General features: G+C 34.7%; 2 protein-coding genes across 2 annotated transcripts; both read right to left on the bottom strand.

Annotated features, from left to right (window-relative positions):
* Nucleotides 1–42,086: 42,086 nt before the first annotated feature.
* Nucleotides 42,087–59,002, bottom strand: LOC148272229 (uncharacterized). Its single transcript, XM_088240329.1, has 4 exons — nucleotides 58,634–59,002; nucleotides 54,125–54,338; nucleotides 50,627–50,715; nucleotides 42,087–42,345 (listed from the first exon to the last, which is right to left on the bottom strand). Exons 2-4 carry the CDS (start codon nucleotides 54,242–54,244, stop codon nucleotides 42,132–42,134), a joined length of 423 nt encoding a protein of 140 aa, XP_088096455.1. The 5' UTR covers nucleotides 54,245–54,338; nucleotides 58,634–59,002; the 3' UTR covers nucleotides 42,087–42,131.
* A 3,201-nt stretch (nucleotides 59,003–62,203) lies between these two features.
* Nucleotides 62,204–109,725, bottom strand: egg (SET domain bifurcated histone lysine methyltransferase eggless). The gene is made up of 26 exons (XM_088240328.1): nucleotides 109,594–109,725; nucleotides 107,533–107,726; nucleotides 104,427–104,499; nucleotides 102,989–103,182; nucleotides 100,241–100,456; nucleotides 97,451–97,541; nucleotides 96,488–96,633; nucleotides 95,470–95,562; nucleotides 94,073–94,162; nucleotides 93,867–93,998; nucleotides 92,061–92,205; nucleotides 90,603–90,708; nucleotides 88,315–88,514; nucleotides 85,610–85,818; nucleotides 83,523–83,624; nucleotides 81,703–81,849; nucleotides 80,160–80,305; nucleotides 78,806–79,001; nucleotides 76,598–76,765; nucleotides 76,382–76,518; nucleotides 73,576–73,639; nucleotides 72,470–72,583; nucleotides 69,296–69,406; nucleotides 67,774–67,904; nucleotides 65,935–66,206; nucleotides 62,204–65,072 (listed from the first exon to the last, which is right to left on the bottom strand). Exons 2-26 carry the CDS (start codon nucleotides 107,554–107,556, stop codon nucleotides 64,711–64,713), a joined length of 3,669 nt encoding a protein of 1,222 aa, XP_088096454.1. The 5' UTR covers nucleotides 107,557–107,726; nucleotides 109,594–109,725; the 3' UTR covers nucleotides 62,204–64,710.
* Between the last annotated feature and the right edge of the window lie 1,391 nt (nucleotides 109,726–111,116).

The following is a 111,116-nucleotide window of genomic DNA, read 5'->3' as shown; positions in this document are numbered from 1 at the left end:
CTTTCATTGTGCGTTTTGTAATATAAATAACATAGATTAATTATAAACATATATACGTAACGTTTGAAACTGTCTGAATATTTGGTTAATTATTTCTGTTTATTAAGTTAGTCTTCTTTGTTTATTCTCAAATGTAAAAATATTTTTAAAAAAAAGTATATTGTTAAGTGTCCTCGGCACGGGTAACCCCAGCAGTGAGGTTACATTATTATTTTTTTTAATTATAGTTTATAATGGAAAAAATATGAAGCAATAAATAAATACACGAGATAATAAGGCCGCAAGAGCGTTTGGAATACCACCCTAGATAGTCATTAAGATTAACACATTACAACAGGGATGGAGACCATTTTAGAGGAGGGAATATGGAAGTCTAAGCACTTACACCAGCCATTGACAGGTTGTACGCCCTGTAAATCGATCAAAGAGGATTAGCCTACTACTCGGTTAAAGTGTACAATCTACTTCCATTATCTATAAGGACAAATATTAGTAAGTGCTCACAATATAAAATTGCTATTATGAAATGGATAGTGGAGGTGGGTTGCGCACGGATCGATGAGTGGCTCAAGCCAAATAGGTAAAATGTGTGTACTGTTTGAGAAATTCGTTCTGGTGGTCTTCATAAATTAATTTTATTTTTTATGATTATTTTAGTTTATATTGTTTATTATGTTAATGATAATTAGGTTAATTAGATTAATTACGTCTTTAATTATTATTATTATGTTTACTTGATTAAATAACTAATTTACGGCATGTTATACATTTTGTAAAATGTTTCCCTCGGCACAAGACACCCCCCTAGTGAGGGAACATTATTCTGTACAAAAAAAAATACAAACTATGTAAAAGTATAAATAAATAAATAAAATAAATAAATGCTAAGATTTCCGTATCCCCTTCTCAAAAATGTTTCCCTCTCTTTCGTAACAATTTAAAAAATAAAAGTAATTAAACACACATTAAACTTCACGTATTTACACTGCAGTATTTTTTTGCACTTTTACGAATTTAGCGGTTTTTCCACAATTTTTGTCGAAACAGAATTTAGGTCGGTTAGGCGATCTTTTTTTAACCCCAACGCCGAATCGTCGTTTCCAGACTGTGTCGCGTCACAACAAACGGTGTCTACGCTGCGGCGAAACCGGTCAGGGGCAATCCCATCGCGTAACAGCGACTGGCCAATGACAACGAACATAGTGAGAGATGTCACAGCGGGCAATTTGGAGTCGCGAGAGGAAAAAAACACATTTAACCCCATCTGTGGTCGCGGTCGAGAATATTGTGACAAACGTCGAAATTGATGATTGTAATGAAACAAGTCATTTTTTACAACTGTTTCCAACTTTCTACCATTTTTCCGCAGGGGTAGGCAGAAGGGATGGGCCGCCTCGCACGTCTAACCTGAAATACATTCGCACGATTGGGGGGTTAACATTGTTCCGCGTATATTATTTATTGTTTCAGCATTTAGATTAAGAATATGTGGATTGTGGATCAAAGCTAAACTGGCAGTGGCTTCCAGACACTTATGTATGGAAGTGAAACATGGAACTGGCAGAGGAAGGATGAAAGCCGAGTGAACGCGGTTGAAATGCGATCTCTTAGACGAATATGTGGTAAATCAATGTATGACACGGTTACGAATGATGAAATCAGGCGAGAGTGTAAATCTGAGTCGAGTATAATTGATAAGATTAAGAAAGGGTCTCTGAGATGGTTTGGTCACGTAGAACGAATGGACGACGAAATAATGGTAAAACAAGTATATATGGCGATAATGAACGGTAACGTGAGACGAGGACGACCGAGGAAGACGTGGCATGATGAGATAAACCAAAATCTTAAGTCTGGTCATGTCAAAAGCAGACAGAACCGAAGGGCATGTATGACAAGATGTATAGATGTGGAGGAATGTATGCCAGGATAGACGTGTGTGGTGGTCCATTCTATCTGCCTATCCCTACGGGGAAATGGCGTGATGGTAGTAGTAGTAGTAGTTTCAGCATTTACTTTGTGGAAAAACATGTTAAATTTATTTAAAATAAAACACTTTGTAAATCTACCACACGATAAGAGTTTAATACATTAAAACACGACTGTTTTCGGGTAGTCAGTATTACCCATCCTCAGGTGTAAATATAAACTAAACTAAAATACATACACAGATTAATACTTAGGTACTGACAGGGTCGTGCGGAAGGGGGTGGGCAATGTGAGGTGGAGGGGGTGGGTTTTCCTAATTATGGGGAATATTGATAGCAGGGATGATGCATTTTGAAATATAATATTATTAACACTTTGTTTCCCGGAGCCGTGTAAACACGTGATTATATAAACCATGCGTTGTGCCCCGGTCCCGTGTTTTCACGTGGTTTACTAGCTGTCTAAAAAGTGCATTTTATTGTCATCTAGTGATTTTAATTAGTTCTTTTTTGCTGCTGGTAAACCACGTGAAACCACGGGACCGGGACACAAGGCATGGTTATCACAATCACGTGTTTACACGGATCCGGGATATAAAGCACAAAAAGGGAGTGAGGCCCTGTATATGTGCAAACATTGCAATGCGCAATGTGGCTCTCCATAAAGGTCAATGTCGGCAAAACCATCATACAAAAAATACTTATTTAATTATTTCAAATAAATCTAAGAAATTTCCATTGATTTAACCCAGTATTTTCATAATTATGACACTGTTAAGAAACCCTTCAGAAAGCATGAAATTTCACAAAAATGGGCCGGGCACAGGGAAATTCTATGTGTATTCGGCCGGTACTCAAAGTGTTAATTAAAGTTTTCTCTGAATTTAAATATTTTGTATTACAATATTTTCTAAATTGTTCATTATGACCCCTTTATTTACAACCGTATGCAAAAGTTTAATTTTGTGTGAATGAAACGACTTGTGTGGTAAATTTACAAAGTGCTTGTGGCGGGTCGACAACGACGGCACGAGCCGAACATTGCCGAACGCCGACGTAGAGCGTACGAACGGGCCAAACCGGCGGGAGAAAACTACCGGATTCCGACCTCACCGCACGCGTCTTCGAGGCACAAAATTACCGCCAATTTAGATTTACCAACTTCATTTTATTTTGCCTAATATAGTTATTAGAATCCTTCTTTCAATGTGTTAGCTTCAGTAGTTTAGTTTCGTGAATAAATCTTTGTGTAAAACGTAAGTACCCTGTTTTACTTGCTCTCATTCTGTGCACCCACATAACTTTGTACATCACAAAATTAGGCCACCAACTAGGTGCCTACATAAAGGTGGTAACAACACCACTAAAGTGGTATACCCCGACGTTTGAACACGAAAACACAACATTAAACAATCAATCACGGTGACCCCATTCAAATTCCATAAAAATTGCGCAAAATTTCAGACAGAAATATCTTCGCTTGACAAAATTGTACAACAATTACTTTTTTTCGGTCGGTACATGAAAAATTTAAAATTTCATTTTTAATTTGATTGCACTTTTAATTTATTTGTAATTAATCAAGGTTAATCTATTTCAAGGTTAACTTATTGTAAGGTTAATTAATTTAGTATAATAGAATTATATTATAATAATTATAATATATAATAGAATTAGATTTTTCAAAGACCGAGCGAATCGAGTGAATTTTTCTGTCGGTAACAATCTTCAATGTAAATGTAACTAATGTAAATGTAATTAATGTAACTAGTGAATTGATTAAACTGTGATTAATTTCTTAACAATATTACTCGGCCGGGATTAATTCAAACAGGTGATTCATAATTTAACTAAAATTATTATAAACAAACATAATATAATACGTTCGAGCGACTCGCTCACCAAAAATCGCACGCCGAGTAATACATTCCTACAACACATATAAATTTTATTTTTTTTATTTTTCTTGAGTCGAACACACAAACAATTCACACGAACATTTACATAGGGTGCCAGATTGAGTAGAGGTACTTACAGGGTACCGGAAAATAATTGTTATTTATAGTTCTTAAAAGTTTTTTTTTTTTTTTTTTCAAAAATCCGGTACATAATTATTTTTGACAAATATTATATGGCGAGACAAGCGTGACGTAGGCATCCGAAAGTTTTCTCCTTGTGAACGCACTGCGGGAGTAAGTTTTTTTTTTACCAGCGAAATCTATCGGAAATATTTTTCAGCTGGCGCAGTCGTTCACAATACTTGCAATTTGTAAAATTTTATTTTTGTAAACAACTTGAAACTATCAAACAAACAGATATTCGGGCGGCTAAGCCGACGAATGTTTAACTTAGTACGTGGACATTAGTATCCATACTTTTTTTCTATATACATTATATTGTGTGACTGTACTATATATGTTTATATTTTTAACCTAGGCTATGCATGTTATTATGTGTTACAGATTTGAAGTTTTACCATAAACATTTTTAAACTTGATATATTGTACAACGGACAATCAAAAGGAATATTAATATTGAGGGGACCACTCAGGCTTGGAGAATACAAATACCTAATAGTTGGAAAATGTGTTCCGCCGTATGGTAAAATAATTATTTAAATTTTCTGTTTTTAATTTTCTTTTCTATAACTTGCACAGTACATACATAACAAATAGTGACTCTGACATTTAAAAAATAAATATTTTTGTTTGAAATTTAAATTTAAATTTAAATCTAATAATTTAAACTTAACTTTTTAATACAACTACACTCATTATTGAATACTTTTATTTCAATATTTTAACTTATACTGTAATCATTATTACATACATTTTTCTGAATTTTTTTTTTAAAAACGAATATTTTTAAACTGTAAACAATGGCTAACAAGGACAACACTGACTTGACAAATATCAACACAGCAAACAACATGTTCCACACGGATAGGATTAGCGTTAAACTACCACAGCTATGGGTGAACAACATCGAACTTTGGTTTAAACAGATAGAAGCACAATTCGAGTTGGCAAACATAGTTTCAGAAGACGCACGTTATAGTCACTTAGTGTCAAAACTTGAACAAACGCACATAGAACAAGTTTCAGATATTTTACTCATGGAACCGAACCGAGCAAAATATACGAGGCTGAAGGAAGCTATAATCCAACGCATGGGCTGTCCACAGGACAGAAGGAGAGAAAAACTGTTTTCTTCCTTACAGCTTGGGGATCGAAACCCATCCAGCCTACTTAGAGAGATGCGGACGCTAGCAATAGGTTTACAAATAGACGAAACGACGCACAGTGTTTCGTTTCATACAAGCTAGAAACTAAAAATTCTGAATGTACTTTTAACTCACGTATGCGATTCATTTGATCCTAAAAAGAGGTTTTGTTTATTAAATATGTAATAATAATTCGTTTTATAAAAAATATGTCACATTTTGTTATTTAATAAACGAAATAAATTTTCTGGAAATTGATATCTGCATCCAATAATGTTTTTAAGGATCATAAATAATTGAAATTATTACTTTAATTCTATTGACTGATAAATCGGTCAACCCATAAAATAAATCATTGAAAATTATATTAGATACTTAGGCATAAAATAAAGATTTCACCCGAGAGAACTAATCTGCCTTCACTTGTTTTGTCAGAATAACCATTTTACAGCTGATTTTATTATGTTAAACATGACAACTGAAAGGGTTTAAATAAACTTAAAAGTTTGGCATTGTAAGGAACACAGAAGTGAGGCAACGGACACAGCAACCCTTGGTATCTACTGTCATCCAAGGCGTTTTGGCTGGCAAGGCCATGTACTACGTATGCCTTCCGAGAGCCTTAACCATGCTTGCCTATGTTACAAGGCATCAGGTTCTTGGCGTCCTGGTCGTTCACTGTTGACAATTTGTGGGCAGTTTGCGTCAGAGTTGCGGTGCGTGGACTTAACTTGGGAGGATGTACAGGAGGTCGATCGCTTGGCCGGAGGCAGATTATGGAATCCATATGCTCCACATAGGGAGCGGATATGGTATGATGATGATAAAACTTAAAGGTTTTTAAATAAAACATTTGTTTTAAGTGATTTTCAAATAGATGTATTTTGAGAAATATAAAAAGAGCATGTAATGTAGATAAGCCAAAGGAATAAAATTCTTGTCGAGAAACTCTATTAATACTAATAGAGTTCATTTCACTGGGTTTGGCGCCACAAATATAACAGGACATGGTTGACTTATTTTCAGCCAAAACGTTGCAAATTTTACCATCTACCATTGTTAAAAGCATTTTCAATTTTATGGACAATACTACACCTCCAATATTAACATTAAAATTTTCAAGTTTTTCAATTGCATCTTGAGGTTTTTCGATTTCAGACTTAGTAAGAATATCAGTTTCTTTGGCGAAAATAAATTTAATAGGACGACAATAAGAGGTTGAGGAAGGGCTTAAATTTTGCCAAATTACTATATTAGGGTCATCATTAAGCCTTAGTTGTATTGGAACGAATGACATAATAAATAAAAATTCATCTATTGCATGCTGTGTGTGAAATTTCTGTTTATAATTACCATGTCCCGAGCTTCCATCTCCACCCCACTTGCATATAAGAGTCAGTACAGAACCTGAAGGAACTTTTTCTTTTAAGACTTCTGATTCTACATTTAGAAATCGTTCCACCGTATGATTTAAAATCGCTTGTAGCTGGATTTCTGCACTAGTTTCCGTTATTTTGACAAATTCCTTGCTCAGGCAACATGCCGTTTTTGCTTTTCTTAAACTATAAAATGCCGGATATATGTTGTGGCCGGTTTTTATGGCATTTTTACGCATAACTTTGTAGGAATGCGAAGATAATTTACAGTCAACGTATAAACTTAGCGCTTCCTCAATTGTCAATGCCCGCTGTTTGTTTACTTGTTGACGTTCCCTACGTATTTTTGCTACTTCATTGGGAGTAGCTTTCAAAATTTTCTTTAGGAGATCGGCAACTGTGCGTTTTCCTGATGCTCGAATAGATACCTGCGTGGCAAACGAAAGTTCTTCAGATGTCTTCGTACTCACTAAATCACGCACTTTTGTCCTTTTGCACTGATCACTGCATGCCCCAAAATCCTTTGCGGGCCTTCCAGTAGACGTAGATGGTTCATTCATGTCTACTGAAGGACTTTGTCGAAAGTTTTCACATATCAAAATATTTTCACTACCGTCGAGCCACTCAAATTTTTTTTTAACAAATCTATCTAGTTTACAGCCAGATTCGGTCCATTTTCTGCTAATATTTAAACAAATAAGCTTAATTTGATTTTTTAACAGTTTTTCACCACTTGCACAGAGTTCACCGACTTCAAATTTACTAACAATATTATTTAACACTCCTTGAAGCCTTTCTTTCTTCGTCAAACTCTTCCACATCACGTACAATTCTTGCCTGGAAATCTCGTATCTGGTACCTGTAAAATAACAAAATAAGATAGATGCAACTTCGTGCGGTAAAATATCGAAACTGTAATGAATTAACAATAAATTGGTCTATTGAAAAATAAAAATAATATTTTGCTACTTTGATATACTCTCCGAGATAAATTCTCGAGAAGTTAGAAATTGATATTTTTTTAACTACTGAAAAATACATAAGTTAAATTATTGTTTTTTTAAGTACCTAAATGAAATACATTAAAATATTAGAAAAAAAACCATACAACATACCTTCCAAAATAGCTTCCATTTTTTTTTAAATCGAAATAAAAAACTTTAAACTTGATAAACAACCTTTACACGTCGGACGCCAAAATGCAAATAAATGTAATTAGGCTTTCAAAAACCAATTATCCGACTTTCATATTCTGGTATGAATCACCCTAAGCATTAAACACCCCAATTAGGCTTACAATCGTCACACTAACTATCTGGTAATGCCCCCATGACGTCATCGTTTAAGAATTCAAAAGTGACTTTTTATCTTGTAGCTTGTATGGGTCAAAACACTGTGCGACGTTGCAATACTTGTGGATACAACAACTGCCCAAGACGATCCAAGCGCATTTAGCCATAAGCGAAGATGACTGGGATAGGCAAGCGACGATAGCAGATCGCCTAATACAGGTGTACACACAGGATAATGTAGCGGTAGTAGGTACCAACAATAAAAATAACATTTGTAGTTTAGAACAGTCCGTACAAGCTCTAACCCATAAGGTAGAGAGTTTATTTCACACAATCAACAAACAGCATAGTCACAACAACAATAACAATAGATTCAAACACACAACAAGTAACAGCAGTAACAATTTCAATAACAACAAATACAACAACAATTTCAACAAAACAAGCTATAGGGCCAACGGAAATAACAAGAAAACTATTCTTTGTTACTTCCACACAAAATTTGGCGATCAAGCTAAGAAATGCGTCACACCATGTGAATTTAAACCGCATCTAGCTTCAAAAAACTAGATGGTCGAATCATAGCGGAGGCGGCTGATTCAACCAACACAACACGTCTCTTTGTTAAAGATCGTGATACCGGTGTGTCATACCTCGTTGACTCCGGATCGGAAATATCATTAATTCCTAGATCTTTACACAAACGCCATGGAGAAAAGTCTAAGCTAATTCTCTATGCAGCGAACGGGACTACGATCCAGAATTTCGGAGTTACCACGGTAACACTGAATCTGGGATGTAAACAAATGTTTACATGGAAGTTTATAATAGCGGATACGACACGCCCTATTATAGGAGCAGATTTTCTCCACAACTTCCACCTGTTAGTAGATGTTAGGAACAAACGGTTAGTAGACAATACAAACGGCAAGATAATCAGAGCATTTGACATCTCCACAAACAACAACATAACATGTTCCATATCATTAACAGACAAAACCAACATTTACCACTCACTCATATTGAAGTATCCACAACTAGTAGATATCAATAAACCATACGCAGGGCTGGATAAACACAACACAATCCACCATATAGATACCCGTGGCAAACCCGTTATGTGTAAGACTCGTCGGCTGTCCCCAGAACTACTGAGGCAGGCGAAGCAAGAGTTCGATCACATGGTGGCTCAAGGTATTTGTAGACCCTCCAAGAGTGAGTGGGCCTCTCCATTGCATATGGTGAAGAAGAGCGATGGTACTTATCGCCCTTGTGGCGATTACCGTAGCTTAAACGCACAGACGGTACCTGATCGTTATTCCTTGCCACATATCCACGATATATGCAATGACTTATTTAACTGTAAAATTTTTTCCAAAATTGACTTACAACGAGCATATCACCAAATTCCAATTAATGAAACTGACATTAAAAAGACAGCTATAACCACACCATTCGGGTTATTTGAATTTGTAAGAATGCCATTCGGACTATCATGCGCTGCACAAACATTCCAACGTCACATCAACGAAGTCACAAGAGGTCTAGAAGGAGTACACGCATATATCGACGATATATTGATCGCTTCACCAGACGAAGAAACACATGTGGAACACTTAAAAGCTTTGTTCCAGCGACTTCAAGATCATGGAATGGTGGTAAACCCATCTAAATGCGAGTTTGCCAAGAAAACACTGTTATTTCGTGGTTATGAAATTTCGGCTGAAGGCATCGGACCCTCGCCAACAAAAGTGGAAGCCATCACGAACCTCAACAAGCCAGAAACCATTAAGCAGTTGAGAAGATTCTTGGCCATGGGAAACTTCTACCGAAGATTCATACCACGAGCAGCACACAAATTGATACGACTACACGATTACCTCAAGGGAGCAAAAAAGAATGACAACAGAAAAGTAGAGTGGAACGAAGTCACTACACACGATTTCGAAGAGGTCAAGAACTCGCTGATCAACGCCACTAAGCTTAGCTACCCAGAGGAAAGCAGCAAGATGTCAGTGTGGACAGACGCCTCAGATTACGCAATCGGAGGCGTGCTACAACAAACCACAGACGGCATCAACTACAAACCGATAAGTTTCTTCTCAAAAAAGTTGAACAAGGCTCAGTGTTCATATAGTACGTACGACAGGGAACTACTAGCCATTTTTGAGACTGTAAGGTACTTTCAACATTATCTGGAGGGCAGAGAATTCTGTATATACACGGACCATAAACCACTACAATTCGTGTTTAGAAGGAAAAGTCACGACAAAGAAAGCCCCAGACAACTCAGATATCTAGACTACATCTCACAGTTCAGCACGGACATCAAATACATAAAAGGAGAAGACAACGTCGTCGCCGATACCTTATCAAGAATCGACATGATCGAACAAGAGGCAAACATATCGTTCGAAAAGATCCATAAAGAACAAAGGCAGGACAACGAACTACTCGCACTCTTGGACGACAAGAACACTGCTCTGAACCTGATCAAAACCAACATGCAGGGACAAGAAATCGTCTTCGATCTCAACAAAGGCAACATGCGACCGTACATCCCAAAAACGCTACAGAGATCTTTCTTCAACCAAGTGCATAACCTCAACCATGCAGGAGCCGACGCCACGACCAAGACCATCAGTCAAAGAGGCGTCTGGAAAAATATGAAAGCAGACTGCGCAGCTTGGACGAAGGCCTGCATACCCTGTCAGAAGAGCAAAGTCAACAAACACACGAGGACACCGATCATCAAGATCGACATGCCGAGACAGAAATTCTGCGTGGTCCATGTCGACCTCATCGGACCTTTTCCACCATCAGAGGGACTGAGGTACTGCCTCACATGTATCGACCGATACACTCGATGGGCGGAAGTAATCCCTATCGCAGATATCCAGACCCACACAATCATCAGAGCCATCTGGGACAACTGGATTGCGAGATACGGCGTACCGGAGAAAATTATAACTGATCAGGGTAGGCAATTCATGTCTACGGACTTTAACTTGTTTTGTTCCAGATCAGGCATAGCACACTCCAACACGACGCCTTACCATCCACAAAGTAATGGCATGATCGAGCGATTTCATAGAACGCTGAAGACGGCCATTAAAGCTCACCACCCTGTTCCGTGGACAAAATCGATCAGCACCATACTACTCGGACTGAGGGCCACACTGCGCACGAATGCAGAGCACTCAGTAGCAGAGATGCTGTATGGGTGCAAACTAAAGTTACCAGCAGACATCCTGGAGCAGACGAACGACTACATTGACCCGGACTCCTACACTAGGCAACTGGTAAATTTCATGCAAAACGTCAAACCAAGGCCAGTCGAGCACCACAATAAAGGTAACGTTTTCATCCACCCGGAACTAAAGAGAGCCACACACTTGTTTCTGAGGGACGACAGAGTGTACAAACCCCTGATGCCGAACTACAAGGGGCCCTACAAGGTCATCACCAGGGCGGAAAAGACGGTAACACTGGACGTGGATGGCGAACATAAAAAGGTTTCGCTGGACAGGTGCAAGCCGGCGTTCCAGACAGCGGAAGAACGAGCCAGTCCAGCAGAAACGGAAACACCAACAGAACAACCGGCATACACAACGCGTAGCGGCAGGAGGGTGATACAGCGTCAGTTTTGAAAAACAGATTTCAAAACTTGGAAGGGGGCTGTGTGGCGGGTCGACAACGACGGCACGAGCCGAACATTGCCGAACGCCGACGTAGAGCGTACGAACGGGCCAAACCGGCGGGAGAAAACTACCGGATTCCGACCTCACCGCACGCGTCTTCGAGGCACAAAATTACCGCCAATTTAGATTTACCAACTTCATTTTATTTTGCCTAATATAGTTATTAGAATCCTTCTTTCAATGTGTTAGCTTCAGTAGTTTAGTTTCGTGAATAAATCTTTGTGTAAAACGTAAGTACCCTGTTTTACTTGCTCTCATTCTGTGCACCCACATAACTTTGTACATCACAAAATTAGGCCACCAACTAGGTGCCTACATAAAGGTGGTAACAACACCACTAAATGCTTTAATTTAACAGTATTTTGAGTTTGTCCCAATTTTTGTAGACAAGGACTGGATTCAACTCCCTGGAGAGCTGTTTATATTAACATATTACAACAGAGTGGAAGAACATTTAAGAGAAGGTAATATAGAAGTCCAGGCATCTACAGGGCTTATGACCTGTCAATGGCTGGTTTAAGTGGCCACTTTACACACTGTGTAACATTCACCATTCTGCCTATATTTGAACATCTATATTCCTTCAATTCTTTCATCTGTTGATGTTTGTGAAGTTAAAGAGCTGAAACCTTTATTTATGCGGGTGAGATTCAACTAATTGAATTATTTCACCTATATACTAGGCAACACCTGAAAATATTATTTTTTTCAATTTCTATACTTCTTCATGGACCCATGGATGGTATAGGTATTTGTATCAAAAATTTGGACAAACTCAAAATATTGTTGATAAATTACCTGGTCCATGAAGAAGTATAGAAATTGAAAAAATAACATTTTCAGGCGTTGCCTAGTATGTAGGTGAAATAATTCAATTTGATGAATCTCACCCGCATAAATAAAGGTTTCAGCTCTTTAACTTCACAAACATCAACAGATGAAAGAATTGAAGGAATATAGATGTTCAAATATAGGCAGAATGGTGAATGTTACACAGTGTGTAAAGTGGCCACTTAAACCAGCCATTGACAGGTCATAAGCCCTGTAGATGCCTGGACTTTATATTACCTTCTCTTAAATGTTCTTCATCTCTGTTGTAATATGCTTTATTTTAAATAATTTGTTCCGCGTGTTGTCCAGTAGCTGAATCAAAAATAACTATCGACGTGCTAATAAGCGACGTGATGACCATTTATCGCCATGGTTGTTTATTGTATTCGTGATCACAACGGAACATCCCTGAACACTTTTTTTTATTTATCAAAAACATACAAAAATTAACATAAATTATCAAGTCCAACTGAACAGCATAAAATGCAGTTCGTCGGCAGGTGCTTATTTGTCAAGTTCTAATATATATACATAATCCTAACTCTTCTTAGGGTATTATCATGAACGATGAATTTACAAAATATTGTACTCATCATTTAGAGATTCATTATTGAAATCATCAAATTCGAAATCAAATTTACATTTTATATATATATATTTTTTTAAATATTCATTTAACCTGTACATCTGTTTGTATTCGAAATAAATAAAATAAAAATAAAAATAAAATAAAATAAAAATAAAATTTTCACCTCATCAAAACTCTAGAAATTGATATTTTCATTCATAATTTTAATTTATAAAATCGAAGCTAATTGAAACGCCATATTATTTGGTTGGTACTAAAAATACGTCACACCACGTAATTATTTTTTTGACATTGGTATCATTGTTTATGGCGTTATTATCCCCTCTCCTCGACACTTCCCGTCCGCCATTAGTGTTTTGGTCGCGTGCTGTAGTCTGTGGTCGCGTGTTGTAAACAAAACGAAACGTTTCAATTTACAATAACTATATAAATATATAAAAACTCTTATTACTATGGAAAAAAATAAATATGTGCATTGAAAATAAAAAATTGTCCAAATAAAAAAGAAAAAAACAAAAAATTTCAACATAAAAAACCAAATATTACATGTTAAAATATTTACGTTTCGCGACATATAATCCTGCTGCGCGATTGCGATGTGATTACATATTTGAATTTCACCGGTGTAAATATGTAAAATATTCCAAAACTGCTTTTTAAATTTATTTATTTATTATTTATCACGCTATTTATTGCATTTAGCCGGCGGCGGCGGTTGGCAAGCCAAATGTCAAAAAAAGCAGTCTACAAAGTAATTGTAGTTTAATTTTCACTTTTTTGTATTAGATATTCCTTACTTTATTGCAAATACCATATATTGTATTATTTTTTATAGTAAATGCTGATTTTCGCCAATGAACTGTATTTATTTACAAGGAAAACAAAAAACAAACCGACACGAGCGTTGACTTAGAGATTACACACGCGTTGACTTATAACTGCGATAACTTAAGCATGTTCATTATTGTTCATTGTGATCGCTCAAATACTTAGCATGTTTTTAAGCACGTCGATAGTTATTTGTGATTGAGCTGCTGAAGGCGCGCAGAATCATGTTTGCATACATCGCACGGTGTCTAAAAGTCTGACATCTAGCCTGCGCGCAAGCGTGAAATGGCCGCGTAATATTACCAGACTAAACACAAATGTCGTGTTCTGTCGACCATAATGTATTATTGAAAAAGCTGTATGAGATCGATTTCTCGGATAGTATGTTAAAATTAATAGCGAGCTTCCATCAAAATAGAAGCCAATACGTCTCCTATGGTCTATTTGCGTCAGAGTGTTTCTATACTTTCTTGGGAGTCCCGCAAGGCTCTAACCTGGGTCCATTGTTGTTCTCTATTTTTATTAAAAACGTTATTTTGAACTCGCGTTTTCTGATATTTACGGATGACAAAAAAAGTGAAACTTCGGACAATTTTTGTACTCTCAGGGCGAATATATCTAATATATGTGAATTGGGAAGGCGAAACAAACTTAGGTTTAATGTTTCCAAGTGTTCGGTCTTGTCTTTCACTAGGGCCCAAAAAACTCTATTTTTCGCTTCAAAATAAATGACCAGAATCTGATACGAACATCAAATGTTAAGGATCTCTGGGCCTTAGATTTATGAGCACCCTGACATTTCATGATTACATAGAGGCAATCAGTGGTAAATCATTGAAGATGTTAGGATTCGTTCTGCGTATTACCGGGGTTTTTGAAAATACCCGCGTACTGAGAACTCTGTACAACTCTTTGGTGCAAAGTAGACTCAAGAGTGACTGGATGATTTGGGGGTCACATGAACTGAAGTACTCTCCTATGATAGAGAAAATCCAAAAGAAGTTTCTGAGATATCTCTACGTGAGAGAGTGCGGGTATTATTCTTGGCTCTACCCGACCGAGTTTCTCCAGTGTATACTTGGCTACAATCGTTTAAAGACTAGAAGGAATACGCATTTGACTACACATTTTCATCGATTGTTGCGCGGTATGGTCAATAATTTTGAGATTATGATGAGCATTGGTTTGTATGTTCCAGATAATTACCTAAGACAGCGTCAGCAAAGATTTCATATTCCGATGTACAGGACTACCCTGCCTGTTGAAAGGGCTACCGCTATGCTGAACAACATCGCTCTGGATGTTGATCTGTTCCATGTATCCGAAGAGGTTTTCCGGAGCAGGATTCTCCCACTACTTTGACATGAGTCTCTTTCAAGTATTTTTTCTTTTTTATACTATGTACGAAGTAAATGAAAGTTTGTATTTTTAAATAAATTAATTGAATTGAAAATTAACATACATATTACAATTTGGAAATTGCCTTCCTAATAGAAATCCCACTGTCACGAAATATATCAACGTCCGAGGCGATACGATTGAATAACACGATTGCTCTCGACTGACTTGTATCATTATATTTGCGAGCCGTCAAAATATCACTCAAAATAGCCAAGCGCGCGCGCCAAACGGGAATTGTGGTGGTCTAATAATAATGTTGGCTCTCCACTGAAGACACGCCGTCATTGGCTGATCACGTGTGACGTCATGCACACACACACGCGCGCATACACACGCGCGCGAGCCTAATGAACGTTCAATACAAAGAAAATACTTCCTCACTTCATCGTCATCATCATCTGTTGCATGTTGATAATGTGATCGGGCTTACGCTTTAGGCACCAGTCCAGGGACAATGAAATTTGCGTTGAGGGGATCTTTAAGCCCACCATCCACCCGCAGCTGTTATAGAGTCCAGGGCGTCAATCATGAACGCTATCTTCACCTGTATACAGGATGTTTTTTAAACCCTGTCACATCCGAAACCACGTTGATCAGTATGAGCAAGAAGACATATTGACAGACTTCTAGGGTTTATCTTACGAATCTCCAAGCCATTCTCATCACCAAATACATTAAAACTTCTTTACTATACTTATGTGCGAAGTCAACTCGAATTCGCTTCATTAGTATGGTCCCCTCAATATAATGTATATATTCATCAAATTGAAAACATTCAAAAGAAATTTATAAGGAGCCTGGAATATCGTTTTGGTAACATTGAAAATGATTACGGCGCATCTTTGATCAATTTTAAAATAGAATCACTACAAAAAAGGCGCCTTAGATATGATTTAATTTGTCTTTTCAAAATTCTCAATAACATAGTTGATTCGCCGTATCTTTTACAAAATATTGGTTTCCGTTGTCCTCTTCGCTATACTAGATTAAATTCCCTTTTTTATGTACCAACTTGTAAAAACAATTATACCTCGAATTCATTCATTAGACGTACCTGTAGAAATTATAACGGACTCAGTATTGATGTAGACATTTTTAACTGCACGTTGCATTTGTACAGAAAATTTCTTCATGGGGTCGATTATTTGGGATAGTTGCTGAATGTGCATCTTGCTATGTATATGTGCCGCATGTAATGTATATGTTTGTGTATGTTTTAGATGTGCGTTCATGTGTGTGCGTGGATGGCTCGGAGTGTACATTCAGTATTTTTATTTATTTTAATTTATTACCTCCATGGAAAACGCAAATGTCAACAATTATTCTTTTCTCACTTAAAATTCTTATTTATTTTTTATTTTTTGTCACATTTAATGTTTATATCTTTTTAATTTATGAAAACTTAATTGGTCTTTTTATGTTAAAAAATTGTTGTTTTTAGTACTTATTTTGTATGACTGTATGTTTTCTAAAATAAAATAAATAAATAAAAAAAAAAATATTGGCACATAAATAAATTTTAAGAACGAATGAAATTTACAAAAATAAAATATAAACAAAAACATATGGTTGCTTAGTTCTGCAAGGGAGAAGCGAGGAGAGGCGAGGGGGGAGTCTGATACACCGTCAACTACATGGCCACGCCCCCCTCGCTTCTTCTCTGCGGAAGTAAGCAACTATTTGTATTGAGAGATTTTTTTGAAAAATATATATAAATCAATAAACGTAGTACTTTATATAATTGGTACACATATTATTTATATTTTTATGTATTTCATTGCTTTATATTTGTTTTATTATAAATTATGCTATATAATTTATGTTTAAGTGACATGTATTCTCGGCACATATATATACTTTATATTTGTATAATAATGATTTTTAATTTATTACATTTGATTAGCTAGGCATTTATAATTAAGTAGTTTTAGTTTTTCTTTGTTATGTTATTGTTTTATTAGTATAGGACTACTTACGCTCTAAAGATAAAAAATCTCCATCTTAGAACAGGCTGTGCCATGTTAGATGGAGACTATCATAAACAGAGAACACTCCGTTTTCATTTTACATTAATTGGTTTTTTATAGATTCCCTGTTATTAAGTATGTTTGTTATTATTTTTTTGCAATAAATTTATAAATAAAATAAAGTAAATTAGTTTTTATATTTATATATTTTTTTAATTTTCTGCTTTCTAAATATTTTTTTTAAATATGCAAATATGTCTTCTTGCCCATACTGATCATCTTGGTTTCGGATGTGACAGGGTTTAAAGAACACCTGTATATCGAGACGGTATACTTAACTTCTGTACTATCTGTATCTTACCTCGGTATGTTCTACCTACTTGTCATATCGACATCATATGATCGATACTAGCCAATGAATGACCCCAACAATTTAGTCCGCGTTCCTTACGTCAGTAACATTCAAAAAGTTCTTATTTTAAATAGGCTTCTGTGGTAGAAAGTGCTCACTTTAAAGCGATTATAAACTCCAATAAATCCCAATTCAAGCAAAAAAAAGCTCCCTTAAATATGATTTTTATATGACTTTTAACCATTGCCAAAACGATATGCTTGATGATCGTCTGCATTTATCTACTTAGGTAGTACTGAGCGATTACAAGGCCGACTCTCGATAGGTTCTCTCAGAAAGTAACTTTCTAACGCCTAGATACTATTAATTGCTATATAAAGTGTTAAATATAATAAAATATTAACGCTCTCAACTTTTTATTTACTGATTAGATTGAAGATTTTAAGGGCTATAAAATGTCCAGAGCAAAGCTCATCATTTCGCAAGGAACCGCACGTAAATCAGCTTGTAGTTATTTAATCTATCGAGGATACACATACTAACATTGAAAATATGGAAATTTTTAACTATCGAGGCACTCTGCATTTGGTGTTATGCATTAGTACACCAAATGCAGTGCCCTATGCACCACTGGGCGCGGAATGGAGGAAAATTATGTACACATTAGGTACACATGCAAACACGGAGAACTTTAATTTCTCTAGACAATAATATCTTTCAAAACAAGAATAAGTTTCGGAAAATTTGTCATGACTCACCTTTTTCTAAGAAGCAAATCTTGTATTCAATCTCGTTTATTTCTCCTGTCCTTTTCTTTGTAGGTAAGTATTATTTATTTTTAGTGTTATAGTTTATTTATGTCTTGCCTTTCGTCTTGAGCTCAATTTTTTTACTTAACTTGTACAAACGATTCTTGCTTTTCGCTTTGTCTCTTTAATTGCATGTTTCCATGTTCACTATACGTTAATTTTGCTCTTCGTTAAGTGTAAACGTTTCTTGCTTTTCGCTTAGTCTTTTTAATTGTTTGTTTCTATATTCACTATACGTTAATTTTGCTTCTCGTAAAAGGTAAATATTTCTTGCTTTTTGCTTAGTCTTTTTAATGGCTTGTTTTTATATTTACTGTACGCCAATTTTTCTTCTCGTTAACTGTAAATGTTTCTTGCTTTTCACTGAGTCTCTTGAATGTTTTGTTTCCACATTCACTATACGTTAATTTTGCTTCTCGTTAAGCCATTCATTTAGTTTATTTTATTGCTTTACAGTTCCATGTCACTTGTTTCTTACTATTTATTTTACATTAATTATGCTTCTAGTTTAGTCAAACAGTTTCTTGCTTTTCCGTTAGTCTATTTTTTTTGCTTTGTTATTAATAGAAAGCATGTAATTTCTCCCTTTGGCTCAATTTTGTTACATAATCAACAACGATTATAGTTTTAAGTTATTTGCCCAGCAGTTGTTCGTCAATATTGAACTTTTTTAAGAACTAATTAAGTCTTGCTTCTTGCTTTGAGTTAATATTAATACTGCCACTTGTACTAACGTTTATCTGCTTTATAATATGAACTTGCTCTTTATAAACACGCATTTGTGTCCAGAAGATGAAGAATACAATTATATGGGTGAAATAGAACCCGAACCCTCGACGAGTGTTTTCGATTCGATCGCTGCTCTCGGGTGAAAATCCTAAAAAGGAAATCTACCAGAGAAATGTCCGCCTCGTAGTTTAGTGGTTGACACGTTCGTTTAACATACTTGAGGTCGTAGGTTCAATTCTAGAACTGCAATATTGCATTATTCCTAGACTGGCACCTGTAGCGTAAGACTGATTAACTTATCTCCAAAAAACAGATGATCGAAATACGTTGAATTTGATTCACTAATGCAGAGCTCTACGCACCACTGGGTGTAGAAAGGAAGATGACGATTGCACACATTTAATTCCCAATTTTTTTTACCACTTTTTCTCGTTCCTAATTTTTTTAATTTTAGAAATTCATCTTTGTAGTTATTTTGATATTTTCACTTGTCCTATATAGATGTTTCTTGCCTTGTAAAAATATGTTGTTTCCTTGATCTTTAAGACGTCTGTTATTGTATAAATTCTAACACAAACCATTTGTGTTTGTTTGTAAACATGTCTTGCCTTTTCTTTGTTTTTTAGTCGTTCCACATAAATGATTCGCCCTTTCACTAATCTTCAAACACTTTCGGCTCGGCTGATTACTGGCTTCCTGTTATTTGTTTTTGCCATTACAATAGTCTTACGCGGAATATGTTGTGGAGAATGTGGAAATATATAAGGTCAAGCTCGCAAGCCAGCAGGATCAAGATCGTCCCCATCCAGAACTCAAAGTTAGACAGCTGAGAAACATTCAGTGAACCTGCGGTACTGTAGTAAACTTGCACCCAGAAATCTTCTTTCATTTTAAATTAGTAGCCAGAAATTGCTCATTTTTAAAATGCTTAGATAATGTTCTATTTAAACACTCACCACTATGCTTCTATATCTTTATTCAATTCGAGTATCGGCTACACTTCAATGAATTATCTCTCTCATTACCATTTCACAGATTTTGATACTACAAATTGAATTTCGATCTGACTTTTGACATGAAGAAAAATTGATTTGAGTGAAAAGTTTGACAAAAAAAAATATGTATACGAAATTAAAGCTTAATTTACCGAAAAATATTTTGATTTTTGCAGGTCCAAATTTTTGCAGTAAAAGACTGAATTTTAAGCCCTAGGCCCTAGGGTTGATACCCCTAAGATAAGATAAGTTCATTTATTATTATTAATAATAATAATAATGTTTGGATAATTTATATAGCGACATTTTTGAGAAAATCACCTCAAGGGCGCTGTACAATAAATAAATATCCCAACACGTCTTGCAGCTACAGAGCGCATGGACGGTTGGGATTCTAGTTCCTCGTCTCCAAGTATGATATACTACAATTATGATATATATGAGCTAGATAACAGAACGCCTTGCAGCTACAGAGCGCATGGACAATAAGAAATCTAGCCCCTATTTACTTTTTTTTTTTTTAAATTTTTATTTGACAATGAAGTTTAGAGTTTAAGTTTTATTTATTAAAACAGATACGTAAAACATGACTGAAAAAATAAATATTATTAAATTTCCTAATACAAAAAAAAATAATAAAAAAAATAGTATGCTTAAAATATTTTTTGTTTGTTTATTTAACGTCTTATTTTATCAGGGGGCTGTATTAAAACGGGACGTTATACGGGTTCAAAAGTACAATTGAATTTTCTGTATGAAAAGTGAAATATTGACATAAAGGTGTCGTATTGTAAACTCGAGACAAGATCTGGGCTTTTTTGTTGTAAGTCTTTATAGATTTAAAAAATCACTAAGATAGACCAGATCTTGTTTTGAGGTTGTAATTATTATTTTTTTTGTCCTAGCTTTAATTTTATTTACTTGTATTGTATTTTATTAGTGCTTGTATTTCTTATATGAGAAATTGTATTTACCATTGTTAGAATGGACTGCATAAGACCGTCAAATAAATAAATAAATAATAATTTTAGATTTCCTCCCTGGGGAGTTTTTCATATTTAAATTTGTTACAACAGAGAGGGAAAACATTGTTGAGAAGGGAATATGGAAGTAGCATTTACAGAACTTATGACCGACCTGTCGTTGGCTGGTTCAAGTGGCCACTTTACACACTGTGTAACATTTGTTGAGGAAATGTGGATGTTCGAAAATAGGCGGAATGGTGAATGTTACACAGTGTGTAAAGTGGCTACTTAAACCAGCCAATGACAGGTCATAAGCCCTGTAAATGCCTATACTTCCATCTTCCCTTATTTAAGGTATTCTCCATCCCTGTTGTTAGCCCTGTAAATGCACTTATGGATAACTCCCGAGCGAGGAAATCCAGCTAGTCTGCAAGCATTTGGACATACTCAAACATTGTTGAATTAACTACCTGGTAAAAGAAGAAGTATAAAAATTGGAATATTGATTTAGGCGTTGCCTAGTAGGTGATTCGGTTTAGCCGGATGAATCTCACCCGCATAATAAAGGTTTCAGCTCCTTTACTTCATAAAAGCCAACAGATGGAAGAGTTGAGGAAATGCGGATGTTTAAACATGGGCAAAATGGTGAATGCTACCCATACACATTAAACCAGCCAATTATAGGTCATAAGCCCTGTAAATCCCTATACTTCCATATTCCTATCTCAAAAATGTTTTTCCCCTCTGTTGTAATAAATTTAAATATTTACAACTCGTTGAAAATGGCCCATAAAATAAATATTTGAGTAAATCACAAGAACGCAATTATTTCTTTAAAAAAAAAAAAACATTAGTTGATTACAGATTACAGATTACAGATTACGGAGACACAGTTTATAGTGACACAACTAGGAACGACCCATGCCCGTGAACCTGCCCCGACTCGCTAGAAAATCCGTGTTGAGTCTGAGCACTTGCAATGAATTCATAAACATACATGAATTGACTGAACATTTTTAGAAAAAAAAATGTACGCATATTCTACTTTTCATACAGAAAAAAAAAATTCACTTGTCAGAAAAAATTGAAGATAAATGTATCCAAACAAAGATTTGAACAAAATCAAAACAAACGGAATTTCGAAGTTAAAAAAAAAACTCATCAATATAACACACGTTTTTTGTCGGCACAGTTTTTTTCGATTTAACCGAACATTGAATTTGATCGATTTCGTCTTAAAATATTTTCACAGGACAACAAATATTTTTTTATGATATAATTATTTTCACACATCTGCGACATGCAGATTTATACGCAGGTTTTAAAATAAACGCACACAATTGTCATTGCCACAAATTCACAATAATTGCTTTTTATTTCAAGCCGTTATGACAATTTATTTTTATAGTCCTTTTTACCAAATGCACGATTTATCCGCATAAATAAGCACTATGACACTTTCAAACTCGTAAAATAATGTTGTTTTGTCATTTTTATAATTTTAAGGGGGCTGTGCTATAAAAATTATAACGACGCAAGTCACGGCGAATGATAATAATCGAAGTGAATTGATTTTTTATTGTGGTTAGCGTTAAGAGGGGAGTTTTTGAAAACGATGTTTTGCTAAAGCAGCGTCGATCAGAACGTCTTTGACCAAATAAGAATTTGGTATCAGAGGTATAAGTTATGAAACGAAAAGTCACTTAAGATAGTGTATGGGATATGCAGGGAGTTTTATGTTTGGATGAAATATTTGCTGTGAGAATTTTTTTTTATATCTCCCTAAAAATTAAAAGTTTTTCTGCGCATTTGTCGTTCTGCAAAAAGCGTTCGATAAAGTTGACAGAGAAAAATTACGGAAGATGTTATCAGATTATGAAGTGGACGGTAATCTGACACGGACTATTGCGTCTCTGTATAAGGACAGCACATCATATGTCAGGGTAAATTTATTTGTTTATTTTATTTTATTTTACTCCAGTAAAATAGCTATATGGTGCAGAGCCAATTCAACCATATAAACATGAACATAGTTATAAACATAACCATAAACATAAATATAAATATAAACAAAAATATAAAAATAAACATAAATATAACAATAAACATAAATATAAACATAAAATAAAATTTTATATTTGCAGCACTTATGGTGGTCTTAGCATATCGCGCCATCGCTCGAACAACGGTGAATGGATCCACCCTGCAGTGGCTTGGAGAATTTCGTAAGTAGAGCTTTTCAGGCGTTTCCATAGACTCCAGTGGACCGTACACATCGTGGTTTGACATTCTTAAAGGAGTCAAAGATGGATGTGTGATTTTGCCACGACTGTTTAACGTATAAATTGATAACTGTATGAAAGAACTGAAAGGTTTAAAAGAATAGGAGGAAAATGGGTACTACAATTTTTAACGTAAAAGTTCAGTATTTAAAAAAAAATACAAGCCAAAAAATGTATTGTATTATCGTCGCTATGATTTTTGAAGTGTTGTTATTTTCTGGAGTTTGAATATTGGTTACGAATTATTTTGTGGTATGTTGAAAAGTAATTTGATTATTGATCAAAGGAAGATTATTTTTCAAAGGCTTGAGGTAAGTCGGGTAAGTAATTATATGTGAGGTTCATGGTCCATGATTGAAGACACACACACGTGCTAAACAATTTCGCATGAAATATATTGCGACGGCCCATGAAGCAAGTCAGCGTTTTCTATTAAATCCAATACAACATATTATGCAAGTCTAACAGTATTGCACAGAGCGACGAGAGCGTTGTTCGTCCGCTCCTACCACGTAGACGTGAAGAACAAAGGAACGTGGCCTACAAAGAGACCACAGGGCGCAGTTACACCCAGTTAGTCAGTCAGCACCAGTCAGCCCAGCCAGCCAGTAGAGTCAGTTTCAACATATAGTCAAATGCAGCCAGTTCAACTCCTCATCGACATAATTCATTATTTATTCGCCATGTAATAAATACGCATTAAACTGCAACCTCGTGTCTTCTATCAATCTCTAACTGGGGTAGGAGCTCCAACCCTTAAGAAGCTAAATCCCACATACACAAATACAAAGTATTTACTGAAATGTTGACAGCAGGATATCAACCGACAAACAAAGATACTTCCTTTCAAGGTAATGCCACTGCATGACATAACCAATACTATTTTAAATATCATCAACTTTTCTGCTCACTCAAATTTAAAATACACATTTGGTCATAATATTCATAATTACAATACGCGTTATTCAAGGAATCTTCATGTGTCTAAGTTTCGCTCAACAAAGTTGGCAGTAGGTCCTTGGAAAATATTGGCCATTCCGAATATAATAAGCTGCCTGATGAGCTAAGACACGAAAAACTGAATAAAAAATCCAGAAGTGTCGCAATTAAAAAATATTTGTTAAATCTTTTTGATAGTCATAATTATTAATGTAGTTTATATAAGATGGTGTTTTATGTTTTTTATACAATAATGTTTTCTTTTTATTTCGGATGTATTAATTTGTATGATATTATGTATTGTCAAAAAAATGTTCTTTCGTATGTACGGTCCCAAATGAGTTTCTTTAATAACTCCTGGGAGTATTCCCCAAAGAGTTATACAATAAGTAATTTTTGTATTATATTTTTTATAAATAATAAAAATAAAAAAACCATGTCGGGAATCGAGCCCGAGACCTCTTGCATGATGGGCAAACGCGCTGAATTATTAATAGAAATACTAATGAGTTTTGTGTTCTGCTCTGAAAGGGTCAAAATGACCCACTTTTATTTGAATCCGTGTCAAATATGCATATAATATAACATTGTCCTTCATTGCTTTTTCTTATGTGCGGTCCCAAATGAGTTTCTTTTAACTCCTGGGAGTTTATGTAATTTTTGTATTATGTGTTTTATTAATAATAAATAAAAAAAAAAATATATGATTTAGATATTAGATATTAATAACGTTTATAGAACTTCGGATGCAGATGTGTAAAGAAAAATTGGACCATTTTTAACGAGTAAACTTTGTGAATGGAGTTTCTAAGAGAAGACTCTATCCTTAATGTAAATAGTTGTCAGTATGCCAGTTAACGACATTTCGTATGTGGATCGCAATACAATTAATTGGCAAAAGATCTGCCTTAAGCAACTGCGTTTAATTATCGTAATATCGAGGACCTTGGGTAATATTAGGTCATTTTGTGTCAGGCGCATTGTGAGGGTGCGCGGGCAGCGGGTTCCAGCTAGAGCCTCCAGTCTCGGCACAAATTTAAGTCTCTAGACTGAGACGAGACTCGGAGACCAAGTCAGAGATTTAGAGACTTCGCGAGTATTCAATACTAACGACAATTCGTAAAAAAAAAAAAAGTAATCTCTGTACGTGTGATGTCACCGCACTTCTCCTAAACGGCTTAACCGATTTACGTGCAGTTTTCAGAGAAATATAGATCTTTGCGCTGTTTGTGTTTGTAGATATTAAAATCTTTAATCGAATATGTAAAAAAGAAGCTAGGAGCATAAATGTTTTATTCATCGATCTATCAGGGCTGCATTCGAGGACAATGCATTTGCAAAAAATGGAGAGATATTGTTTTTTTGTATTTAAAAAAAGTTTGATTTTGAATGTTTACAAACAGCATTTGTTTTTTGTGGATCTCAATCAGATTTTTTTCTTAAATTCCTTATGATTTCAACCCGTTTATTTCTTTTTATTGGATTTTTGGTGACATTAAAATAATATTAAATTCAATAAATTTTTAAGAATCGTATTCCTAAATAAGTACACCCCTTTGTTGGTGAGACGACCGGAGTTTGACGTTTGTAAAAAGAATGCCATATTTGAAAAAATATTAATTTTATGTTTTGGAATTCAACTATAAACAAGTACCTAGGTACCTACTAATCAATGAAAAGTATTTTTCAAATCTAATAGCAGGCAAGCCACCGTTCGGGCAAGACAACGTCTGTCGGGTCCGCTAGTATATAATAAATAATATAGAAGCTATTTTATCAAAATCATATAAAATGTTAGACTTTCTAATGAGAGTATGTAAACCATTCAAAAATTCAAGCATTGCCCTAGTACTGTATACCTCTTAAGTCAGAAGTCACCCAGAATACGCCTCCTGCATCTGGGTTCCTGAACCCTAAATACAACATTTACATAAATTTAATAGATAAAATACAAAATAAATATCTCAGATACGTTCGATTCAAATTTCCTAGCTTCAACAACCTAATCTTACCTTGCCTTCATAAAAGGCGCTTGATTGCGGATCAATTGTTTACCGATTTCTTTTATTATTTATTTTATTTTATTTGGGAAATCAACAGTTCTACATACATATTTTTAGTAAACAAACAGATATAGTGTATAAACTCAGAACTAATAACAGATTTCCACACAGTATACAAAGTTAGTAAAGAAAATATATTACATATCAAATAAATACATACAATATATACATATCAAAATGTTATTTTTATGTACTCAATAATCAAAGAATTTTTTATATTTATTTTAAAAACATTAAGTTACTGTAAATTAGGCGGGATTAGGACAAGAATGCTTGAAGAGAGGATAAGGAGCGGAAGGGAGATGTACTTATTTATTATTATAATGTCTACTAAGTTACATAATGCATTTTTAGTGTAAATTTTTAAATCTGACAGAGTGATGTTTGTGTTATCCATATTTTTGAATTTTGTATTGTACATTGAAAAATTCCTACGAAAAAAGGTATTTTTAACATACGATGTTTTACTTATTGGTACATGAAACAGGTGGTGCCGTCTACAAATCCTGGCTGGCATATGTATTGTTATTAAACCAAGCAGCTCTGTACAGTCAACCATTCCTGTCATAATTTTGTAAAGCAGTAGTTGGTCCGCACACACTATGCGGTATTGTAGAGAAATGATTCCATGGAAGGTGGAGGCAGTGAGAGTAGATACATAAGAAATACCGGTTTGGTATTTAAGGTACTTGATAAATTTGTTTTGAATATTTTCTATTCTACTTATATATATGGCATACTAGGGATTCCATATCTGAGAGGCGTATTCCAAATGGCTTCTGACAAATGTATAATAAAATGAAATTAGGGCCTTTGGAGTTTTTTTACTTTTATTTTGTTTTTACTGTGTATTTTAATGGGTTTTCAAATATGTTTTTTACGATTTCTTTTACTACATTTTTACTTTGTATTCTACTCCGTTTTTAACTATATTATTACTATATCTACTTTATTTATTAAACTTTTTTTGTGTATTGATTACTAAAGTGATGTTTCTGAAAAAACTTAAAACCTACTTGTTCTCAAAATCATTTAAATAAATCCGTAGCATGTGACAAAAAATAAATTGTTTTAATTAAATTAAAAATTTAAAAGCTTCAAATAAATTTATTTAACAGTAGAATCATTATGTTAAGCGCCCTTGAGGTATAATATCACGAAAATGGCGCTATATAAGTTATCCATAATAATTATAATAATGTTATTTTTTGTCTGTCTTAGAACGAGTAAAATAACCCTAGTTAGATCAGTTAGTCAGTCTTAGCAAATTTGTATAAATATGTAATTTTCTGTATATAATATAATACTAAATAAAATTTAAATAAATACAACCAATTAACTCAGGCCATTTTTTGTATCGTTTGAGAGAACGAGAGCGAAATACTATTTTTATTACGTTAGAGTGAGATGGATATATAACGAACGAACGAACTTACGAAACGAAATTGTGACAGAATAAGCCTTCTGTTATTTTTGCACGAATGATATTATACAGGTTTATCAAATATGTGTTTTTTTTAAAATTTCATTGTATAAAAAAAATCCACTGTAAACGACAGTATTTTTTTAACATTATTAATATTATTAAGTCATTCTAAATGAAGCGATGTTTTCTTATTTTTGTTTCGTTCCCGCAAAAGTGGCAATTGAATACATAAATACATCTATCTCTTTTGTTGTGTGTTTTTTCTTGGAATTGGTGACTGTAATTATCTATGCATACCCGTGTTAGTATATCGTAAAATTAATCATGTAAATTAAAATGAAAAATGCGTTGTTACTTAAAAACGTCTATGTGCTTAAATAGAAATAGGATGTTATAATAGGAAAATTGAAAACGAGTCAATTTTTAACTGAATCTATGTATAATTTTATTTTGAAAAATATGTACGTTTTTTTGTAATTAAATGTGAAAACTCGATAAAGAACGAGCATATAATTTAAGTCTCTACGGTATAAGTATTTGAATGATCGGGGTAATCCTATTTCATTCTGAGTTAGAAATAATTAATTTGCCAAGTAAGAATTTATGTGACGCTCGGTGCAACGTGAAACAGTGGGTGTTCAAAAATTGCAATTGTATGCGTTAGTAGTCTGGAACCATTTTGACGAAATTTTCGTTCCCACGCTCGGGTCGACAGTGCCGATTTGCTGGCTGAAATCAATTTTAATATTCCCTTCGTCGAACTAGACATACAACGTTACTACGCAACGACAAATTCAACACCTGTAGCTCAATCACAAATGGCTATCGACGTGCTTAAAAACATGCCAAGCATTTAAATAATAAACATTGTTTGATTATGTCCAAATGCTTGCAGACTGGCTGGATTTCCTCCCTAGGGAGCTTTTCATATTAAAATTTATTTCAACAGAGATGGAAGACATTTGGAAGTCTAGGCATTTACAGGGCTAATGACCTGTCATTGGCTGGTTTAAGTGGCCACTTTACACGGCAAGTGTCATCATTTTTAAGGGCTCAGGGCATGTTTACTTGTATTAATATGTCAATAACTCACCTATTGTTAGATTACAGAATACCGGGAATGAATATGCATCACATTTTGATATATTTAGTTTATCTCCGCCTAACTTAAAAAATAAAGTGACCAACATATTTTTATCAAAAAGAGCAAATCATCTTCAGAAGATTGGGTTGGAATAGTTATAATTTGATTGATTAATGTATTTTGTTATTGTATAATTTCTTTAAAATATATATGTATTTCAAGTAATTAATAATGTGTACAGTACGAGTATATTAATATTTCATACTCGATTTTTTATTTTTTTATTTTTAAGCACTCTTTATACCACATATATGTAAATGGCAGAAATGCCGTATATAAATAAATAAATTTAAAAAAATGTGAGCCGCTAAACTTACTTTTTGCGTTCATCATTTTTAAATAATATAAAAGTTGGTTGGCGTCTTTTGGAATACATATGCATGTGTATGAAATACTGGTTCTGTGACGCAAAGGTGGCCTCCGCAAGTAATTAGCGCTTCAAGTGCAAGAGGTTAATTGGCCATCTTTATCAGGTGTCTCCCTGACGTGTTTCCACTGTACTTAGAACTTGCACCCGCGCAGTTTCCTCATAATGTAAGATTATTTTATTCTATCATAGTCTGCGTCATCATCGCTCTGTGAACCTTGGACGAGTGTCTTGACTCGATGGCTGCTCTCAAGTAAAAAACCCAGAAAGAGAAATCGAGTGAAGTTGTACGCCTCGTTGGGTAGTGGTTGACGCGTTCGCTTCTGAGGTCCTGGGTTCGATTCTTGGCAAGGTGAAATTGAAATATTGATTTACAGGTCTTAATTTTAAGTTTAACAGATAACAACAGGGATGGAGAATACCGTCAATAAGGAAATATGGAAGTATAAGCATTTACAGGGCTTATGACCTATCATTGGCTGGTTTAAGTGGCCATTTTACACAGTGTGTAACATTCACCATTTCGCCTATGTTTGATCATCCATATTTCCTCAAATCTTCCATTTGTTGATTTAAGTGAAGTTAAAAAGCTGAAACCTTTATTGCTGTGAAGAGATTCATCTGACTGAATTATTTCACATACTAGGCAACGCCTGAAAACAATTTTTCAATTTTTAAACTTCTTCTTGGACCAGTTGGTTTCATTTCAATATTTGAGTTTGTCCAAATGTTCGTAGATAAAATACTGGATTTCACCCCCTCGGGAGTCATTAAGATTAACAAATTACAACAGGGATGGAGAATACCTTAAATAAGGGAATATGGAAGGATAGGCATTTACAGGGCTTATGACCTGTCATTGGCTGGTTTAAGTGGCCATTACACTGTGTAACATTCACCATTTCGCCTATGTTTGAACAAGTACTTTTTAATTTTCTTCATATTTTTATTTTTTCTGTCGATATGAATTGAAGTTTTCGATTTACTTTGTATTATTTTTGATCTTGTTTTGATTACATTTATGAACACACACTATTTAAATATGTGTTTTTTTCATATATTTAAGTAAAATAGCTATTCTTTAATTTTATGTTTTTTCTTTATTTATCCTATGTTTTTGTTTTTCTTTTCATGTACTCGTATTTAAAATTAAATAAACTCTTATAAATAAACAACTAAAACAGTGTAAGTCACTCTCCAAGCACCAGACTTAAGTCTCTTGTTTTGGAGAGTTACAGTGATAACATTTACTAGATGTGTAAAAGTAGACATGTTTAGAATTTTACAAAAACATGTACTTTTTATGAATTTTATGAAAAAAAAAAAAATTTAAAAATGAATTCTATTTTCTTACTTTAAAAAAAATAAATTCTTTAAACTATTTTTATTGTTTTTTTTCTTCTTAATAATATTTATCATACATCAAAAACAAAATTATGTACTTTCATTACTTTAATGTGTCTGTACTCTTTTTATTTGATTATTAATTAAAAATAATGTCTGAGCACCCGATGACAAACTATTATTGAATAGTTTATAGGGACAAAATATATTTTAATACTTTGTAAATATATTTTAAGACTCTTTAAAAAAAATTAAAAAAATGTTTTTTAAACTGCAATACAGTGTGTATGGTAAACCCGAGCATCCGAACCATAATGATCGGTATGAGCCAGATGACATATTTGCGTGTTAAATAAATTTATTTTAAAGCGTTTCAAAACTGAATAAAAAAAAAACTCAAAAAACCAATGGTTGCTTGCTTCTGCAGAGCGCAGTGCTAGCTACTCCCTCCTCTCTCCGCACTCCTACAGAAGTAAGCAACCATTCGATTGTTTTAGCTTTAAAACGCTTCTAAATATTTATTTTTTATTTTTTTATTTATTTGCGATTTAAAAAAATAATATTAATCATTAGATTTCATAAATGGTACATGTTTTTTTTTATTCTATACAAATCTACTTTTGTACATCTAGTATTTGTTAATGATTTTTTTTTTTTGGATTTTACAATAAGTTAAAAATACAAAAAAAAACTGTTACATAAACACAAAAAATCCCACAAAGGCGTGGCCTACATTTTTTTTAAAATTTAAATAAAGGCTACTGGAAGAATACGATAGATATAAACAAATAAAAAAATTGTGCTAATATTACAACACATTTTTTTTGTCAATATAAATGAGAAAATGACAATCAAAGTATGATGCTGTTCTTTAAAAAATTAACTGTTTAAATCGGCTTTTATTATCAATTATTTATACAAAAAATTAAATCTAAACAAATTCCCATTAAGTCATACTTTCGTTTCTTACTAAAAACATTACATTCATCAGCAAATCGCTTCCCTCGCATACAACGTAGACCTCAGGGGCGAACCGTGTATATAAGCGATTATGCGCAGCTTACCACTATATTTGACTAACCATAATAATATTTTACTGTAACTTTATTTACAGAAAACAAATAAATAATGACCATTTATTTTAAATCATTTCCATCGTTCGTATTTTTATCCTAATATAATTATTTATATTAATAAAGCGCGTCCAGCGCCTGCGGTGAGCCGAGAAACTAGCCGACTATTCCAGCTTATTTTTTTCATACAAATAAGTATACTATATTTTGAACGTCTTAATCCCAGTGCGGGTTTTTTCTCCTAGATTAAACTTGCAAATTACACAAATTATTTGAAGAATCTTGATTTGGAAAACAGTATTTCAAACATTATTTCTTAAGGGCTATTTTTCTTTGAGATGGTACTTTTGACATAAGACCATTTACTTTCATGCGTCATATTGCAGGACATATGGCGCTCGACGCGGCCGTTTTTTGCACTATCAATTTCAGGACAATTCGGCCAGTTGACATTCAATTGAATACCTAAAATCGACTGAATTCATAGTGCTATTTTATATATATTTTTTAACGAGTTATGTATTAAAGTAATGCATAATATATCTATATTATATAATATATCACGAAGTTTCGTCGTTTGAGTTGATTTCATGGATGAGAGTTGTTGTATCATACAGAACCACAGAAAAATATGAATTTATAGTATATATTACTTACATTATATTATCTACTTTCTATGTAGGTAGAATTTTTTTATTTTTTTATAGCTTACCTGTAAATAAAATCACCATTCGCCACTGGTAGACCTTTGTTACCAAGAAGTGCAGTTCCTCTTTGTTGTTAGCAAGAAGCACGGCATCATCAGCATACAAAAGACAATTATTGACCTTTTTCCCATTGAGTAGTATTATCGATTTAACGTAAATTATATACAAATACAGTTATTTATATTTTTATATATATTTAACTTTTTTATTTTTACTTTCTTTCGAATATATTTTGTAAATTGATCAATAAAAATAAAAGTTTTAACAATGTTTGATTATGTCCAAATGCTTGCAGACTGGCTGGATTTCCTCCCTAGGGAGTTGTTCATATTTAAATTTATTTCAACAGAGCGGGAAAAATTTTTGAGAAGGGAATATGGAAGTCTAGGCATTTACAGGGCTTATGACCTGTCATTGGCTGGTTTAAGTGGCCACTTTACACACTGTGTAACATTCACCATTCTGCCCAAGTTTGAACATCCACATCTCCTCAACTCTTCCATCTGTTGACTTTTGTGAAGTAAAAGAGCTGAAACCTTTATCACGTGGGTGAGATTCATCCGGCTGAACCAAATCACCTACTAGGCAACGCCTGAAAACAATTTTTCAATTTTTATACTTCTTCTTTTACCAGGTAGTAATTCAACAATGTTTGATTATGTCCAAATGCTTGCAGACTGGCTGGATTTCCTCCCTAGGGAGTTGTTCATATTTAAATTTATTTCAACAGAGAGGGAAAAATTTTTGAGAAGGGAATATGGAAGTCTAGGCATTTACAGGGCTTATGACCTGTGTGTGTAAAGTGGCCACTTAAACCAGTCAATGACAGGTCATAAGCCCTGTAAATGCCTAGACTTCCATATTCCCTTCTCAAAAATTTTTCCCTCTCTGTTGAAATAAATTTAAATAAAAGTTTTATTTTATCGGTTGATTGGAAGAAATTGCTATTTGGAAATAAGCCCGCCAATGTATCACTAACAGTATGTACAAAAAGTTAAATAAATAAATATACATATATATATATAGTTATTTGTGACACGAAGGTTCAGTATCAGGCCAGGGTCAACTATGCCAAGGGGCTACTTAGGTACAGAGACTAATAAATATATTCATGAAATGGACGCGATAATTGACTGATGTTTTCAATCAAATACTTAACAACCGGTTATTACGTATAAATAATAAAAAAGCGTTGTTTGTTTGTCGAGGCATAGATTGAATAGAATCGGTGATAACTTATTAAAATAGCTTTTTTACTGTGGTAGAACTTTTGATTTGTAATTAGGAAGTTTAGTGCAAGGGGAAATTAAATATAAATGAATACTTTTTACGTGTGGTAAAAATTATAGCATTTAATTGTACGTCGAAGTTTCTCCAAAATATGTGAAAAAACTATGAAAATAAGTTTTATTCCATCTCGATTAGACGAATAGTTAGTGGTGCAACATCGCCTTCCAAAACATTAATGTATCGAAGAATTAATATCGATGTCTAAAAACATCGATATATCGTTTTAAAAAATCATCGATATGTCGTTTTAATAACATCGATATATCGTTAAAAACCCCATCAATATATCGTTTAAAAACATCGATATATCGTTGAAAAATCGATATATCGCTTAAAAAACCATCTATATATCGTTAAAAAATCGATTTATCGTTTTTAAAATAAAATCGATGTATCGTAAAAATGCAGTGAAAGTTTGCATCCATTTCTAGAAGGTCCATAATTTCGACTGATAAACTGAAAATCAAAATCATTAAATAACTTTCAGACTAAATAACTCTCATGTAAATATATAACTGAATAAATTTTATCATTATTTAAAAAGAAATACCATATCATACTTGCGTTCTTTTGATTTAACCAAATATTTCATTTTGAGGACCATTTTCAACGAGTTGTAAATAATTCGCTATCAGAAAATGGGAATCAAGTTGGAGTAGAGTGGAATTCGAACCACCGGAAACACGGATTCATTTGCACTGTCTCTGTATCCGTGGACGCCATAACAGGTTTCTACAAGATGTAAATCTCGGTCTAATTACATGCATAATTTTTTACTAGCCATAAAGAGAGAGGACAACCGGTGAGCTAGTAATGAACTAATGTAAACACACGCGCTATTTTACCTTTGTTTACTTTATAAATAGAAGAATGACTTAGTTAACCTTAAGGCTGATTCAAGTTGGAGGCTAACTGATCCACGTTTCATCCGAATTCAATATAAAGCATATTATTCGCAATGTAAGCATGTAATAACTTATAGTCCTTAAATTAGAACTAAATATTAAAAAATGCAAAATAATGTCATTTCATAGAACAAAACAACCAATTTCCTTTGAGTACCTCTTAGAAAACTCCAAAATTGATGTAGTCAAGTCCATCAGAGATTTAGGAGTTGTTTTGGACTATAAACTGACATACAACGAGCATATAGATAATACAGTAAATAAATCACTGAAATTACTTGGCTTCATTAACAGAATATCCTCTGATTTTACTAATGTCCGTACAATCAAAACTCTTTATTGCTCAACTGTTCGCCCTCTTCTTGAATATGCCTCCGTGGTCTGGTCTCCATTATAATATGTCAATCGCATAAATCACATTGAATCAGTCCAACATCGCTTGCTTCAAAAAATAGCGTGGATGCTTGGACTAGAGAGAGATAATTATTCTTATGCTGAAATAGAGTCAATGTTAAATATTTCTAGTCTACAAAAACGTAGAACTAATATTGACTCCATATATATGTTCGGCATACTAAATGGTATAATCGATGTTCCATCATTACTGGGACAAGTAAAATTCAATATTCCGACTCGTAGATTGAGAAACAATGAAGTACTGTTCATCGATCAGCATAGAACAAACTATGGCCTAAATTCTCCAATGACTCGCCTTTGTCGTATTGTTAACTCAAGACAGGATCTGGACTTTTTTGGTTTAAGTTTACAACGATTTAAACGAGCACTAAATAAATAGTCCAGATCTTGTCTCGATGTCCCTTATGTTTGTCAATGCTTCTTTCTTTTTTTAAAAAATGTTTTAAACTATTCTTTTATTGTAATATTTAAACCTTATAAATTGTATACATGGACAATGTCCGTTAATAAATAAATAAATAAAATATAGCTTGATTGGAATAACAGCTGTCAAACTAATTTCATTAGTGATGGAAATTACTGATCACTGATCAAATCGATTTTATCAGTTATTTCATGCAATCACGAAACTCTGTTTCCGAAAATTGATATAAAAAACGCAAAAACAAGCCTATTATAGACTAGGCGGCCTCCGTGGTGTGGTTGTCAAGACGCTTGACTCACGCACGGAATGTTCCGGGTTCGATTCCCGGTGAGAACACAAAAATTAAAATGTCATTTTTCTCAAGCCTGGGTACTCTGTGATGTAATTCACCACTGTAATTAGGCCTCCTGGCCTGTTGTGGTGCAAAAAAAATGTAAATATAAATGTACATTGGTGTGTTAACACAATTATTCATCAAAAAAGGAGACAGTGGTACTTTTTTCATTAACAACATCAATTGAATTATTTTTTTACTCGATCAACTTACATTGATCAATTTGTCCCATCTCTAACGTTTTTGCAAAATGATGTAACCTTGTAAGAACGTCGTTAATAATTAGGTTTATTTTAGTTTTCTTTCAGTTTTAAAGCTGATTTTATATATTAATGTTGATTTATGTTTGAGATTGTATTTTTAAAATAATTAACACATGATTTTTCGTGTGTCAATATAAATAACTCATTTGACGTTACTACAAAGTTATGTCGTCACTTTTTCTGACAACTGTCATTCTAATCATGTTACATTTTAAGGACTATAGTAAAGTGGAAAGGCGATCTGCCGTTTCTTCATACAAACGTATTTTTATCTTAGAAAATATGACCACATTTTTGATTTCGTAGGCAACTGAAATGGCTCAAAATTAGACAACGGAGAGACTATTACTCCCTCTCACTTTTGTTCAATGTACTTCATAGTCCTAACGCTCCTATATACCTCCGTCAACGCTTATCAGTTCATGGTTTACCTCTGCGTTCTAATTCTCAAGGCACTCTCTCAATACCAATCCACAATTCCTCTTTCTTCTCTAACTCATATACTGTCCATGCGGCTCCACTGTGGAATTTTCTCAAACTCAACGGTTTGGGTAGGTAGGAAGAAATTGCCTTAAGGCAATATGCCCGCCCTTATATGTATAAATATTGTATATGTATATAAAGTGTCAAATAAATACATAAATAATTATCTCCAACCCACCATCAAAGATGTTGTTTAAATCACGTCTGAAGAAACATCTCCCTTCTCTTCCTTAATCTCTCCTTCTTTCCTCTTTCCTCTTTTTTCCTTTTTCCCATTGAGTAATAGTTTTGATTTAAGGTAATTTATAAACAAATACGATTATTTTTATTTTTATAAATCTTTGGCTTTTTAATCTTTATTTTCTATTGAATATGTTTTAAAACTTGAATTATAAAAATAAAACTATTATTTTATTGGTTGGTTGGAAGAAATTGCCATTTGGCAATAAGCCCGCCAATGTACAAATAAAATTATGTACAAAAAGTTAAATAAAATATCCTCGTATTTTCTTCATGGATTGTAGCACTATAGCAGGGCTAATAACCAGTGGCGAGCTGTGATTTATTATATAGGTAATCTACAACAAATGTTCATTTATTTGTTCCTACATAGAGACTACTACAGAGACGCCCCTTCTTTATTTACATTCAAATCAATGTCACATCCTGAATATTTGAGTTTTTCCTTTCTTCTCCCTCTTTCCTCTCCTCTTTACCCCCTCCTTTCTTCATAGTATAGCAATATTTTGAGTTTGTCCAAATTTTTGTAGACAAGGGCTGGATTCAACTCCCTGGGGAGCTGTTTATATTAACATATTACAACAGAGATGAAGAACATTTAAGAAAAGGTAATATAGAAGTCTAGGCAGAAGGAATATAGATGTTCGAATATAGGCAGAATGGTGTATGTTACACAGTGTGTAAAGTGGCCACTTAAACCAGCCATTGACAGGTCATAAGCCCTGTAGATGCCTAGACTTCTATATTACCTTTTCTTAAATGTTCTTCATCTCTGTTGTAATATGTTCATAGTATAGTGTAGATATTTAGTCAACTTTTTTTTCTTAAAAAATATACGGGTTTATTAATACTATGCTCCACAATAAAAACATTATAATACACCAACAATATGTTCATATACCACTGATTTTCTCAAATTGAACGGTTTGGGTAGGTAGGAAGCAGTGGCGAGTCGTGATTTATTTTATAGGTAATCTACAAAAAATGATAATTAATTTTTACCTTCATATAAGTTCATAACATGTAAGTAAAATAATTATAAATGACTTTTTTTTCTGTGGTTCTGTGAAAATCAACTCAAACAGTTATTACTAACCGCTCGATGTACGTAGTTTTATTCTACGCTTTTTTAATACAAACATATATAAAAGTTTACTAACAAATACTACAATGACATTCAGCAGATAGTTACATAATTATATAACTGTCAACACAGATAACAAGCTTTATTTATTATTTATCATGCTATTTATTGATTTAGCCGCTGGTTGGCAAGCCAAATGTCAAGAAAAGCAGTCGCCATAGTAATTGTAATTTAATTTTCACTTTTTTGTATTAGATACTCCTTACTATTTTGCAAATGCAATATATTGAATTGTTTTTTATAGTAAACGCCGATTTTTCACCAATGAACTGTATTTATTTTCAAGGAAAAACAAACCAACACGAACGTTGACTTAGAGATTACACACGCGTTGACTTATGACTTCGATAACTTAAGCATGTTCATTATTGTTCATTGTGATCGCTCAAATGCTTAGCAAGTTTTTAAACACGTCGATAGTTATTTGTGATGGAGCTACTGGAAATGTTATATGTATGTCAAAGAATTGAGAATAGTCCAGAAACCGCATACGCACATCAAACAGAAGGCGATTCAACTACTCATAAATGAGTAGGTTTACGTTTTGACCCATTAGTTTCTTTGTAGACGTCGCTCAGTACACAATTCCTGATTTGAATTCAACTGTGCCGTGTTGTGTCCATTTAAAGTGTAGAAATACCGCTAGGATCATAAAGAAACAAGTTGCAATCGCATTTCATGTGTAATTAGCGAATGAATGTGTTTGTCACAAATGCATTACTTTAAAATTGAATTATTTTTCCATCTGTCAGATTGTCGAAGAAAAAAAATGGAAATTTTGTTAGTGTTGCCAGGGTAGTACATTTTTTACCCTTCTTTGCTCATATAATAAGAGAAATAATGAAATTGAATCTCGGATTAAACAACGCCGTGGTGGACTTTTGACCGAAATTATCTTTAAAACATCAAATATTATCCGTTGTATGTCAAAAAAAAATCGTTTTATATTTTAAGTTCAAAGTTTATTCATTCAATTACTCTTATTAAATGACCAATTACTTATCTACTCTGTTGTGTCAATCAATGTTTCCGAGAGCACAATAAATTTTTAGAAAAATCAACAAATAGTTTTTTTTTACCTTACATTTGTGTTATGGTTATATTCTTCGCGATCTGGCAAAATTACCCGGAGACTTCAAGTATGCGCGTGGCGAAAGTGTGTCTAAGTGGGGGAATTATTGGACACAGTCCGATGTATTCAAATATGATTCTACGCTTCTTCTGGACTATTCTTAATTCTATGATGAATGTTTTATCTTTATATGTATAATTCCTCTGTACGTGTGATGCCACCGTACTCCTAAACGGCTCAACCGATTTACGTGCGATTTTCAGAGAAATATAGATCTTTGCGCTGTGCGTGTTCTTAGATATTAAAATCTTCAATCGAAAATGTAAAAAAAAAAGTTGGGAGCGTAAATATTTTATTCATCGATCTACCAAGGGTTGCCTTCGAGGAGAATGCATTTGCAAAAAAATGGAAAGATGTTGTTTTTTTGTGGATGAAAAAGTTTGTTTTTGAATGTTTACAAACAGCATTTTTTTTTGTGGATCCCAATCAGATTCCTTCCTTAAATTCTTTATAATTTCTACCCATTTATTTATTTGTATTGGATTTTTGGTAACACTGTTTTATTTTATTTGGGAAATCAACAGTTCTACATACATATTTTTAATAAACAAACAGATATAGTGGATAAACTCAGAACTAATAACAGATTTCCACATAGTATACAAAGTTAGTAAAAAAAATATATTACATATCAAATAAATACATACAATTTATACTTATAAAACTGTTATTTTCATGTACTCAATAATCAAAGATTTTTTAAATATTTATTTTAAGAACATTAAGTTACTGTAAATTGGGCGGAATAAGGACAAGAATGCTTGAAGAGAGGATAAGGAGGGGAAGGGAGATGTACATATTTATTATTTTAATGTCTACTAAGTTACATAATACATTTTTAGTGTAAATTTTAAATCTGACAGAGTGATGTTTATGTAATCTGTATTTTTAAATTTTGTATTGTACATTGAAAAAGTCCTACGAAAAAAAGCATTTTTAACATACGATGTTTTACTTATTGGTACATGAAACAGGTGGTACCGTCTACAAATCCTGGCTGGCACATGTATTGTTATTAAACCAAGCAGCTCTGTACAGTCAACCATTCCTGTCATAATTTTGTAAAGCAGTAGTTGGTCCGCACACACTCTGCGGTATTGTAGATAAATTATTCCATGGAAGGTGGAGGCAGTGAGAGTTGATTCATAAGAAATACCGGTTTAAATAAATAATAATATTATATTATTAAATTCAATACATTTTGAGTTTGACGTTTGCAAAAAAAATACCATATTTGTCAAAAAAAAAAAAATTTGTTTTGGAATTCAACCATAAACAAGTACCTAGGTACCGACTTGAATTCAATATAAACAATTTTTAGTTTCGAAAAGTATTTTGCCAACGTTCGGGCAGGACAACGTCTGTCGGGTCCGCTAGTATATTATAAAATACATACTTTGTACTACATGATTTATAAATAAATAAAAAAAATAAAAACATTGTAGAACATTTAGTATCCGCCGTTGTACGGAAAAAATTATAATAGGGTTAACAACAACGAGAAAAGACTCATGGTGAAGTTCAACGCTATAGTAAATTGGATTCAAAGATATTTTCATACACGCGAAAAAACTAGAGTTTGAGTTTAACTGCAGTTTTGTAAAAATACATGGAAAAAAAACAGTAAAAACGTAATACTATGAACGATGTCACTAGTCCTTCCGAATTAACCAACGACGGAGTGTTGTGATAGTTAATTAATTATACCTCGAATTCATTCATTTGACGTACCTGTAGAAATTATAATGGACTCAGTATTGATGTATACATTTTTAACTGCGCGTTGCATTTGTACAGAAAATTTCTTCATGGGGTCGATTATTTGGGATAGTTGCTGAATGTGCATCTTGAGTGGTTTATGCTATGTATATGTGCCGCATGTAATGTATGTGTTTGTTTTATATGTGCGTTCATGTGTGTGCGTGGATGGCTCGGAGTGTACATTCTGTATTTTTATTTATTTTAATTTATTACCTCCATGGAAAACGAAAATGTTAACAATTGTTATTTTTTCACTTGAAATTATTATTTTTTTTGTCACATTTAATGTTTATATCTTTTGCATACTTTTTGAAAACTTAATTGGTTTTTTTATGTTAAAAAATGGTTGTTTTTAATACTTATTATGTATGACTGTATGTTTTCTGAATAAAATAAAAGCCAGTTCACCAATCAGCAGAAATCTCCGAAGGGAACTTGTGGCGTCACACGCGGAGTGATTTAAAAATTATAAAACTTCATATCGCGGATAATACGATACATAAATCGTATTGAACATATTCAAAATTATTTTCTTAGACGATTAGATTTCAAAAATAATGTTTCATTCTCAAGTAGGACTGAGTCAGCTAATTTTCGCAAGGTTCGAAATCTCGCAACTCGGCGTACAAAATTGTTAATAACGTAATTGATAGCCCAGAAATTGTTAGAGGCATTTCATTTCGAGTCCCTGTCCGTAGAACTCGTCAATCTGTACTCTTCGACATTCCTAACTCAATGACTAATTATTTAAAAAATAGCACTCTACGAAGAATACAGATTACCTATAATGACAGTTTTAGTGGCATCGACATACTACATTGTAAATACCATATTTTTATCAGATCAGTTAAAGACATTTTAAATTTATCTCCCGCTTGACTTTTAACTTTTAATTTGATTTTTAATTTTATCTTTCAATTTTAACTTTTTAATTTTAATTCTTAATTTTAACTTTTAATTTAAACTTTTAACTTAATTTTAATTTAAACTTTTCATTTTAATTTTAACTTTTACTTTTAATTTTAAACATTTGATTTCAACTCTTAATTTATACTTACTTACATCTACTACCTGCATCGAATAATTTATTGCTGGTTGTGATTTTTTACAATTAAATTAAAATGTTCATGGAAATAGAGAGAGAGGGAGGAATATAGAGTAGCTTTACAATGTCTTCTCCTTTTTATGAACTTTTTATGTAATATTTTTATTTTTACTTTTTTAGAATTAAATTATTTTTCCCCTCTCCTCCTGCATTCATAATAAATTAGTGTGAAATCTGTAATTGGTCTTACTTTTTAAAATTGTTCTTTTGTACCTTGTTTTATATAAAGACTGTTTGATTTCATTAATAAATAAACGTTTTATTTAAATTTTGGCTCAGTTTAATAGTCTATTGAAAAACAATTATTTTTTAAACTTCTGATTTTTCTCATTTGCTAACACACCTTTATTATTGTATAAATTGTCATGAGCGAATGTATTTATTAATGTAAAAAAATATATCTTTCTTACCTCTTCAGGTGTAACTGTTTGGAAGAGATGACAAAATAGTAACTGCTCCTTCGAATCTTTGACCAAGTATAGGAACTCGTTTGGGGCATTCTGAATTTGTGAAAACCTGAAAAAAAAACATTTTAAATATTATTTTCAATTTTAAATATCAATGTATATGTTCATATTGTATTTTATAACATTATGTACCTAGCTGCTTTAAACCTTTAACTGCATTTCTTTAGCTTATTTAAAAAATAAAATAAAATAAATGATATAAATATATACATATATAATTATAATTTCTTTTAATTTTTTTACAACCAACTTAACTTCTAAACACATTTCTATATTTTATTACTTTACACTGTTTTTTTTAAAATTAATGTTGTAAATACACTCATCTTTTTGTTTTTATTTTTATACCAACTATACTTCTTGATACTGTTCCTATCTTTTATATCTTTATATTGTGTTTTTAAATAAAAAATATGTTGATTATATACTCATGTTCTTTTTTTTATACCAACTTTACTTCTAAACACTGTTCTATCTTTTGTTGCTTTATATTGTATTTTTTAAATTTAATGTTGTTTATATACTTATATTTTATTTAACTTTCATGTATGTAAAAGCCTTATGAGCGTGAAAAATTAATAAAAAAATATTATAGAAAGGTAACCAACAATATTGAATCGGGTCGTGGTCCTGCGGCTAGTGTCTCGGACTAACGGACCAAAGGTCCGTGGTTCAAATCCCACTATACCCCAACTTGATTCCCATTTTCTAATAGTGAGTTATTTACAACTCGTTGAAAATGGCCCTCAAAATTGAATATTTGAGTAAATCATATTTAGAGTTTGTCAAAACAATTTATTTTTTATTATAATTATTATTATTACTACTACTACTACTACCACCATCACACCATTTCCCCGTAGGGGTAGGCAGAGAGAATGGACCGCCGAAACACGGTCTGACGTTTCTTTTTTTTCTTTTTTTTATTTATATTTGGTCCCCTGTATTTAGTATTTTTTGGTATTTTTTGTTTGTCTTGGAAATGGGATGTTCTATCACTGATTTTGGTTTATTACCTTTATGAGTCCAATCACCATTGTTGCAAAGTTCAAGAACAATGGCGCGTGATAACTACTTTTAACTACAGTGCGGATATCTGTTAAGGATATTCCATCTTTCCTGCATTCTGCTTCAAGATTATGGCGTTGTAAACTGAAAAATGGGCACTGAAATAACAGATGTTCGATACTCTGTGAGGAAATGACAAAGGTTCGCATTGCATAGCCTTAATAAGTTCATAAATATTTAATTTTGTAATTTTGAATGAATAAATAAATAAATAAAATAAATAAATATCAGTAGTAAAAATAGTAAACAAAAAATCCCACAAAGGCATGGCCTGTCCGTGGGTATACAAGAAAATGTTAATGAATTTTTGCTCCGATAATAAATAATGGACAGTTATAATATTTTTGTGTAACATAAGAAAAAAAATATATATTCTGTAAAAGATTAAATGGTATTTTTTATAGTAATTAAAAAATATTTGAAAAAAAAAAACAAAAATTTTCCTTATTATTAAAGGGCAATAAAATATATCATAGAAAAAAGAGTTTATATCTTTAGTTTGAATCCAGGATTGTGCATGTTTTTTAAAAGAAGGAAAATTTTGAAAGTTCGGAATCAAAGAAATATCAGTTAAAAAAGAATTAAAATTTTTTGGGCTTATAAAAAAAATAAGTTTTATTTATTTATTATTAAATAAAAATAAATATTTGCGTTTTTATGATTTACCCAAATATTTAATTTCGAGGGCCTTTTCAACGAGTTGTAAATAACTCACTATTAAAAAATGGAATCAAGTTGGGGAAGAGTGGGATTCGAACCACAAACCTTTGGTCCGTGAGTCCGAGACACTAGCCACAAGACCACAACCCGATAATGTCGATGTCTCTGTGCGAGCCTCGTTTTACAATGCGGTATTTCTAACACACGATTCCTTCTTTGACTTGATCTATTTACGAAGAACGTTTGTTTAACCAGCTAATAGCAGGCAAGCCAGCGTTCGGGCAGGACAACGTTTGTCGGGTCCGCTAGTTATAAATAAATTACATTAACTCGCGACAATTGATTATACCAGCCTGGGGCCTGGGGCATCCAATGTCAAGCTCACTGCAATAAATTTAATAGCGTAATTATTAATTACCCCGTTTATGACTTTGCAATCATTACTATACATGAGGCTTACAGGTATTTTTATTATGATATTCTTACGACATTGGCATAGAAGCGCCATAACATGAATTATCATGTTTACACAATATATCGTCGCCGATCAGGCAAAAGTCAAAACACCATTTTGAGAAATTGCAATTCTACAGTTTAGAGACAAGGGGTTAAATTGTCTGAAGGGTCGCAGCGAGTCACATCTTGCTGGAGGGTGTGATTTTTTAAATGCTGCGAACGCCCAGTTGCATTACACCGGCAACACTACTGACTAGTCCAACCCCTTAGCGTCCACGTCGCGAACCCCGGGCGATGGGATCACATTAACAACGGTGTGATCACAGCAGATAACGGGAGGATGAAAGGCGGGTTTCTGGCGACTCCAAACCAGAACAAACCAGCTAATCTAAGGAATGGTAACCCTGACAAAAAAATCCACCAAAGGCTTAATCACAAATAACTATCAATGTGCTTAAAATATGCTAAGCATTTGAGGCATTACAATGAACATGTTTAAGTTATTGCAGTCATAAGTCAACGCGTGTGTAATCTCTAAGTAAACGCTCGTATAAAATAATAATTATTATTTATGTTTCAAGCATTAACAACAATATTTTGAGTTGGTCCAAATTATTGTAGACAAGGACTGGATTCAACTCCCTGAGAAGCTGTTTATATTAACATATTACAACAGAGATGAAGAACATTTAAGAGAAGGTAATATAGAAGTTTGGTTTAAGCGGCCACTTTACACACTGTGTAACATTCACCATTCTGCCTATATTTGAACATCTATATTCCTTCAATTCTTTCATCTGTTGATGTTTGTGAAGTTAAAAAGCTGAAACCTTTATTATGCGGGTGAGATTCATCAAATTGAATTATTTCACCTACATACTAGGCAACAGCCATTGACAGGTCATAAGCCCTGTAGATGCCTGGACTTCTATATTACCTTCTCTTAAATGTTCTTCATCTCTGTTGTAATAAAGCATTTACTTTGTGGTAAATCATTTGAATTAATTATTTAACCACTTACTAAAAGCTGACAGAACACACTTACAAAAAAAGACTCAAATTAAACAACACGGAAACCTAAATTTGTTGCAGAGAAAGAAATATGGAAGTCTAGGCATTTACAGGGCTTATGAAATGCCGTTGGCTGGTTTAATTGGCCACTTTACAGCTGTCTAATATTCACCATTCTGCATTTGTTTGAACATCCACATTTCCTCAACTTGTTTTCAGGCGTTGCCTAGAAGGTGAATTGGTACAGCCGGATGAATCTCACCCACATGATAATGATGATAGCTTACTTGTTTCATTTATTCATTTATTTATTCAGATATTTAAAACATTACAGAAAAAAGACCCAATTCATTCTAAATACAATAATAGATCAAAAATTACAGTAGTCAGTTATGTTATTAATATAATATAATAAAATGTAAAAAGAAAAATTAAAAGTTAGAAAGTGTTTTCCTAAGGGAAGGCCCAATGTCGTGAAATATGTCGACATCCGAGGCGATGCGATTAAGTAGCAAGATTGTTCTACCAACCGGCATAACCATTGGCAGGTTGGTTCTGCATCGTGGTAGGTAAAACAATCGATGCTGTCGTTGTCGAAGATAGTTATCAGGTATTGTTGGGCTGACTGGGCGTTACAATGCTAGGTGGTCTCTTTATAGGCCACGTTCCTTAGTTTTTCATATCTCCATGGTAAGAACGATGTTAATGTACTGTAAGACGTTGCTCTCGTCGTTATGTGCAATACAGTTAAACTTGCAGAACACGTTATATTGGATGCAATATAAAATGTAGACTTGCTTCATCGGTCGTCGCTGTATGTTTCAGGTGAAATGATTTAGCGCGTGTGCGTGTCATCGATCGTGTACTATGAATCACACGTATGTCTTGAAATATATATTTTGTAGAGTACATAAAACACGTTTGATAAATAAATAAATTGAAATTGAAAAAATCAGTCGTTTTTACCGCAGTAATAAAATTATTTCTATTTGTATAAATATATTTTCTTAAACATGTATTTATGTAGAATCTTATAATTAAACGCGATGACCCATCGTTTTTTTTATTGTGTTCACTACACCATAATATTTGCATGACAAAATAAACAATAAATATTGCTTTTTCAATTTACGTCGACTGACTATTCTATACAAATATAAAAATTTCACAAACTAGTATTATATGGACCAGAAATCAAACCACACGTTGACATTATTGAATGGAATAATACATAAATTTGTTGTAATATTGCATGTAAAAGCTAAACGTATTTATTTTTATTTTTTAAGGAAAAACAACAGTTATATAAGAATACAAAATATAAAAAATAGTACATACATCCAGTTAAAGTTTTTCACAAATATTTTCACAAATAAATAATTAATATTTCCAAGACTAAATGTATGGTTACTCGGAAAAAGCCATAAACTTTCCCAATGACTTTAAAACTTGGAGCGCAGGTTATTGAGCGAGTCCATCAATATAAATATTTAGGATGATGGCTGAATGATAAATGGAATCACTCGCAAGAGATCAAAGTCAGAATAGACTGAGAGTCAGAGAGACTGCTTTTTCAGGATGCGTGACCTTCTTTGCAGTGGAGACTTTAATTTAGACCTCCGAATGCGCATCGCTCAATGTTACGTCTTCTCGGTACTTTTTTACGGCGTCTAAACGTGGACACTCACCCAAAACACTTCAAAAAAGATCGGAGCCTTTGAAATGTGGTGCTACAGGAGGATATTAAAAATCTCCCGGGTGGATAGAGTCCGAAACGACGATGTTCTCCGACGGATGGAAAAAGATAAAGAGGTACTGAAGACCATTAAGAAAAGAAAACTTCAGTACTTAGGGCATGTGATGAGAGGCGAAAAATATAACATTTTACAAGTCATTCTACAAGAAAGGATTGAAGGAAGACGCAGTGCAGGTAGAAGGCGCATCTCTCGGCTTAAGAACTTGCGTGACTGGTTCCATTACAGCACTCAGTCCTTGTCCAGGGCAGCTGCCAACAAAGTGAGAACCGCAACGATGATTTCCAACCTCCATCGGGGAGTAGCCAGACTGAAGTGGCAAACTAAAATTTTAAGATGGTAAGAGATCTTGGAAGAATAAGAGAGGCGTCGGAAGACCTCAAAAAAAAGATGGTCCGACGACAGCTGCTGTGGGGGAAAAATGGCTGCAAGCAGCAACCGACCGAAAGAAATGAAAGGATATGGAAGAGGCCTATATCAGCAGTGGAGGACAGAAGGCTGAAGAAGAACAAATAGTAAAAAAACTTGGACTTCCTAATTCTTTGTTAAATTTTCTGCTCTGTGTAGTACCGTCATAACACACGCTTTAATAATAGTACTTACGTACAATATATAAACACAATAATTCAAGTTTTTATAATACCGTCCAGTAAACACGCGAAAGGTGGGAGTCTGCAATTTTCACTACAATGCAACAGCTTATTAATAAGAAAATATAATGTAATGTATCTCTTAACATATTACAACAGAGATGAAGAACATTTGAGAGAAGATAATATATAAGTCCAGGCATCTACAGGGCTTATGATCTGTCAATGGCTGGTACAAGTGGCCACTTTACACACTGTGTAACATTCACCATTCTGCGCATATTTTATTTTTTTTTATTCATAAAGGAAAAACAACAGTTGTTATATAAGAATACACAATATAAAAAATAGTACATACATCCAGTTAAAGTTTTTCACAAATATAATGAGAGAACATGTTACACAGTAAAGAGAAAAATAATATATTATATAAGACATGAGAAACAGCTCGTAAGAAGGCTAAGAGATGAGGAAATAGAGTGGAGGAGGGGAGGATAGGGATTTTCATAATATAGTTGACCAATTCAATATTTTGATATTATAATAAAATAAACATAATTAAAGAACATCTATATTCCTTCAATTCTTTCATCTGTTGATGTTTGTGAAGTTAAAGAGCTGAAACCTTTATTTATGCGGGTGAGATTCATCTAATTGAATTATTTCACCTACATACTAGGCAACGCCTGAAAATGTTATTTTTTCAATTTCTATACTTCTTCATGGACCAGCTGGATTTATCAACAATATTTTGGGTTTGTCCAAATTTTTGAAGACAAGAACTGGATTCAACTCCCTGGGAAGCTGTTTATAATAACATATTACAACAGAGATGAAGAACATTTAAGAAAAGGTAGGCATCTACAGGGCTTGTGACCTGTCAATGGCTGATTTAAGTGGCCACTTTACACACTGTGTAACATTCACCATTCTGCCCATATTTGAACATCTATATTCCTTCAATTCTTTCATATGTTGATGTATGTGAAGTTAATGAGCTGAAATCTTTATTTATACGGGTGAGATTCGTCTAATTGAATTATTTCACCTACGTACTAGGCAACGCCTGAAAATGTTATTTTTTCAATTTCTATACTTCTTCATGGACCAGCTGAATTTATCAACAATATTTTGGGTTTGTCCAAATTTTTGTAGACAAGAACTGGATTCAACTCCCTGGGGAGCTGTTTATATTAACATATTACAACAGAGATGAAGAAGATTTAAGAGAAGGTAATATCGAAGTCTACTGTAAATCTAATGACACATAATATATAAGAAAAGAGTATACGTAATTGTACGTGTGTGACGTTTGTATACCTGTGTATGTGAATGTACGTATACGTGAATGAATGAGGGATAGGGTGCGTGTGTGTGGGTGCGTAAGTATATAAAAAAAAATTGTTTAAAACTTGTAATTATATTAAAAATGGTACAAAGAAGAGCTTAGTAAAAAGTTTGAAACCTTTTTGTTAAAATTCAAATCAAGAAATGTTATAAATTGTATTTTTTAAAAGTTTGTAAATCGATTTTTTTTCTTCTTATTAGTTCATTTACAATTTTTTGCTACTTTTGTGTAAAATATATGATTGTTCTTTAAATATAAATATATGTAAAACATATAAAAGTCTACGAGGCGTTTAAATAAATAAATAAACTGATGGTTCCCAAAATAAGATAAAATAACTTGATGAGACCCTATCATATCTTGGCCACAGATCTGTCGATAACTAACTAACTAACTAACCATCACGCCATTTCCCCGGAGGGGTAGGCAGAGAGGATAGAACGCCACACCACTCTGTCCTGGCACACTTCCTTTGCTTCCTTCACATTCATACATCTTCTCATGCACGCACGTCGATTATTCCGACTTTTCACATGACCACTTTCAAGAATTTGTTGTACTTGATCATGCCATGTCTTTCTCGGCCTTCCTCGACTTCTACAACCAGACACATTCGCATCATAAATCTTTTTAGCCGTTCTTTCATCATTCATTCGCTCCACATGACCGAACCATCGCAAAAGACCTTTCTTAATTTTGTCGATAATGCCTAACTCAGCCTTGCATTCTGCTCTAATTTCGACATGAGGGCACCTATCATACATTGTTTTTCCGCACATTCGCCTGAGGGATCGCATTTCAACAGCATTCAGTCTACTTTCGTCCCTTTTTTTCCAACTCCATGCTTCGCTTCCATACATTAGGGTTGGTACCAGAACTCCATTATGAACTGCTAATTTAGCCTCTTGCGATAGACACTTATTTGCTACGACAGACTTTAAGGCACCATTAACTCTGTTACCGGCAGCACTAACCCTCCTTTCAATATCCTTGTCCATATTTCCATCTCTAGTAAACATACTACCCAGATATACAAATTCTTCGACCTGTTTCAAACTATCTCCATTTACTACAATCTTACATTCAGTCATAGTTACATTTCTTTCAAAGACCATGACGTTCGACTTTTGCACATTCATTAGCAAATCACTCTCCTTGCACACTTCGTAAACCTTTGTAACCGAGGATTGCAGTTCCTCTTCGCTGTCAGCTAGGAAGACTGCGTCATCGGCGTACAGAAGGCAACTGACAATTAGATTACTCATTTTCGCTCCCACATCCATACTTTTCAATTCTTTCATACATTTATCCATGTATATGTTGAACAACCACGGTGACATTACACATCCCTGTTTGACTCCTTTAGGGATGTCAAACCAGGAAGTTAATGACCCATTTACTGTGATCTGTCGATATAATAGTAAAAACATTATTATTAAGTACCTGGTGACGCTGTGAAGTTTGTGAGTGAACTGGAGTTCAAAGTTGACGTCATAAGCGAGGATGCAGCCGCTTTCTATGCTGAGACATAACTGAAAAACAAATATTTACATAAATATCATCTTAAGAAATGGAGGGGGTTTTTTGCTTAGAAAATACAGAAGTCGGGGATTTGACAAAACATAATTCTGTACCTCAAAGCTAAAATTCTGAAAGTCATATTTGGTTAATTGTTCAGAATAGCGGTTTGAAGTTGTAAAACGGTTTCAAATGTATCTCTCGAAGTAAAAACACTATGTATTGCTGTTTTTTAGCATTTTATAGGCTTTTGATAATAATATTTAAGAAAAAAACATTTTAAATACGGACTTTAAAATATCTATGGGACTTCAATGTTTTTTGTTCTAACCGCCCGGCCCGCGCTGTGATTCCTCCTCGGGCTTACGAGGGCGGATTGAAAATGAAGCTACCCAAGTAGGAAAAAAACTTTTTTTTTTCAAAAACCATTTATTTCACAACATAGTCTCCTTTTACTTCGACACACTTAGTAAGACGATATTCCAACTTTTTTATACCATCTGAATAATACGATTTCGGGAACCTCTCAAAATACGCGTTAGTTTCGGTAATCACTTCTTCGTTTGAGCTGAATCTTTTTCCTGCGAGCCATTTTTTCAAGTTTGGAAACAGGAAAAAGCACTAGGAGCCAAATCTGGACTATAAGGCGGATGATCAACCAATTCAAAATATATTTCACGTAATTTTAGCATCGTATCTAATGCTGTGTGAACCGGTGCGTTGTCTTGAAGAAATAACCCTGTTTTCTTATTTAAATGTGGTCGTTTTTACTTGATTGCATCATTCAATTGATCCAATAACGCACGATAATACTTTCCTGTGATTGTGGATCCTTTTTCAAAATAATCGATGAGCAATATTCTGAGTGCATCCCAAAATACAGTGGCCCTAACCTTGCCAGCCGATTTCACTGCTTTTGCCTTCTTCGGAGCACTTCCACCAGCTTCCACCCATTGTTTCGATTGATTTTTGGTTTCAGGTGTATAGTGGTGCACCCACGTTTTATTGACAGTTATTAATCGACTGCAAAAATCAACAGGATTACGCTTTATCATGTCCAAGCACTGCTGTAAAGTGGTCTCTCGAACTCGTTTTTGTTCGACACTGAGCAAACGCGGCACCCATCTTGCCAATAGCTTTTTCATATGCAAATGTTCATGCAAAATGTTGAACACACGTTCATATGAGATGTTTACCATTTCAACAATCTCACGCAACTTCACTCATCGATCATTCATAACTATATCGAAGATTTTCTTGATATTTTCTTCAGTAACCACCTCTTTTGGCTTTTCTGTTTATGGTATTGTTGCAGTGCTTGTTCGGCCGTGTTTAAATTCAGCAATCCAATATTTGACCATGTAATCTGACGGAGCAGACTCACCGTAATGTTTATCGAGCTTTTCTGTTGTCTCTTTCACCGTTTTCCTTTTCAAATAATCGTGTTTAATCACTGCACGAAATTCACTTTTTACAATTTTTCAAGAAACACAAAAGTTGTTTACTTCAAACGACTACAACAAATAAACTAATCGATGAATTTGGGTGAAATTTTAACAGCTGCCGTTTGACAGATCGCGATTTGGAAAAAATAAATCTTTTTTGTGTTTGTGCTGCCATCTAGCGCTAGGTAGCTTCATTATCAATCCACCCTCTAAGTATAAAAAGTAATGCAGAATATTGAATGAAAATTTCTTTAGGCAAAACCATTGAATTACTCGCCATTAATTAAAACAAATTTTCAATAAAAATAACAGGTAAATACAAATTTAAATGCATGATATAAATAGCAATACTATAATAAATATTGATCAGTTTTAGAATGTTAAGATTTATTTCTGAAATGGAACATATCAATATTAATTAATTCTAGAATGTTATTTCTGAAGTTGCACACATAAGTATTGATACATTTTAGAATGTTAAGATTTATTTCTGAAATGGTACACATCAATGTTGATCGACATTAGAATGTTTTTTGAAATGGCACACATTAGTATTGATAAATGTTAGAATGTTCAGATTTATTTCTGAAATAACACTCATTTCATGATCAATTTTAGAAATGATTTAGAGAAAATTACAAATTAAATTATCAATAAAACTTCTTGGTTCTAAAATTTATCAATATTTATTTGTGCCATTTTAGAAGCAAAATTCCAAAATTGATCAATATTGCTGAGTGCTATTTCAGAAATAAATCTTAACATTCTAACATTTATCAATACTGATGTGTGCCATTTCAAAAAACATTCTAAAGTTGATCAACGTTGATGTGTACCATTTCAGAAATGAATCTTAGCATTCTAAAACTGAACAAAACTTATGTGTGGTATTTCAGAAATAACATTCTTGAATTAATTGATATTGATATGGGCCATTTTAGAAATAAATCTTTACATTCTAAAGCTGATCAATGTTTGTGTGTGTTATTTCGGAAATAAATTGTAACATTCTAGAATAGATTAACATTGATATGTGCTAAAAAACAATAAACATTAACATTCTAAAATTGATCAATATTGATGTGTGCCATTTTATAAAAAAAGCTTGGTGTTACTTGTTAATTAAAAGAGTATTAATTGTTCAATCATTTTAATATGTTTTTTTAATTCTCAATTAAATTAATAAATTCTTTTTTTATTTTCTTCATTTTTTTGTACCACAATAGGCCAGGAGGCCCAATAACAGTGATTACATCACAGAACACCCAGGTTTGAAAAAAATCACATTGAATTTTTGTGTTCTCACTGGAAATCGAACGAGGAACCTTCCGTGTGTAAGTAAAGCGCGTCTTGACCACTACACCACGGAGGCAGCAGAGATAAAAAACATTACAGCATAGATAAAAAAACATTCATCTCTGTTGTAATATGTTAATATTAACAGCTCGCTAGGGGTTTGAATCCAGTCTGGTCTACGAAAATTGTCACAAACTTAAAATATTGTTTTTATTTAACTTTTTGTACATAATGTTATTTGTACATTGGCAGGCTTATTGCCAAATGGCAATTTCTTCCAAACAACCAATAAAATAAAAGTTTTATTTTTATAATTCAAGTTACAGAACACATTCAATAGAAAAAAAAGATTAAAAAGCTAAAGATATAAAAAAATAGAAATAAACGTATTGGTTTATAAATTACCTTAAATCAAACTTATTACTCAATGGGAAAAGGGAATAAAGAGGAAAAAGAAAGGAGGAGAGATTAAGGAAGAGAAAGGAGATGTTTCTTCAGACGTAATTTAAACAGAGATAATGTAGTAACATCTTTGATGGTGGGTGGGAGATGATTCCACAGTCGATCCGCATGGACACTATATGAGTTAGAGAAGAAAGAGGAATTGTGGAATATTAACATAGAGATGCGCGTCATTTAAAAAATAAATTTGAACATTCTAAAAACGTAATGTTTGACATACCTTTTCTGAAGTTCCTCTTCTTCTAATTTCATGGAGTATCCACGGCAGCATGGGGCTCGTGAACCTCCGGTCCACGGCGGTACACCCCCGGTACTCCACCGACGTTAATTTGGTCTTCATCGTCACAAAATGCGGTAGTTATCACTCACAAAATAATGTTATCACATTCAACCGCAAAAAGTACTGAATCCATCACAGTTATTTACATGTTTCCCTGGAAGAAAGTTGCCGGTGTCATGTTTCCAGTTATTATTTCTACCAAGAATCATTTCATCTAAATGTTTCTTTAGAATTAACATTTCATGCTTTAATTATTCATACAAAGAATTAATTAATTTAAATTTGTTGCAACACAGAGGGAAAATCTTTTTTTTAAATTTTTTTATTTATTTAAATCTTAAAGTAGGGCACACATATCATACATATTGTTATGTGTGTTCTAATAATAACATTGCAAATATATTTAATTTATAAATTGTTTATCACATATGTCTTGACCATTATTTTAAATTTTGATATGTTTTTTTCTTCATAAATATTTTTTTCCATTTCGTAATACTTTTTAATTGCTTTAAATAAAATTGAATTTTGTGACTTTGCCTTTTTCCTAAATGGAAGTCTAATTTTGTTCTTTTCTCTAGTATTGTGATCGTGTTCATGCTGGTTCCGATCAATTTTTTTCCAAAATTCTGTTTTTTTATTAGAGTTTATAATTTTATGAACAAATATCATTGTATTGTAAAATATTCTTTGTTTATATGTTAATAATTTCATTTCATTTACCATCGACTTTACCCTCGTATATCTGTTTTTTTTCAAAATGATTCTAAAGGCTTTATTTTGTAATACAGTTAGTTTAGTTAGTTTTTGAGAAGGGAATTTTTTTTATTTTTTTACTTGTTTATTCATGTCTTGTCTGCCTAACTAGGTACAACCTGTTTTAAGGCAGACATTTTTATGCAAAAAAAACAGTAACATTACTTCAAATTAATTTTAACAGAGAGAGAAAACATTTTTAAGAAGGGAATATGGAAGTCTAGGCATTTACAGAGCTTCATTGTCTGGTTTAAGTGGCCACTTTACACACTGTGTGACATTCACTATTCTGTCCATGTTTGAACATCCACATTTCCTCAACTCTTCCATCTGTTGAGTTTTTTGCTACGTATCGTATTATCAGCCCGTGGTGTAGTGGTCAGCGCATTAGCTTACCACGCAAGAGGTCTCGGGCTCGATTCCCGACATGGTTGAGACGAAATATGTGTTCAACCCTTAGGCTGCTACGCAGTTTTTCAAGAATCTAATCAGAAATCCTATTATTTATACATTTAAAATATATATTTGATCTAATACGTTGTTTTCCAAACACACTAATGTTTTAAAAATTAATAGCAATTCCAAGAAAAATCATCCATTTCATAACTATCTAATTCAAGCCCAATGGAGTGAGCAAGATAGACAACTCGTGCCACCCGCATCACATTGTCGTGCAGCGGTTGCAAACCCTTTCTTAATTGAAAATATATAATATTTCAAAGTTCCTGGACAGGCACCTGAAGCGTAAGCCTGATCATCTTACCTTCGTGTAACAAAAATAATCAACGTACGCTGCGATAGGTGTAACAATGCAGTGCCCTATGCACCATTAGGAGCGGAAATGGAATGATGACGATTATCAGCGCCATGATTTTTTAAATTTACTCTGCGTGTGACGTTTTAAGTTCTCTTCCCCTTCTCGGTGAGTTCCGCTGCAATCAGCGGAATCAACTGACCAATGTCAGTTGATTTACTTTAAACCGAAAATGTACCTCAACTTCTTATTATTATTTGATTCGGAAGGTGCTAGTTATGTTCACAGTAGTTCTTTTTAAAAAAAACTTTTTTTTTTCATATATTTCTATGAATCTGAGTTGTACAATTTAATGCTCTAATTTTTACAGCGCGTAAAAAACGTTTTAGTACCGATTTCCCGTAAGGCTGAACTTCATCGTTGTAAACAAGCGTGTTTCTTTTAGACGTAATTTAGGTCAGAGCGTTTATTAAAACTCTTCTAAAATGGGTCAGTGTGATCCATTTGACCTATTCTGATTCCGACTGCCCCAATATTTATATCTCTTTGTTTTCACATTGCTAGAAATAACCTGTTATTACCCGAAATTATTATCCTAAGGAAATTATACCGTAAACTATCAACAAAATTATACAAAAGATTCAGAAAATGAAATCCCTCTTCTGCAATGCTAATCTCAACTTGAAAATAAGGCAAATATTGGTAAAGTGTCATGTGTGGTTTGCATTGTTGTATGGCTGTGAGACTTGGACTCTGAAGGTGAACACTATGAAGAGGCTGGAGGCTTTTGAGATGTGGTTGCATCGCAGAATGCTTAAGATATCTTGGACAGACCTAAAAACGAACTCAGAAGTCTTAAGTCGAGCTAAAACGAACAGAGAACTCTTAACCACCATAAAAGTTAGTAAAATTTCATATCTGGGGCATATAATGCGTGGAAAAAAGTACCACTCGCTTCATTTAATTTTGAAAGGCAATATTGAGGGTCACAGAGGGGCTGGAAGAAGACAGATGTCCTGGCTAAGAAATATACGAGACTGGACTGGCTTCAGGACTGTGACTGGAGCAGATTTTCCGGGCAGCACAGGACAGGGAGACTTTTGCCAGAGTGATTGCCAACGTTGGGGATACCTGACAGGGCACTAAGAGAAGAAGAAGATGATTCAGAAAACCCTTACAAAGGATATTAAAAATATTTTCACTTACAATCTGGCCTGGTATTCCGAACACAATCATAGCGCGTAATAACGCGTTTTTACATACTAAATACGCGTTATAGCGCGCTGTAAACGCGTTCGGAATCCAGCCCTGTAGCTCAATCACAAATAACTATCGACGTGCTTAAAAACATGCTAAGCATTTGAGCGCTCACAATGAACAATAATGAACATGCTCAAGTTATCGCAGTTATAAGTCAACGCATGTGTAATCTCTAAGTCAACGCTCGTGTCAGTTTGTTTTTGTTTTCCTCGTAAATAAATACAGTTTACTGGCGAAAAATCGGCGTTTTTTATAAAAAATAATACAATATACTGCATTTGCAAAATAGTAAGGAGTATCTAATGCAAAAAAGTGAAAATTAAATTACAATTACTATGGCGACTGCTTTTCTTGACATTTTGCTTGCCAGCCGCAGACTAAATGCAATAAATAGCATGATAAATAATTGATAAACAAATGAAAATATCAGTTTTGGAATATTTTCTATATTTGCAGAGGTGAAATTCAAATATGTGATTGCGCAGCAGGATTCTACGTCGCGAAACGTAAATATTTTGACATTTAATATTAGGTATTCACGGATGTTTCATTGTGATCACGAATACGATAAATAACCATGGTGAGAAATTGTAAACACGTCGCTTTTTAGCACGTCGATAGTTATTTGTGATTGAGCTACAGGAGTATTTGTTGATTTGGATTCAAGCAAGAGGAATTTGTGTATCTGGGAAGCATGTTTACTAGGGATGGAAAGACCGAGAAAGATATTGAAAGGAGGGTGAGTGCCGGGAACAGGGTGAACGGCGCACTGAAATCTATTTTGGCAAACATATGTTTATCGCAGGAGGCTAAACTAGCAGTTCACAACGGAGTTTTAGTGCCATAGAAATTAGTTAACCCATAGAAAATTTGTTGATAATGATCCTTAAGATAAAAATAACTTTATTTAATTTACTTACATATAACTTTGAATTATATATCCTTACCTCTGTTCTGTATAAATACATTTAATTTTTTAATAAAGATACCAGTCTGGAAGATGTCGCGAAAGCGATGAAACCGGTCACTGGATATTCCAAATTTGTGGATTACAGTATCACTCGTGTTTTATTTATATAATAAATTACAATGAACTTCCATCAAGAATTTTTACTTACAAACTTAAAAAAATTACATTCTTTTGCGATTTCCCAAAAAGTTGATTTTTTTAGTTGAGTCGTTTTCGTCCGAAAGGTGCGATATGTATGTATTTCTAAAGTTGTTGCAATTGAGAGGGAAAACATTTTTGAAAAGAGAATATGGAAGTCTAAGCATTTACAGGGCTTATGACCCGTTGTTAGCTTGTTTAAGTGGCCGCTTTACAAACCTTTATCATGCGGGTTTAAACCTTTATCATGTGGGAGAGATTCACCCGGCTGAATAAATTCACCTACTAGGCAACGCCTGTAAACGATTTTCCAATTTTATACTTCTTATTTTACCAGTTGGTTAGTTCAACAATTTTTTGACTTTGTGTTTGGATCTTCTCAAAATATTGTTAAGAAATATTTTCACTATCAAAGAACACATGAGATTATATTTATGTGTGCCCTGCTTCAAAATTAAAAATAATATATTATGATACGCGAAGGAAAAACAATACGATATTAAATCAATGAAATTAACATTGTGTGAAATTGGAAGGCACAAGAAAAAACAGAGAAAACTTTGACACTCACAAATTTCAGAATAAACAATGTTTATTTATATGCTAATGAGTTTTTTGCCAGATATTCGAAATAGTAATAAGTTTTCCACTTTAATTTCAGTTATAAAAACACATTTCACTTCTCTAAACGTCACCAAGCCGCCGTGTATTGCCGTACAAATTAATAAACTCGCAACTCGCAATGCCTCGTGTTATGCGTTCACCTTAGACGAATCGATATAATTAACTAATGACAATTATATTTACCGCGGCGAGCTTTGCGGGCGATTAATATTATTCCGACATAAAGCGGGTTTTCGTAAAATATTGACTGGGAGAAAACAATGAACTTGACACTTCGCGGCGCGCGCGCTGCCATCTAGCGCAAGTTTTGCGAACTAAAGCGAGGAAAAAATGCTTTCGTCATCGGGAAATTTGTGACGAAAGAAACAAAAGAAAATCTAAGCGGCGTGTGACGTCGCAAGATGGCGGATAGCGCGGGAGAATGGATTTAATCTTTGAATCTATGACAGCGAAGTGTTGTTTTGAAGATTTTTATAGGTGGAAAATACCTTGTATTATAATGGTTTAACTCTTAAAAGACCGTGGCAAATAATTCCTTTGCGCGTGCGATGTAACATCGTGTTACCACAAACAAAAGACGTAATATTCAGAAGTTCAGACATTTGAAAAAAAACATGGAGACATATTGTTATAAAACATATAATTTGGTCCCGTTACAGCAAAATAAATTAAGAATCATAAATACGCCGGTCATCTTACATGTGTGCGTCCTCCATCACTGTCAATAACCGAATGAATTTCACACAAACGCGAAACGCCGGCCGCGCAACATCGTCTCTGTCTTCCTTGTTATGGGTTATATCTTCACGCTCTTTCTTAAGCAGATGTATTGCTGTTTTGGCGTCACATTTGTTCTTCGCGTGGCAAGGATAAATATTTTTTGTATCGAAATTCAGCATTGATATAAAAATTTTACTTTAAAAATCCGGTGTGAAAATGTCCATTTGAATACAACAAAAATACCACTTCATCTTTTTAAAACATAAGAGAGATATATCAAGTCTTGTATTGTATGTAGACTAGTGTGACATCACAGCTACACAAGAGTTAAGCATACATAATACGTATATTTTTTGAAGTTTTTTTTTAATTTCTCTGTTTTTGCAATGCACTAAGGTTCTATATGTTTTAGGCATAAAATTAAGAATAGTCCAGAGGGAACGTAGAATCATATTCAAATACATCGGACTGTGTCCAAAAAACCCGCCACTTTGCACCATTTTCGCCGCGCGCATACGCGAAGTTGCCGCGTTATGTTGCCAGATCGCCAAAAATATGATCATAAAACAATTGTAAGATTTTATTTTTAAAAAAATGCGATTTGTTAATTCCTATTAAATTTTATTGTATCCGCGGAAACATTAATTGACACAACAGAGTAGATAAAAAAAATTATATATTTTTTTTTTTTTTAAATCCCGCCCCTGATGTATGGGAGCGAAGTATGGACTTAGAAAAACAGGGACGAAAGTAGGCTGAATGCTGTCGAAATGCGATCTCTCAGGCGAATGTGTGGTAAAACTATGTACGATAGATGCACAAATATTGAAATCCTTACATTATATAAGACTGAGACAAGCATTATCGACCAAATCAAGAAAGGAGCTCTGCGCTGGTTTGGGCATGTAGAACGAATGGTCAGCGAGAGAACGGCTAAGAATATTTACAATGCGAATGTTGATGGATGCAGAAATAGAGGAAGACCGAGAAAGACGTGGCACGACCAAATCCAACAAATACTTAAAGATGGACATGTCAAAAGTCGGAATAATCGGCGCGCGTGCATGAGAAGATGTATAAATGTAGAGGAAGCGAGATCTGTATGCAAAGATAGAGTGTTGTGGCGTTGTATCCTCTCTGCCTACCCTTACGGGGAAACGGCGTGATGGTTTGTTGTTGTTGTTGTAAAATGTTGTACCGCCGTCCGCTGTACATTATTATTTTGTTATATGTACATTATTATTTTTTTTCGTGTTATATAAATTGTTAGGATATGCGGTGATATTTTCATAAATAGGTATTCGAACATTGTTTTTCTGTCACTGTCTTGCAGATGCCTTCCCGGTACTGTGCAAAAAAGACAACTGCGTGTCGTACCTTAAAAGGTGTCTAACTAAAATAGACTAAATCGACGTTTCGCTGTCACTTTTTCCGCACTTGAAAATGACCCGATTTTGTTTTTTTTTTTGACAAAGTATCAGAATGAATTTTTATTTTTCGTTATTTTTTGCGTTTTTCAAAAAATCATCATATTTGTGTTCCGTGCGCCCGAAGACAGCAGATAAAACTGGGAGCTTTTATGGGTTTTTTGGTGGTTTAAAGTTCCCATAATACACAAGTTATCACAAAGATTAACCCTTAGATAACCCTAATAAGAACAAACCAATTGTAAATATCTATAGTGTGTAAAAATAACACTTTTCTAGTGCCATAATCCAGGGGGAAAATACGGAAATACGTTTGTAAAAAAAAAAAAAAAAGTCAGACCGCATTTCCTGTCAAAATAAAATATTATAATGTATACTTACAAAACTTAACTTCTTAATTCTTTTACGTAACCATAGAAACAGGTCCGGTTTTCTTTATTAATATGTCAATAATTTTCTTAAATAAAAGCATTACACACAGATGCGTCTTGAGCCCTCTAAAATGTTGACGCTTAACTCATCCCCAAACGATCAGTGATACCCAACGCACATTTAATCGTTATTTAACTACCAGCTGGGTTTTGACGTGAGCTTGACATTTAATTCGAAACCATAATGCCTGATCGCGTCTTAAAAAATATATGTAAATTTAAAAAAATTGAGTACCTAGGTACTGGTTTATGATTGCATTCCATTGCTTAAAATAATGAATATTACGTATTCAAATTTAGAATTATTTTTGTAAATGTCCGCAAAGTATTCTTACAGTCCACATAGTTTCCACTTGAGAATCCCCAAGCTTTAAACAAAATTTGATGCAGTAACGTTGTTAAACTTTTTCTGTCATTTTGTTCAAACTAAGATCAGACGACAATAGCGCACACGTGCTCACTCTTCAACGGCGTGGCAGCGACTGAGTGGCGCTGTGGTCGTGAAAAAAATTGAACATGCGCACTGGGTATACCTACGAATGGTCATCTAAGCTCCGCTCCGCCCTCAAAGCTTTGTTTTTTCAATAAAAATTATGGTCGGATACTTTTTCAACAGACCTCATATATACAGATAATAATTGACATATCAATACATAGACATGCCCTATAGAGTGAAATACGTAATTTATTTACTAATTAGGTACTAGCAACGCTTTCTGTATCCCCTAGAGAGCATTCGGAATCGCATCTCTGACATCTTACAGGTAGGATTTTAATCTAAACTTCGGTTCAATTGATGCGCCGCTCGACAATTTTATTTTCATCGCAACAGCAATAATTTCTTTCCCAAAAACACAGACCGAATGAATTAATCCAATAATCCCGCATCAATAAATTCAAGCCAATAATTAGGAAAAGGTGAAAAAAAAAGTATTTTCATTGGCACTAAAAATTTATTTAACATACATCATAAATAAATCAGATTCATATTACAATTGTCCTTAAAAATACATTACATCAATAAACGTCAACTGCACAACTATATAAAAGAGAAAATAAAAGCACTCATAGCTATAGTCTTTAAAATATAGCTGGATTAGAATGATAGTTGTCAGCAAAAGTGGCGACATAACTTTGTAGTAACGTCTAAGAAGTGATTTATATTGACACACGAAAAGTCATTAGTATCTGGCATGTTAATTATTTTTTTTAATATAATGCTTGACATATAAATAAACATAAATATATAAAATCAGCTTTAAAACAAAAAAAACAAATAAACCTAATTATTAACGATAGAAAACATTTTTGAGAAGGGAATATGGAAGTCTAGCCATTTACAGGGCTTATGACCTGTCATTGGCTGGTTTAAGTGGCCACTTTGCACACTGTGTAAAATTCACCATTCTGCCCATGTTTGAACATCCACATTTCCTCAACTCTTCCATCTGTTGACTTTTGTACGTATAATAAATTTAAATATGAACAACTCCCTAGGGAGGAAATCCAGCCAGTCTGCAAGCACTTGGACATAATCAAACATTGTTGACGTTCTTACAAGATTATATCATTTTGCAAAAATATTAGAGATGGGACAAATTGATCAATGTAAATTGAAAGAATAAAAAAATATTTCATTTGATGTTGTTCATAAAAAAAGTATGAATGTCTTGTTTTTTAGTAAATAATTGTCTTAAACACACTATAATAGGCTTGTTTTTGCGTTTTCATATCAATTTTCGGAAAGAGAGTTTCATGTTTGCGTGAAAAAACTGACAAAATCGATTTGATCGGTACATGATCAGTGATCAATAATTTCCCATCACTAGTGACATTAGAGTATGGCAGCCGTTATTTTAATTTAGCTATATTTCAAGGACTATAGTGAGATATATTTTCTTAATTAAATAAGTTCCAATCTCAGAGTAATAATTCTCTCGTGGCCGTCGTTTAAAAAATCACTTTAAAGAAAAAACCGGAGAATCGCCGGCTTCGTGAGTCAGTGACAAATTGACCTTGGCCGGCGATTCGCTGGCTTTGTGTTGCAGTGGGTTAAAGACTGCGTAACATTTGTATACTGTAAGTCCAAAATGGCAGATAAAAATAGGGAGGTTTTCGATAAACCTATCTTCTAACTGTGCTTCTTCTAATATATATTCTTTTAGGATTACGTTTTCATATTGTGTGTGGTTAATAAGGTTGGTTGTTAGCTTAGTTGATAGGTCGGTCGACAGATTAGTTGATGGGTCTTGACTAGGATAATAGATTTTGAATAGGTTGATGCTGGGTTCTCGTCTTGAATGCTAGGAATGGAGCAAATTTGTGATTGATGATTTTTTTGGGCCTTATCGGTTTGAATTATTTGGCTGGTGGAGGGTTGGTAACGGTTCTGATTCTCCCGATCGGACTCGTTTCTTCTGGTTTACTAGCGAGCTAATGAACTAACATACCCCATCGCCGTCAGAATGAGGAATTCCAGCCCAATCCGGAATTGAATTTTTAAAATGTTTTCGTGTACACGTGAATATTTAAAAATTTTGGAGTAGGATGAAATATCTCAAAAACGCATGCAAAAATAAATAAAATATGTTAAAAATAGTATTCATTTTAAAATCGTAAATAAAGACGTCACTCCTTATATCTACGTGTAGTATTTCCGGTTTCCGCTTTAAAGCCCCCGCACCTTGTAAGGAACGTTTTGACCATAGAAAAAAAAGAGTATAATTTGACATTTCAACCAGAGATTATGTCAACTTTGTAGGTTTTTCTAAATCGAAACGTTCGTAAAAACAACCATAACATAGAAATGAGCCAATTACGATCAACTAAATGAAGTAATCGAAGCAATATTCCATAGATTCTTGTCAGTTTTGTTATTGGCTGGAGAAATACAACTTACCGCGGTCGGTGAAAGTAAGAACGCCAACCGTTTCATGACGTCACTACTGAAAAGTGACACACTGATTACGGTCATTTGGCGCGGTATTTGATAAATGTAATTTTGAAAAATCATATCTTTAAAAAAAATAAAAATATTTTTGCTTAGTTAAATAGTACGCTAATGGAAAAAAAAATATTTGAAAACAGTGGAATTCCTGATTGGGGAAATTTGATTGAGGGTGACAGACAAATTGACTGTATATACTTGACTGGTTGCTCTGGCGGCGATCGGGGCATTGAAAGAAGTAAATGTAAATTCAAAAAATAAAAATATGTGAATCTTTTAAAAAGTCCTAGCTTCTATAAAAGACAATTAAATGATAAGGATACGCCAAGGACCTTTCAACGTTTGTATAAAGAAAAGTCAGACTGCGCATTCTCTTAAGGAACGCAGGGTCGGCATCTTTTGTGCAGTTTGTCTCTGAACTGTCGTGGGGAGTTGGCATCTTTTGTGCAGTTTGTCTCTGAACTACGTAGTCGATGAGAGTTTGTCGTCGGGCGAGATTTTAGAGCAGACGCCCGCGGCAGTTGGTCGCGCCGCAGCCGCAGTAGAGCGTCTTGTTGGGCACGCTGCCCACGTCGTAGTTGTAGTTCCACGTGAGCTCGGTGCCGGCGCGCACGTGGCCCAGCGTGAAGAAGGCCACCCAGGGGAAGCGGGGGTCGTGCGTGTCCACGAACACGTTCTGCACGAAGACGTTGGGCGAGCACGAGTGGTTCAGGTAGCGCCCGATGTTGCCCTGCACCTTGGCGTCCATGATGTAGCACGCCTCGTCGCGCCCGAAGAACTCGCGCACGGACGGGCGGCGCGGCGAGCGCTCGTCGTCCGCCAGGCCCTCCGGCGCCGCGAAGCGCGACGGCTCGCGCATGCCTGACACAGAAATTAAGGTTGTTAAGAGAATGGTTGTTGATAGAAACTATTGCAAATCATTTAATGTTTAACAGAATTGCTAGTGCGTGTTGCAACTTTTAAGGATGTCATGAGAATTACTAGTAACTGTTAAGAGAATTTTTAATAACTGTTGTTAAGAAAATAACTAGTTACTGTCACAATTGTTGTTGTTGTTAAAAGACTTGACCGAAGAACTAGTAACCGCAAAAATTGTAATTTGTTAAAAAAATTGCTAGTAACTGTTGCCACTTGTGATGTTTAAAGAATTTCTAGCAAGTGTTGCAACTTATAAGGTTGTTAAGAGAATCGCTAGAAACAATTGTATATCATATAATTATTGAGAAGATTACTATTAAGTGTTGCAACATGTAAGATTGTCAGGAAAATTACTGATAACTGTTGTTAAGAGAATTTCTAATAACCGTTTCAATTCGAAAGACCGTTATGAGAATTGCTAGTTGTTAAAATAACTGCTAGTAACTGTCAGAATTGACATTTTGTCAAGACAATTACTAGTAACTGTTGCAATAAAATGTTCTTAGAAGAATTTCTAGTAATCGTTAGAATTAAAATGTTGTTAAGAGAATTGTGAGTAACAGATGAAAGTTATAAGACTAATAAGAATTACCAGTAACTTTTGCATACTGTAATGTTGTTAAGAGAACTGATTTGCTAGTAACTGTCGCAATTAATCAAGAGAATTGTTAATAATTATTGCAACTCTAATGTTGTTAAGAGACTTGCTAGTAGTTAAAAGGTTGTTCAGACTAGTAATTGTAATGTTTAATAAATGCTAATAAGTTTTGTGATTGTGATGGTTGGGTAAATTTTCCAAACTTACTTTCCTCATCATCGCTGATGATGATAAACTCGTCGAGCACCGGAGCCCCCCCTTCGCTGATGCTCCCGTCCGAGTCCTTGCTGTGCCGGTCCGCCGCGCCCTCCCTGGCGGGCTTGGCCTGCTTGGCCTTCTCGTCCTGCTTGGCCTTCTCGTCCTGCTTGGTCTTCTCGTCCTGCTTGGCCTGCTCCGACTTCTCGTCCAGGTCGGCCTTCTCGCTCAGCTTGGCCAGCTCCCTGTCCTTCTTCTGCTGGCGACGCGTGCGCATCCTCGTGCTGGAAATGGGACACGAACTTCAACAAGTCTTTCATCCCGGTTAAGATACCTCTCAAAGTTTCCTCGTCTGTCGAAATATTGGTCTCTTTAATTAAATATTGAGGGGATAAATTCCAGTATTATAGTCCTTAATTATTATTATTATTATTATGGATAACTTATATAGCGCCATTTTCGTAATAAAATACCTCAAGGGCGCTTAACATGGTGATTCTATTGTTAAGTTAATTTAATTGAAGCTTTTAAATTTGTAATTTAATTAAAATAATTTATTTTGTTATCACGTGCTATGGATTTATTCAAATGATTTAGAGAACAAGTGAGTTTTAAGTTTTTTCCGAAACATCACTTCACTTTCACAGCCTCGCACCTCTGCTGGGAGAGCATTCCATGCCATAGGGCCTGCGACCGCAAATGCGCGTTCACCAAATTTAGTGCGCTGTTTGCGTAGAGGTATAATAACTTTTCCTCTCGCCGTAGACGTAGCTAATCTAAGCGTGAGACGCCCGTCAGCTAGTTCATCTTAAAATATACAGATAGCTGCCAAACTAATGTCACTAGTGATGGGAAATTATTGATCACTGATCATGTACCAATCTAATCGATTTTATCAGTTTTTTTCATTTTCATTCATCAATCATGAAACTCCGTTTCCGAAAATTGATATAAAAATGCAAAAACAAGCCTATTATAGTGTGCTTAAGACAATTATTTACTAAAAAACAAGACATTCATACTTTTTTTATGAACAACATCAAATAAAATATTTTTTTATTCTTTCAATTTACATTGATCAATTTGTCCCATCTCTAATATTTTTGCAAAACGATATAATCTTGTAAGAACGTCAACAATGTTTGATTATGTCCAAATGCTTGCAGACTGGCTGGACTTCCTCCCTAGGGAGTTGTTCATATTTAAATTTATTATACATACAAAAGTCAACAGATGGAAGAGTTGAGGAAATGTGGATGTTCAAACATGGGCAGAATGGTGAATGTTACACAGTGTGTAAAGTGGCCACTTAAACCAGCCAATGACAGGTCATAAGCCCTGTAAATGCCTAGACTTCCATATTCCCTTCTCAAAATATTTTTTTCCCTCTCTGTTGAAATAAATTTAAATATGAACAACTCCCTAGGGAGGAAATCCAGCCAGTCTGCAAGCATTTGGACATACTCAAACATTGTCGAACTACTACCTGGTAAAAGAAGAAGTATAAAAATTGGAAAATTGTTTTCAGGCATTGCCTAGTAGGTGATTTGGTTCAGCCGGATGAATCTCACCCACGTGATAAAGGTTTCAGCTCTTTTACTTCACAAAAGTCAACAGATGGAAGAGTTGAGGAAATGTGGATGTCCAAACACGGGCAGAATGGTGAATGTTACACAGTGTGTAGTGGCCACTTAAACCAGGTAATGGCAGGTCATAAGCCCTGTAAATGCCTAGACTTCCATATTCCCTACTCAAAAATGTTTTCCCTCTCTGTTGAAAGATATCTACATAGGTCGCAGTGCCGCGAGGAGCTTATTTATCAGTGATCCCGTCTCCGCAAATAAGAAATACCTCTCAGTCTGGTTCTTCTTCTTCTTGTACCCTCCAGGGTTGAACTCCTCATCAGACTCCCCGTGGGCTCCAGTCTTGCCATCTTTGTTGGTGGGGACCATTTTGTCTTCGGTGTCAGAAGGCTCTTCCGACTGAAATAATAACTTTATCGTTAAAAATAAATCGAATCGAGCGTTGAGAGCCGGAGGAACCAGACTCTTCCAGACCTCGGCCAAGATTACAAAAGTAGTTCAAGCGAGCTTATGTTGGTAGTCAGTAGTACATAGTCCTCTTTCACAGTAGTAGCCGCTCGATTGTGGAATAATCTACCCACTAATGTTAGAGACGCCCCTTCTTTATTTACATTTAAGTCAAGATTGAAATGTCACCATCTAAATATTTAAATTGTTTCTTTATCCTTCTTCTTTCCTTCCCACCCCCCCTCCTCTCTTCATAGTATAGTGTTAATTTTTTTTATATATTTATTTTGTTAATCTTTAAGTTTTTAATTTTTGTATAAAATTGTAAGATTCAATATGTTTAATAACAATACATGTGCCAGCCAGGATTTGTAGACGGTACCACCTGTTTCATGTACCAATAAGTGAAACATCGTATGTTAAAAATGCTTTTTTTCGTAGGACTTTTTCAGTGTACATTAAAAAATTTAAAAATATAGATTACACAAATATCACTGTCAGATTTAAAATTTACACTAAAAATGCATTATGTAACTTAGTAGACATTATAATAATAAATATGTACATCTCCCTTATCCTCTCCTTATCCTCTCTTCAAGCATCCTTATATATATATATATATAGTTGGATAATTTATATAGCGCCATTTTTGTGAAAATCACCTCAAGGGCGCTGTACAATTAATAAATATCCCAGTACGTCTTGCAGCTACAGAGCGCATGGACGGTTGGGATTCTAGTTCCTCATTTTCAATTAAGATCAATAAAAAAATATAACACATAGGAGCTAGATTACAGGACGTCTTGCAGCTACAGAGCGCATAGACAGTTAGAAATTTAGCCCCCATTTACACATTTGAAAAATTGACAAATAAATTTAGTGTATTAATGATACTAAAAAAAATAATATGAATAATAAAAAGGAGTAAGATTACAACACGTCTAGCAGCTACTAAGCGCATAGACGATTGGAATTCTAGACCCAATTTATAAAATTTAGGTATTTTTAAGTTGGTATATGAAAGCTAGATAACCAATCATCGTGCAGCTACAAAGCGCATGGACGCATCCTTGTCCTAATCCCGCCCAATTTACAGTATTTTAATGTTATTAAAATAAATATTTGAAAAAGTAGATGAAAATAACATTTTTATATGTATAAATTGTATGTATTTATTTGATATGTTATATATTTTCTTTACTAACTTTGTATGCTATGTGGAAATCTGTTATTAGTTCTGAGTTTATACACTATATCTGTTTGTTTACTTAATATGTATGTAGAACTGTTGATTTCCCAAATAAAATAAATAATTAAAATATAGACTGGAAGAAGGATTGTACCTTTAAATCGGATTCTTCAGAAACATCAGACTCGTAGTTCTCCTTGAGTTTTTCCACCACTTCTATATAATCCAACTCTGCTAAATATTCGTCTCCTTCGTTCACCCCGTCCTGAAAATAAACATTCACTACTGTAGAGACATTATTATTTCATTTTCATCAGATTTAGAAATTTTTAAAAAATGTTTAAAAATAAAACATATACACTTAACAAATTAAAACAATGATAAAGAACATTTTAGAGAAGGGAATATGGAGCATTCTAGGCATTAACAGGGCTTATGACCTGTCAAAAAAAAAAAAAACTGAAAATACAAGACATATTCAGCAAAAAAGTAGGAGTAAAAACGGGAGTAGCCCAGGGGTCAGTAATTGGTCCCCTAGAATACCCGATATACAGTAACTCTATGGCAAGTGTCATACAACACTCACTGTGCTATCAGTTTGCAGACGATACGGCAATTGTTGCTATTGGAGACTCACAAATAGACGCGCAGCAAAAACTGCAATTGGATTTTAATCAAGTTTTAAGATGGTCACATGATTATAGCCTAACAATAAATATAAAAAAAACGAAAGCGTTACACATCACGTCCCCATATAATAGACCAAAAGAAGATTTGTTAATATATGCACACACTCACGAATGCAAGACTACAAATGCACAAAAATAGATCACGTATCAAAATATAAGTATTTAGGTATTATTATAGATTCCACTTTTAATTGGGAAGAACAGATAAACACAGTTTGCAATAAGCTAAGAGTTTGCCTACTTAACATGTACCATTTAAAACCATACATACCATACCCGGTGCTGAGACTAGTTTACTTGGGGCAAGTTGACCCAATTATTCGATATGGATTAAGAATATGGGGACTAAGTTTTAAATCTTATACGGATAGTCTTGAACTCACAGGTACAAATTTTAAAAATCATCGTACCTGTAAAAATAAAGAATGAGGCAAAAGACAACAATAAAATATTATTTGATTTTGTTAATGTTTTGCCAATTAACAAACAGTGTCAGTATAAGAAAATGACAGATTATTTCGATTGCAATTTTAAATCCAAAATAAACCACCAGATCATGACCCGACAAGAATCGGCACAGCAGCTGATGGTACCACGACAGAAAAACTACTATGGTGACAGAACAATGGGTAGTGTAGTACCAAAACTGTACAATTTAGTACCAGCTAAAAATCGTGAAGAAAAAAACCTAATTTCGTTAAAAAAAATAGTCAAAAAATTATTAAAAAGCAAGTGAAACTTAAGTGTATAAATATATTTTATTCTTCAATTATTATTAAACTACGTACTTACTCATATTTTTTTTTTTTTTTAATGTAATGTAACCCGCAGACAAGCTTCGGCTTTGCGGGAACAAAAATACAATTATGTATGTTACTTATTTGTTAAAATGGATAAAACTTGGCTAGTTAAGCCTAAGTAAGCCTGTCAGGCATTGCCTAGTATGTAGGTGAAATAATTAAAATGATTTACCACAAAGTTAATGCTTTATTACAACAGAGATGAAAAACATTTAAGAGAAGGTAATATAGAAGTCCAGGCATCTACAGGGCTTAAGACCTGTCAATGGCTGTTGCCTAGTATGTAGGTGAAATAATTCAATTAGATGAATCTCACCTGCATAAATAAATGTTTCAGCTCTTTAACTTCACAAACATCAACAGATGAAAGAATTGAAGAAATATAGATATTCAAATATAGGCAGAATGGTGAATGTTACACAGTGTGTAAAAAGTAGCCACTTAAACCAGCCATCAACAGGTCATAAGCCCTGTAGATGCCTAGACTTCTATATTACCTTTTCTTAAATGTTCTTCATCTCTGTTGTAACATTATTTTTAAGATACATTTTTGAACAGTTTCTAATGGTTTAATATGGTTGTTATAAGGTTGTTAAAGGTTGTTATAAGGTTTAATATGGTTGTTATAAGGCGGCCTCCGTGGTGTAGAGGTCAAGACGCTTGACTCACGCACGGAAGGTTCCGGGTTCGATTCCCGGTGAGAGCACAAAAATTAAAATGTGATTTTTCTCAAGCCTGGGTGCTCTGTGATGTAATTCACCACTGTAATTAGGCCTCCTGGCCTGTTGTGGTGCAAAAAAAATGTAAAAAAAAAAAAAAAAAGCTTAAGTGGCCACTTTACACACAGTGTAACGTTCACCATACTGCCTTTGTCTGAACATCTATATTCCTTCAATTTTTCCGACTATTGATTTTAGTGGAGTTAATTCCAATTTGTTATCCATTGTAAAAATCGCCACAACAATTTTTCGGCTCACTCAAACACTCAAACTCCGATCGCCGTCAAACTTTGACAGATTGTCAAAAACAGTGCTGCCAGCGTGACCGATCGGTGCAGCGCGGGCATTTCGAATTAGAAATTCCCATTTATTTTTGATCATATGGTATGTAGTATCGCACGCAACTACACTGGCTCAGCATCAGGCATAGAAGAAACATTCACATTCTATCACTTCTTCACAATATCCCACTTCGCCTGTTTATCTGAGAGAGCTCATCCAACCTCTCTCACAACACGGACTATCTCTTCGTTCTAGTAACGAGAGAACCCTTTTGATACCCTGTCATCGCTCTAATTCTCTTGCCTCCTCTTTCACAGTAGTAGCCGCTCGATTGTGGAATAATCTACCCACTAATGTTGAAGACGCCCCCCTTCTTTATTTACATTTAAGTCAAGATTGAAATGTCACTATCTAAATATTTAAATTGTTCCTTTATCCTTCTTCTTTCCTTTCCATCTTCTCTCCTCTTTTCATAGTATAGTGTTCTTTTTTTATATATATTTATTTTTGTTAATCTTTGCTTTTAATTTTTGTATAAAATTGTAAGATTCAATATGTCCATGTATTTATAATGTTCTCAAACTGCACGGTTTGGGTAGGTAGGAAGAAATTGCCTTAAGGCAATATGCCCGCCCTTATATGTATATTTATTGTATATGTATATAAAGTGTCAAATAAATAAATAGGTAGTGTATTTTCTTTACTAACTTTGTACAATTTGATGAAACCTGTTATTGGACCTGAGTTTATACGATACCTCTGTTGTTTACTGTAAATATGTATGAAGAGCTGTTGGTTTCCCAAATAAAATAAAATTTCAAAATGATTATAATCTTACCACATTGGCTACAGCGTCTGTAAGAAGGTTGCCAGCGTAGATGCACAGGAAGGTTCCTCGGGACACATCATTCAGAGCGCGGATGCCCCAGCCTCTATTGAAGGTCTTAAACACCTGCGCACAAAAATGAAAGGGTATTTATTAATTTTTAAAAAAACATTTCATTATCCAAGTGACTTGCTCATCAAAGAATTCAGAGTACTGAATATTATTCAACAGTATATATTGAGAACGGTAGTGGTTACACACATAAATAGAGACATTTAGCCGAGCGTCAACCACAACCATAATACTAGATACTCCAATAGGGATCTGATACTAAGTGAAGGGGTCAACACTGTTCTGGCATCGAGACAACACTATTACGTAGGCAAAAACGTCCATAACCTTTTGCCACAATCGTGGAAAGACGGGAGTGTTGTCAAGTTGCGGAAGGTGTTGACCTCGTTCTTTCGTGACATTGGTCGTACATCGCTTCACTCTCACGGTTTCGCACCTTTGCTGGGAGAGCATTCTATGCCATAGGGCCTGCGACCGCAAATGCAGGTTCACCGAATTTAGTTCGCTGTTTGCGTAGAGGCATAGAAACTGCTCTTCTCGACGTAGATGTTGCTGATCACGTAAGGCGTCTGTCAGCTAGTTCATCTGGAATGCAAAGTTCGCTTAGATATTCCGTCAGGAATTGAACCCGAGACCTCTTGCTTGGTAGGCACACGCGTTTACCATTATATCGTACTGTAATAAAAAAAAACAGTAAAAACACTGTATTTATCAAGTTATTTTTTATTTTATTTCTGACTAGTTTTGAAGCCACACATGCTACTCCGGCGAGGAATATTTGATTACAATATTATATTGTTCAAATTATAAAATAAGATTAATATTAATTTTTCAAATTCTCAATTATACTGCGATAAAGGGACACGTGTCGCTAAGTTTTGTGGTTATAAACTAAGTGCTTTTGTAATTATTATAAGTTATAAAATATTCGGGAGTCAGAAAAGTTGATATGAAAAGGGGGAATATTTGTACGAGAATGCATGAAGAAAAATGGGTCCAGGAACGTAAAATCGAGGTTTTACTGCTCAAAACATATCTAAAATTACCTGCAGTTTTAGTTGAAGAGGATGTTGTACAACACGGTTCAGGCAAGTAGCCGCACATTTACACCTGCAATAAATAAATATATTAATCAATATCCATACTTGTCGGTTTAAGGCTTATTAATTAATTTACGGACTTTTCAGTTCATTCAACAATGGCAAACACATTTCCTTATAATAAATACAGGTACAATTGAAATAAAATTAAAATTGGCCACTTAAACCAGCCAATGACAGGTCATTTTTAAACCATTATTTTTTTATACTTACGCACCCACACACACGCACCCTCTCCCTCATTCATTCCCACACGCACGTGTACCCTCTCCCTCATTCATTCACGCATACACACATTCACATACACATGAATACAAACGTCACACACATACAATTAAGTAAACTCTTTTTTTATATATTATTGCTCCTATTCCTTATATTTCTTACTATAATTGAGTGAATTTCTAGAAACATAACTCAATTATCATTTCAATTATGCTTTTATATATTTCAATTTTTCAATTTATGCTTATTTTGTGTTATTTTTTTTTAATACTACTATATTTTACTATTATTTTGTTGATTTTAATGATACCACTATTTTGTATATTTGATTATGTGTGATTCTTAATTTGTATGATTTATATTTTAAAAATTATTTCTGATTATCTTTTTTGCATTGGATTCTTTGGAATTTCATTATTTAATACATTTACCTTTTTTCTAGATTGTTATTCTATGTCATTATAATTTGATCTAATTAATTTTACTATGTATTTTTATTGTTATTTATTGTGGCTTGACACGGGCATAGCCTAAAAAGCCTTAATAAGTTCATAAATATTTAACTTTGTAATTTTAAATGAATAAATAAATAAATATTATGTGTCATTAGATTTACAGTGGATTATTTAAATTGGCTTTAGTATTGTTAATATTTTTCTACTTATTTTGTTTATGTAATAGCTCTAAAAATCCCAAATAAAATGAATAAAATGAATAAAATGAATAGAATGAATAAAATGAATGAAATAAATAAAATGAATAAATAAAATAAATTAAAAAAATAAAAATAAAAAAAAAGTCAAATAAATTATATAAAATAAATAAAGAAAATAAAATAAATAAAATAAATAAAATAAATAAAATAAATAAAATAAATAAAATAAATAAAATAAATAAATTAAATAAATAAAATAAATAAAATAAATAAATAGAAATAAAAAAAATAGTAAAATATATCATATAAAATAAATAAAGAAAATAAAATAAAATAAATAAAATAAAAATAATAAATTAAATAAGTAAAATAAATAAATAAATAAGCCTTGAAGATTCCTACACTTCTACATTATCTTCTCTCAAATGATCTTCATCTCTGTTGTAACATTTTTATATTAACAGCTCCCCGGGGAGTTGAATCCATTCTTTGTCTACGAAAATTTTGTAAAACTCAAAATATTGTTGATAAATCCATCTGGTCCATGAAGAAGTATAGAAATTGGAAAATTTTCAGGCGTTGCCTAGTATGCAGGTGAAATAATTCAATTAGATGAATCTCACCCGCATAGATAAAGGTTTCAGATCTTTAACTTCACAAACATCAACAGATGAAATAATTTAAGGAATGTAGGTGTTCAAATATGGGTAGAATGGTGAATGTTTAAAAAAAAGCTATTTGTTAATTTCTCTAAAATTTTACTGTACACGCGGAAACATTGATTGACACAACAGAGTAGATAAGTAAAGGGTCATTTAATAAGAGTAATTTAATTAATGAACTAAGAACATGAAAATTAAAACAATTTTTTTTTTACATAAAACGGATATTTTTATATCATGTTAAATAATATTTGATGTTTAAAAGATAATGTCTGTCAAATGTCCACGATAGAGTTGTTTAATCCGAGATACAATTTTCATCAGCTCTCTCATTAGATGAGCAAAGTATGGTTAAAAAATTTACTACCCAGGCAACACTAACGTTATGTGAATTTTGTTTCTTCGACAATCTGACAGAATATAATTATTAAAAAATAATTCAATTTTTAAGTAATGCATTTGCTACTTAAACATTCGTTTGCAAATTACTCATGAAATGTGATACCATCCTGTTTCTTTAAGATCCTAGCAGTATTTCTACACTTTAAAAGGACACAACACGGCATAGTTGAATTCAAATCAGGAGTTGCGTACTGAGCGACGTCTATAAAGAAACTAATGGGTCAAAACGTAAACCTACTCATTTATGAGTAGTTTAGTCGCCTTCTGTTTGATGTGCGTATGCGGTTTCTGGACTATTCTTAATTCTATGCAAACAACATTAGTTTTTAATGGATCCCAATAAGATTACTTCCTTATAATTTATTGAATTTTCTTGAATTTTTGGTAATGCTAAAATAATATTACAGATGGAAAATCTGACAGATGGAAAAAAAATAAAAAATTAAGTAATGCATTTGCTGCTTACACATGCATTTGCTTCTTACACATGAAATGTGATCCCATCCTATTTCTTTTTGATCCCAGCAGTATTTCTACACCTTAAAACGACACAACACGGCATAGTTGAATTCAAATCGGGAGTTGCGTACTGATCGACGTCTACAAAGAAACTAATGGTCGAAATGTAAAACTACTCCATAAGGAGTCGTTTAGTCGCCTTCTGGATTTCTGGACTTCTCTCAATTCTAAGAAAAAACTCTTAGTTAGTCCGGTTTCATTTGGGTGCCCCCTGTACCGTCGTCGTTTCCCTCCTGTTTTTGTTCATAGCGACTATTGGTCTAGGATAAAGGGCGGTAGATTCCCTCACCTGGAGTTGCATTCATATATTCCCGTGGGCACCGGATCCAGCAACCTCTTGTACTGGTAGCCGACCTTGTCCGGCTGCGAACAGATCAGGTTGGCTCCCTCCAGCGTCAACTGCCAGCACTGGCAACGAGTCTTATCCTGCGGTAATATTCCCATGTTATATTGACAGTTACTAAATATGAGGTAGTTCGGTGGTTCAGAGCGACCGTTGAGTTACCTGACAGTCGTCGGTGCAGTCGCAGCCGCAGAGGAACTCCTCGTCCAGGTTGAGATGCACCCCCTGCGTGGGGATGCGCCGGGTACTGTACGTGCTGAACTCGGGCAGGGAGTGGTCGTAGTAGTTGACGCAGGGCACCGGGACAGCCTCGGCTCCGTGTGACAGATCCTGGCATAGATAACACACAAGGGGAGAGTGAGAGTGCCATATCCTCTAGCGTCCTTGGATACACATATTGATCATTTATTTATTTATTTAATAAACGCCCAGAGGGCTCTTAACAATATACAGTCGTAAGTACATAAAATATTATAGAAAATAACAAAAATTAAATCATAACTATTACACTGACAATGTAATTCATTCTAAAAAAAAAAGGAAATAAAGTGAAGATGAATGGAGAAACACATTAAAGAGGGGAGAATTGTAGCAGGAGTGGTGTGGAGCCAGCCAGAAGTCCAACAGCTCAGCATAATTATGAGCTGTTCTGTGGATGCTCACTAGGGGAGTTTGTCCTATTGTACTCACACTGGAACATGTGTCGGAGTCGGTGGTCCTTGTAGGTACACGAAAGTTTATCAGGGACAGTAATTTTGAGCAAACTATGAGGGTGCATATCACCCTGTGCATCAGAGTGAGGTCAGCAATTGTCCTTCTGGTGGAGAGCGATGGTAACCTCAACTCGGACATCGAAGTTTGGTAGAAAATTTCATTTATAGGTTTACCTTTTGTGAACTGTATGTGGCGTAAGAACTTCCGCTGAACTCTTTCCAAGTTAAAAGAGTTGCAGTTGTAAAAAGGGCTCCAGACTGATGATGCCTATTCCAGTTTTGATCGGACCAGAGCACAATACGGAGATTTTTTAGAAACGATGCTACAAAAATTTGACGTATTCCGGATAATTTTATTTAAAATTTTTAATTCGGAGCTCGATTGTTGTGAACTCCTGAATCTCATTAACTTCAAAATACCTAATCGAGTCACTAGAAGTACGGAGTTGTTTGCAACTACGAGTACATACGTGGGTACTAACTATGCACGACACTCTCCCATTCTGCGTTTACATTCCTTAGCCAACAAATTTACTTGTGAAACAGACATTTTTAAAACGGCAATTATCGTAATTATCGAACGTATTAAAACGTTCTTAAATGCACTGTTTGAAACTAATTATTAATGTCGTAATAAAACTTTCTTTTTCATACAATTCTTTCTCTGTTTTTGATGTGTATTATTATTATCTTATCTCTTTCTGATGTTAATTTATCAAATATTTTTGTGTACCGTATATTATATTATTTTCACATATATACTTACTGTTAACTAATTTTCATTATTTGTATTTAACAATAATTTGTTGATACCATTTTTTCATACTTATAAGTATATGAAAATGTATTTATTTTTTTGTTTGAATTCTTTAAAAGTTATTTACAATTTGCTTTTTAATTCAATTACTTTTATTATATCCATTTAATTTTTTTTTTCTTTTTTACTATGTAAAGTTTCACTTTTTATTTTGCATGGCAGTATGCTTCTTATTGTTTCTAAATGTATACAAAAAAAGCGTTGTTTATCTTTTAAATTTTTACGCACTATGTTTGTACTTACCTGTATATTTTTTGTAAATGCCCCTTGGGCGTATTGTAAAATTAAATAAATAAAAATAAATAAATAATGAAGCCCAGCATCTGCGTAGTATTTTATTTTCTAATGAATTTGTTTTCTAACTTGAATTATAAAAATAAAACTTTTATTTTATTAGTAGGTTGGAAGATATTGCCATTTGGTAATAAATCCTCCAATGTACAATCAACATTATGTACAAAAAGTTTAATAAATAAACTACAAAGTAGACTTGTCCAGGGATCTAGTTTTATTTCACACACAGAACTGGAGAAAGTGCTCCAGCAGAAAATATGTCAGAGAACAGACACGGCACTCTCCTGTAATGAGCATTTTGAGGGTGTGGCGGAGAACCTGGCTTGGACACGTGCCGCTGATGGCTCAGGAGACCCTCAACCCAAGTTGCCCAAAGAGCTCCCGCCGTCTCGGAAGGCCATCGACGACAATATTTTGGCTTTGTTCTTTGTTTGGGAAGGGAAGCACAATTAACGTGGAAGGAGGCGATCGGGTCTCCCGGGCGTCCAGTGGTGTGCAGATGCTCAACTCAGGAACGGAGGCGGAAAAAGAAGAAATATTTCATACCCTCTTGCTGACGAAGCACTTGGTGGGGACGAACTCTGCCAGGCAGTGCACCCAGTGGTCGAAGTCGAAGAGGTCCACGCTCATCTGGGAGGCCGTCAGGCGCAGGTAGAGATGCAGCTCTTGCGGGGAGCGCAGGCGGCGGCCGCACGGCGCGCGGTACACGATGGTGCGCTTGCCGCGGTACTTGAGAATCAGCCTGCGAACGAGTACACATTCAAACAGGTCATCATCATCATAATCTCGACAGTTCCTGTCGGGCCTTGGCTGGATCCGGGAGTCTCCTCCACTCTTATCTAAACTGTTGGGATCAGGAAGGATATACTAAAGTGGGCCAATCAGCGAGTCTTGAAAATGGATTCGGGAATGTGGCAGGGGCGAACCGTGTATAGAAGCGATTATGAGCAGCTTACCATTATATTTGACTAATCATAATAATGTTTTATTGTAACTTTATTTACAGAAAAACAAATAAATAATAACCATTTATTTTAAATCATTTCCACCGGTTGTATTTTTATCCTAATATATAAATTTTAATAAAGCGCGCCCAGCGCCTGCGGTGAGCCAAGAAACTAGCCGATTATTCCAGCTTATTTTTTCATACAAATAAGTATACTTTATTTTGGATTCAGTGCGGGTTTTTTTCCTAGATCAAACTTGCAGATTACACAAATTATTTGAAGATTCTTGATTTGGAAAACAGTATTTCAAACATTGTTTCTTAAGGGCTATTTTTCTTTGAGATGGTACTTTTGACATAAGACCATAATTACTTTCATGCGTCATATTGCGGGACATATAGCGCTCCACGCGGCCGTTTTTAGCACTATTAATTCCTAGAAAAATTCGGCCAGTTGACATTTCAATTGAATACCTAATATCGACTGAATTCATAGTGGTATTTTTTATTTATTTTTTAATGAATTATAATAATGATTAATGGATAATATATCTATATAATATGATATATCACAAAGTTACATTGTTTGAGTTGATTTCATGGATGAGAGTTGTTGTATCACACAGAACCACAGAAAAATATCAATTTATAGTATATATTACTTACATTATATTATGGACCTCCTATGTAGGTACAAATATATGTTTTTTTTATAGCTTACCTGTAAATAAAATCACCATTCGCCACTGGTATGTGGTGGATGCTTTCAATGTCATATGTTAAATTAAAAATTTTCATCCTCTGTTAGATGGTAAATAGAATCAACTTGGGTTTAAATAGGCAGAATGGTGAATGATGCTCAACCCAGCCGATGATGGATGATTAGCTCTGTTTAAGGCTAGACTCCCATATTCTCACAGCTTCACCTTTGCTGAAAGAATATCTGAAACTCACCTCTGCCAGCCGGACAGCAGGGGTCTGGCGAGCGGATTGTACGTGCGCAGATCGCGCAGCGGCAAAGCCAGCTTGTTGAGGCAGTTGTGGCCGCACATGTGCGGGACGAGGCGCGCCGGCTTGATGGACACCTTCGGCGAGTAATACTGGAACGAGACGAGGACTGTTTTAATTCAGTCACCAATTTGTTTTATGACAATTGGTCATAAAACAAAACGGGGAAACGAATTCCCACGCGGATGCGGGGCGTGAAATAGCGGGGGCGAAGCCCTAGGGCTTCTACAATATAGTGGACGGTATTTTAAATTTAATATAAATAAATGAATATTCTCGATATGCGGTATGCAGTGTCAATCGGTCACAACCCCAACGAACGAGATGGATTAGGAATGGATGCCACAAACCTGGTTCGTTCTTGATCGTATTGCGGTGGCCCGACTGGTCAATTGCAAGCGGCACCAACACTAGGACAGGCCCCCGACCTGGAGCTGAACACTGGTGGTTGGTGGAAACAAAGAGTTTGATGCGACACACGTTCAACAACATAAACACGCGATTCTTGCTGTGGCGGGTCATCAAAGGATACTGAAGGTGGGAAGTGATCAGATTTTGCGGGTACAAAGGATGTAGAAATTGTGACAATAATCGACTAATGCACACCCACATAATTCGCAACCAACAATGATAAATTGAAGCCGGGAGACGAAGAATCAAAAACGGAAACGAGATACTCAACAGTCACTATAGCTGCCCTAATTTGGATCCCATGTTCGAGCTTAAACAAGATGCTCGTCTTCGAGGCCACAGTCTCAGGCCGGAGAAAACGAGATTCAATCTAAATTCACGGAAGCATTTCCTGAGCAATAGGGTTGTAGGATTTAATAGTTGAGGGTTTGGTTGGAGTTCCTACCCCAGTTAGAGATTGACAGAGAAGACACGAGGTTGGTGTTTAATGCGTATTTATTACATGGCGAATAAGATACAGCACTTGGTTGTGTAGCGCGAGCGTAGCGGCGATGATGGGTTGAAGTAACTGCACTTGAAATACATGCTGGAACTGTGTGATGTCGTCGAGCTGGTCTGACGTGAACTGAACTGACTGACTGACTGATGTTGGCTGCATCCTGTGGTCTCTTTATAGACCATATTCCTTTGTAGTTCATTTCTTCATGGTAGGGAAGATGTGAATGTACTGCAGGGCGACGATCCCGTCTTTATGTGCAATATTGCTAGAGTTGTAATATAAATTGTATTGGGTTCGATAGAAAATGATGACATTGCATCGTCAGTCATTAAGGTGAACTAATTTAACACGTGTGTCATCGACTATGAACTATGGATCCTACAGGGTTGTTGATGGTTGAAAGAAGCTGCCACAAGAGCTGATCTCGATGTGTAGTCTCAATGGGTTCGAAAATGGGCTAGATTTGTTTGGAAAAAGTTAAAATGCGCCAACAACCTTTCGTTTAAATAGATTTAAGCATATCAGCTTTAAGCTGCTCGCTTAAAATTAATAAAATAATAATAACTTATTCAAACTCACCACAACTTTACTCTTGACCTGGTCTGCGTGTAAGTTTCCTTGTACTTGTCCAGGGTTTGTTGATGCAGCTTCAGATTTGGCGGTACTTTTCCGAGCAACCGAGCGAGTCGAGGAAGAATCGTCCTTTTCCGACAGATCCGTTAGTGACTGAAAAATTATATTAATATTTTAAATTATGTTTATATTAATATTTTAATACCAGTAATAGACAGAACAGGGAAATATCACATACTATAGATACCGATAAAAATATATGAATCAATTGGTATTTTGTGGAGAAAAGTTTTCAAACAAAACTTTAAAAAATAAATTATTAAAAAATATGTCCCGACAAAAGCACTACTTGTTTGGCCTCGATAATTGTGACGTCAAGATTCGTGGCGGCGTTTTATTTAAATTTAAACGGTAACAAATAAAGTTCAAAATTTAATCGAATCGTGACGTATTAGGGGTGTGGCTAATGCAACGGACCATTTTTGTGCAAATTCAAAATTATAAATAAAAAAAAATTACTGCTGCAGACGTAACGCCGCGCGTACTGACTGGGACCTTTAATATCCAGATAGAATAGGAACCTCGGTATGTGTTACAAAGTGCCGCCCCTCAATAAAGACTAGTATTTGTCACCTTCGGGGGGTGGTCTTTGACATACCAAGGCATAAAGAATAGATATTATTAGGTATAGAAAATAAAACAGCTTTTAAAACTGTTCGCCATGTCATTTCTGCATGAATGTTGACTGCTGCGCGGCAGTGGCAAACGGTGATTTTATTTACAGGTAAGCTATAAAAAAAATATCATTTATTTGTACCTACATAATATATAGGTATATTATAAATTGCTATTTTTTCTGTGGTTCTGTGTGATACAACAACTCTCATCTATGAAATCAACTCAAACTACGTAACTTCGTGATAAATTATATTGTGTAGCTATATTATCTATTAATTTAACACATAACTCATATAAAAGTTTATAATTCAGTCAGTATTAGGTATTCTCATAACGATTGAAATGTCAACTGGCCGATTTGTTCTAAAAATGGATAATGCCAAAATCGGCCGCGTCGAGCGCCACGTGTGTTGCGAGTCATAGGTCAAAAGTATCATCTCAAAGAAAAACAGTCCTTAAGAAATAATGTTTGAAATACTGTTTTCCAAATCGAGAATCTTTAAAGAATTTGTGTAATCCGCAAGTTAACTCTAGAATAAAAATCCCGCTACTGGGTTTAATATGTTCAAAATATAGTACACTTATTTGTATGAAGAAATCAGCTGGAGTAATCGGCTAGTTCCTTGGCCCATTGCTGGCGCTGGGCGCGCTTTTATATTTTTATTTATATTTGGAGAAACATTACATTACATTACATTACATTTACATTACATTTTTTTTGCACCACAACAGGCAAGGAGGCCTAATTACAGTGGTGAATTACATCACAGAGCACCCAGGCTTGAGAAAAATCACATTTTAATTTTTTGTGTTCTCACCGGGAATCGAACCCGGAACCTTCCGTGCGTGAGTCAAGCGTCTTGACCACTACACCACGAAGGCCGCCAACATACAAATGGTGGCAATGATTTATAAGAAATAGTCATTATTTGTTTGTTTTTCTGTCGATAAAATCACCGTAAAACATTATTATGGATGGTCAAATATAATGGTAAGCTGCGCACAATCGCTTCTATGCACGATTCGCCCCTGCTGCGCGGTCGGCGCCGAAATGCGGCCGGGTAGCGAAATGGGGGCGCCGTTGTACGTGACGACCGAGGGGCTCATCCGGTCGCCACCAGCTAAAAAGGCAGAAAGGCAATACTCACTCTGGTTTCAGCATCGTCGATGATTTGAATAGGAATCTTCAGAGCTTCTTCCCACTCGGCTTGTTCGGGGCGGGAATATTCCACATAAGGGAAATTTTTGTTCTGGAAAAGAAAAACACAGGTGAATTTAATTTTAATATATCGCACACTCAATGAAAGACCATTGCATTTTAGAGTCGAATTCCAAGGTAAGTGAACTTGATGCTCTAATTAGGTCCTGTAGCTCAATCACAGATAACTATCGATGTGCTTAAAAACATGCTAAGCATTTGAGCGATCACAATGAACAATAATGAACATTATATCCAAATGCTTGCAGACTGGCTGGATTTCCTCCCTAGGGAGTTGTTCATATTTAAATTTATTTCAACAGAGAGGGAAAAAAATATTTTGAGAAGGGAATGTGAAAGTCTAGGCATTTACAGGGCTTATGACATGTCATTGGCTGGTTTAAGTAACCACTTTACACACCGTGTAACATTCACCATTCTGCCTATGTTTGAACATCCACATTTCCTCAACTCTTCCATCTGTTGACTTTTGTGAAGTAAAAGAGCTGAAACATTCGGCTGAACCAAATCACCTACTAGGCAACGCCTGAAAACAATTTTCCAATTTTTATACTTCTTCTTTTACCAGGTAGTAATTCAACATGTTTGATTATGTCCAAATGCTTGCAGACTGGCTGGATTTCCTCCCTAGGGAGTTGTTCATATTTAAATTTATTTCAACAGAGAGGGAAAAAAATATTTTGAGAAGGGAATACGGAAGTCTAGGCATTTACAGGGCTTATGACATGTCATTGGCTGGTTTAAGTGGCCGCTTTACACACCGTGTAACCGTGTAATTCTGCCAATGTTTGAACATAGGGAACGTTAGGAAATGTGGATTGAAGAGCAGTTGAAATGCGATCGCTTAGACGAATGTGTGGGAAATCAATTTATGACAGGGTTACGAATGATGAAATCAGGCGAGAGTGTAAATCTGAGTCGAGTATAATTGATAAGATTAAGAAAGGGTCTCTAGAACAAATAGACGACGAAAGAATGATAAAACAAGTATATATGACGAAAATGAACGGCAACGTGAGACGAGGACGACCGAGGAAGACGTGGCATGATCAGATTGTGGCACCTCTGTCATAGACAATCCTCAAGGACCTACCGAGGAGCGAAACCACACAAGCGAACGCAGCTCGTTAAGTTACCAGCCTGCGGTTGATACCCAGCCGGAAGTAGAGGGCGACAAGAACAAAGGCTATAAAAGGCGCGAAGTTCAAGGCCCGTCCTTCTCTCCTTGTCCGAAATTCAACTGCAGTGCTTCCTCACATAAAATTAGTCTTCTATAAAACACGTGTTAGATATAAATTGGAATTAAGTTAGATTTTATTGAATGTGTAATAAAATATCCTTGTATTACACGCCAGTTTCTTATAAAATAAATAGTGTTATCCATGTAAGTAAGCCGTTCTTATTTCTTGTGTGATAATATATATGTGAATCCTTTTCCCCACCACCTTCTGAAAAGAACGTAGTAGGGTGTCGAGCGAGAGGCCATAAGGCACCGACGGGACCGATTGCAGGCTCCAGCAGGGACGCGAGGCCCCGAGCGGACGGATGCAGGTAAAAAGGAAGATAGCCTAATCCTACCTCACGCACACGCCTGTGAGTATGAAAGTTACACACAGCGTGTACAGAGAGACCCCGACAGGTAAGCAAAACGCCACACCACCCCACAAGATAAACCAAAATCTTAAGTCTGGTCATGTCAAAAGCAGACAGAACCGAAGGGCACGTATGACAAGATGTATGACTATAGGAATGTATGCCAGGATAGACGTGTGTGGCGGTCCATTCTCTCTGCATACCCCTACGGAGAAATGGCGCGATGGTAGTAGTAGTAGTAGTAATGAATGGAAAAAAAATTGGACATAAATATTTCGGAGTAAAAAGCGGGAACACGTAAAATCGAGGAACATAAAAACAAGTAAACCAAGGAGTTAATCGAGGAACGTACGAATGTTTTACTGTAGTTTATAATCTTTTTCGACTAATGAATTTATACGCGTACTTTATGTCTATAATTACCTTGGCTATGTTAGTGGTGGCGTAGGACCCCCTGTGCCGCCCCTGCAGGCGCCGATCCACGGCCTGCAGCTCCAGGAACAGCGGCTCGAGGCGCGTGCTGCCCCGGTAGATCCACTCCTCGCGGGAGACGGGGGCGCCGCTGTTCTCGGAGAAGCGGATGAGCGCCAGCGACGCGTCCACCGCCAGCACGTGCGTGAACCAGAACTTGCCTGCAAGGCGGGAGGTCTTGTAGCATCACACAATCGGATAATGATACACAGCAAACAAAGAAACAGTATTTATATTTAAGAGCCAAAATTTATTTACAAGTAATTCAAATAGATCAAGTCGAAGAAGGAATCGTGTGTTAGAAAAACCACATTGTAAAATGGGGATCGCAGAGACATGCATATTTTATAGGCCCAAAAATTTTTAATTCTTTTTTTGCTGATAATATTTCATTGATTCCAAACTTTCGTAATTTTCCTTCTTTTAAAAAACACGCACTATCCTGGATACAAACTAAAGATACGAACTCTTTTTTTCTATGATATATTTTGCTGCCCTTTAATAAAAAGGAATATTTTGTGGGTATTTTTGTTTACTCTTTTTACTATTAATATGTATTTTATTGCTGTGTAATTATCCTTTATTTTTTTTAAAAATGTTAAAAATATTAATGGTGCCTTAAAGTCTGTCGTAGCAAATAAGTGTCTATCGCAAGAGGCTAAATTAGCAGTTCATAATGGAGTTCTGGTACCAACCCTAATGTATGGAAGCGAAGCATGGAGTTGGAAAAAAGGGACGAAAGTAGACTGAATGCTGTTGAAATGCGATCCCTCAGGCGAATGTGCGGAAAAACAATGTATGATAGGTGCCCTAATGTCGAAATTAAAGCAGAATGCAAGGCTGAGTTAAGCATTATCGACAAAATTAAAAAAGGTCTTTTGCGATGGTTCGGTCATGTGGAGCGAATGAATGATGAAAGAACGGCTAAAAAGATTTATGATGCGAATGTGTCTGGTTGTAGAAGTCGAGGAAGGCCGAGAAAGACATGGCATGATCAAGTACAACAAATTCTTGAAAGTGGTCATGTGAAAAGTCGGAATAATCGACGTGCGTGCATGAGAAGATGTATGAATGTGAAGGAAGCAAAGGAAGTGTGCCAGGACAGAGTGGGGTGGCGTTCTATCCTCTCTGCCTACCCCTCTGGGGAAATGGCGTGATGGTTAGTTAGTTAGTTAGTTAGTTAAAAATATTAATGGATGTGAAAAAGTGCATCCAATCACTTCCAGTTTATAAAGTGTATGGCTATGATGTACCTGGGGCGAATCGTCTAAATAAGCAATTATGCACAGCTTAAGTTTTATAGTTACCATGTTAATGGGAAAATAAATAAAATCATTGTTATTTATTATAAATCGCCACCACCGTTTATATCTTCCTACAAAAATATATCTATGAAGTGCGCCAGCGCCCAGCCCGTTCTCAGTGAACAATGAAACTAGCCGATTACCTCAGCTTATTTCTCCATACAAAAAGTACACAATATTTTATGTCTTTAACCTAGCGGCGTTTTATTAGTACTAAAACAAGCTTGCAGATTACAAATATTATTTGAAGATTCTCTATTCGGAAACTAGTATTTTGAACATTATTTCCGAAGGATTATTTTTCTTAACAAAATATGACCACATTTCTGATTATCGTAGGCAACTGAAATGGCTCAAAATTAGACAGCGGAGAGACTATCACTCCCTCTCACTTCTGTTCAATGTACTTCATAGTCTTAACGCTCCTATATACCTCCGTCAACGCTTATCAGTTCATGGTTTACCTCTTCGTTCTAATTCTCAAGGCACTCTCTTAATACCCATCCACAATTCCTCTTTCTTCTCTAACTCATATAGTGTCCATGCGGCTCCACTGTGGAATCATCTCCCATCCACCATCAAAGATGTTACTACATTATCTCTGTTTAAATCACGTCTGAAGAAACATCTCCTTTCTCTTCCTTAATCTCTCCTCCTTTCTTCTTTCCTCTTTTTTCATTTTTCCCATTGAGCAATAGTTTTGATTTAAGGCAATTTATAAACAAATACGTTTATTTCTATTTTTATATATCTTTAGCTTTTTAATATTTTTTTTCTATTGAATATGTTCTGTAACTCAAAACTTTTATTTTATTGGTTGGTTGGAAGAAATTGCCATTTGGCAATAAGCCCGCCAATGTACAAATAATATTATGTACAAAAAGTTAAATAAATAAATAAAAAATATTTTCATAATTTAATCAGTGCATGTTTGTCCTAATCAGTGCATGTGCTTATTAAAATGCATGTCGTGTTGGTTTTATATTTTTGTTCAACAACATTGGTGAAGGTGTATTGTGGGTTTTGCATGTTGGTTTGATTGGTGTCCTGACGAAGAGACGGGTACGTCGAAACCGGTAGACATAAAAACGTCGGTAAGTGGTTATATACAAATATTTAATAACATTTAACAAATTACTATGTTTCTTCATGATAGTAATATGTAACCAGAATACTCGGTAATATTTGACAGCATTCAGCCTACTTTCATCTTGTTTTACCGACTCCACAGGGTCAGCACCGGGACTCCATAACGGCTAATTTCGCCTCCTGCGACAAACATTGATTTGCCGGTGTTGATTTCGGTGCACTCAACTTCTGGATTTCTTTACTGATCTTCTCATCACATCTTACCGTTGTACTCGGCGCGAATGGAGTGGCCCGCCTCCACCCTGACCATCGGCTGGTTGGGGTAGCCCTGCAGGTACTTGCGCACGAAGTCGCGCGAGTCCGGGTGCACGTCCTCCCACACGCGCATCGAGCGCTCGCACACCAGCAGCACGTCCGCGTGCGTCACGTAGCGCGCGTAGCCGTCGTCGGAGAACACCAGGTACCTGGGAATCGTCGCGGCGATCAAAAAGGGGAAAAAAATGTGGCAACACACATTATTTATTTATTTATATTTTACTCTTACAAACTATGATTAATAATAAAAATAATGTGACCTCACTGGGGTTACCCGTGCCGAGGACACTTAACAATATACTTTTTTGAAATGTTTTTCATTTGAGAATAAACAAAGAAGACTAACTTAAAATAAACAGAGATAATAACATTAGTGTTAGTGAAATACAGTGATTTTTTATCAAAAAAAATTACTCAAAAAGTTACATAGTCGCCTCAGAACTGGTGTGAGTTTGTGATGTTATAAAATAAAGTCATTTTTTATGGTGAAATCGAATGAAATAAAAATATAAATAAATAAATTAACAAAATATTCGGACAGTTTTAAAAACTAGGTGTATATGTACATCTTTATTATTTATATTACAAAACGCAGAATGAAAATAACAAAAACCTAACAAAAGCAAATTTTTTTTTCTTTTATTTAGGAAACATACAGTATAGTTACAAAGTTTTATATTTTACACAGTTAGACTCAGCTCTAATGAACCAGCGAAGTAATTTCCCGAAAAGGTTTCCCGTGCCGAGGACACTTAACAATATACTTTTTTGAAATTACATTAAAGTATAAACAAAGAAGACTAACTTAAAAAACAGAGATAATTAAAAAATATTCAGACAGTTTTAAAAACAAGGTATTTATGTACATCTATATTATTTATATTACAAAACACACAATGAAAATAACAAAAACCTAACATAAGCTATACACTTGTGGAGCAGTTGGTTCAATATTGGTATGGGCGAATGAGACAATCCGCTCCGGAATATCTAAGGGAACTATGCATTCCAGATGAACTAGCTGACAGGCGTCTAACGCTTAGATCAGCTACGTCTACGGCGAGAGGAAAAGCTATTATACCTATATGCAAACAGCCCACTAAACTTAGTGAACGCGCATTTGCGGTCGCAGGCCCTACGGCATGGAATGCTCTCCCAGCAGAGGTGCGAGGCTGTGAAAGTGAAGTGATGTTTCGGAAAAAACTTAAAACTCACTTGTTCTCTAAATCATTTGAATAAATCCGTAGCATGTGACAACAAAATAAATTATTTTAATTAAATTACAAATTTAAAAGAATCACTATGTAAAGCGCCCTTGAGGTATTTTGTGACGAAAATGGCGCTGTATAAGTTATCCATAATAATAATAATAATAATCCATTTTACTTCTACCTAGCTCAACTATCCATTTTTTTTATGGCCTTTTTAAACATAATATTATATAAACATAAAATTATTGTAATTGGCTAAGGTCGTATATATATAATAAATAAATAATATATACATATTGTTCCGGACGCGTAAAATCGAATAAATTAAAATAATACAATAATTAGAAAGGATCCCCGGTAAATGTATAGAACTGATGGCTGGGCTCTCAATAAAGATAAAATGGTCACTTTCGAGCCTGGCCTCAGTATTACCGGGGAAAAATAGCTAGGTTAAAATGAATAAAATGTATAAAAATATATTATGTAAATGTCATGTTGCGCGCGTCGCGGCTGCCGACGAAATGGCCCGTACGGGCATTGAACGCCCGTATTTACGCCACCTGCGGCCGGCGGCATGTAGCGAGTGGCGGGGAAAGATTACCCCCACCACTCCGAGGCAGCCGGCGCGGGTGGGATGGCCGACTCACGGAGCCCGACGCGCACCGCTTTATAAGGCGGTCAATTAGAAATATTAAATCAGTTGAGTTCCTAACTCTGAACAGTTCACACGTGTTTTATTCCGTTCTCCGTCCTGTTCGCCTTCCTGCACTTCGCTCTTCGCTCCGCTCTGCCTGCTGACTGCCTTCGCCTCTCTGCACCACTTGGACCGGGTGGAAAGTCCTTTTCAGGGCTATTGAGGTTGACTTGCGGTCGGCGCAGCTGTGCTCCTACCTTCCGACTTTGTCTTTGGCTCTGTCTGGGAGGGCGGCTTCCCACTTACGCCGGGAAGCTTGACTGCGGCAGACGCGGGTGACGAACCGGCGAAACTTTCATCGTGGTAACGCGTACGTTACACATATAATTTACCTGTAACGATTGGTCCTCAGTGGAACTTCTGCGATGACTCCAGAATAGTACGCAGACTTGTTGTTGGCCTGCCTCTGGTTCTTAAAGAGGGCTATTACTCTCGTGCCTGTAATTATAAATTATGATCTAGTAATTACTTTCAAAGCAAATTTCACGTTTAAGTCCCATATTACGAGTGTTCTAGATAAATCTAGTAAGATGCTTGGATTCGTCCTTGGAAACTTTAGATATTTCAATAATACTACCGCGATTCGGACATTGTATGATATATTTATTTTATAAATAAAAGACGAGTGATATGATGATCCACAAATTCCAGTGAACGGTTTCATCGCTTTCGCGACATCTTCAATACATCCTCTACAAATGTAACAGGTTTAGTTAATATAAAAAAACAGAATTCTGCCTAGCTGATATGAATAAATGGTTGACAATAAAAATACCTGGAAAAGTCGGTGTCAGATTCTAAAGTTTTCTTCGAGATCATGAGACACAAATTAACGAATGCAATGAAGCAGATGATCATTCGCTGAATTCAGATGTCGACAAACAATCTTCTGGGAAATCATCAACTGAGCCGATCACGAGTTCAAGAATATCAACCGAAGACGTCGCATATCAAATTCCATCTGCGGATTTTATTTCGTAAAATCAACATTATTCCATATTCAGGCGAGAAGAAAACAATCGAGAATCTATTTCAGTTGTCATTATTATTGTTATGAATATTTACTTCTCAGATAAATTTATTGTCAACCATTTATTCATATCAGCTAGGCAGAATTCATTAAGGAGTTCAATGTACTTATACAAAACAGAGGTAAGGATAGAGAATTCAAAATTTTATGAAAGTAAATTAAATAAAGTTATTTTTATCTTAAGGATCATTTTCAAAAAAATTTCGCACTGTACTGTCATTGCATGATACACTATAGTCCTTAAAATATAGCTAGATTAAAATGACAGCTGTCATGTACCGACCAAATAGATTTCATCAGTTTTTACATGCAAACATGAAACTCTGTTTCCGAAAATTGATATAAAAACGCAATAACCATGTACACTTGATATACACGCATCAGCTTAATGGCTGCTAGTGTATTATTCATAATAATAATAATTGTTGTTAATATAACCGCACTATCAGTGTTCATGTGCTCAGATAATTTTGTCTTCTCACCGCAATCGCGAACCAGTTATCACTGTGTCGTGAAATAATTATAATAAAGAAACCATCTCGAGTGCCCCTCCTTCATGACCCCACGATCTGACCCGATCCTGACTGCCGTGAGACGTTACAGAAGTTACAAAAAATAAGGTACCAGAACCCAGGGCAAGGTAGGAATTGCATTCATTATATTAGGGTTCAGTAGCGAAGCATAAAGATACACATCCCGCGAACCAGACAATCACGAGCGTTCATCTGCCAACGGGCAAGTGGCGCGATCAGACACTTACCGATGGCGTATCTAACAGTCGTCGGCTCCGGATACGCCAGCTGTCTGCCGGTGACTTGCTTGACCGCGCGCCTCTCTTCGGCTGCAGCTGCCACCGTGAAGCGAACTCTCACCAGCGAGAATAGAGACTGGGTGCCGTTGGCCAGCTGAAGGAGATGAATATAATCGCAGTCAAACTTGGTTATTATTTGGATGGGATCGACCGCATTACTTACATAGATTACAGAATACCGGGAATTATTATGCATCATATTTAATATATTTAGTTTATCTCTGCCCAACTTAAAAAATAAAGTGACCAACATATTTATATCGAAAAGAGCAAATCATCTTCAGGAGATTGGGTTGGAATAGTTATAATTTGATTGATTAATGTATTTTGTCATTGTATAATTTCTTAAAAATATATTTATTTCAAGTAATTTATAATGTGTATAGTGTGAGTTTATTAATATTTCATACTCGATTTTTTTATTTTTTTTATTTTTAAGCACTCTTTACACCACATATATGTAAATGGCAGAAATGCCGTATATAAATAAATAAAAATAAATAAATAAATACCAGAGACAGGTTTTTTTTAAATCCAATAGCCCAACCCTTATAACAATATAACCCTATAATATATAATATTGATTATACGTCTTTAATTTCCTATATAAACTTTTTTATTTTTTATATTTATTTAATTTTTTGTACATAATATTAATTGTACATTGGCGGGCTTATTGCTAAATGGAAATTTCTTTTTTTTTTTTAAGTTGAAAAGTTTTATTTTTACAATTCAAGCTACAAAACATATTCAATAGAAAATATTTAAAAAAGCTAAACATATATAAACATAGAAATAAACGTATTTCAACAATGTTTGAGTATGTCCAAATGCTTGCAGACTGGCTGGATTTCCTCCCTAGGGAGTTGTTCATATTTTAATTTATTTCAACAGAGAGGGAAAAAAATATTTTGAGAAGGGAATATGGAAGTCTAGGCATTTACAGGGCTTATAACCTGTCATTGGCTGGTTTAAGTGGCCACTTTACACACTGTGTAAAATTCACCATTCTGCCTATGTTTGAACATCCACATTTCCTCAACTCTTCCATCTGTTGACTTTTGTGAAGTAAAAGAGCTGAAACCTTTATCACGTGGGTGATACATAAGCCCTGTTAATGCCTAGACTCCTATATTCCCTTCTCAAAAATGTTTTCCCTCTCTGTTGCAACAAATTTAAATATAAATATATTTGTTTATAAATTATCTTAAATCAAAACTATTACTCAGAGGAAAAAAGGAAAAAACAGGAGAGATTAAGGAAGAGAAAGGAGATGTTTCTTCAAACGTGATTTAAACAGAGATAATGTAGTAACATCTTTGATGGTGGATGGGAGATGATTCCACAGTGGAGCCGCATGGACACTATATGAGTTAGAGAAGAAAGCGGAATTGTGGATGGGTATTAAGAGAGTGCCTTGAGAATTGCAACGAAGAGGTAAACCATGAACTGATAAGCGTTGACGCAGGTATATAGGAGCGTCAGGACTATAAAGTACATTAAACAGAAATGAGAGGGAGTGATAGTCTCTCTGCTGTCTAAGTTTGAGCCATTTCCGTTGCCTACAATAATCAGAAATGTGGTCATATTTCCTAAGACCAAAAATGTACCTTATGCATGTATTTTGATGTCGTTCAAGTTTATCGAGTTTCTCGCATATGAACTGAATCAATAAATATATTTGAAATATAACCAGACGCGTTCCACATAACATTATTTGTTTTCAAACATACAAAAGATTAGATTATAACTTACAAGGGTCCCTTTTGGTAGTATTTGGATAATCTTGGCTGTGCACCACGCCCCGAAGATGGACTGCTTCACCGCGTACACGGAGTCTCCCACCTTCAGCGGTTGGTCGGGGAGGGTGCCCGGCGGGGGCAGGTCCTGCGATACAAAAGCAAATTAATAACAACATCTCGAATAAGATAAATTACCAAAATACTTCACCAAGAACTCACAGATTTGTTCTGCAATGCTGCCGCGTCCTGCCACGACGTGTCCACGTCGTCGGTGAGGATGGTCGTGGCCATCTCCGGGACGACCTCCTTCTGCAAGATTAATTTACAATGCAACCGCACATCAAACATAACCCCCGTGTCAGTTTAGACCTTTGTATGGGATGGGCGAATTACCAATATAATCGTCGTATCTTTGATGCGCCTGAACTACTGAGCTCAATAAAAGTAAATATTCCAACCAGAAACCTCAGACAAAACTAACTCTTTCATACCGATAACCATAGAACTAACTAAGGTTTTCATTCCCCTATGCCCAGAATTCTTAGGTCTGCCAACAAACATACCAGGCTTGATTTCTTTGATAACAAGTTATCTTCTTTCAGAGGATCACTGAATCAAATTCAATTATAAATACCTCTCTCCCACTTTCACTCCCACAAAGTCTACTATTTACATTACATTACTTTTTTTTTTGCAACACAACAGGCCAGGAGGCCTAATTACAGTGGTGAATTACATTACAGAGCACCCAGGCTTGAGAAAAATCACATTTTAATTTTTTGTGTTCTCACCGGGAATCGAACCCGGAACCTTCCGTGCGTGAGTCAAGCGTCTTGACCACTACACCACGGAGGCCGCCGATATACCATTGAGTCTTTCTACTTTTTACATAATAAATTTATATTTTATTTTATTTTATTTGGGAAATCAACAGTTCTACATACATATTTATAGTAAGCAAACAGATATAGTGTATGAACTCAGAACTAATAACAGATTTCCACATAGTATACAAAGTTAGTAAAGAAAATATATTACATATCAAATAAATACAAATAAGTTTATACATATAAAAATGTTATTTTTCAATAATCAGAGAATTTTTAAATATTTATTTTAAGAACATTAAGTTACTGTAAATTGGGCGGGATTAGGACAAGAATGCTTGAAGAGAGGATAAGGAGGGGAAGGGAGATGTACATATTTATTATTATAATGTCTACTAAGTTACTTCCTAAATTGGAGACATAGAAAACATACTTCCCAAATTCCTCTACCTGTTTTAGTGTAACCCCACCCCATTCACAGTGATTTCACATTTAGTCATACTTTCATTCCTTTCAAAAACCACCAGATTGGATTTATGGACATTCATCAGCAAATCGCTTCCCTCGCATACACCGTAGACCTTTGTTACCAAGAACTGTAGTTCCTCTTTGTTGTTAGCAAGAAGCACAGCATCATCAGCATACAGAAGACAGTTAAATAACCCATTTTTTTTAAAGCCTTGGAATTCTTTTTGGAAGCCAGAGATCTGTATATCTGACAGGACATATAACAGGGCCACAGTAGCGAGAAGCTGGATTTGGTATTGGATTAAATAGGATGAAACTAACCACTGATGAATTCTCCTCTGTTAACTTTTTGGCTTCAGCGGCATCCATTGATTTCTTCACACGGGCAGATCTGCGTTCTACCATCAATTGGTTCTGTAACATTAATCTGTTTTGAGCATGTCCAAATGTTTGTAGACAGACTGGGTTTCCTCCCTGGGGAGTTATTCAGATCTGAATTTGTTGCAACAGAGGGGGAAGAGTTGTGGAAATGTGTGTACAGTGGCCACTTAAACCAGCCAATGACAGGTCAAAAGCCCCGTAAATGCCTAGACTTCCATATTGCCTTCTCAAAAATGTTTTCCCTCTCTGTTGCAGCAAATTTAGATAAAATAAATAAGCTCGTTTTACACAGTTTCGAAATAACACAGTCCAAAAATATAATTTAAAATTAATTTAACAATCTTTCTCTTCAATCCGTGCCTCATGTCTGAGGATGGTGATCACGCCTGACTCCGGGCACGGCTCGTCTGTGGACAGTTTCCTTCCATCTTGTGCCCTTCTGTAGGCTCTCGTCAGTTATAATTCAGTGACCAGGCCGCTCCATCCTGTCGGTTGACGTCCACGCGACCTCCTCCCTCCGACACTTCCCAGGAGTGGTATTCCAAACGCTCTCGCGGTTGTAGAAAACACTTTTATCTCGCATATTTTGTATGTAAATTATTTCTAGTGCCTGTACTGTGTCTTATGTATGAATTAAACTAATATGTTTAAAATAAAACCAGACATTTTATACATATAATTTATACGGATAATTTAAAAATAAAACTACTAAAGAAAATTATAATAAATGCTTACAAACTAACCACTTTCTAAATTTAAAATGCAGATAAATAAACTTTTGTATTTTTTCACAATGTTGATGCTATGGGTAAGAACAGAGAAAAGATTTTATTGATAATAATCTCCTTGCGGCACTGGGTAGGCTCCCGAAGCCTTCGTAAAGCACATTCCTCAAGTTGTCCAGATCCCTCTGCTCCGAGTGGTATCGAGGTAGTATGAGATAGCAGGGCGTACATACCGTGATCTGATTGTCTCCGTTTTTGGTGATGATAACCTCCTTGCGACACTCGGTAGGCTCCCGGAAGGCTTCGTAAAGCATCTTTCTCAAGTTGTCCAGGTCCCTCTGCTCAGAGTCGATCATGTTTCCCAGTTCTTGGGCTTCGACTGTCGGAAAACAAAAAAACAGTTTTATGAACAACATTCTGAATTCCTTTCAATACTGACAATGTAAGGTATTGGTTTGCAGCAAACATTTGCATCTCCTGGCCAGTGAAGAAACGAGATTAGACGGCTTCGAAATGAAAATCCTCTACAGAACCCTCGGACCTATTAAGGAAGGTCGGACATGGAGGAAAAAATTCGATTCGGAGCGCTACGATCAATACTAAAGCCACGATTATAAATGCAATCTTCATCGGTACATATAGAGACGATATACATAACTTTATTACTATCTCTGCCTTCCTCGATTTGGAAAATTTTTATCTACTGACATGTCGATATGTGTTTTCATTACGACATCTAAGACGTCATATGATTAAATTAAACAAATAGGTGGCGCTACAACTTTACTCCACGTTCAATGCTAAATTGCAATTAAAGTATTTCTCTTTTGTTAAATTTTTTATTTGACCATAAATGTTTGTAAAATCTCATATCTGGGGCATATAATGCGTGGAAAAAAGTACCACTCGCTTCATTTAATTTTGAAAGGCAAGATCGAGGGTCACAGAGGGGCTGGAAGAAGACAGATGTCCCGGCTGCGAGATATACGAGACTGGACTGGCTTCAGGACTGTGGAGCAGATTTTCCGGGCAGCACAGGACAGGGAGACTTTTGCCAGAGTGATTGCCAACGTCGGGGATACCTGACAAGGCACTAAGATACCTAACTAGTTCACTAATACGGTCTTTCCATTGCATGGACGAAAGTCAAACCGCCTTTTTTCTTAATAATAGTAATAACAAAAATGGTGTCTCACAATCGAGTTGGTCCATCTCCATTTTGAGTTTGTTCTCGCACATTGTGAGCTGATTATTTACGTTGTACTTCTTCCAAGTCTCACTGAACACCTGCAAACATCAAATCAAATTTTGATTTCTTACACAGACTTTTATGAGGAATACATTGATGAGGAAGTTCAGCCCTATGGGAAATTGGATACAATAAATGTTTTCTTGCGCGCGGTAAAAATAAGAGCATTAAATTGTACGGCAAAGTTTCTTGAAAATGTACAAAAAAAATATATATATGCAGTGAAATCTCTATCTATCGTCTTTAAAGGGACTTATTGAAATAAAGTATGAATGCGGGAATAAGAGGTCAATACACAAGGAGATAAGATGGGGTGAAGATACCGCCCTGGGAATCTGCATTACCATTGGCAGGTTCAAATTCTAAAAAAGATACAGGTTTTAGGTGTAAATAAATGTAACAATGTTTGAGTATGTCCAAATGCTTGCAGACTGGCTGGATTTCCTCCCTAGGGAGTTGTTCGTATTTAAATTTATTTCAACAGAGAAGGAAAACATTTTGGAGAAAGGAATATGGAAGACTAGACATTTACAGGGCTTATGACCTGTCATTGGCTGGTTTAAGTGGCCACTTTACACACTGTGTAACATTCACCATTCTGCCCATGTTTGAACATCCACATTTCCTCAACTCTTCCATCTTCCATCTGTTGGGCCGGATGAATCTCACCAACATCATGAAGGTTTCAGCTCCTTTACTTCACAAAAGTCAACAGATGGAAGAGTTGAGGAAATGTGGATGTTCAAACATGGGCAGAATGGTGAGTGTTTCACAGTGTGTAAAGTGGCCACTTAAACCAGCCAATGACAGGTCGTAAGCCCTGTAAATGCCTAGACTTCCATATTCCCTTCTCAAAAATGTTTTCCCTCTCTGTTGAAATAAATTTAAATGTAAATAAATGTATTTAAATAAAATTAGTAAGCAGAACAAAAAAGAAGGGGAATGTTGACAAAGGGAGTGTGGCAGTCTAGGCATTTACAGGGCTTATGACCTGTCGTTAGCTGGTTTAAGTGGCCAGTTTACACACTGTGTAACATTCACCATTTTGCCTATGTTTGAACATCCATATTGTCTCACACTCTGTTGTAATTTATTAATCTAAATGACTCCCGAGGGGGTGAAACTCAAAAAAACTCAAATATTGTAATGAAACCAACTGGTCCAAGAAGAAGTTTAAAAATTTAAAAATTGTTTTCAGGCATTGCCTAGTATGTGAAATAATTCAGTCAGATGAATCTCTTCGCAACAATAAAGGTTTCAGCTCTTTAACTTCACTAAAATCAACAAATGGAAGAATTGAAAAAATATGGATGTTCAAACATGGGCAGAATGGTGAATGTTACACAGTGTGTAAAGTGGCCACTGAAACCAGCCAATGACAGGTCATAAGCCCTGTAAATGCCTAGACTTCCATATTCCCTTCTCAAAAATGTTTTCCCTCTCTGTTGAAATAAATTTAAATGTAAATAAATGTATTTAAATAAAATTAGTAAGCAGAACAAAAAACAAAAAAAATATTTACGCTTATTGCATTGGAAATAATCATTCATAACAAGAATACAAAGACAACAAAATAAAATTCTTAAACTAACATACAACCTACCCTACCTGACCTCTACGACTGAACTGTACAAAAAAACACACCAGTTTGACATAAACTACTTGACTAAAATTGAGACCTTAAAAATTGTGCACAAAATAACACTGGGAAACATACAAGACGACGACATAATATTAGTCAAAAATGCTGACATACATAAATATAACACCAGACAACAAAAACACTATCATATTGAAAAAGCAAAGACAAACACAGGACAGTCAAAAATACTACATAATGGACTTAAATACTACAACGACCTACCTTACTACTTGAAAACTTTTAATGGAGACAAATTTAAAATCAATCTGAAAAAGCACATGATGACTGAACTAACTAGACTAGACGAGACATAAAATGACTAAACTATATTAAATTTCTAATGTAACCCTAACGGGTTTTTTAAAATTGTAAATAAATAAAAAAAAAAATCGACGTTTGTTTTTTACTGTTTTATACCTGTAAGTCAACATTATATTTTCGGCTTTTCAAATAATTTTTTTTTCGGCATCAGTTATTGAATGTGAGTAATGTTTTTAATCTTTCGAAGATAGTGCATGCTTCTGAAAATGAAGGTACAGGCGGCGGCTCCTCTTCATCAATATCGGCCTCTTCAGCTGTCTCCTTCAACCTCGCGTCACACGAGCTTTCGATAGTTTCTATCCCACAAGTTGGATATTGTCGTCAAATGTAAATAAAATTGTTGAAATTCGTCTGTGTATCGTAGCCAATCATCTTCAGAAACCTTAACTTGTTCTAATTGTCATTATATCTCTCTTTCTCTTTCAAACGTTCTGCGCATTAGAACATACGCAAAATATTAAAATATGTGAAATATGCGCATAATGGTAAGCTGCGCATAATCGCTTCTATACACGGTTCGCCCCTGGTAAATAGGGGCTAGATTTCTTACTGCCCATGCGTGATTCCAATTCGCTGTATCGATAAATAAAATCTGGCATTCATTAATCCGGTGAATTTGAGTTTTACTGGTCTCAATGAGTAGTCTCAACAACTTTAAAAATGGGCTAGATTTGTTTGTAAAAAATGCCAACAACTAACTTCCATTAAGTAGATTTAAGCATGTCGGCTTTATGCTGCTCGCTTGAAATCAATACGAAATTATTTTAAAGTTACCTTTTCCAAGTTTTCCTTCAAGAAGACTACCTCGGCCTCCTGCAGGGGCGGACCTCTGGCCTTGCCGGCCTTGAACCTGCCGGCGCCGGTGACCTTCACCTTGCCTACGGCGTCCTCGTCGTCAGAATCGGAGTCGGATATCTCCACCATGTCGCCGTTGTTCGGCATCTCTATGTCAAACACGCTCTTCTCCGACTTGAGATACGTCGTCAGCCGCTGAAAAATACTTTCGTCATTATCGTCACACTACCGTTATCCACATCTGATGGTGCATAGGGCAGTCGGCAAAACTTGCAAACCAATAGATGCCACCTATGATAAATATTAGGTGTTAACATGGGTTGTGTCTGTTTTTTCCCAAATTTAAAAATTAGCACCAAAAGTAAAACAAAATGGTAAAGGTTATATGTCATTCGAAAAAAAAACTGCTCTACAAGATGTTGTGTTTCCTTTTACATTATACATATTATTTTATTTGATTACAAGCCTTCAAAATGAAATGTCAAGTAGAGGAAAACGAGCATTTTTGACACCATCTTCCGTTCGCGTTAAATCGAAGGAATAAAGCCGCGAAAGCTGCTCACAATAATTGCGCAGTGAACAGTGAAGATGCCAATAAATAGAGAAAAATCAAGTTTTTTTTTTACATTTTTAAAAAATTAAGGGCCTATAAAATACTGTAGAGTAAAAAAACAATTTTTTTGCTACTTATTAGTAGGATAAAAAATATTTTTAAATTTTTAAAAGTTTTTTTAATTTAAAAGCTTATACTGAAAGAAATCACACAAAAATGAACCTTTTGCATTATTTGTGAGAATCAGCAAAACCAGATGGGCCTCCAATTATCGCATTTTAGAAGAATAATTATTTATTTATTTATTATACGGCACAAGTGTCTTTTACAATATAAAATATACAAAATAATGAGTTAGTTAGATATACAAAAATTAAAAACTAAAAAACAATATTAAAACATGCGTATAAAAAGAAAAATAACAAGAAATATATACACAGGGTGTTCTTTAAACCCTGTCACATCCGAAACCACGATGGTCAGTATGAGCAAGAAGACATATTGGCACATTAAAATAATTTTTTAGAACGAATAAAATTTTAAAATATAAGATATTAAAAAAAACAAATGGTCGCTAACTTCTGCAGGAGCGAAACGAGGAGGGGGGGAGTCTGACACACCGTTGACCACGCGGCCACGCCCCCCTCGCTTCTCCCCTGCAGAAGTAAGCAACCGTTTGTTCTTCTTAATATTTTATTTTTACAAATTTTTTTCGTTCTAAATATTTTTTTTAATATGCCAATATGTCTTCTTGCCCGTACTGATCATCGTGGTTTCGGATGTGACCGGGTTTGAGGAACACCTGTATATACATGTATGTATGTCAGCATCAGTGGCGGTATTTCCATAGAAGCCCATAAGCCGGGCTTGCCTATTAATTTTATTTCAAAATTACCAAATCTGGACCAAACGCTTAAAAATAATTCATTTCGTTGTTTAAATTTCGCGCCTAATGAGAATTAGAGATCTGTTCGACGTTGGTACTGTTCGCATCCCGAGATCCGAACCGTACGAAATCCGTGTGCGCGAACGACACTATGTCTTCTTCTCTCTCTCTCGCACGTGGGGTTCTTGTGGGGCTTATTTCACGGTGCAATTCGCATGTAAACAAACAGTAAACTCATAAAATGTTTGTCTGTATATGTTGAGTTTTATATGGGAATCTGAAGCCAGCTCCTTAAGGTAAAGTTGGCAGAGAGCGTATCTTGTATTTCGTATCAAACAAACTTTACGATTGTTTATTATGCTCTTTTTTGCGGAATTTGATAATTTTAAACGGTTATTTTTATCTTCATTGATTAAAGACCCGTACTGGTTAAGATTTATGATAATTTACTTCATTTTGTACAAACGTCATATATAAAAAGAATTCGGAGATGGCCGACGTTTCTTTATTATTTGCCTATCTACTATCCTTTTCCTTTTCCAATATTCTATATCAATTATAATTTATCTTTATTATATTTATGTATCTATGGGTTCCGATGACTATTATTCAACTCTACGCAAGCTATATTTTATTAATGTTACTTATTGGTAATGGTTGATATCTGAGGAATTACTTTATATAAAATAATATTGTGTTTTCTTTATTTTGTTTATTTAAACGAACACAGAAAGAATATCCTATCCCACATGTGGATTTAAAAATATATATATGGGCTTGCCTTACTCGTAAACCCTAGGCACGCTACTGGTCAGCATACAAAAGATATAAAATGAATGGGCACCAGATCATTAGCATTTGCAAATAATTCGTTAATCGTTACTATAGAACATCATAAAATATTTATAAAGAGATGATTTGAATTCACAGAGACTCGAGTTTAAAATGTCGATATGAGAGGTACATTCGTTTCCTAGTCTGTGTATGCGAGGTATTGGTGAGTGACAAAGATACTTGGCTTGAGAAGGGTGACAATAATATAGACTATTTTGTCTAGTTCTACGTATTGGTATATTAATGTATATTAAATCCAGGAGTTTGCAACAATCGAATTTAGAGTTAATGATTTTATATAAAAACATTAGGTCAGTTATTTTCCTGCGATCCTCCAGAGTAGGTAAAAGTTTAACAAAGACGTGTAGTTGATTTGTTCTATAGGAATATGCAGTTTGAAATTAATGAATCTTAAACATTTTCGTTGGACTCTTTTTCATTATATTGATAATACCTCCATCAGAGAGATTCCATTTTGTATGCAGTCGTCGCAGGCGATAGGCGCGGATTTGAGGTCCTTAGAACGGTAGAGAGACGGCAGGAACATGGGGCTCGGGCGAAGGCTGGAGCCAAACTGGCTGCACGCGGGGTTGACACACTTGCTCTTGTCTTGAAGGGACTTGGTCTTGACGGGGGTGCCTTCCGGAACTGTAGAGAACGCATTTTTTTTTGGGTTACAATTTGTTGGAAAGAAAATAAGTACTGTAAAACCTCGTTTTTACACCTAAATGTTTGGGTCCTATTTTTCCCACACATTCTCATTCAAATATTTAATACATTAAAAAAACCCCGGTTTTACGTTGAAAATTTGTAAAAACTCATTCGATCTGTCAAAAGACAACGGCCGCGCGCCGCCGCGTGAATTGAGAATAAAATTGAGGTAAATAAAAAAATGTGAAAATTATCGTCTCAAACTACATTCAAAGTAGGTGCAGTGTAATGGACCTTTTTGTTTACGTGTCTAATTTTGACGTTTTACTAAATTGTGACATGCAGTTGACGCATGAAGAATAAAGTACGAGTATTTACATCAATAAATTACGATGCAGAAAGTTTTAAAATTTGGCAATAGAAATATTATTTGAAGTTATAAATATAACTTGGTAAGAAGATTGTTTAAATGGTTAGGTATCATAAAAGTGTGAAACAATTTATCCGCGATGTAAATGACAGTTGAAATTCTATGGTGCCATACTAAAAAAAATGATACCATATAAATAAAATTTCCCAATATTTTGGGAAAAAATCCTTGTGTGCATTTTATGCAAATTCTAATTTTTATTTTTGTGTTGCTAAGGTTAAGTACCTACATAAAATTATTTAAACATGTTTTTTAAATAAAAAAAAATCACATTGTGGTATTGATTGAAAAAATACAAAATACAAAATATTTTTAATGAAATCATAGGTAAATATGAATAATCCCCAAATTTGACCGTTTTTACAACTTTTCTGCAGTTTTTTATTTCCTCACTTAAGCGTTTTCCTCGGTTTAACACTTTTTTGCTGCTACCTTGAAAAACGCAAAACAGGAGTTTTACTGTAGTATTTTTCAGGAACAAACGACGTCGCATATTCATCCAAATGTTTGTATTGGGACAAGACAATATTGTCCTATCTATTGTATTGTTCTTGCGTGAATGAAACACGAAAGAAAGTATTTATTGTGTATGCAGACAATTGGTAAAATTCCATATTTAATTTGGTAATGTATCCAAAATAAAACAAGTTTATTGGACAAACAAACTCTTTTTTTGAAAATGTCCTAACAAGACGAAACGCGTCACAATATACCCTTTGTATATTTTATAAAAAATAAATTAGAATTATAATCCAATAAACTTGTTCTATTTTGGATACATTACCAAATTAAAATGAAAGAAGGTCTTTACCTTTACGTACGCTAACAGAAGGAGAATCTTCTTCATCAGAATCCAAACTGACTACTTCTGAGACTGCCGGTGCCTGAAATCATGTCAGTTTATTTATTCCTGGTCTAATCTCAATAACATAGTGTTATGGGTCACATGAGCAACTCTTTTAACTTGAAAATCTTTTAACTTGAAAAAAAATATCAGGTTGGGGAAAAAGTCATTTCGCACCCTTTTTTTCAACTAAGTATATCTCGTTCATTATTGGTCACATCGGATCATATGATACGGCGTTGTAAAGGTGTGAGTGCATACTACAAACGCTTCTTTGACACTATTGATAGGGACGAGGTTGTCAATTTTTTTAAAGTTCGAGATTAGCAAAAATTTACAAATCTGCTTTCCTTCCATACTTTTTACTTTTATTTGCTTTTTATACATATTGATAATTTTGATGTTTTTATTCATTATGAATTTTTGTATAATTTAATTTAGTACGTACTATTATTTGGCATATGATTTATTGCTCCTATTTTTTATATTTCTTACTATAATATTGAGTGAGTTTCTAGAAAACATATCTCAATTATCATTTCAATTATGCTTTTATTTATACATTCTTTTTCTGATGATTTAAATGATACTCTTTTTTTGTTTTTTTTTTTTGTTTATACTACTATATTTTACTATTATTTTGTTGATTTTAATGATACCACTATTTTGTATATTTGATTATGTGTGATTCTTAATTTGTATAATTTATATTTTAAAATTTATTCCTGATTATCTTTTTTGCATTGTATTCTTTGGAATTTGATCATTTATTACATTTACCTTTTTTTCTAGATTGTTATTCTATGTCATTATAATTTGGCTAATTAATTTTACTACGTATTTTTATTGTTATTTATTGTGGCTCTACACGGGCTTAGCCTAAAAAGCCTTAATAACTTCATAAATATTTAATTTTGTAATTTTGAATGAATAAATAAATAAATTGCGCTTGGTCGGTTCAGTCGCGAGCTATCGTGCGACAAGTTTGGATGTCTCAAAGGAAGAAATTCACCATATTTTACATTTTTACTACCCGAAAGGGAAAAACACGTTGAAAGCGACCAAAAAATTTTGCGATGTATACGGGGCCGATACTCTTTCGGTTCGTGCTGCACAACAATGGTTCGAGCGATTTCGTTCTGGTGTAGTGGAGGTGAATGATGCACCACGCTCTGGCAGGCCTATCGAGATAGACCGCCATGTAAGCAGTCGTAGCATCGCCCAGGAGCTGAATATCGATCATAAAACCGTTTTGAACCATTTGCAGAAGGTGGCATTTAGTTTTCACGGAGTAAATATCTTATCTCCAGACAGCCTTCATACTGTTGAATGTGGCGCCTGCTATTCCTAGCCGCACTCCCAGTTCTTTTTGAAAGTTGCCATTTTACGTAACATATACTCCCAGGTACTCAATTTTTATTTATTTATTTATACTTTTTTTTTATACGAAATATGTTCCCTCACTTTGGTGTCCCATGCCGAGGGAAACATTTTTTAATAAGTATAATAAAACATACCTTAAATTTAACATAGTTAATTTAAGCTTTTCAAGTTATTAAATAATGTTCTTGTCAGTCCCGAACTTTTAAGTTGTGTGAATTTTTATGTGACAGCGTGGAACAAGACAAAATACTTCTTTTGCTGTTGATTTGCATAGTTCAAACTATGCCAAATACTCACCTATTCCACGGTTCCACATGTTAGCAAACAAACATGGGAACTTACATTTATTAATTTATCTTTATACAAATTAAAATCATTACTTTTTAATCACTTCTTTTCTAAATTATAAAAATGTATAAAGACAATGGAAGTAGATTGTATACTCAAACCGAGTAGTAGGCAATCCTCTTTGACCGAAAGTTGTATTAATTTTAAATGGTTTTTGCAGAATCAGGGTGGAGTATCTAGTAACTCTTGTATTTGTGAAATGAGTTATGGCATCATCGGCATACTCTAGGTCGCAGTTTTCGGGAGGAGGAGATGGATATTGGTCGATCTAGTGGAATTGACTTCCTTAGGACGAAGTCCATGAGGATTATAAAAAGGAACGGTGCAAGGACGCAACCTTGACGAACTTCGGTGGTGACCTCAAACCAATCTGTGACACATATAAACTATAGTCCTTAAAATATAGCTCGATTCGAATGACATTTGTCAGCCAAAGTGACGACATAATTTTGTAGTGACGTCTAAGGAGTTATTTATATTGACACACGAAAAATCATTCGTATCTGGCATGTTAATTAATTTTTTTAATACAATGCTTGACATAAATATATAAAATCAGCTTTAAAACGAAAAAAAAAACTAAAATAAACCTAATTATTAACGACGTTTTTACAAGGTTACATCATTTTGCAAAAACGTTAGAGATGGGACCAATTGATCAATGTAATTTAAACTGATCGAATAAAAAAATTAATTTGATGTTGTTCGTGGAAAAAGGGCGTTTAGTCTTATTTTTTGATGAATAATTGTCTTAAACACAGTATAATAGGCTTGTTTTTGCGTTTTTATATAAATTTCAGAGTTTCATGTTTTCATGAAAAAACTGATAAAATCGATTTGATCGATAGATGGTCAGTGATCAGTAATTCCGCATCACTATTGAGATTAGTTTGACAGTTGTCATTTTAATCAAGCTAAATTTTAAGGACTATATTTATTTATTTATTTATTTAACTTTTTGTACATAATGTTATTTGTACATTGGCGGGCTTATTGCCAAATGGCAATTTCTTCCAACCAACCAATAATATATATAACCAACAATAATATATAGACAATGAAATAATTAAAACTTATAATTTAAGAAATCAAACACTGATTTGAGTCTACTGAACACTTTATTTTATTTTTACATATATATAAACAAATATTTCGTGATAATTGTTTCGCCTTGTTAGGGCATTTTCAAACAGTGTTTGATTTCTTATATTATAAGTTTAAACATAGAGTTCTACAAAATAAACACTAAATCAATCAATAATAAAATAATTTTAGATTTTATCAACAATACTTTGAGCTTGTCCAAGGACTAGATTTACTCCCTGGGGAGTTGCATACATACCTTGGCAGATGTCTCCACAGCCATTATTACATCAGCACTCGGGGGCTCTGCGGATGGCAAACTATTATCGAACTCGATTTCTAGAATCTCTTCCTTGGCTAAAAGAGTCGGAGTTTCCGAAGACAAGTGCAACTCGGCGTTTTCCTCTTCCACATTTTTTTCTTCTTTAATTCGTTTTCCGGAGTTGAAAGCATCTAAAAGTAATGGGACATAGATCGTTCAGTCCATTCGTGGTTCGGTTAGTCAAGGAGGAAGTTTAGTACTAAAAGGAATTGTTTATAAAAATGTTTTCTTACAAAAATTAAAGCATTTAATAGGGAAATATCAGGGTTTTTTTACATTTTTAAATTAATAAAGGTCTATGAAATACGAGATGTGCAGAAAATAACAGGAATTTGAAAATTTCAGGGGTTTTGTCAAATTTGCTACAGTAAAACCCCCCTTTTTACGTTTTTCAAAGAAACGAGAAAAAAAAGGTGTAAAACTGAGGAAAACGCTAAAGTGAGAAAATGAAAAATGTACGGAAAAAATAGGAATTACATAAAAATACAATTGATTTACTACACTTGTTCCCAATGAATGAAGAAACTATCAGATTACATCAGCTTATTTCTGCTTACAAATATGTATACTGAATTTAAATTCTTAAAACTCAGTTGCTGTTTTTTACTTCTTAAGTAAGCTTGAAGATTATGGACATTATTTGAAAATTGTCTATTTGAAAAATAGTATTTTGGACATGATTTCCTAAGGCCTATATTTCTAATTGCGGATTCCGTGGACGGCCAGACGTACAAATGCATCTATTCTCCAGGAACTGGACATAGGAGAAAGAGTGATATCCATGTGCGAGAAAAGAATCCCGCAGTTCTTTGGGCATATTTCCTGGGGAGACTGATGGTTTGGAGAAAACTATTCTCCTGGGAAATGTCGAAGGGACAAGGTCGCGTGGACGTCAACCAACAAGATGGAGCGGCACAGTCACTGAGTTATCAGAATCATCACTGACGAATGCCTTTAGAAGAGCACAAGACCGTTCCAGATGGAGGGAGACTGTCCACAGACGAGCCATGCCTGGAGTCAGGCGTAATCACCATCCTCAGACATGAGGCACGGATTGAAGAGATATTTCTAATATTATACAGTTGGCATATGACATGTGGCGCTCTAACTAAGCTAACATTACATCTTGTATTTTCTGATTTTAAAATTAAGGGTATGATAAACGAAAGAATCAAGATTTCATCTGAACTGACTGGGACTGTCGATGATTCGAAAGTGTGAAGGTGATCGGTTCCAGACAGAGGGGCTGATCTCCGAACCTAGCTTTTGGACAGCGCCAATTTCAGACAAGTTAAGTTATTCCCTCTGCCTGGATAAAATGGCAACCAAACTAATTTTCTTTGACGTGTATTTCCCCTAATACGAAGGACTGATGGGTATCTTGGAGCTATATTCAGCATATATTTTACTATCAATATTTCTTAAATATTTAAGATTTTATAGTCAAATAATATCAAACTAAAACTCCGCAAGCAACTTGCCAAGATATATGTATGGAGCATATTGATTTACGGTTGTGAGACATGGTGCCTTACCGAAAGAGATAAAAAAAGACTAGAGGCCTTCGAGATGTGGTGCTACAGAAAAATATTAGGAATTTGCCGGAGAGACCACATCACTAATGACGAGGTTCTCAACAGAATCGAAGAAGGTAGGCACCTAATCAAAACCATCTCAGAGGCGAGCCCGATGGATCGGCCACATTATGCCCCATGAGGGTCTCTTGCACGACATCATAGAGGGAATAGCTGAGGGGAAAAATTATAGAGGGCGCCCCCGACGGGAATATTTAGAGCAAGTGTGCGAAGATTTTAACTGCGCCTCTTATGTGGAGCTGAAGAGGGCTGCAGAAAATAGAGACCAATGGGGGACGAGATGCAGGACTTTGCTGCAAACCAATCCCCAGGATTGAGACTGCAAAGAAGAATTTCTTAAATCCATCCATCTTAACAGGAAAAAATAGGGGCACATCAGCTGATAGATCAATTTTGTATTCACCTTCAGATTCTGAGGAACTTTCTCCTAAGTCCACGATACTAACGACAGTATCTGTAACATTTTTAGCAATCTCCAATCGGTTAGTTTTCTCGGCCAAAGATGTTGACAGACTTGGAGCCTTCTCCAATCCGGTATCCTGCAAAAAATTAAATACATTAAACAACATCAATATTAATAAATAAATAAATCATTGGAAGAACGACGGAAGAGAGGGGACTTGATGGAAACATATAGATGCTCAATAGTTACTATGACTGCCCCCTACATGAGATGTATCCATTAAATCTCAACACTAATTTACGGGGTCATAACTGGAAGCTCTATTGTCCCCAATTCCACTTCATTCCCAAGAAAAACTTCCTTTCCAGCCTGGTAGTTTCAGACTTGAATAAATTGCCGAGCCGAGTTGTTCATTCCATTTTGGTCAACCAGTGCAAAACCGATCGGATGCTTTTTTGAAGGAAGAAGAACTTGGACAAAAAGCAGTACACGAGATATAGGCGCATCAGCTATATAAAATAAAATAAAATAACTATAGTCCGTAAAATATAGCATGATTAGAAGGACAGTTGTCAGAAAAAGTGACAACACAACATTCATATTTGGTATGTTAATTTATTTTTTTAATACAATGCTCGACATATAAATCAACATAAATATAAAAATTCAGCTTTAAAAATTGAAAAAAAGTGAAAATTCTTGATGGAAGTTCATTGTAATTTGTTAAATAAATAAAAGACGAGTGATACTTTAATCCACAAATTTGGAATATCCAGTGACCGGTTTCATCGCTTTCGCGACATCTTCGAGACTGGTATCTTTATTAAAGGGTTCAATGTATTTATACAAAACAGAGGTAAGGATATATAATTCAAAGTTATATGAAAGTAAATTAAATAAAGTTCTTTTTATCTCAAGGATTATTATAAAAAACGGGTAGAGCCTTTAAAACACGCATAAAAGAGCACATAAAATCATGGTCTAATAATAAAGATAACTCAAATTTCGCCAATCATTTAATGGAAAATAAACATTCCTTTGAATTAAAAAATAATGTAAAAATAATTCATATTGCACCTAACGGCCATAAACTTGACAAATTAGAAATTCTCGAAATTAATAGATTAAAAAATAAACCCGTCGTAGAATTACTTAATGAACAGATAACACACGTGCATTTTCCATTACTTCACCCATTGTAATATAATTTTACTAATGACTTTTTACCCTTTGTTTTTCAGAAATCATTATTTACAAAACCACACTCACGAAGGATGGGACACTAAAAATAAAATAAAATACTTAAACTCATTAAAATATCATTATATCAACTCATTAGTTAACCCCAAGAAAAATTTTTATTTATAAAATAACTTTATTTAATTTACTTTCATATAACTTTGAATTATCTATCCTTACCTCTGTTTTGTATAAATACATTGAACCCTTTAATAAAGATACCAGTCTCGAAGATGTCGCGAAGCGATGAAACCGGTCACTGGATATTCCAAATTTGTGGATTA

Source organism: Micrasema longulum, unplaced genomic scaffold (assembly GCF_059751315.1).
Source record: "Micrasema longulum isolate JH-2025_06_02 unplaced genomic scaffold, ASM5975131v1 h1tg002424l, whole genome shotgun sequence".
Taxonomy (NCBI): domain Eukaryota; kingdom Metazoa; phylum Arthropoda; class Insecta; order Trichoptera; family Brachycentridae; genus Micrasema; species Micrasema longulum.
Note: the sequence above shows the minus strand (reverse complement) of the source record. Positions and strands in the feature narration are given on the sequence as shown.

Coding starts and splice junctions, on each gene's coding strand:
- LOC148272229 (XM_088240329.1), bottom strand. CDS start 54,244: ATGAAGACCAAATTAACGTCGGTGGAGTACCGGGGGTGTACCGCCGTG. Junction 50,716..54,124: donor GAAGAGGAACTTCAGAAAAG/GTATGTCAAACA, acceptor TTTGTTTTTCAG/TTATGTCTCAGCATAGAAAG. Junction 42,346..50,626: donor AAACTTCACAGCGTCACCAG/GTACTTAATAAT, acceptor TTTTTTTTTCAG/GTTTTCACAAATTCAGAATG.
- egg (XM_088240328.1), bottom strand. CDS start 107,556: ATGGCTGTGGAGACATCTGCCAAG. Junction 72,584..73,575: donor CTCTTCAACTAAAACTGCAG/GTAATTTTAGAT, acceptor TTTTGTGCGCAG/GTGTTTAAGACCTTCAATAG. Junction 67,905..69,295: donor CTGAAGAATCCGATTTAAAG/GTACAATCCTTC, acceptor TTATTATTTCAG/TCGGAAGAGCCTTCTGACAC.